Source organism: Fringilla coelebs (assembly GCF_963513975.1).
Source record: "Fringilla coelebs genome assembly, chromosome: 2".
In the NCBI taxonomy this organism is placed as follows: Eukaryota; Metazoa; Chordata; class Aves; order Passeriformes; family Fringillidae; genus Fringilla; species Fringilla coelebs.
Window position 1 is genome coordinate 3,693,772 of NC_140029.1, and position 139,446 is coordinate 3,833,217.

At 44.2% G+C, this 139,446-nt stretch overlaps 5 protein-coding genes across 9 annotated transcripts in view; 4 read left to right on the forward strand and 1 right to left on the reverse strand.

The window, feature by feature from the left end:
- The window catches only part of GET1 (guided entry of tail-anchored proteins factor 1), a 6,106-nt gene extending 2,240 nt beyond the window's left edge, over positions 1-3,866 (forward strand). Inside the window, exons 3-5 of the mRNA XM_084201469.1 lie at positions 329-396; positions 1,652-1,766; positions 2,450-3,866. Coding sequence (XP_084057595.1) covers positions 329-396; positions 1,652-1,766; positions 2,450-2,523 — 257 coding nt within the window. The 3' untranslated portion in view covers positions 2,524-3,866. The remainder of the gene's footprint in view (positions 1-328; positions 397-1,651; positions 1,767-2,449) is intronic.
- A 677-nt stretch (positions 3,867-4,543) lies between these two features.
- On the reverse strand, positions 4,544-19,327 carry LCA5L (lebercilin LCA5 like; the record flags this gene model as incomplete). The annotated part of the gene is made up of 5 exons (XM_084226336.1): positions 4,544-5,172; positions 10,026-10,119; positions 11,880-12,017; positions 13,017-13,531; positions 19,246-19,327. The coding sequence occupies 5 exons, from the start codon at positions 19,325-19,327 to the stop codon at positions 4,544-4,546; spliced, it is 1,458 nt and encodes a 485-aa protein (XP_084082462.1).
- Positions 19,328-21,439: 2,112 nt separating this feature from the next.
- LOC311151189 (adapter SH3BGRL-like) lies at positions 21,440-47,438 on the forward strand. Its single transcript, XM_084201468.1, has 7 exons — positions 21,440-21,699; positions 27,437-27,622; positions 33,847-33,927; positions 40,361-40,558; positions 43,680-43,709; positions 45,822-45,929; positions 46,951-47,438. Exons 1-6 carry the CDS (start codon positions 21,655-21,657, stop codon positions 45,885-45,887), a joined length of 606 nt encoding a protein of 201 aa, XP_084057594.1. The 5' UTR covers positions 21,440-21,654; the 3' UTR covers positions 45,888-45,929; positions 46,951-47,438.
- A 1,652-nt stretch (positions 47,439-49,090) lies between these two features.
- On the forward strand, positions 49,091-85,589 carry B3GALT5 (beta-1,3-galactosyltransferase 5). 4 transcript variants are annotated; one of them, XM_084200947.1, is made up of 5 exons: positions 79,038-79,111; positions 79,800-79,952; positions 80,512-80,700; positions 81,759-81,932; positions 82,428-85,589. In XM_084200947.1, exons 4-5 carry the CDS (start codon positions 81,858-81,860, stop codon positions 83,379-83,381), a joined length of 1,029 nt encoding a protein of 342 aa, XP_084057073.1. In that variant the 5' UTR covers positions 79,038-79,111; positions 79,800-79,952; positions 80,512-80,700; positions 81,759-81,857; the 3' UTR covers positions 83,382-85,589. The 4 variants fall into 4 exon arrangements, with proteins under 4 accessions (XP_084057075.1, XP_084057074.1, XP_084057073.1 ...); XM_084200948.1 differs by lacking the exons at positions 79,038-79,111; positions 79,800-79,952; positions 80,512-80,700 and adding exons at positions 49,097-49,185; positions 76,233-76,298; XM_084200946.1 differs by lacking the exon at positions 80,512-80,700.
- A 14,138-nt stretch (positions 85,590-99,727) lies between these two features.
- Positions 99,728-130,378, forward strand: IGSF5 (immunoglobulin superfamily member 5). 2 transcript variants are annotated; one of them, XM_084201395.1, is made up of 9 exons: positions 99,728-99,921; positions 101,776-101,971; positions 108,428-108,748; positions 109,890-110,198; positions 114,333-114,461; positions 114,908-114,932; positions 119,693-119,802; positions 120,978-121,054; positions 129,382-130,378. In XM_084201395.1, exons 2-9 carry the CDS (start codon positions 101,914-101,916, stop codon positions 129,448-129,450), a joined length of 1,098 nt encoding a protein of 365 aa, XP_084057521.1. In that variant the 5' UTR covers positions 99,728-99,921; positions 101,776-101,913; the 3' UTR covers positions 129,451-130,378. The 2 variants fall into 2 exon arrangements, with proteins under 2 accessions (XP_084057521.1, XP_084057522.1); XM_084201396.1 differs by lacking the exon at positions 109,890-110,198.
- Positions 130,379-139,446: the final 9,068 nt, after the last annotated feature.

Sequence of the window (139,446 nt, forward strand, 5' to 3'; positions counted from 1 at the left end):
TTTTTTTCCTCTTTAAACTATTTTTAGAGCTTACCTGTGTCTTTCCAGGAATTTCCTGGGCTTCACTCTGTAATTATTTGTTCTTTTTCAGTGATGCCCATCACTGAATTCTGTTATGAGTAAGTCAGAATAGAAATTACAGTGTGATACAGAGCTAGGAGTTTGTTGTAGAAGGATGTTTTTAATATAGCTGTAAGTCATATGGAAAGAGATTTTTAACAGAGTAATGTCCAGCCTTAAAGTGTGAAATATTAAAGAATTACTAGTTTAATGTAATTATAATTCATTATTATAAGCAATGGAAAGTAATATTTTTTTTCTTTAACAGTGAAAGCACGAACTGCCCAATTAGCCAAAATAAAGTGGGTCATAAATATTGTATTCTACATATTGCAGGTAAGTAAATATTTTGTTATAGATACAACTTAACCCAAATCCTCAGTAGTGTTACAATTCTCTCCTGGTTTATTGGCCCTTATCTGGTCACTCAGGGCTCCCCCAGCCCAGGGAGGAGCTGGAGCTGCTGCAGAGAGCCCAGAGGAGGCTCCAGGATGAGCAGAGGGCTGGAGCAGCTCTGCTGGGAGGAAAGGCTGGCACAGCTGGCATTGCTCACCTGCACAGGAGAAGCTTTGGGCTGAGCTCAGGGTGGCCTTGCAGGGCCTGGAGGAGCCCCAGGAAACCTGGAGAGAGACAATTTCCAGGGGATGCAGGGACAGGACAGAGAATGGCTTCCAACTGAAAAATTACAGGCTTAGATCAGATATTAGGAAAAAATTCCTCCCTGTGAGGATGGGCAGGCCCTGGCACAGGGTGCCCAGAGCAGCTGTGGAGCCCCTGGATCCCTGGCAGTGCCCAAGGCCAGGTTGGACACTGGGGCTGGAGCAGCCTGGGACAGTGGGAGGTGTCCCTGCCATGGCAGGGGTGGCACTGGATGATCTTTATATTCCTTCCAGCCCAAACCATTTTGTGATTCCAAGGACACAGAGCTTGTCAGACAGAAAGAGTTTCTGGAACTAGAAGGGAAATGCTGCTGATAAAATCTGGTAGTTGAGCATGGAAGGAGTTTAATTTTCATCTCAGCTCTGTGTTCCTGGTTTTGGGAGGACAAGATTGGAGTTTGTCTTAGCTCTTTAATCACTGGAGTTTTTTTATATATGGCCCCATATCCAGGAAAGTTCTGCTACGTGTAAATATAATTCTGGCTTTGAAACCAAAATATACTTCTGCTGAGGATGCAGATCTCCACCTACAGCTGCCACACATTTCCCCATGGTGCCTCAACAGATTGTCTGAGTAGTTCTGACGTGATGCCAAAGAATTTGCTAACGGGGATGGCAGTGGTCAGCCTGAAGATTTCTGTAGGGGTTTGTTAAAATGAGTTGCACTCCTTGTAGAAAAAAATTCAGGCTAAAAAGGGTCATCAGAATTTTAACAAATGCTATGACTGTGTTTGACTCTGCAGGATTGAAAAGAGGGTCTTTAAAGAAAGATCCCCTTGCAGCCTCCTAATATTGTTTATAAATTTAAGGTCATATAAAATCTAAAAATATTTTGAAGAAGATAAAATAACAAAGAAACAATTCCAGATAGCACTGAGAATGTACTTTGGTGTGTGTTATTATCCAAACTAATAAAAGAATCCCTATTCCAGGCTGCCCTGATGATCTCTCTGATCTGGAAGTACTACTCCGAGCCTGTCACGGTGCTTCCAAGCAAGTGGTTGGCTCCCCTGGAGCGCCTGGTGGCCTTCCCTACAGGAGTGGCAGGTGAGGAAAAGGACATGGCCATGCCCCAGAGCATCCAGGGATTAACAGCAGCTGCTTCTCTGACTCCCAGAGCACAGGGTTCAAGTATTTGAGCAGCTCTTCCATGTCTGCTCAGTTCCGGTTTCTTGAAGTGCTCACAGAATTTTGTCATTTTTATTTCCACCCAAGCAGAGCATTGCCCTTCTCTGTATTGAATAGATCCTGGGGAAGATTTAAATTAGAAAATCAGAAGATCACCCAAAAGGGAGTTGTATTCACAGGTGTGCTATGAATAGCTATGTACTTACAAAACAACTGATTTCAATTTCAGAGGAAATTTACTTTTTATCTTTCCCAAATCCTGAATTTTAGTTCAAGCAAAGCATTCTGCCAGGCCTTGAACTTAGATAATTTCTCTTGGGTCTGTAGCAGATAATTTTAGCTCTGGGGTGCACTCACCACACTTTAGCTCATATTTGTGTATTTGATGCTCATTTCCCAAGGCAATCCACAATTTTTTGGGACCAGCATTGATTTATCTCCCATCTCTTGTACCTCCCTTTTGTATATAAAGAGTTTAGTTCCTGTTGGCCTCATGAATTCTGAGTTTAATTTTTTACACTTCCAAGGTTGTTTGCAGCTGCACAGGTTCCTCAGGGTTATTAATCCAACAACTTCAATTGTGGTTTCTCCCTCTTTTCCAGGAGGTGTGGGAATTACTTGCTGGCTCGTGGTCTGCAATAAAGTTGTAGCTATCATGCTGCACCCCTTCAGCTGAAGGAATCCCAGCAAGCCATGGACTCCTCAGCTGCATTTACATAATCACTGTTTTAAATTAATTAAAAAAAAAAAAAAAGGAACAGTTATCTTTCATGAGACAAGGTCTGAGACAATCTTTGTTACTCCATTTGGATATCTGTCAGTCCTTTGGATTCTTTTGATCTCTCTTCCCAGAGTTTGTCTTTCATTTTGGAAAGAACAGCACTGCTGGTTATAAAACCTCATTTTGGGTTTAGTCATGGCAGAACCATAAGGTTTTGTCATGGCCTGTTGTCAGCAACATCTAAAAGTGTTGGATTTGTGGTTTTAAATTGGAACTGTGCTGGCTTTAGGAATTAATTTGGGAGCTTGGCTGTTCCTTTGCTGTGAGATGTGGAAGCTTCACCCTGAGGTGGGATCATGTTGGGCAGTGCAGAGGGCAGAGGTTGTTTGCTTGGCTTGGGGCAAAAGAATTTCCTTGTAATTTTTTACCCTAAAATCAGAATATTCTTGAACTCTCCTAAAAAAACAGATGAGTTAAATCAAGATTTTTAGCTCTTAAGAGGTTTTTTCAGCTGCCAAGCACAAGCTGCTGTCAGTGAAGCAGAAGACAGTGGTGTTCCTGCAGGGGGGATGCTGATTGAGCTTCCCACTCTGGCATTCCCACAGCAATGATCCCTTCTGCTATTCCAGGGCCTTTTCCTCCCTGCAGCAAGGAAGGGGCCAGACCCCTCCAAAATTGGCACTGCCTTTAAAAACCAGTTCAATAGGTCAGGTTATGTTATGTGTATATATATGGATTAAATATTTTTGTTTGTTTTAATGTTAATTTAAAAATTGGGATTTTAGGAATTACATTTAGCCTACATGAAGATAAATATAAAGGAAAAAATATTGTGATTGAATGTTATGTATAATTGTGATTTTATTAAGGAAATAAAGCTTTTCAACCCATCTTAGGTTTTTTCACCTCTTTTTTTAATATTAACTGCAGTTTTGCTAAACAACCCACAAAAACCCCAAACAAGCAAACCCAAAATGACAAAACAAACCCCAAACTCATCAAAATCCATGCCAAAACAACAGCCCCTGTGTTTGTGTATAAGGAAATACTGTTTGAATCAACTCAACTAAATAATTGTTTTAATTATTTGAAGTGTTGCTGCAACAGGTTCAGCTCTGAATGTCTTTGTCCTCTTTAAAAACTTTTGTAGTGTACTTTTGGACAATTTTTAAAGTGCAACTGCCTTTAAAAATTAACAAAATGCCCCTAATTTTTCCAAACTTCACATGAATTTAGCAAGTACTTAATAAATTAGTGTGAGGAACAAACCACAATCCTCCCCTTGCTTACATAACCTTACACAAGGATTTTTAGAGGCTTTTTGGGGACTGGCTATGCCTGACTTCTCCAAAACAATGCTCTCCTCTTGCACATTCATCTCTGGATGTCAGCTGGGGAAGTTACCAGGCAAACTGCTTTGATAAGTTCCAACAGAGGGAAAGAATGAGGCTTTAGAGGTTTCTAATGCTCGTGAAAACAATGTAGGAGCAAATTATTTTTATTATCTGTGAATTCTGGAAGCTGTTTGGGGAGTGAAGGAACTAAAAAAGTGTTTTCTTTTATTGCATTGTTGGTCCTCACCCAGCAGTGAACCTTATGAAAGCTGGGTGCTCATGTCAGCATGAGCTGACAACCACCCAGCTCCCAAATTCCAGCGCCTTGGGAATGCAAAAACCTGGAAGTTCCTAAACAAGGACTAACTTTTACCTGGTAACAGGTAAAAATGATAAGGAATTCTTAATATAACATATGTTTGTGGAAACAAGACCAAGCACAGAATGTGTTTTTTGTGACAACTGATTGGATTGTTTTGGAAAAAATCATGGAAAGCAATTGCCAGTGCTTGTAAAATTTAATAAACATTTAATGAAAGCAAAACATTTGGTTTGTAACAATGTGAATGTTTAAACTTTCTAAAGGCAAGCTGATATACTTAACTATCAGGAATAACTGAGGAGTAACTCAGGAGCTGGTTTTAACTGGGAGAGTTGGAGCCGGGCTTGGAGTTTGGGATTTGCCTTGCCCCCCTCGCTTGTCTGCCTTCACCCTTGTGCTGCTGGAGCTCCAGGAGCTGTCTCCTTGCAAACATTCCTCCCCAAAGATCTCCTCCATCAGGTGTTTCTTCCTCTCCAGAGGTGCTGTCCTGCCAGCCCAGGGGGGTTTGCCCAAAAGAAGGTTCATAAGCCCCAAAGGAGATTTTCCCCCTGGGCACAGCAGTGTCCCTGCAGCTCTGCCCTGCCTGTCTCTGGCTGCTCAGGCCGCTTTTCCCAAATCCTGCTTTGCATTTGGCACCTGAAGTGTGGAGCCCCTGGTGCAAATTCTCAACAGCCCCTGAGGAGGTGTATTTTTTTTTCAGCCTTGTGGGGTCTTTGCTTGGATTTGGACCTTCACTCCTGGCTTTCTTCTTTTGCTGCTCATGGCTTTTTTTCTCTTCTTTTTTAACTTCTTCCACTGCCTCTCCCTCTTGATTGTTCTCTTTTACTTTTTGAGGACTTTGTTCAGATTTCATCAGAGTTTTCAACTCCTGTTTAAGAACCTCTGTCTCTTTTTCCATTTCTTTAATAAATTCTGTAAATTTGCATTCCTCCATCAGCAGTTTGCCCTCTGAAATATTGTACATGAGGAGTTAAGAAGCTTTAAAAAGAGCAAGTATCACATCCTTATTTCACTGCTTCAATTATTATTGATGGTACTTCAAATACCATCTCTAATAAATACAACAGCATGGGGCAAGATTTAAACAACATAATTCTGCCACTGAATCCAGGTTCATAGCTTTATTTTTACTTTTTTTCATGGTGTTGAATTTAGTTAAATGGATTTAGCTGCCATTTTGTACATCAATGGCTAAATACAGTGCCAGAAAAATCATGTACAATGCAACAGAGAAATCAGGTGAGATCTGAACTCTTAATTGTCACATTCTGGCTTTTAAGTGGATCTTAGAGATATGCAGGATTTCCTTTCCCTTAATTCACAACAGAGTTGCTTGTGTGGAGCAGAATATTCAGCAACTCTCTCACCTGGAAATGAGGGGGCTCCACTTTTCAGCAGGAAAAGGAATGTGTGTGCAGAAATGCCATTTATCAGTGCAAGGAACAACTTCTAATGGGCCCTGTGCTCTGCAGAGACTCACAGAGTACCCCCAGAATGAGACATAATCCAAGCTTAAGGGAGAAATAAGAAATTGCAGGAACTAAGGAAGCCAAGTAAGGCTTCAATAAAAGTCTACTATCAGTGAGAGAAACTCAGATTCCACAGATTTTTCAGAGGGAGCATTGTAAGACCTGTGTTTTCTGTCAGTTTTAAAAGGGTATTTTTAAGACAAGTGCTGACTTTGGCTGTCTGGGGGCCTCTGGAAAGGCTGCAGGCTGAAAAGGCAGAGTACAAACCTGAGGAGTTAACACATGCCAGGGTACAGGGATGGCACCTGGCATCACCTGTTCCACCTGGGCAAATGGGTGTGACCTCCAGGTCTCCTGCCACTTGGGACATGTTTAGAATGGTGGCACTCTGACCTTTCCTTTTCCAAAAAACCTTAAAGGAAATAACAGGAATGTCTCTAGAAAGAAAAATGTGAATGAGGGAACAGCAGTGGCTTTTTCTTTCCTCTGTTCTATAGAATTTGTGCAGAATAAGGATGATTACAGATGAGTCCCTTGCATGTAACTTTTCCATGAGAAGACAGTGGCTGAGATTTCCATAAAATCTCTTTCTAGGGATCACTAATGAGGAATTGCTCCCAGCCCTCACAGTCCTTTTCCAGCCATGGATATAGGCTCACATCAGTGATGAAAATTCCAAGCTTTGAGATCAGTGTTTGATTAGTGTGGATTAACACTGTTAATTATCCTGTTACAGACAGAACACTGAATTTTTACCACCCTGAGCTTTGGGAGAACAGCAGGGTAGAGATGCCCCATCCTGCAGAGCTGCCCTGCTGTCACTGCAGCACCACCAGCATTTTCCAACCCAGATGATTCTGTGTTTTCAGGGACACCTCATTCATCATTTGGAACTGGCTCCTGTCAGCCAGGTGCTGGTGAAGGGCTGTCAGAACCACATAAACTACCAGGACTTATGGTGATTTGCAAAGACGAGGTGAATTTCTGAGAGAAACATTAAACCTACCTCTGTGTGTCCTGTTTGAAGTTTCTGGCACTTTCTTGGTTGCTTGCTTTTCTTTTTTACCCTGGGCATCTGAGCACACTTCCTTTGCTTTACCTTCTCCACCCTTATCTTTTCTGTTCTCCTACAATTGGCAATTAAAGGTAAAAATAATAAATAATAAATAATGAGGGAATGCTTGTTTAGTGACTTTTAAAAGAACACAATCAGTGCAATACTTATAAAAAGATTAGTAATTTCTATTGCTGTTACATTATATTTTGCATCACAGCATTATTTCTGTACTGTAATCACACTCATGCAAAATCCCAACCCTAGATGATGGATCAGGCTATCCAGGCATATTTCTGCAACTTAGGGAATAAAATACACCTTAGCTGAGAGTTTAAACAGGGGATTGGATTTGGACCCAGATCTTTCCCACCTTTTTTAGCTGCACTGGATTTTTTTCTGTTTCCTGGTGCTGAGACAGCAGCAGTTCTCTAAAACTTTCTTTATCTACTTGTACTGATCTGTCTACTCTCAGACCTGTTGAATAGGACAAACATTAGCAATACAGTTATTTCTGAATTAGATTGTTGATATAAATAAAATATATCTCTGACAACTGACAATACAGGTATGTGACCAAGAATTTTAACTTTTATTTTTAAATGCATATCTTAATGCCCTTTATAAAAGAATTAATTTGTTCTGCTGAATCTATAGATGCTGAAACTGGACACAAACCTGGATCTCTGAGCCTTTTCATCCTAAACATAAGTATATACATAAATATATATATGTAAAGTTAATTTAATTATATATATTTACACACACACACACATATATATACACACATATATATATAAAGTGTATATATATATATATATATATATATATATATATATATATATATATATATATATTTTATATTATATATACCAAGTATATTTTCAGATAGAGCATGTAAAGTCAGACAAGTGTGTCTATGCCCCAGAGCCCACATGGGCTTAATTCTTGGTTCCATATTAGTGTAAATTTGAGAGATCTGCTATGAAGCCTCAGAGTTCAGTTTCCTAAATTTGGATCTTTGTGGAACCCAGCTCATGGGGAATGCTCAACACTGTTTGAAATATCAGTGGTCTTTGAAAGAGATTCTGTTAGGAAAATTAATCCACAAACACCAGAGGTTTATATCCAAAAAGGAGGCAGAGGAGTCCTTTCTGTCTTTATTGGAATAGAGGGGAGGCCATGGGGCATTCCCCTGGGTTCTCTCCAGTTTCTGGAGGATGCAGCCTTCTTTTTATCCCAATTTCCCAGCTGCATTTCCCTTCTCTCTTTCCCCATTTCTGAGGTACTTGAGAGGTTCAGACTTCCTGAAATGCCTGATACCAGAGATTCCCCTCTAATGTACAACCCTCCCTTTTAATTCTAATTTTTACTGAATGGGGTTTTTCTTCCCCATTGTTTCTTTCATCTTTCAATGTTTAATTTTGTTTATCAGCAAACCTAAAGTTTACTTCTAAAAGCAAATCTCTTTTTCCATTCACCAATCAGTGGAGTCCTTCCCATTGTTTTTTTTATCTCCCAGTGCTGGTTTTATCTACCAGCAGACACACAGCCTGTTTGTAAAGACAAATCTGCTATTCCTCTCAATTCCAAGGGAGTGACTGAACGAGAAATATGGATATAAGATGGAGAAGATGAGGATATTGTTCCTTTATCATTAGAATAATTTTGACACAAGCGTAGCAGCTGAGAAAGTTGCTACCACCAGAGCAGCAAAAACCGGGATCTTAGCACATCCACATTCACCCTTATTCCCAGTTTTGAGCTCAGAAGATAAAACGCACAAAAATGGTTCCCGCGGGGTGCTGGTAGCAGGGTGAAAGGGCTGCTGGTGACCAGCCCGGGATGACTCCGGCGGTGCGGGAGGAATTAATTGGGTTCCCAGGCGCTCCGGGAGCTTTTCCAGCCGGGAGCAGCGGGGCGCTCCCCGGCACCGGGACCAGGGGGCGCTGCCCCCCCAGGTGAGCGGCCGCACCTGCCCGCGCCCGCTCCCGGCCGGAGCTGCGCAATCCACGGCTCCATCCAATAAATCCATTCCCCTTACGTGCACAGAGCTTTCCGGCCACCTAAGGAAGCCTCCCTCCAGCCATTTATCAGCACCGCTAAAAAACCCAGTTCTAAATTTACTGCTGGCTAAAAAAACTTTTGTGAATATCGACTAGAAAAGAACGACCTGAAGAGGCAACTCTTCAGAAATCTGCTAAATGAAAATTCAAGTCAATAGTGAAAAGGAAAACAAATTGTCAGCAATTCCAGCTCTGGGTTTCCAAATTCATTAACTGGCAGAGAATGAAACAGTTTTCTTAAAATTCCAGAGGATCGGGCAACTTTGCTTGGAAGCTTTTCATTACAAAATATAATTTCTTTCTCCAACTAAGCTCCCTTATCTTGCTTAAAGGAAAGAAGAATTTAAATAAAAACAGTGATTTAACAACCATAATTGAATAGCACTATTCAATTTCTATTGAATACAAGGCCATATGTGAGTAATTAAAAAAAAAAAAAGGTAGTTATGTGGTGTAACTAAAACAGGAGTTCAGAGTTTCATAAAAAATGTGTCTGACTTGGGATGAGAACCAGAAATTTGTGTTTTTCTTAATTTTACACCTTGAAATACCAATCTTTTCCCTGTAGTTCACTGGTGGTTTGGGCAGAGTTAATGGGTTTACAAAGGCAATGAAGAGGAAAGAATTAAGTAACAGTGTGGTAAGATTTTGTGTTTCTGCCATGATTTGAGGAATTCTGAGGGGAGCATTTCCAGCAGACAGGTTTGCTAAGGGCTCTTTGGTACCCACATGGAGGAAGCCCTGATTGCTGCTTCACTTTAGGAGCAGCAACACCTGAGCAGTGTTTTCAAGAGGTGCCTCAGCCAGGGAAGTCCATGTTTAGATCATTCCATCCCAAATTCTGGGTGTAGTGGAAGCACTGGGACATCTCAAACAGCACTGGTTGGTTTTAATCAGCTGAATCCCACTCCAGGTAGCTGCCCTTGGAATGTTGGATAGCCAGGACTGCATGGAACAGACATTTCTCCCCAGTATCTATGAGCATCCATGTGAAAGAAATATTCTTCACTAAAGAGCTCTTTCTTCCTTGGCAGAACTTAATTTATGTTGTTCTTTTCTATCATTCAAGCCCTTAAACTTCCTGAACCTTTTCACCTTTTCAGCCCACACAAAGGCACTACTTTGGCATTTAATTTGCAATAAACCTCCCAGTTCTAAAACAGTGGAAGTGTCACTTAACTAAACAAGAGAAGGAGATGATTACAGACATACTTTGGTCACTAGAAACCCAATCACTTCTGTCCCTCAGGGCTTTTGGCATCCGATTTGCATAAATATTCTGAATGTAAAGCTGCCGATCCTTTTCCTAAGAAGAAATAAACACTATTAAGCTTCTAATATGCATTAAAAATTACTTTTTACCTGCCTAATTTTCCCATGCTGGGTGGGAATCCCATCAGGGATTTCACCTTTTGCCAGACCCACGTGGTCTTTGTCATTTACATTTTCCCAGAAGACATATATTTTGCCTTTATTTCCTCTTTTTTGTTGATTTTTTTAAAAAAATTATTTACTCAGTGCCCTTGTCATATGCTCAGTTGGTTCACAACCTGTTGCTCTGGTGGTGACATGAACTCCTGAGGCACATTTTGACATTTATTTAGCAAGAATCCTCTTTCCTTAATGAAATCTTCCTTAAACACAGAAGACAGATCTCAGTTACACTCTCACCACTCAGTGAGAGTCAGTCAGTCCCACTGACTCAGTCCCACTCCCATTATTTTTTTCAGTGGGGAAAAAAAAAGAGCTTCATTTATTTGGGAAAATTCCAAGTTAATCCTGGAAGTGGAATGGCCTGAAATAAGACAGGTGCCCAAAACTATGAATTTGTAAGGATAAACTCTGTTCTGGCACAGAAATAAAGTTGATAGTCATGTCTGGTCTTCTTTGTGGTAAATCAATAGAAGATTTTGTGGATCTAAATAGAAAATTCAGAAACCTGGACAAACAGAAAACTGTGTGGAAAAGAGATGAAACAGAACTATTTTAGAGAAGAGTTAAGGTGAGAATAATTTAGAATAATTTGCATTTTAGGGCAGTTTTATATTATTGTTCCTGAGATTATAATTGTTCCCATCTCCCAGATCTGCACGTCCAGGAGGAGATCAGACTCTGACAGGGAAAAAAGCCCTGCCAAGTAGGAGAAAACTTCCAGGAGGAAAGTTCTGCACCTGCTGCATGGGGAAGAGGGATAAACAACACCCCTGTGCAGAAATCCCAACCTCCATGAACCCTCTGGAATTGTTTGTCCTGCCCTTCACAATGTCTGGGAGAACTCCCCTTAACAACTTCTTCCACAGATATTTGATTCCATTTAGGAAGAGAAAGCTCCCCAATGGGATCAGATTGACACAGAAATATAGAAATGAGTGCATTTTACCTGTGTTACAAACACAGTTATGAAAAAGCCAAAAGGGATTCCAGATTTTCTGGAATGTGTGAAGGTTTTCTTCATTACAACTCATGTGGCATCCCATTCCTGGCAGTTTTGGCTTTAAATCCATTTCATTTTCCTGTATGTCTGATTTACAAGCACTACAGAAAGTGCTGAACTGGGCCTATTTATCCCAAAATAATTTGTCTAAAAATGAAACTGGAATTTAAATAAACTCTTGAACCCTTTCTATGGGTCTTCTTGTTAAAGTCTAGTTTTGCAGATTGTGATATTTAGCTCATTTTGACTTGTTTCTGTAAGGGAGCTCATTTAAAGTGAGTAGATGAATATCTCTGAGCCCAATCTGGCAAACTGGTAACACATTGGTGTGGATTTTGATTCAATTTCTGATGCATTAATCTCTGTTTCAATTCATTATTGACCTGCTTCTAAAAAATAGACCCCACAATGATGCCAGGATTTAACATTTCTGGCTTTTTTAGTAGATTATAGACTCAAGCAGGAAACCAAATTCTATTAGTAAATACTGTAAAAGAAGCAAAATTTTAAAAAAGGAAGACAAATAAAAGCAAAATAAGAAAAAGCAAAGAAGCAAAAATAAAAAGGAATATGTAACATTAAATACTTGAATTTTCCTGTAGAGACAGAAACCTGGACAAAACCTGGAATACCTTAATTTTTTGGTGAACAATGTTAATTTCCATTAGCAAGTTCTTTGTGGTCATTGTAGCTTCCAGGAGTTTTTTACTCTCACTTGCCAGCTGACGACTAAAGGTGCTGCTGTTCAGCTTCAGCTGCATTTCCAGACTCTTAAAAAAGGGACAGATTTTACCATTCTCACTGTGACAGTTGGAAAATTTCAGTTATTGACTGATTTAAAATATAAGTGTGCTAATATAAGGAAATTTAAGCTTATGATTATATATAATAACAGTTATTATCTTCTAATTACAGCAATATAAATAATATGATAGAGTATATTGTAAACAATACCTGAAACTATATCAAAGTATCTGAAAAATAGATTTCAAAGTAAGAAAAAAAGGTTTTAAACCTATTTTCAGTAAACAAAAGAAAAGGTTTTGGCATTCAGTCGTAAAAAAAAGGCTGTACATTACCTTTCTGATGGATTAATTAATACAACTGTCTTTGAGAAATTTTAAATGCTTTCTATTCACACAGACCTATGAACTGTAGCAGAATAAGGAGGCTTAGTGTAAATGAAAATTTGGTGATTTATTGGGTTCTTTATCTTCAGAACCCAGGGCCATGCACTGAAATTCCAGTTCCTAAAGGTATCAGGTGGACACCCAACCCTGTGTGCTTTTATAGCTCCTCACTCCTGGAAACCGAAAGTTTTTAAAAGAGAGTTTGAATTCAGCTGTTCATATTTACAGTTTCTCTTAAGATTTCCTGTCTCTTTATTTAATTCTGTGCAAAACAGGCCCCATAGGAAATAGAAATGAATTCCTGGAGGACCATGGAAATCTCACTCTTCCAGTTTTGTAGTAAAAATTGCGTTCCTATCTTTTTTGTGCTGGGGTCAGTGAGAGTAAAGGAATATGAGATACTAAAAGGAGATGAATTGTCTCCCCTTGAACTTCCTTACACTCTGGAGAGCACTGGATTAAACAGCATCCAGTGTTACAGGATTATATCAGAATCATTCATCTGATAAGAAGCAGCCAAAACTTTTCCACTATTCCTGCACTGAAACCTCTCCTCCTTGATGATCCTTGTGATTCCCTCCCAGTTTAGGATATTCTGTGACCCCACATTCCACAAATGCAGCAATTTGCAGGCATTACCTGTATCCTCTCATCCTTTGCCTCCAATGTTTCGTTAAGGACTGACAACCTGCGATTCAGTTCCTCCTTCTCTGCCAGAGCTTTGTCTTCTGACAGCACAGCCAAAGCCTTCAGATCACCTTTAGTTCTCCACAGGTCCGCTTCAACTTTTTTCAGCTCCCTGGCTGTGTTTTTCTCGGCCTCCTGGGACATTTTCAGGAGGTTCTTGAGGTCTCTCATGTCGCTCCGATGCTCTGCCAACATCTCCTGCAGGTGGCTCTCTGCGTTGTTGTACCTTTCGACGGCCCACGTGTGCCGCCGGTTCAGCTCTTTCAAAGCCAGGTTCTCGAAGCTCGAGGTCTCGATTTTCTTTTGCAAGTCGAATATTTCGTTCTTCAGCTCTTTGATTTTGTGGATTCTGGCTGAGGATATTCGCTGGGCAGTGGCGTTTTTTTCCTGGTACACCCCCCCGCTCTGCAGGGGTGAAAAGGAGGGGTTCCGATTGGAGGTGTTTGCAGCTGGCCACTTCTTCCCTCCTGCATTGAGAGACAGAAATTTTTGGAGACGAATCAATCCCTGTGTGCTTTTTCTGCTCACATAAACTCCTACTACTAATTACCTACTACTCCTAAACTGCTCATCCAACTACAGAATTGTGGTTTCTTCACAAAATGCCCCCAAACTCTGATGTTCAGTGAGAAGCCTGGTCCAGGGGAAGGTTCCCTGCCCATGGCAGGGGGTGGAACAAGATGATCTTTAAGGTCCCTTCCAACCCAAACCATTCTAGGATTGTGTAATTCAAATGATTCACAGATAAATGCATTCAGTATTTTATATCCCTGTGTCTTTTTGTGGCTGCAGCAGACCACAGCAAGCAGCCAATGGAAATAAATGGAAATAAATCACTGGAAATCAATTTTTAATCCATGGAAATCAGTTTTCTTCCTTTAAATCATGCACTTCACTAACGTAACCACAATCTGATGGACCCAATTCAACCCATCAGAATCTATACCTTGAATAGGTGCATGATAAAAAATAAAACTAACCAAACAACAAAAACCAACAGTAATTTACAGGTCTGTAAGGACTGTAAATCTGCTGGACAAAAACCAACATGCTCCCAACAGCACATGGCTGAAATCCCTGCAGCTGGCATTTCTAACCAGTTTTCTACAGCTTTCCAGTCAGCTTTAAATTAAACTCCATTTTAAAATAAACCTTAAATGCTCATTGCATAGAACAGGTGTGCAGTTGTCTATGTGGTTTCTAAACAGCAATTAAAAATATATTAATGGGCTACTTCTCAGTGTGTGGCTGCCATTTGCCTCTCCTTATGGCCAGGATTCTGGCTGAATTACTCTCATTTGCTTCTCCTGAAGCAGGATTAGAATTTAAAAATACTAAAGACTGTAAATCTGATTGTGTCCCCTTTTTCAGGCATATATTCAGTTTCACTACAGCTGTCATGGCATTTCAGACAGTATTTTGATAAAAAGTTTATTATCATTTATAGATCACCTCATATTTTATAGATAAAACAGGAAAGGTCCTGACTTAAAAAACACCAGAATAAAAAGACAGATCTTTCCAAGAACTTCTGTTGAGTCCCATATTTTCTGTGACACAATTACACTGCAGAAATGCTACAATAAGACCACAAATATTGTCACACAGGTATTTGCAAAATTACATTATCTTGCTATTTTATTTTGCCAGAAAGGACTGAGAAGATGGAAAAAAAAGGGCAAATACCTTTCTGCAAGAGCTGTCAGAAATACTGTAAAATGTGTTTCATTTCCAGTAGTCATGGACAAGCAAAAAGAAACAATAATAGTAGTAGTAGTAGTAGTAGTAGTAGTAGTAGTAGTAGTAGTAGTACTACTACTACTACTACTACTACTACTACTACTACTAATAATAATAATATACAAATATATACAATAAATTATCCACCACAGGTAGAGGTCAATAATGATTTTTTGCTAACTAGATATAAAAAATGTCATTATTTTTTCTGGGCTGCTACTTTCATGCCAGTATAACTTCTTGATAGCAGCATATAATAACAGAGATTATAAGGGAGACAATCAGTGGTTCCTCTGTTGTTTTTTTTTTTTGGATTAATTTCCATCTTGTAGCTTTGGTAAATCAAGATGAAATTTTGAAGCTCAGCAGAAAAAGGGTTCCTGGTTTTCCACTCATTTTTGTGATGTAGGATTTAAGGATTTAAGAAAGGATGGGTTAAGATGGGAAAAGATGCAGACATGGAGAGATTCCTGACTGTTAACAGTGGTGTAAATTCCATGTCCATGTACATCTTCCTTCTCTATGCTCATTCCATTGAAGCACAAACTCATTTCACAGGATACACCATGACCCAACTGGCCACAAAATGGCTATTTTCTGGTCAAAACTGACACTTTTGGGCATTCTTTTTACCCATTTTCCTTAAGAAAAGCTTTTTCAGACTCGCCAGGTGATGCATGGTCAGACACCAAAATGTGGCAGAGCCATTTTTGGGTCCTTGGGTTAAAGGTGAGCAATGAGGATTGCCAAGGGGCTCCCACATCTCAGGTGATTCTCCCTTTGGATCACTGAGTAACTGGTGTTTGAAATAGAATTCATTATATATTAATTTATATGTGTGTGTGTGTATATATAATACACATATACATAATATATAATATATAATGTATATTATATATTACATATTATATATTATATATTACATATTATATATTATATATTATATATTATATATTATATATTACATATTATATAATACATATAATATATACATAATATATAGCTATACTATATAACATATATAATATATACTATTTCTTATATATTATATATTACGTATAAAATATAATATAATAGATATATTCATATATAAATTACATATAACTTTTATATATATAAAATTTATATATTTTTTATATAATATTATACATAATATAATACATATTAATTAGATTATAGATTACAGACTATAGATTACATATACAATATAAACATGGAATATATATTATTATATTGTATTTATTACACCATTCCTCTCATTGAAAAACTGTTGTCCTTGTCTTGCTAATTATCCAAAAAAAGCCAAAGAAAGGGAACAATGACATTTCTTAAGAGAGTCTCATACTACCAGCAATATCTCATACTTCCAGAAAACGAATTTACCTTTTTTATCACCTTGGGCATAGAGACACTGTCCATATTTCTTTCTTTCCTTTCTTGTCTTGTCCTTTTTCTGTGTTTCCCTGCCTTCAGTTCCTGGTGGTCCTAAAAGTTTGCCTCCTCTGACTTTTTCAGGGTCAATCACTGAAAAAGCTCTTCGAATCATCACTGGGAGAATGTTCACTTGTGTCTCCTCCAAGAGGTCACCACCCTACCTGGGATTTCACAGTATTTCATGTCATAAAAATATCATTAATCACATTTTTCAAGAATTAGACAGCAAATCAGATGACAAAACTAACAAATCCCTTAAAAACAGCACAAAACCCACCTTAGCTGCCAGATTAACACTCTAAGCAGAGGATAGAGAGGAACCTAAAACTATTTTAATATGCTTGTAAAAAGCATATATTTGGCATAAAATAAATAATTCTAAGTAATTTTCTAGGTATTTCTGAATAATTCTTATGTGGTTTTTTTTTTCTCCTTTTTTCACCTTTTTTTCCTCTTTTTTTTCCCTTGCAGAGGCTACTGGAAAGTTCAAGAACAGATCAGTATATTCTCCTGGCAGAATTATTTAAACACTGTAGTTCTGGTAAAAATAATTTCTTGGGATATGGCTTGATGCCCATTCAATTTTCTTATTATGTTCCAATCCACTTCAGGTGAGGAGAGGCAAGTTTTGCCTTAAGCCGCAATTGTGAAAAGGAATTGGGTTCTAAACCTGAAAATGAGATTAAAACACAAAAGAGGTTAAATGTTGGGACCCAAAGTGATTATTCAACTTTTATTTCTTGCATAAAAGAGGAAAAAAATAGAAAAGTAGGAAAATATTTGCTAATAGGGGGTTTAGAGAGTGGCAATGTCACATTCATCTCATAGCAACAACAGGGCCACAGAGAAATTCATCTTTGCTCCCTTAAAATTCATTTATAAACAAAGAATCTTACTCAGTAGAAGGATAAGTTGCATATTTTGGGGGTCTAAAAGGAGCATGGCAATTGTGGAAAGGAAAATGGAGGGGGGTTAAAATGGTGTTTTAGTTCACATGGGTTTTAACATGTCCCCTTCACTAACAAAATATGAAACTATTTTCTTAGAACCTTCTAATTCCTTTATTGGTTTTTTTGCTTGGTGACTGGCATTTCATTTTAAATTAAATTTCTTAAATGGGAGAGGGGAATGACATGGCTCCCAAAGAAAATTAAAAAATGTAACTCAGGATTGCGCAGAACATTTTAGGCTGACTCACAACAGTTTCATTACTCTTAATTCCTTTGCATGAACAGTTTTTCCTTGTGGAATGCAGAGGAATGCCACAGTCCTGCTAAGTCTGAGGCAGTGCAATAACCCACAAGAAATGAGAAATCATATTTTGCGCATTAGGAAAAGCCCAGGTTGATTCACAGATCTGTATTTGTGTTAAAATTTGATTTGGCACTGCCAACACTTTCTAGGCAAATTGTCTTTAAAGCAAATTACCTAAAACGAAACTTAAAACTACTGCTTTAATTTGTTTTGATGAGAAGTGTGGCCTGAATTTGCTCATCCAGAGCACCTGTTGAGAAGTAAATAAAATAGAGAAGGAAAACCAAAGGTGAAGCAGAAGAAACAGAGATATGAAATTAAAGATACTGCAATAGAATAAAAGAAGCAGGGGCTGGAATAGACAAACTCCAAGAGAATTTATGATGAAAAAGTACGGGAATAAAAATAACTAGGGCCAAATTCCTGTGTTGAAGATGAAAACATCCTGGCACCCTGTCAGTGTCTGCCTGGACACACAATCCCACGCCCAGCCCCATGTCCTGGCACCTCCTCAGTGTCCCAAAATCCCACACCCAGCCCAATGTCCTGGAAGTCCCTTCAATGTCCCAAAATCCCATACCCAACCCCATGTCCTGACCCCCCCTCAGTGTCCCAAAATCCCATACCCAGCCCCATGTCCTGGCACCCCATCAGTGTCCACCTAGACACACAACCCTAAACCAGCCCCATGTCCTGGCAGCCCCTCAATGTCCCACAACCCCACACCCAGCTCCATGTCCTGGAAATCCCCTCAGTGTCCCAAAATCCCACATCCAACCCCATGTCCTGGCACTCCCTCAGTGTCCCACAACCCCACATCAGCCCCATATCTTTGCAGTCCCCTCAGTGTCCCAAAATCCCATACCCAGCCCCATGTCCTGGCACCCCATCAGCGTCCCCCTGGACACACAACCCTAAACCAGCCCCATGTCCTGGCAGCCCCTCAATGTCCCACAACCCCACACCCAGCCCCATGTCCCGGAAATCTCCTCAGTGTCCCAAAAATCCCATACCCAGCCCCATGTCCTGGAAATCCCCTCAGTGTCCCAAAATCCCACACCCAGCCCCATGTCCTGACCCCCTCCTCAATGTCCCAAAATCCCACACCCAGCCCCATGTCCTGGCACCCAGCCCCATGTCCCAAAACCCCACATGCACATGGGTGCCCCATGTTTTGGCACCCTTTCAATGTTCCACAGTCCCACATGCAGCCCTGTGTCTTTGCAGACCCCTCAGTGTCCCAAAATCCCACACCCAGCCCCATGTCCTGGCACCCCATCAGTGTCCACCAGGACACACAACACCACACCCAGCCCCATGTCCTGGAAATCCCCTCAGTGTGCCAAAATCTCACACCCAGCCCCATGTCCTGGCACCCAGCCCCATGTCCCACAACCCCACACCCAGCCCCATGTCCTGGCACCCCCTCAGTGCCCCAAAATCCCACATCCAGTGCAATATCCTGGCAGTCCCCTCCATGTCCCACAACCCCACACCCAGTGCAATATCCTGGCAGTCCCCTCCATGTCCCACAACCCCACACCCAGCCCCATGTCCTGACACCCCCTCAATGTCCCACAACCCCACACCCAGCCCCATGTCCTGGCAGACCCTCAATGTCCCACAACCCCACACCCAGCCCCATGTCCTGACCCCCCCTCAATGTCCCACAACCCCACACCCAGCCCCATGTCCTCCCCTCATCCCTCTCTGCTCTCCTGTCCCCCTGGCACCCACAGGTGAAGGGTCCTACCTTGTCCCGTGTCCTCCCTGGGGATCTCTCCCCGCTCCCACCTCAGGGTGTGCTGTCCCCTCACGGCCTCACCAGCCGCCATCGCCGGCCTCCATCCCTGCTGCTGTGGGAAATGGCGGCAGCACCCTGGCAGCAGGGTCTCACCCTTTTCCTCCTTCTTCCCTCTCTCTTCCCTCACCCCAGACCCAGCAGAGGTGCCTGTGTGTGTATTTCCACCCCCATATTTCAGTACCATTCCAGGGTTTTAATGGGAATTTGGAGATTTAGGTCGTCCTGTGCCCTAGCCATGAAGGTGCCTGAAGGCCTGGACGTGCCCTCAGAGCACACAGGCCGGACCCAGGCTCCAAACCAGGGTTAAACTCAACATTCTTAAGTTGAAAAAGGGGAAAAATCCCTGCAGAATGAAGTAATGTTTTCCTTGGAGGCTGCACACAATGGGAGTTGTGGCCCGAAGCCCTCGGGAATGGCATTTCCATGTGTGGCTCAGTCAGGGTTTCAGGTATGAAGCGAAACAGGAGCGAGAGTTCATTGGCAATTCTGTCCCAGAGTTTGATCGTGAATATTTGGTGGTGCCAAATTCACTGCTTTGACTTTGACTTTTGTAACTTTTGTGGATGGTGCTGTGCAGGTCCTTGAGCTGGACTTGAAGATCCTTGTAGATCTCTTTCAACTCAGTTTATTCTATGATTCTCGGATAAATTATTAATCATTACCACTATCACTTTCATTATCATTATGCTGTGAAGCCCAGGACCATTTCATCCTTTGGTTGTACTTCTTCAAGTCATAGAGAACCAAATAATTTGGACACATTCTATTCCAAATGGCCAGTCTTTTCCCAGGCTATATTCACATATAAAATCTCCTGGGATTACACAAGCATGTGTAATATTTTCAGGCAACAATAATGTTTTCTCATTTCTCAATGTTTTTTTGTGGTTGTTCTTTTTCAGGAAAATACTCTGAAAATATCTACTTCTAATAGACTTGTTGCTGGACCTCCTGTTACACCTCAAAAGTAAAAAAGAAATGACAGATGGTGAGCCACAGTAAACTACCCATACTGTTATTTTTAGTTTTCAGTGGAGTTTTTCAGGATGCCAGTTCCATACATGGAGTACTGCATTTCCAGCTTAGCATACTGGTTAACACAGACAAAAAACTTCCTTTCAACAGCATTTTTACTCTTTATAACTATAAAGAGCAAAATTTTTACTCTTTTAAAAACTCAATGGCATTTTTACTCTTTATAAGTATGTAACAGTGTATTTAGCCCTACCTAATAAATTCGAGTAATAAAGTATTATAATCCATTTTAAGTGTTTTCAGAATCAGACATTACTATATTCAATCTTAACATGTGAAACATGTTTTTCTAAAACCTAGTCCAGTTTCACCTCTGGCACAAGGTCAGCTTTACTAAGCTCATGTTGCTCACAGCACAAACAGACAGACTCGGCCCTTAAAATTTGAAAATAATCTGCGACCATTTAACATTCTTCAAATGCCTCTCATGCCCAGAGACCGCCTTCAGCAAGTATGTGCAGGCAGGCACTGAATTGTGGTGATTTCTGGGGTAGAAGGTGACAGCCAGATGGAGAAAAAGAGCATCCTGGATAACACAGGAGAAGGAGAATATTGTTTGCTGAGTATTCTGGACCTCTTCTTACATCTTCTTTGATGCAGGAAGGAGGAAAAAATGCACCAATAGGTCCTGGGTACATCGAGTCAGGCAAATCAGTATCAGGCAGTGTCAGACACACATTTATGTCAGGAAAGTCCCTGAGCCCTGCAGTGCAGGTGATCATCTGAATTCTTTAAAGCTGAGAATGTTTGTAACCAAGGCTTATTTCAATATGATCTCTGCTATAATTACTACTGCATCCATGCTCCCCTTGCTTTCCCCTTCCCCTCAAATTTCCAGCTACGACTCCAAAGCCTTGTAGTGATCTGGGAAAGCTCTTTCCCATGCAACCCGACAGCTTTGGGATTGCCCCCAGCACGAAGCTGCCAGCTCCCCGTCCCTTCTCCCTTCTCAGTTGTCCCTTCCCCCTCTCCCAAATATTTCTCCAGCCCTGTCTCATTGGTGCACTACTCTCCCTTGCCTTTTTTGGGCTGCCACCCTGTCAATCTAATGCAATAAGGCCAGGGGCAGGTGCAAACCCCTTGCTCTGGCTCCTCTTACTGCCCAATCCTCGTCCCAAAATACCCAAGAGCCAATGGAGTGGGAAAACCCGGGACCCCGGGGAGAGGGAGAGAGGGCAAAGCAGCCGGATTGCGGGGGGGAGGCGGCATCCATTTAGCACCCGGCTTAGCCCAGGAGCTGCGGAACATTTGTATTCCTCCGGGGATCGTGGTGACTTGTGGAGAGCAGGGCTGCTCTGCTGATTCACTCCCACCGCTGCCAGCATGGTGATCAAAGTCTTTGTGGCCACATCTTCGGGCTCTACGGCGGTAGGTGACGCCTTTAACATCCTGCTCTTACCGCTGGGATCAGAATGGGGAATTAGCCTACGAAATGCCAGGAAAGAGCCTGCATGTGATGAAAAACCCACTGGAATTCTTAGCAGGAATAAACCTTAGTTTTGTTCTGCCCTGACCACCTTATTCTGGAAAGTTGCTCAAGGTGTAGAGAATTCCTGTCAGTGCAGGCTGGCTTGGCTGTGAGCTTTGACTACATTTACATCTAAATTACCTGTCATTTCATAGATTTACTGCTGTTTGGGAAAGTATTTGCAATATATATAAACTGAAGAGGGAAACAGTGGGTATTGTATTGTGGGTATTGTATTTGTGCAAAAGCCACGATGGACTCTTTACAGCAGAAAATAAATTGTTTGTTTTTAAAAGAGACTTTAGGACACTGATCCTGCAAAGGGGGAATTCTGCCTAAGAAAGAACCTGGAGCTGGATAAAGTTAGAAAAACTTCTTTCCCAAACCCCTTCTTTTCCTGGGCTTTGGGAGGTTTTTTGTTTACTTGGTGTTTTCTTTGTGGTTTGGGTGGGTTTTTTTGGGGTTTTGTTTTGTTTGTTTGTTTGGGGTTTTGTTTGTTTGGGGTTTTAGGGTTTTGTTTGTTTGTTTGTTGGTGTTTGGCTGGGATTTTTGGTTGGGTTTTTTTTTTTGGTGTGTGTGTGTCTGTTGAAATGCTATACTGATGATTTTTAGCATTGAGATCTACTGCTGTAGCTGTCAGCAGAGAGTATCAGCTGAAGGGAAGGGCATGTGAGTAGTAGGGAGGTTGGAAGTCCGTGGGAGGTGGGAACCGGGAAAGGACTGTTTCCTTTTATATCCAGTTCCCAGATGAGCTCAGGTTGCAGTTTTCCTTTGGCACTCCCTCCGTCTCTCCCTCCCAGTGACACGGCTAAACAAACTGGCTGGGGCTTGCACAGAGCTCTAACTACATCTCTATCTCCCTGACACCAGCTGCATTTCTTTAAGAAGATTCCAGATTGGAAAAGCTCCAAAAAACACCCCCCATTTATGGGACCATCATCTGTAGGAAATGAACCAAGGATCCTTCACTGAAGTCCCAGTTGGAATGCTGCTAAGGAAGTTTGCAGTTCTCTCAGCAGCCTGTTCCTAAGCCTTACATTCTAAAATTACTATTGATATTTAGCATTATTTTTTTAAATTTTTTTTTAATTTTTAATAATAAACTTCAAATACAAGAGGAAAAAAAAAAGAAGAGGAAGTTGGGAATTTCAGGTTTGGTAGCTCACAATTTGTAATAAAATATTCACTTTATAAATTGCCATGTGCTGTGCATGGGCACTCTTCTTGCTCCTGTTTGGCCTGTTTTGATCTGGAGACTCCAAAAGAAAATGATGGAATCTTCACAGGGCAATATTCCTCTGTATTTGCTCCTTTCTGCTGTGCTGGGTGTGTGTATATCTGTAGCAATCTCAGCATGTGTTCAGATCACTGATTCTGAACTGCAATGCCAAGTACACCCGGAGCAGTTTTCCACATTTTCTGATGAAGATGGATGGAAGGTATCCTTGCAATGAACCTTTAATGAGTTCTGGTATATATAAAATAAAATTCATTCACACAGGGAGTTAGCACAAACCTCAATATATCACTAAAATCCTATTGAATAGAAGTTTTGTATCAAACATGTAAAGCTTTTCCTGAGAGGAATTAATTTAATCCCTAAACAGTTTAAATTGAAAGTTTAAATTGTCCTATTTGCACTGGTGAACTCTTCAAATTTGGTGGCTGGTCCCATCAAATGCCTGGTGTTGATTTTGAACTCAGTATAAGATGGGCCCAGCCTCTGGTGTAAATCAGCAGAGGATCATTGGCAAAGAATGAAAAAGACTCTATTTTATGTACTACATGGTCACCCTAGTCACTGCAAGTGGTTTTCATGTTAATAAATACTTTGTGCAAGGGAATGCAGTGAACCTAGTGACATTCTGGTGCTGTGGATCAGATGCAGGAGTGTAATAATTCACTGTGGCTCTGGAGCAAATCTGCAGTCTGTATTTTTCCCCTCGATGCTTCAGAAATTTATTTTAAATATCTCCAGCTTTATTATCTTTCTGCTCCAGACGTAGCTGATATTGAACTATTCATTAGGCAGGCAGAAGTGGATACACTTATTTATAGCACTAAAAAGCACTAAATGCTTGGCTTGGAGCAAACAATAAAAAAAAATTAATGTTGTTGCTAGTCACATGGGTGTTTAGAATTTGGAATCCTGCAAGATTCTAAATTGTGGGTGAAAGGGGATTCATATCTCACAGAGGATGTCTTACAGTCTTGCTTCCTGCTGCTTATGGTTATGACACCTCTAAAATACTTCTATTTCCTGTGGTTTCGGTGACATTTTATGAACTTTCCCCTCTTCAAATCAGCATCAAAGCAGCATAACCAGCAGGGCAAGGAAGGTGATTCTGTCCCTGTGCCCCAGAGGTGAGAGCCCACCTGCAGAGCTGTCCCAGCCCAGGGAGGAGCTGGAGCTGCTGCAGAGAGCCCAGAGGAGGCTCCAGGATGAGCAGAGGGCTGGAGCAGCTCTGCTGGCAGGAAAGGCTGGCACAGCTGGCATTGCTCACCTGCACAGGAGAAGCTTTGGGCTGAGCTCAGGGTGGCCTTGCAGGGCCTGGAGGAGCCCCAGGAAAGCTGGAGAGAGACAATTTCCAGGGGATGCAGGGACAGAACAAGGGGGAATGGCCTTAAGATGAAGGAATAAAGGGTTAGATTAGATATTAAGATGAAATTCTTCCCTGTGAAGGTGGGCAGGCCCTGGAACAAGTTTCCCAGAGAGCCTGTGGCTGCCCCTGGATCCCTGGAAGAGCAGAGCTCTGGAAGTGGAAGGCTGGATGGGGCTTGGAGCAGCCTGGGACAGTGGAAGGAGTCCCTGCCCATGCAGAGGGGTGCAGTGAGATGATCTTTAAGGTCCCTTCCAACCCAAACCATTCTGTGATTCTATCATCCAACCTGGCCCTGAACACTTCTAGGGATGCAAAGTCCACAACCTCTCTTGCAATTCTTACACTCTTGCTCAATAACAATTATTTAAAACAAATTTTAAAATTATTATTTTGAGGAACTAGTCGCTAGGGATGGTGCAACTCAAGCTTTGCTGAAAGAAAAACTGGCATTGCTGAAATAATATCCTGCTCATCACCACTTTCCAAGTAATCTATGCCCAAGTAATTTGAATTCTTCCCATGCCACCAGACAGACAAGGGAGGGCACAAACAAGCTCCTGCAGTCTCATCCATTCTGGGAAAGCCTTTGCATGTCCTCTGTGTTGTTACACCCTAAATTTCCCTCTGTGAGTGCTGCTTGCTGGAGAGATTTTTTTGGTTGCCCACTTAGTTCCACCCACAGCAAAGTTTTGCTTTGTGGTTTCACACTCACTTGTATGCCAAGTCTTTTGCTCTGCCTAACCCCAGTAATGGTGAGCCCTAAGACACAGCACATCCTCTGCTCTGTTTATCTCATTGTCATAGTCAGAAGCTCTTTGCCTTTTCCTTAAGCAGCATAATTCCATGAAACTTCACTCAGCATTAATTTTTTCAGGCAATATTTTGCTTTCAGGCCTGGTGCTGCCTGAGCCTTCTGTGCATTATGAACCTCAAACTGAAGAGAAATTATTAAGCCAGGTTTAAAAGTGATATAAGCAGGGGAGCAGAACAATAACAGAATCTCTGGCTCCATGTCCATTATCTCCTCAGAGGCACCGTCTGTCTGGAGCAGCAGTTATTCCAGGAGCCCTATCTCCTGCAGTGCCTGTGTCCAAAGGGACAGGCTGACCCTGCAATTGCAGCTGACAGCACTTGAGTGGCCTGGCTCTCAGAGCATGTGATGTTACTCCTGCTGCTGGCTCCTGCAGATTTTATTAACCATTTATACAAACATTATCCTGCCACTTTCTCCAGTGAAATGTCCCTTGAGCAATCCTTTCTGCTGCCTGAATGTGTTCTGCAAATAACTCTGCAGCTAAATAGGCAGTAATGAGATTATTTCTGCTTAAAAAGAGAAAATAAGAATAGAAATAAGCAGCTTTGAACTCTGTCAACTGCATGGCTTTTGACCACTTTGGATTAGTGTTTTCATTCACTTTCTTTAGTTCACTGCAAACCTCTGTTGTTGTCACAAAAGTGTACAGAATTTTAGGTTTGTTATTTTTTTATAAGCAAGCCTGTGTATAGATAGATGCTTCTTTGTTTGTATGAGGAAAAGAAATTTTATCTACTCATGAGAATTCATCCTTTCAGGATAATAGGCTATCACTCTACTTCAGCTCTTCTGTTTTATTAGATTATGGAAATACATAATCCCTGATTTACTTCTCATCTCATTGCCTGTCTCTCTGATTTACACTAGCTTGGTGTCACTTTAATTTCAGGTATTCAGATGTCTGAAAAATGGAGGACATGGTTTCAAATCACAAGATATAAAAATTACTTTGATGCCTCATTCAAGCTGTGTCTGGTGGCAAGTTCTTTAAAAGCTGCTCAGGAGCAGCATTCCTTTACTAAGGAAATACAGTGAGTGTTACATTTTCAGAGTAAAGGGATGGGTTATAAGCTCAGTGCCTGCACAGAACCAATATCAGAGGGAATAAGGGCCATGAGTGAATTTTAGGTGTTGCAGAAGCTGTGTGTAACAAGCTTTATTTGCACATTACATGTTCTTTGTGGTCCAACTGGAATGTCATTCCGTAATGGGGGATTTATTTAAGCACAGGAGCTCAGCTGTGCTGGATTTTCTTGAGCCTTAACTCATATTTATATATTGTATCTCAAGGAGCGGGGGCCATAAACTAAAACCCAAAAAGTTCCACCTCCATGTGAGGAAGAACCTTTTTATACTGAGGGTAGCAGAGCCCTGGAACAGCTGCCCAGGAAGAACAAGGAGTCTCCTTCTCTGAAGACATTCCAAACCCACCAGGACACTTTCCTGTGTCACCTGCTCCAGGTGACCCTGCCTTGGCAGGGGGTTGGAGTGGAAGATGCCTTCCAATCCCAACTACTGTGTGATTCTAATTCTGTGAAATGTATTTATGCCTAATATTAAATAACAGAGACAAGACAAATGTAGCTCACAGAAAGCTGAATGCCACTTGTGATTGGGAGGAAGAAGGAGGCTATAACATGCTGAGGAAAATATGTTCATTTTCTGACCTTTGCTGACTTCAGGCAGGATCACCATAGGTATCTGTACACCACATTCCCAGATCTGGGAACACAGTAGGAGGCTTCCTGCTGAGCCTCATTTCTTAGCTGGAGTTGTCACTGCATCCAGGGAGGAAAGGAAGAAGCTGGGGGGTGGGAGTGTGGTGGGAGGGATGTAGTGGCAGCACTCTGGGTGCTGACAGAAAGTGTTGAATCTCAGCTTCAAAAAGTTTGAGGGCTACTGGAAAAGTGAATCCCACTTCAGGAACTTTCAACTTTCAGGACGATTCTTTTTCATGGAAAAAGAATTGGAACAGGATGCCAGGGAGGTTTGGAGTCCTCATCCCTGAAGGTGTCCAAGGAAGGTCAGGATGTGGCACTCAGAGCTCTGGGACAAGGTGAGGATTGGTCAAAGGTTAAACTCAATGATCTTGGAGCCTTTTCCAACCTAAAAGATTCTCTAAACTTGACAAACTTGCCTGAGTTCTTGTAACAGCAGTTGCTCTTAGAAAACCATTTTCATTTTAAAGAAGGAATGTTGTTCTCCCTCTTTCCTACCCAGATAAAAAAGAAACAGCAAGAAGTCGTGGGCTTTTTAGAGGCCAACAAGATTGACTTCCAGCAAATGGACATAGCAGGAGATGAGGACAACAGGAAATGGATGAGAGAGAATGTCCCAGGTGAAAAAAAGCCTCAGAATGGAATTCCCCTCCCTCCACAGATCTTCAACGAGGAGCGGTACTGCGGGGTAAGAAGCTGTTTGGAAATTTAAATATCTTCAGAGAGTGGTTTCTGACAGAAAGGGCCTCTTTTCCATTAACAGGAAGTGTCAAACTCCTTAAAACAATTTGAGATTCACTGTGAAAGAACAATTCTCGGGAAGCAGTTTTGAAGGACAGAAAAGCAATGAAACAGAAGATTACTTTTGAGATCAAAATATGCATGGAGGGAAAACTGGCTGGAGAAAGTTCTTGAAGTTTCAGTTAATTTTGATGGAGAGTGTTGATATTTTGTTTGTTTGGACCTATCTGGGCTTCAAGGACAACAAGTAGCTATCTGAGGTACCAGAGGCTGGGAATAGAAATCTTCTTTTTCCATTATATTAGAAAAATAAATAGGAATGTTTACTGGAATCATTGTAGAATGTGGTTTGAATTAGTGGCATCATATTGCTTATTCAATAAATATTCAACCCTTCATAACAGCAACTGTAGTACTCATCAGATGCTTTTATATTTTCATATGTGCTTATAACAGGTTCTTTCTCTTGAGACAGTTTGTTCAAAGCAGAGAAAGATAATAATGTTGCAGCGTGAATATTAGGACTGTGAATCAAAAGAGATAATCTGAGACCTTTGATTTTCTCCTACTCTGGGTGGAAATGCCCAGTCTGGAAAGTGCTGAGATCTGCTGGCCAGATTGAACCTGCAAAGTGCTCTGGAATGCAGGGAACACAGTGAGCCTGGTTTGGAGTTACTGCACAAATCCAGTGTGAACTCCTGCAAGGTTGTACTGGGGCAGCAGGGATTTTCATGCCACTGAGTTTTCAGAATTAACTTCAGTGCTCTCAAAGCAAAAGTTCATAATATCAATATTGGAGTGCAGCTGTTTCCTCATTTTCTCATAGAATTCCTAAAAGAGAAGTTGGTGTGTTGGAGCTCATGTGCATTTCAGCATCCAGTCTGCGCCAATAAAAAGTATAATTTGATATATCTTACTCTGGGTTTTGTGGCAGCCAGTGCTGCAATAAATATTTCTGATGTTCCTTTGAGAAGTATATAAGGAATTAAAGAATAATTGCCTTATAAAGTGTTGCAACTGGTCAGTCTTGACAGTAAATGATAAATACACAGTTTTTACTGCATGTCTGAAGCTATTTCAGGAAGGCAAATAATCTACATATTGAAATAAATTCAAGTGAAGAAATAGTCCTTTGCAAAAACACCTCCATGGGGAAAGAAGTTGCAGCTACTGATTTAAAAACTGAATCAAATTTACAATAAGTCTAAAAGTCTCCAGAATTCTAATGTACCCAGCTCTGAAAGCTCAGAGCTAATGATCCCAGTGGGTGCGTAGCAAAGCCTAATTTATGGCATCATTATTTCCAAATAAATAAAGTCATGAGATTCATATCAGTGCATGAGCCTTACCCTTCTCCCCAGGGGAAGGTGCCTCGAGGGAGCTGCACAGGGAGTGTGATGTGGGCTGAGAACATGGCCAGGGGCTGCCAAACTGCTGCAAAATCCTCCCAAGTGACATATTCTACAATCAAACCCTGGGGATTTGCATTCTGCTTCCCTGCGCAGCCTGTGCAGGGCCAGCGGAGCCATCCAGAAATCCAGAATTGTTTTAGGCTGGTTAATGTTTATCTGATGCATCTTCCCCTGTGTCCCACTCCTTCAGCCTCAGTCATTTTATTAAAAATGTCCCTGAGGATTGCAAGGGTCTGTGTGACTCCAGTGCAGTATCTTGAATTCATGAAAGCCCTTTTAAGATACATTACTCTCATCAGTTTTTAAGGGGCTCACTCTTGTGGCACCTAAAAACCTTTGAATTTGTAGTCTGGCTAAATGCAGAGAGTTCATACCCATTTCCTGCTATGCCCAAATCACCCTTTAGCTTCAACAGCCCCAACCCAGTATATTTGTAAATGGGAATTGTATCCTCTATTAATCTTCATTTTGCTGGACTAAACAAGTCAAGCTCTTTACACCTCTTTCATTTTTTTGTAAGATATTTTCCCTTTCTCCTTCCTGCTAATTTTTATTTTCTTCATTCACAATTAGTCCTTTTTAAATTTTTTTATTTTTAGATCAAATCTGTTACATTTCATTTCTCCCTATTCCTCTTTCTGGGATCACTCTTTTCCCACATTTCCCTTCTTATCAATGGTTTTATCAGTTGTTCTTACCAATGTTTGCTTCCCATTCATACATGTGCACTTGTGTACACATTACATCATGATGGCCTTGGGAGATAAAAAGTCAAGATTAAATATTTCCTTCCTTAATCTGAGAAAGAGGGGTTTGGAGAGAGACATGACAATATTCAACTATTTTAAGGGCTGTGGCAAAAAGTGAATTATTGGTCTGAATTCAGTATTGACCCTGCTTTGAGCTGGAGGTTGGTCTAGGTGGTCTCCTGAGGTTTCTTCCCACGTGAATTATCTAGGATTTTGTAAAATGTGTTCTGTTCTGCATCCACTGGAGATGGGATGAGTGTAAGAGAAGAAAGTACAGCAAAGAAAGTTCAAGTCAGATGTCAGAAAATATGTCATTTTCAAGAGATCACCTCATTATCTCATTAAAGGTGGGTCAGAAGCAGTGGATCAGCGTGATGCAATGATTCCTACTTTGGAGGAATGGTCCTTTGGGACCCTGTCCAGTGTCCTCTGCTGCAGTTCAGTGAAATCTTTGCAGTAGTGGAAAGGAAAGGGGGACCGGTGAGGAGTCTTCTGTTTGTGCTAGAATAGAATAACACAATAAGAAAGCAAAGCCAGTTCCTCTGCACATCTGCTTTTCTGCTGACACATTTTCTGTATCTTCATTTTCTGGGTGACCATGAAGAGCTGCTCCACTCCACAGCTTGTACTGTAAAGTGGAGGATTCTTATAGATGGATTTTTATAAAGATACACTGTTTGGGAGCAGCGTTTTCACAAGGTCACAGAAGCATAAAACTAAAAAATACCTGATTAAATAGCTGAGATCTTTTTTTCTCCCAGATCTTTGGTATTGCCACTTGAAGAAATAGATTAGAAATTGATTCATTTTGTATGCCTGGCTACAGCACCAATTTCAAGTATCCATTCTAATCCAACAGTGCTGGAAATTATGTCCTTCTTTGATCTTTTTCTTAAGCTGCTTCTTTGCTCATGTCTAGACAGACGTCTGCATCTGTGTCACTTGCTAAATATATTGAGCACTCTGTTGCTCTTGTCTTTGCTTTTGCTTGACAAAAACCCTTAGAAAACTAGGAAAGAAAGGAAATGTAAACTTCTGGTTTTCTTTGTAAGCTGAAATCTCTGTTTTCTTCTGTAAACTGAAATCCGTAGAATAAAGTACCCTTGTATGTACTTTAACAAACACCTCTGAATTATTAGGTAAGACTTTTATTTGATGTTGGAATGTGCATTTGCAGCCCAGAAACCGTGTCCTGAACTGCATCCACAGCAGGGTGGGCAGAAGTGAGAGGGAGATTTTGTCCCTGTGCCCTGCTCAGGTGAGAGCCCACCTGCAGAGCTGCCCCAGCCCAGGGAGGAGCTGGAGCTGCTGCAGAGAGCCCAGAGGAGGCTCCAGGATGAGCAGAGGGCTGGAGCAGCTCTGCTGGCAGGAAAGGCTGGCACAGCTGGCATTGCTCACCTGCACAGGAGAAGCTTTGGGCTGAGCTCAGGGTGGCCTTGCAGGGCCTGGAGGAGCCCCAGGAAACCTGGAGAGAGACAATTTCCAGGGGATGTAGGGACAGCACACAGGGAATGGCTTCAGACTGGCAGAGAGTAGGATTAGATTAGATTTTTGGAAGAAATTTTTCCCTGTGAGAGCGCTGAGGCCCTGGCAGAGGTTGTCCAGAGAAGTTTTGGCTGCTCTTGGATCCCTGGAATTGTCCAAGGCCAGGTTGGATGTTGGGGCTTGGAGGAACCTGGGACAGGGGAAGGTGTCTCTGCCCAGGCTGGAATGAGATGATTTTTATGGTCCCGTTCCAACTCAGACCATTTTATGATTCTATAATTTATGTAACTGCTAAAGCCAAATTTATGGAAATACAGGGACCTCTGGAGGTTTGTAGTCCAGCCTGCTACTCAGAGCAGGGTAGCTTTAAAGTTAGCTTGTATTGCCTGGGGCTTTGGCCATCTGAATTCCAAAAGCCTCCAAAGATGGTGTTTCCATGCTCTCTCTGTGTGCTCTGGCCTGGTGCTGTACCCAGCACTAGGGGAAGAATTTTCTGCTGATGGCCAGTTAACAAATTGCACCACTTAGACCATTTATGTCTTTTCATACAGATAAAATATAATTGCTTACCTGCAGTAAATTGCTTCTGCTTATTTTTCTTACTGCCTGCCATGGGAACAGAAATCTTTAGTCATTCAGCAAATGGAGATGTGAACAAGTCACCATTAGTAAAGCATGGCTGCAAATGCACCATAAAAAAACTATTCCGTGATCGCTGTAGGCATTCCTTTATCTCTTATTTAATACATGATAGCTTCCTCCTCAGTGTAAGGAAATAAGTGACCTTCCATTTACTGTGGGATGTCATTGCACACTCCCTGTTGCCAAGGAGCCCCTGATATCCTGGAAGATTATACCCACTTCTGATAAGGACTTGCCTGGTCATTCCTACATTTTACTTGTGTCCTCAGGTCTAGTTATCTACAAGGCTTTGTGTTTCTGGAGGATTTTAATACACTTGCCACGGGCTACTTTTCCAAAAAGACATATAAAATATCAAGTCCTCTTCATGGCCTTTCCTTGTTGTCTTCTCTTTGATCCCCAGCTCCTGCCTGCCATGTCATGCCATGATTCGCTCAGACTGCTTTATGTAGTGTGCAGGAGGGCACAAGTTTCTTGTTTTTGTGTGGCTATGTCAAATTCCAGCCCTTCAAATTGCAGAAAATCCTCATTTTCTTGTTTGCTGAAAAAAAAATCCATGACCCAGTCCTTAATCCATGAGCCAGGTGCAGACGCTGCCTGTGTTGGGTGAGAAGATGGTCTGAGAAATGGGTGGCCTGGAGCAGCAGCAAAATGTGCTCCAGGGCTTCTCCCAGACAGAGCAGTTGCCACTGGGTGTGACTGTGGGAAAGCCAATCTGTCCCTCAGATAAATCAGTGCAATGGGCTGTCATTTGTCCTGTCTGTAAAGCTCTTCCAAACTGCACTGAAATGTCATCAATTCCACTCTTGTTGGCATTAAAGTGACTTCAAAACCATCCACTCCAGCCTTTCCAATAATTTATACTCTGGAAACACTGAAACAGCTCAATAAAACAACTCAGCTCCTAACCTGGCTTTACAAACAAGTCTCAAGGATGATTCAGCACCTTATTATTTACAGGCTTCTATTCTTGGAGTTATTTGGGATTAGAGGAAGGATGATAACATGATCAAGGCAGCAGTGTAGGACTCAGCAGGACATGTTCAGTCCCCTGTCTCAGAGCTGGCTGTGATTCTGAGCCGCTCACTTCTGACTGGAGATTCTGGTGGAACTTAAATACTTGTTGCTTTTTACCTGTGTAAGATGTGAGCTGTGAAGCTCCCAGTGACAAAAGTAGTGATAGCAAAACTTCCTTAATTGATAGGAATGCTGTACAGGTGAAAGCATTAAAGATCATGCAAGCTGTAGCTGGCAGGATAGGAGGCATCCCTGATCTTCTCAGTTCCATTTCCACTGAAAACAGGCATTGAATGTAATGATTTATAATTTCATTTCACCAGTGCACAAGACATTTTGGCTGGTACATGGATATCAGAGAGAACAGCACAACCCTTTCCTAAGTTAGTCTGAAAATAACATCATTTTCTAACCAGACTGCCTTTTTTTAAAATGAAGTTTCCTTGTTACCATTTCACTTGAGCTATCATGTTGACTGTTGCCTTTTATTTGCCATAAAGAAGTTCCAGGGTATTTTGTGTCCTTACTCACAGCAAGTTTTATTTTTACATTTAAAGGGAATAGCTTTGCCTTGGAGTGTACAGCTGAGGCACATTAAAATGAGACAGTTTTATCAGATTCTGCCACGGATGGGATATAATTAAAGTGTAAGTCTCTGGAGAGATTTGCTCATTTATTCATTTTGCCACTCTGTGTGAAACTCCCTTTATCTGTGTTTTCTTCCTGGGGCTTGGATAATGCAGACAGTTGTACAAATGCATGGTCATTCTCATCAATGTAGGATTTGCCTGGGCTGGCCTCTTCCTTCTGTGCTTTTTGTTTGATTTTTGATACCAATTCTCTGTTTTTGTTTGTTCCTTTCTTAGGATTTTGAATCCTTTTTCTCTGCCAAGGAAGAAAATATTATTTATTCGTTCCTGGGCCTTGCTCCTCCTCCAGGCACAAAGGTATGCCCTTTCATGGGGATCATTTATTTGATTTTAATAAAAGATGAATATTGGCAGTGACTCAGCATATCACTTAAGAGGCAGTGGCAAGCAATATGTTAGATGTTGGAGCAGCAAAGGGTTCTTAGGGGGGAAAAAAGTGGCTGGTTCAGTAAATAGCAGAAAATACTTCTTTCTTGCCTTCTTTCACTGCAGGCTCGTTACCATGGCTCCAGCTGATGGGTTTGTTGTTGTTGTTGACACAAAGCAGTGTTTTATTATGTTGCAGACTCCCTCACATAATTTCTAGGCTGTGTTGGTCACAAGAAGCCTTTTCTAGCTCCTGACCACATTGAACAGGGCCAGTGCTGGTCCCCAACACAGGGTTGGGATGAGACCGATCCCATCCATCACTGGCACCATGGAACTCTCTCCCTCTGCCTGCAGGAGGAGAGGGCTCACCCAGCCCTTCACCAAGTCCCTTTGGCAAGCCTGCCCACGGTTCTCCATCACATTTTGACAATGTTCTAATACATTTCTGGCAAAAGAAAAACATTTTATTTTGGTTTTTTTTTTCCCCCGGTGTTGGTTTTTACAGAAACCGATGTGTTTTTTTCTTTATTAGAATCTTCTTCTAATTAGAAGTTTTATAACTGAGACTGTTACAGCTCTGCTATCCTGAGCTCATAAAACATTGCCATCTTTAACGTGGGTGAGCCAACAAAAGAAATTAATCAAGAGAGTGATGAGCCAGAGCCACAGGAGAACTCTGCTGCATTGTGGTGACCTGGCTGAGGAAGTGCCTTGGAGCAGGAGATCTGCCTTGGTCCGACTTTGCAGCAGCTTTGAGTGAAACACCATTGGAAATATTTTATCCTCTTCTGTAAAAGCAGAGGGGGGAAAAAAAGGAGCCTTTGCTAAGTGCTTTGAGAGCCACAGCTGAAAACACACTCAGGGGTGTGTTTGAAATATCCCAGTTGTTATAAATGTCTTTGCCACTGAGTCCCTGCATGATAAGGAGAGTGATTTCAACTTTCTGCTTTAGCTGTGCCATCTCCCACCCAGGGAAATAAAAATGGCTTGCCTACCTCACAAGGGTCTTGTGAGAATTCATTTAATTAACATCCACAAAGCCATGAAAGGCTTAAAGGACTTCAGGTATTACATATTATAGTCATTATAAGAGATATGTGGAGAATCAGTGAGATAAAGAAAATTGCATTTTTCCACCTTCCCACTCCACAGATTATCTGTTTCTTCATGCAAGGTCCTGGTAGATTCCATATCTGTGAAGCAAAGTAACAATTTTTTAGAATTCATTCATTCCCAGCTGTCAGCAGAGGCTATTACAGTTTCTACTTCGTGACAACCTTGGAAATGTTGAAAATAATATGTTTGGTACATTCTGCTGGGCAGATTTGTTTGTCAGTGCCATTGGTAGCAGGCAAGTCTTGTTTACAGTGATTAACTGCTGCCTTGGTGGTAGCTTCAGGCCAGAGAGCACAAATAAGTGAGAGTGTTTGTAAAGTCTCTGTTAAATGTGGAATTCTGATAGTCTCCCTTTCAGAGTCTATTCCTGTTTGTGAGAGACATACACACTTCTTGCAGAGGTGTTTCTCAGCATCTTCACTGCAGGAGAGGCTGCCTGCTTTGTCAAAGAATTCTGCTCTGCTTCTGCTTCCCCCTCATTCTCTGCCAACTCCACCTTAGATAAGCACAATGGATGGCTCATGACACTGATTTCCAGCAGCATAAATCTGGAATTATAAGTCAGGTGTGGAAGAGATGGTGATGGTGACACATATGACAAGGTTTCCTATTAATCCCTTCTTAAAAAAATGTGTGGGTTTTGGGTTTTTTTCTTTTCTGGAATGAAGAAGCAAACTATAAAGCATGGAATCACCACAAGGCAGTAAGCATTTTCTTTCTAGAGATTTTTACTGTGCTGAGACATGACAAAGATTAATATGAAGCTGAAACCTGTTTGATACTCTTGTCTTAAAACATTCTATTTCTTTTTCCATTCATCTTTTGTCTCATACTGCACCAAGACTAGAGAAGTTCTTTAATGGCCATGGTCCTGTTTCACAGCACAATCCAACAGCATCCTGGCCAGGACTGTTTTTAGCTTATTTCCTTCCATCTGAGGAAGCAGATGAACCTTTTGGGGCTCCCTCAACAAATTATAACTTCCCAACAAAATACTTGTAGTTGAATTTATTGCCAATTCATTGCCATTGCTGAGTGCAAAAAATACACATTAAGTTCTGCAGATTCACATGTTCTGTTGTTTCTGTATATTAGTATGTTCTGTATATTTGAGTGCTTCATCCAGCCCAGGGAGGAGCTGGAGCTGCTGCAGAGAGCCCAGGGGAGGCTCCAGGATGAGCAGAGGGCTGGAGCAGCTCTGCTGGGAGGAAAGGCTGGCACAGCTGGCATTGCTCACCTGCACAGGAGAAGCTTTGGGCTGAGCTCAGGGTGGCCTTGCAGGGCCTGGAGGAGCCCCAGGAAAGCTGGAGAGAGACAATTTCCAGGGGATGCAGGGACAACACACAGGGAATGGCTTCAGACTGAAGAGAGAGAGATTAGATTAGATATTAGGAATTCCTTCCTTCCTGTGAGGGTAGTGATGCACTAGAAAAGGTTTCCCAGAGCAGCTGGGGCTGCCCCTGGATCCTTGGAAGTGTCTAAGGCCAGGTTGGATGGAGCTCTGAGCACCCTGGGATAGTGAAGGTGTCCTTGCCCAGGAAACAAGATGATTTTTAAGGTCCTTTTCTGACCCAAATAATTCAGTGATTCTCTGATTCAGTGATTTTATCATACCAAGTACATCTATTGCCTTAAAGGGTGCAATGTGCCCATAAAATTGAGTAACTTTACAGGAAACCAATCCATATTTGTAGTGCTTCAGCAAGGGTCTGTTAGCTCCCATCATCATCTCTCCTGTTCCCTCCTTACCTCAATGGTTTTTGTGTTTTCTAAAGCATCTTTTAGCAGGGCTGAGCAGAAGAGCTTTCTGTGCCTGAGAGAGGCAGCAGACATAGTGCTTGTGATAATAAGTAATTTAATCTATTAATACCAAACACCTCCTCACCTGAAGGAATACCTGGTCTAGATTAGTTCCAAACATGGTTCAGGGCAGGCTGAGATTTCAGACCTTATACCTGACCCAAAGATCACTCAAATTTGTGACAGATTTCTGAGAGGTCCTGTTTAATCTTGGATCAGTGGCCTGAGTAGTGATGTCCCAATAGGATGCACGTGTAGATCTGAGCTTTAATCAATGTAGTTTGTATGTTTGGGGTCAGGTGTGTCAGTCTCAGCTGCCTCAAAAGTTGGGTACATTTTTTAAACCTGGCACCACTTTTATGTTTAGTCTGACTCAGTGAACCCAGTGATTTATGTGATTTGAGGGTCTGTTTTCAAATATTGTGCTTACTTGAAGCCTTAATCCCACTATTCTTGATCTTAATATCCAGAATCTTGATATCCCCAAATCTGTAGATACTCAAGCTTAAGTTAGTGGAAAAAGACTTCTCCTAAATCTGCTTTGAATTACAAATTTGTGCCATGTGCATTTTATTTAAAGAGAAAATGACCTGTCAGCCAATCTTTAGAAGCGGTACTTCATTTTGAATTCGCTGAAAATTAAATTCTGTGTTTCTATGGAGAGCCAGTGTGGCAATGCTATTCTGAATGTCAGAGTTCTCCATATAATTAACAAGAACTGTGTGTGTGTGTTCTGGCTGATAACATGCTACTTCTAGTTTAGTTCTCTCAGCTACAACTCTTTTTTGTGCCTTATGATCTAAGCATGTGATTCATCTGAGATGGATTCACACAATAGGGTCATTTTAATTAGGATGCTCTCTGTGGTTCTTATGGATTTTATCTCCCAGCCAAAAATACTTAGTTTATGGATTTTAAGGAAATGTTAATATTTGTGCTGAAAATAAATATTTAACCTATTTCAAGACCAGGTTGGGTGGGGCTCTGAACAACCAGGTCTAGTGGAGGGTGTCCCTGCCCATGGCAAGGAGGTTGGAATGAGATGATCTTTAAGGTCCCTTCCAACCCAAATCATGGGTAGTGATTCTATTAATTTAATTTTCATTAACACTGTCCTTTTCTTTCGAGGAACTTCTGCAAAGAAAATATCTGTAAGAAGTTGCCATTTCCTTAAGAAAATAATGTATTAACACAATGTTGCACAAGAGAAATTCAGTGTATGTCTGTGTTACTACATATTTCAATCTTCAAATATTTTTTGGCTTCTGGGAGAAAAATAAACAATAACCAAGCCAAACAAATGTCTCTGTAGATCTGTTTTTAATAACAATGCCACCAGCATCAGAGTGCAGTGAGCTCACAGTTCTATGTGCACTTGAAATGAGACGATATTGCCAGAAAAAGAAACTGTCTTTTCTCCCTCCTCCTTCCTCTGGCTCCTTCTGCTCCCTCCCAGCTGCTCATTCTTCTCCCCAGCATCCCCCACGTGCTGGCAGCAACACTTGTGCAGCTGTGTGACAGAGTGTGAAAGTGCTGTGAGGTAGGAAAGTTTTGCTTTTTAAAGCTTTCATCTTGATCAGCTCCTGCTCCTCTTCCAGAGGAAGGAGAACTTAGGGACCTTTGTGCACACTCTCTTTTCACTGCAAGGAGCTTGGATATAAAACTGACTTTCCACAACTCAGGAGAAAATTGCCAAAAGAGCACCAAGTCTTACAGGCAGTCAGGTTTCAGCAAAAACATCAAACTGCTGTGATACCTGCTTCCTAACATTCCTGAGCTCCTTTCTGTCCTTTCTGTCCCCATCCAGCAGAGCTTGTCAGCAGGAGGACATCTCTTATGTCCCACAGCACATCCTGGACAAAGATCCCCAAGCCAGCACTCAGCCAGTAGCTCTGGGGATAAAAGCCAGCCAGCCATGCCCTGTTCTGCAGAACGAGAGCACTGGCTGAGGAAATCATCATGGGGACACTGGAGGAGGACTTGTGAAGTTTAAAGGACAGGGGAATGTGACTGAGGGCTTCTGTTTAAGTGTGGATACAAATGAAATGATGGAAAAGCGGCAAACTCCAAAGAAACCAGGGGGCTGAGCTGTAAGGGCTTGGTGACAGGGATGGGGAAGCAGTTTGTCCCCTCTCAGGGATGTGCTGCTCTTCCCAAAGCGTGTGGGACTCAGGATGACACGGGACAGGACCTCCCCTGAGTGCCAGAGGAACCCCAGATAACACCTGTCAAAAGGAGTCAAATTTCCTTTTAATGATTAAGGTCCTTTACCTCAGCTTCTCTACTACAGATCACTTCTGAAATCTCCCGCTGATGATGATTAGAATTTTTCTTCACAGCCAGTTTGTACTCATTTTGCATCTCCCTCAGCCCTCCTCCCTGTCCTATCCCTGTCTGATGTTTACTCTGATCTATTTTGGGAGCGCCATCATATCCCCTCACAGCATCACTTTCAACAGATTAAAGCAATGAAGCTTTTTTTGTCCCCCTCTCATAAGACAGGCTCTCCACTCCCTCAGATGTTCCTGGAGCCCTCTCTGCACCTGCTCCAGTCTGAGTTTCTCCTTCTTGAGCCTGAGTGACTGGCACAGAGCAATCCCAAGGAGGCTTTGTCTCACCTCATGCATCTGAGGATCACATTTTTTACCTCTTTTATTGTCACATCAACCTCATGGCTCAGTTATCCCATGCTTATTTAAATACATCCATCTTTTTCTTCCTTGATGATCATTAACTGACAAGCTCCTAAAGTGCAATAGAAAAATCACTTTCTAATGTCTGACCTAGAACTGCTTGTCCCAAATAAGGTGACTTTGCACTTCATGCTCTTGCATTTCATCATATTTCTACTGTGCCACTCGAGGTCTCCTTTTGTCTGACACAGTGTGGGGGCCACTGTGACCTTTCAGAGCCACCTGGCTGAAAGGACACCAGGATATTTGTCAAATAAAGAACTTCCCAGGAGGTGCTTGGCTATGGTGCTGGAATAAATGGACTTGAGTGACTGGTGTGGGAACAGTTTCCTGATGTTTTTAAGCAAGAAAGTTAAGAGATTAAATGTGAAATCCTTTATTACTTCTGTTTTCCTGGAGCTTTTGGATGATGTTTAATTGGAATTCATGCTAGTGGAAAAAGGGTTTTTTTTTACTGAAACTCAGATGTGCCATCAGGATGAACTTTGGTTTCTATTGAAATTTCCAGAGGAAGGTTAGAGAATCTGCTATGCTGAGAAGTGCTTGAATTCATGTTCTCCCCACACCTGGTCAGTATGCCAGCAAGTGTTCTTTTCACAGGAGAAATACACCCTAAAAGGGGGTATTTTCATTTGAGAGCTGAACCAAAAATAGAAAAACACTTTCCCAAAATAAGAAACTCAAGAATTTTATAGAAATGAATTGTTGATTATGTGCCCTGAAGCTAACCATGCCTTCCCCTTTGCTGCCAGGAGACTGAAAAGTCTGATACCACAGAGGAGAAGTCTGATGCCACAGAGGAGAAATCAGAAGCCACAGAAGATAAATCTGATTCCAAGGATGAAAAATCTGATGCAACAAATGAAACTGAGGCACACACAGAAGACAAGGAAGATGAAGGGGCTCCTGAAGAGGCTCAGTCTGGCCAGACACCACCAGAAGGTCAACAGGTAATTTTTCCTTTCTCTTTGTGACCTGAGGGTTTTACCTGCATTTAGCACATGGAACATAAACCCACAAGGCCTCCTGGTGTGCCCCAGGGTGACTGATTGCAGAGTGTCTTTTGGATGTGTATTCTTTGATATCAGGATGATATCAAACCCGGATAAAACTTCAGGGAACTTGTTCTGATTCTTGAATATCAGCAGCTGCTTTTTGCCTCTTGTTACCACAAGCTTTTTATTTTATTTTGATGGTTATTGGGAACCAGAGTCTAGTTATGGAGGGTAATTCAGGACTAGACATCTGAGTCCTGCCTGGGTGAAAAAACAAATTGCTGCTCTCCATGGCCAGCATGTGCAGAGCTCATAAATCTGGCTGTAAATGTTTACTGCAGATCTGACAGTGACTTCTCCAGGCCTTGCAGAATCCCCTGGGCAGTGCAGAAATGGAAGCCAATGTTTTCCTTCCTGTCTGCTCCTGCTCTGGTACTCCAGATCTCAAAGTGCAGCTCAGGTTGCCCTTTAAGGATGGCTTTATTTGGGTGCTGACTCTTCCCAGGGAGTCAGGCCTGCTTGTCAGGTTCTGTGTTTGGAGATCAGATGGTCCCTGGGAAATATCCAGCACAAATGCATCATCTCTTACATCAAAGATCAGAACAAATGGAGTTTGGGGTTTTTCTCCTCTAGCTGCAATGTTTCTCCAGAGGAAAGACCTCTCTGTAGGCCTTTCCCCAATGCCCTTTTAAATAGTGACTGGTCACTGTTGGGCTGGAAAAGCCCCTTTTACACAGCCTTTCACACACCCTCAGGCACATCTCAGCCACTGGGAAGTCCCACTCATAATTTCAAAACAGTGATGAGGGCAGACAGTCCTCAGTGGGAACTAAATTCCTCCTTAAGGAAAATTATGTCCAAGCACTTTTCACGTTGCTATGAATTTCAGCTGGCAGGTGAGTGCCATCAAACTCCTTTTTTTTTTTTTGGCTCATAAGAGGAACCAAAACTGCTGCCTGGCTTGGGTGCCTTGCCCTTCTGGCTGGCATTCTGCTTTAATGCTTTTCAAATGAGAGCAGAATGTTGGAATTTGTCTGCAATTGTGTCAGGCAGCTGTGGAGGAGAGGTTTTGCACTGACATCATGCAGCACCACTCCTATGCAACCAGCACCTTGCTCCACTTCTCACAGAAAGGACTGGAGTTAAAAGTGGAAAATAGATTTCTTTGTAATCTTTCAGGGAGGGGAGAGGCAGAGCAGAGAGCACAGAAGAACCTTTTTGCCCTGTTCCACCACCCACTTCTCGTGTCACCCAGGACAAATCACTTCAGTGCTGTGGCATCTGCCTGCCTTGCTATCTGTGGCATCTGCCTGCCTTGCTATAGTTCATCCCAATTATCACTTCTGTTGGGATGGCATGAATCATTCTGTAGGAATTCTGCTATTCTCACTCACTACAGACAGCACACAGAGGACAGGGTTAGATGAGAAGAGCAACTCTGAGGCAGTTACAGCGAGATGAATTCCACCTTTTGTCTCTGTATCTCATTTTTTGCTTATAAAAGAAAGTAAAAATACCATTACCAAACCTGAGCAGGGTTTGATGAAAGTAAAGATGCTCAAAGACTGCCAGGTTGCCATCAGAGTATCTCCACTGGATGCTAAGTCCTAAAGGATAGAGGTATTTTCAACACAAACATTTGAAAGATGGCAGTGTTATGTTCCACGGCTGAATTCATATGCCAGTGGGAATTAAGTGCTGGAATTTTGGCCTTATTTAACACTGCTTCAAACCACCTCCAAAATGACTCCCATTTGTGGGGTGTCACCAAGCCAGCTTTTCTCCAGTGGCTTTGCAGGAGAAATGTCAGCACTGTGGAAAATTCTGGAAGTCACCTCAGCCTTTCACCAGTGAGCCCAGGACAGAAACCAGAACAAACTGGGGCTGGCTCAGCCCTGGGGCTGCAGGGAGGGTCCAGGTTTCAGGAGGCTCCTCCTGTGCTCAGTAGCAGGGGATGTTCAGTGTGCAGGTTGCAGCTCTCTCCAGTTTCTGCTGCTGCTCCTGGGAGATGCAGAAATGCAGAAGCTCCAGGTTTTGCCTGCAGGGATGCAGTGCCTCCCATCCCTGCTTTGTCTGTCCCTTTGGTTTTGAGTTTCTTGAAGAGAAGACTGAGCTCCAGCTCACATGGACCCTGCTGGTCACTCCATGTGCTGGTAATAAATTTTCTGTGGTTTCACTGTCTGATTTCGACTTCAGATTTAAGCTTGGAGGTTCGAGTGTTTTTTAAGTGGTGTCCCAGTTAAATCAGTTTTCAAGTACAGATTAGGCTCCCTTCAGGGCAAAATTATTTTAGCAACATGTTCAAAACTCATATTATAATGCAAGTCTGTATCCTGTCTCAGCAATTCCCCAGGCCATATTTAAACCCTGGCACTGCACTTCGCTCCCTTAAGTCATTGCATGAGAACTCAAATCAACCCCTCTGCCTTCTGTGTGGCACTGTGACATTTGCCTCTTGTCTTTGGGATTTTGTGTAGGATCAGCTCTTTCCCCCAACAGCCAGATTAGGATCTAACATTAAATTCTATTCACTTTTTTTTTCTTTTTTATCTCTCTCATCACTTCTGCTCAATCTACAGTCTAAAACCAGCTTGTATTATTTTTTATTCCCTGTTGAGCCAAGGCATCTGTTGCAGCCTACAACACTTAACAGAATCACAAGCCAGATTCTGAATGATGATATATAGCATAGATAAGACTCTATAATTCTGATTATACTTGCATTTTGTAGACTAGCTAATTAAAAAAAAAACAAAAAACACAAAAACTCCACCTAAACAAGGAAACAAAACCCAGCTCCAAATCTTTGCTTGCCAATTAAGCAGTTTTGATTGGAAGTAACTGAGGAAAAGGGAGCTCAATTTAATGATTTTATAGTCCTTTTCCAATATAAAAGTTAAGCGTGAATGTGCTTTGTGAGTTAATTTGGAGGACAGTATCTCCAAATGAATCCAGTGAATTTCACATAATTTTCCTAAATTCAGTGTCTAACTTCTGCTGAGTTTACACTGTCTCATTTCTGATATTCTTTCTTTAATTTATCTTTTTAACATTTTCTTTTGTATCTCTTCTGTAGGAAGTCGAGGAAGAACATGCAGCAACAGGGGTATAGTACACCTGGATATTTTATTATCATCTTTTGTTTGTGTGTATTTAATTCTTTTTCAGTCCTTTTGCTTCACTCAAAAGCTGATAAATTCTTATTCATGAAAGTAAACACACCACAGTCATATTCTGCTAGAGATAATGATTGGTCCTATTGTGGTGTTGTTGAGTGGGAACAAAGATGGGCCTTTAATCATTAAAAGCTGTAAATGGAATGGAAATTGTCTGTCACAGAGCCTTCAATAAAATTTGCCAAGGACTCCCATGACAAGTCCATCTTTGATAATCACTGGCTGACACCATGCTGTGATTGCATTTTCAGTGTGAAAACTCCTTCTGACAATTTAGGCAGTTCTGCCCATAAAGGAGATATTTCTCTCATGAGAATTTCTAACAGCCAGGTGCAAATCCTCAAACACTTCTCTGCTTTGCCCAAACCTCCAGGATCACCCAGTGCCACCCCAGCCCCACCAGCATCACCCCAAACCCTGTCCCTGTCCCCAAGGCCACATCCAGGCTCCTCTGGGACAATTCCAGGGACTCCAAACCTCCCTGGGCAGCTCAGCCCAAGGCCTGACCACTCTGCCAGGGACATTTTCTTTTCTCATCTCCAATCTGAACCTCTTCTGTGCAATTTAAGGCCATTTCCTTTGTCATTTCATTGGCAGCAGAACCCAAACCCCCTCTCACTGCCCCTCCTGTCAGGAGCTGTGCAGAGCAGTGAGGTTCCCTCTGAGCCTCCTTTTCTCCAGCCTGAACCTCCCCAGCTCCCTCAGCTGCTCCTCCCAGGATGTGTTTTCCTGACCCTAAAGCTCCTGGAGCCATGAGCAGAGTGCAGAGGTTCCTGGAGAGGCTGGTGAGGGCCACCAAGCCTGGTTAGTGTTACCCTGGCACCACCAACTAATGCTTCAAGCAAGAGAAAGAATATTTTTTTTTTCCCTGTAAAAGTTAATTGACTTGAATTTTGGATGGAAGTCGGTAAAATCTGAAAGATGTGGCTTGTCTGTGCACTCTGCTGGCCCTGTGTCAGAGTTCTCATGAGATAAAAAAGACACCTTTCCTGGGGGAAAATGTCCAGAGAGGCAATACTCCTTTGGCATGAGAACTTCTAATTTGTCTTACATTTCTGGTTTTGCAGAATGATTCTTTAGTGCAATGTTTTTCCCTGAAAAACTGCTGAAACCAGGAATCTGATTCCAACAGCTCCATTCCCAAGCAGGTATTTAAGCAGGATTTAACTTCAGCAACTCAGGTGTGACTCCTGCTCAGACAGGAGGTGCCTGAGAGGAAGAACAAACGTCTGTGCTGCTCATGTACAACCTGCAGTCCTGGCTGAAAGCTCATTATTGATTATTGGATTGGTTATTTGATTACGCCAAGAAGAAATTCATGTCACTTTTGCAGTCCAAGCAGTTTGTGAAGGGGTGGGAGATTGAGACAAAGCTGATTTATACACATGGGAGTGCCTTTGGACAGGAGATGGCTGGAAGAGGAGCAGGGGAGCCCACAAAGCAATTTCCAGCTGTTTTTCAGAGTAGAGCTTCATTTACTCTATAAAAAGAATACGCAGAGATTGTTGTCTGTGTCACACAAATTCAAGCTTTCAGATAAGTGTTGATTGAAGCAAAGGGCTGTTGTCTTTCAATTGTGTCATTTCTCCTGCATGAATGAGAGAAATAAGAACTTTAAAAATAGAAACAAGGCTATATTATCTGATTCCAGGGGATTTTTAGATCCTTCAGGAGTCTAGTTCTTGGGCCATGAATCTTTACTTCAGGGAAGTGTATAATTAAAAAAACTAAACTTTTTGTCATATTCACACATATTTCATTATTCTTATTTTGATTTTGAGCACCTATTTGCAGCTTAACCATGTGTTCTAACCTAAGAAGAGGGTTCTTATATCCCAGCATGTGCCTATAAACTCCACAAAATAAAGCCATACCATGTTGAGAGTAAAAACTCTATACATTAATTCTGTTTTTGAATCTCAAAGAATATTGCATTTACTAGAAATAGAATGGTTGTAAAACCAGAGATTTGCATTTCAAGACTTTATTTTTTTTTCCAATTCCTATATGGTAACCACAAATATTTTCTATTAAAAAAAAAGGAAGAAGAAGAAAAGCAGGAAGAGGGAGAAGAAAAAGAAGAGGTGGAGGAGCAGGAAGAGTCTTAGTACAGTTCCCTACGACACAATTATTCTTGAACAGGTTTTCAGGTAAATATTAAGACATCAAGCACAGTTTCTAAATACTCTTACAGTAAGATAAAATTGCCATTTTTGTAATTATTGTTGTGGATGGATGAAGTTTCCATGCACAAAGTACCCAGCTGATGAGTCAAAAGTAGATTTAGCTGTTGTAGCTTGTCTTTCACATGGAATAAGAATTATTCCCTCTCCTCTCTTACTCAGCTACTGATTCCACTGCAGCTTCTAGGAGCTCTATGCCTCACACGAATTCCTCTCTCAAATTTGGTTGAAAACTTAAAAAACCAAAAAAATTTGGTTGAATACTTAAAGTAAAATAAGAGAGAGAAGCCTGATGAGAAATATGACTCAGTATAAAATTACTGAAAATAGGCCAAATTTAAAACCACAAAAGAGGAAGCACCTGGAAGGCAGAGTCTGTCCTGTATGGATGTGTGAGCACACCAGCACTGCTCGAGTTCTGTCAGCATGTGCTTTCTAATTTTAATTTTCAGGTTTTCTCCTTCCTCTGTCCCTTCTCCCCTGCACTGAAATACAGATCAGAAAATCACTTACTGGGGAGAAACTCAAACTTACGAGAGAGTTGGAATTTCCAGCAGATTTTCCTTTGGGTGATGGGACTTCCTCCTGATCACAGACACAAAATGCTCTTTCTGGGATCCATAGACTCATGGAATGGTTTGGGTTGGGAAGGATCCTAAAGATGGTCCAGTTCCATCCCCTGCCATGGGAAGGGGACACCTTCCACTGTCCCAGGCTGCTGCAAGCCCCATCCAGCCTGTCCTGGGCTGGATTCCCAGCTGACTCAGACTCTGAGGTAGCTGCCAAAAGGTTTTACCAACCAGGTGCAGGTGGGATTTCCCAGCACCTCACCAGGGCAGGAAATCCATCACTTCTTTCATGCTGCCTCTCCCAAATCCGGGTTCATCTGTTGCAAGGGAATTAATTCATCACAGCATTGTCCAGAGTTCAGATCTGTAACGTCACAGAAGTGCTGAATTCTAATTGAATTTTCTTTGTTTTTGTTCAGGAAGCACCAGCTGGAGCCACCCCACCAAAAGAAAAGAAAATCCCTTTCTCAAGCAAAGCACCACTACCTTTAGTGCCTGTGTGAACATAAAAACACAAACAGAACACAGCCACCACTCTGTCCCACCTGTAACCTTTATATATATATTTGGTATTCCAGTTGCTTGTTAAAATGGATCTCATGTCTGACAGATGGTATTTCAGTCAATTGTTATGTGTTGGGATAGTTTTGTCCATGTCACATTTAGATTGTGAGCTCTGCAGGGCAGGAACCACGTCTCTCTCCATGTCCAAACACTGCCAAGCACGTTGCTGCCACTCAGCAGCACTCACACCCCTGATGTCTTCAGAGGAAAAGAAATTCAGCACTGAAAACTGCAAAGAGGCTTCCTGTACACAAGCCATGTGAGTCACTTCTCCCTCAGCTGGCATTTGAAAATGATTGAGATTCCCATTGTGCAGCAGTTTTAATAAATGTGTTTTCTGTCATATCTGCTCTTTGTCTGCAAAAGCATTAATTTAACTCTGCTGCAGATGTTTTTTCCATCCTTAGGGTTGTGGGCTCTACAAAGCCATGGAATCATAGAATCATGGGATGGTTTGGGTTGGAAGGGACCTTAAAGATCATCCAGTTTCCACTATCTGAGTTTGTACAGAGCTCCATCCAACCTGGCCTTGGACACTGCCAGGGATCCAGGGGCAGCCAGAGCTTCTCTGGGCAACCTCTGCCTCTCACAATAAAGAATTTCTTCTCAATATCCCATCTAAACCCACTCTCTGTCAGTTTGAAGCCATTCCCCGTGTGCTGTCCCTGCATCCCCTGGAAATTGTCTCTCTCCAGGTTTCCTGGGGCTCCTCCAGGCCCTGCAAGGCCACCCTGAGCTCAGCCCAAAGCTTCTCCTGTGCAGGTGAGCAATGCCAGCTGTGCCAGCCTTTCCTGCCAGCAGAGCTGCTCCAGCCCTCTGCTTATCCTGGAACCTCCTCTGGGCTCTCTGCAGCAGCTCCAGCTCCTTCCAAAATCATCAGCCCAAGGTGCAGCAGTGGCCAAGACCCAGGGAAATGCACTGTCAGCAGGATGCAGGGCTTTGCAGCCATACAAACCTGGCTGTGTTGAACAGGTTGTGCAGTCTGGTCTCAGGGAAGACCTGGGGATGTGAGAAATACAGAGAGAATGGCAGCTGGAGAGGATGAAACAGCTGCTCCATGAGGAGGCTGAAAAGACTCTTCAATTTGGAGAGGAAGCCAAGGAAGCTACAAAAAATCATAAAAATGAATGCAGAACAGTGAGTCAGAAAATCCTGCAACAGCATAATGAAAATTAGCAGGCACAATGAAATTAATAGATTGGCTTGAAAGGGAAAAGAGAGAGAATGTTTTTTCTGCAGTGAGTCAGGAAATGTTGGAATTTGTTGTCACAGGATGTTATGGAAGCTGACAATGTCAACATGAAGGGATTGGGCAACGTCAGGAACAAGAGGGTCATAAATGGATACTACAGCCAGGGATGTGTCCACAACATCCCAAACCAAGGAATCACAGATGCTGGTGACTGGCAGCAAAAGGATTTAAATATTGCTATTCCTAAATTGTTTTGTCCATTTCCACCTTCAAAGACTGAATACCAGCTTAAGTGAGCTACTGATTTTAGCATTTCTTACATTCCTGCAGGTAATTTCTCTTCCTGGGGGAAATTTTCCCCATCTCACCAGCAGCCAAATCAGGACACCAGTCACTGCCGCAGAGGTTTTGAGCAGAAGGACTTTTGGGGAGCATGGTGGACACCATAAACACAGAACTGTTAATCACTCTGGAAATGTGGTAAATCCAATGTGTGCTGTGCCTTGATGTATTCCCAGGCTGCCTGAGCTCCCTGTGCCTGATGAACCACAGGTTCCACTTTTCCCCTCAGAACAAAACCCCTGAGACTACTCAGGACATCAGGCAGGGCTGCAGGCATTGGGTTGGAGACAAAACCCTCCACACTCTGCCCATTCTTGTTAAGGCAGAAATACAGCAGTGATCTTCTGGACAGGGTCTAATCTGGGAAGGCTGGGAGGGAATGTGAGGAATGCTGAGCCTCCCACGTGGGAGGGACACGCTGCCCTGGTCTTCAGCTGGTGACTGGGGTGAAACAGCAAACAGGATAGCAAAGATCCTACAGCCAGCACAGAAATTTGGGGCATTCCTTGGGATCAGCACATGCTGGCCATCCTTCCTGCAAGGAGAAAAGGGGGCTGTGAGTATGCCAAGGATAAACTGGGGCTGGCTGCTGCTTGGTGGTTTTAGCCATAATGTTAATTCTGCTTACATAAGCTTAATACTTTCTGCAGTAATTTAGTGCAACCGGGCAAAGAATCCAATCTTTTCTAAACGGCAGCTGAATGAAAATCATGAGTTTGTGAGCTATTGGCTTAAATGAACTTGGAGGAATACTGCCTGCATGTATATATTCCTGTTTTACTGGGAGAAGGCAACTGCAGCTGGTTAACACAGAGTACATAGCATTTCAGAGGCTTCAGGAGTCCATGGATGCAAAATCCTTCCAGTGCACCCCAGTTACACACAAACCAGCAGGCTGTTCTCTCTTTTTTTTTTCTTTTTGGTGACACTTTGGTATGTAAAGCATTTTCCTCGGATGATTGATGCTCGAAACTTCTCGTATCCTGAAACAAGCTAAAATTAGAAAGGCTTCAAGCTATGCTTCCTACAGATCCATATATGTCATAGGATGTGGCTGTTGGCACTTGGGGATGATTGATTGTCAAGTTTCACAGGCTGCTGAAGTGTCAAAGACGTGATTTCGAGTACCATGGCAGGCAGCAGAGGGGATGGGGTTAGTCAATTGTTTGTTTTGTGGGAAAATAAATATGAGGTGCTGCACTGTGTTGCTAATAAAGGGTTGGGAATGGCAGGTCTGGGAGGTAACTTGGGCCATGGATCAGAGCACTTCTGAGCCCACAAAACTGTGTGAGATTTTCTCCTAAGAAAACTCTTCATGAAATTCATTGGAGAGAAATGAAACTGTTCAGGAGCTTTGCCAGGGCGGTGCCAGCCCCCAGTCAGGGTTTGTGGCCGCTTTTCCAGCCACCACATCTGTTCATCCACCTTCCAAGTAATAAAACTTGCTTACAGTCTTCTCTTTAATGTCAGAATATCAGTGTTAAAGGAGACAAGTCTGTCTGCATCCTTTGGCAGCTTTGGGAGGCTGGAAATATGCTTGATGTATCATCTGGGAAGATGAGAACTCAAGACAGCCATTCCTTCAGGAAGCAGATTGTGAGTTTTAGGTTTGATGTCAAATATCCTGAAGGATGCTTGTTGTTCCAATCATTGCCAAGCAAGAAGCACAGGGAGGGAGCAACAAATCTCAGCTGAGACTCATCTTAATGAGTTCCTGTCTCCATTTAGCTCAGGGGAAAGGAACTCATTGGTTACTCGAGGTGGGAGTTGGGTGACACAAATCAAGGGCACAGGAGTCCCAATGAGGTGTGGAGAGCCGTGGTGATGCCTTTCTGTCACTGAGAAATTGGGATGATTTAGGCTGGAAAAGACCCTTGAGATCACTGAATCCAACCATAAACTTAACACTGCCAACCCCACCACTAAAAAAATCCTCCTTAAGGGTCACATCTTCACTTTTAAATACCTCCAGGGATAAAAATAGGAGGGAACTGTGGAGACATGAAGGATGAATCTCTGAGAACACCCGGGATTGCTTCAGAGGCCACTTTGAGGTACTGTACTCTGTCAGGATGTTTGAGTTGTGAGGGGTAACTCTGTCACTGGATTTAAGAGAAGCTGAGTTTTGATACCAGATTGTCCAAGCCCAGTTTTGACCATAGACTACTGTCTGGGTTTGGAAAGACAGGTGCCTGCTAAGGAAAGCAGGAGCCTCCCTTGAAATGGAAAATGTAAACTCCCTCCCTCTGAATGCATACAATTTTGAAATTAAGGGGCTCTCAGGCAAAGATATGGGAGTAAGAATAACAGTTCTTTATTAGGGAAAATTAAAAATAAAAATGCAATAGTACAAAAAAACCCCAAAAAATCCAAATCCTTGACAGAGTCAAAGCAGTCCCTGTCCCCTGTGTGTCAGGGTGGGGGCACAGCCCCATCCCAGGGGGGCTCAGCCCTCCTGCAGTGCCAGCTGTGGCTCTGCTGCAGCAGGATCCTGCACAAGGGGGGAGTTTTCCTCTGCAGCTCCAGTGGAAGAGGCAGCTGCTCTTCCTCTGGGGATGCTGTGGAAAGGCTGTTCTGCTGTCCCAGCTCCTCAGATTGTATCCAGGTAGGAATGCTTGGCTCCTGCCCTGGGCGCAGCATCTCCCCATGGGATGATGGAATTGGATCAGCCCTGCAGGGACACTCACTGGCCATGGACAGCAGAGATCTCCTGCAGGGAGGATGGGCTGTGGGAGAGAGAAAGAAAAAACTGCCCAGTGAACAGAGATAACTGCCCAGCTCTGACAGATGGACATGGAACACACACCCAGCTAAACCTGAGAAAATTACCCCAGTTAACTTCATTTCACCTTCATGAGAAAAGTGAGAAAAAACTGCAGGGAATTTGTGGGAATAAAATCAAAGTATCAATGCACTGATGAAAAGATGAAAGCATAACTGCACCTTCTTCCTTTGGTAAGATGATTTGTTTCTGGGTTGTCCATTCCCCTGGAAAAATGATCACTTTTTGCCCCCATCATATTGATATCTGACAGCTATCAAACCTTCTCCCTCACATGGTATTTTCACTGCTTTCTCAGCAAACTCTGCTGTTAAGGAGCCTGCAGGAGAAGTGGCTGAAAATATGCTCACCTTCCATTCCTTTTTGCTCACTGGATGGCCGGGAAGGTCTCCTCCACCCTTGATGTTTCTGTGATTTTGTGACATTTTGAAGCAGAACTTATCTGTGTTTCCTATTTCACTGGAAAGGTTTGGAGCATATTTCTGAGGCTGCAGAGGCCACTTCCCTACGTGTGCAGAGGAAGATGTCACACAGAGTGCCTTCCTGCCAGCTAGCTGGGGTTTTGCTGAGAGGGGTGGAAAAAAACCTGTTAGCACCTCTCCTTCCTCAGGAGTGCAATCCCTCAGGAGAACACAGCCCCAGAAAAAGAAGCCTGGAGGCACAAAACAATGCCAGAACCTAGAAGAACATTTTTCTTTTTTAAGTTTTTTTTTTTTTTTCTTAACTGTGTAGCACCAGAGTGGAGCTCAGTGGATCAAAGAGAAACCAAATCCTAAAGAAGGGATCTTCTCCCTCTCCATAAATCCCTAACAGGGGAGTGGGGCCAGGTGGGGTCAGGCTCTGCTCCTGGGTAACAAGGGACAGGAAAGGAAAGTTCCAGGAAAGTTCCAGGAAAGTCCCAGGAAAGTTCCAGGAAAGGAAAGAAGAAAGGAGAGGGGAGAGGGGAGAGGAGAGGGAAAGTGGAAAGAGAAAGGAGAGGAAAGGAAAGAAGAAAGGGGCAGGGGCGGAAAGGAAAGGAAAGGAAAGGAAAGGAAAGGAAAGGAAAGGAAAGGAAAGGAAAGGAAAGGAAAGGAAAGGAAAGGAAAGGAAAGGAAAGGAAAGGAAAGGAAAGGAAAGGAAAGGAAAGGAAAGGAAAGGAAAGGAAAGGAAAGGAAAGGAAAGGAAAGGAAAGGAAAGGAAAGGAAAGGAAAGGAAAGGAAAGGAAAGGAAAGGAAAGGAAAGGGAAAAGGAAAAGGAAAAAGGGCCTCAAGTTGCACTAAGGGAAGTTTAGATGGGATATTAGGCTGTTGAGCACTGGGATGAGCTGCCCAGGACAGTGCTGGAGTCTCCACCCCTGCAGGGATTTAAAAGCCATGCAGATGTGGCACTTGGGGACATGGGCCAGCGGTGGCCTTGGTGTGCTGGGGGAATGGTTGGTCTTGGTGATCCTAAAGACCTTTTCCAACCTAAATGATTCTGTGATTCCCAGACAGATTCCAGGACACATCAGAGCTCAGAGGGCACAGAGAGAGGGTGAGGGTGGCTGTGGGATCCTGAGCCCTGAGCTGTGGGGCTGGGGTCCAAGCACGGGGGTTTCTGCTCTGCTGAACTCCAGGATGGGATCCTGGCTGGATTGCCATTGTCCTGTCAGCTCCAGTTTGCAGTAGTCCCCTGCTCTGGTGGGGGACTGCAGGTGAGGCTGCAGGTGGGCTGGAGCCGTGTGCTGAGCAGTGCTGAGCCCAGCTGTTGCCAGCCTGAGCCTTCAAAATCACATTACCCTGATAAAATTTGCAGTCCTGGAGCTCTCCAGGCAGCAGTGAGCACATAAGCTGTCTTCTTTCCTAATGCCCAGCCTGTGTTTCCCTTACCCCTCACCATGGGAGGATTTTTTTGTTTGTTTAATGTTTTATTCTAACAAAAGGGAAGCACCTCCCCAACAGGCTCCAAATAAATAAATAAAACAAGCAGGCACATTCTCTTCCAGAACCCCCTCTGGCCAGGGAGGTGACAGTTTTTGCATGGCACTGCACAGGAGTGATTCCCAGCAGCCAGTGATGGAGCAGGAATATTGGCTTTCTGTGGGCTCCTGTACTTTTCCATCTGCATTTGAGTCTTGCTGGGGTTTAATCATGGGTCATGCTGCACCCATTTAAAATGGGTTGGATACTGGTGTCTGTGTGGCCTTAATCAGATAAATCACTGTAAGAAAATGATATTCAGCTTCTGGCCAGCCTCAGGCTGGTTTGGGGGGAGCTGCCAGTGACAAATACAGGAGGTGGAGGAAGCAGCTCTTGGAGGTCCAGAATTTGGGTGGGGAGTTGTGGGAATCTATAAAATCAGAGGGTTTGGGGAAAGCTGCAAAAGGCAGGCCTCAGACAGCAGAACTGTGGTTGAAGCTAAGCAATGGCCATGAGATTGGTCAGCAAAAAAATTATGTAAGAAGTAGAAAAGTAAGGATGAATAGAACAGTGGTCTGTGTATTAGCACTTGTCTGGTTAGCAGAACTTTCCATCACACCTTGAAAGTAGCCCCTGTAACACTGAAATACTGTAATAACACCTACTGCTAAAGCAGTCATTGAGAAAAAACACAGGAAAACAAGATCTGCTCATCATTATGATGAAAACTGTAAAAGTATTTTCATGCCTTGGAATGCTGTGAGAAAAGTTTCAGCAGGTTTGTTTCCACCCCAGCTGGCTTCAGCAATGGCATTGAAACAATTAGATCAAATTAGGGGTTAGCTAAGTAAACAAACTAATGCCACCTTCACTACAATCAGGGATATATTTACAAATGCTAATAGTGTTGGACACGCTACCCTTCAAAATAAAATAACAATAATTTTCTTAGCTAAGTAAACAAACTAATGCCACTTTCACTACAATCAGGGATACATTTACAAATGCTAATAGTGTTGGACACGCTACCCTTCAAAATAAAACAACAATTAATTTTCTTTTACTAGCACACAGACACAGTTGTGAAATTTTTTTTGAGAGGTTGTGTTATTTGGACCTGTCTGATCATTGTAAATCCATCCCCAGGGAGACACCAGCTGTGCTGTGCTGTGACACCTCCACCTGATCCCCAGCAGGGAGAGGGGGAGGCAGGGAAAACCTCCAAGGCTGGGTCCTGGGACTGTGCTTAACACCAGTCCCAGCTCAGGCTGCCTGTGCCAAGGAATGAGAACTGGCAGGGAGCTGAGGAGCAGTGCCAGCATGCAGGAAAACAGGACAGCATCCCAGAAAAAGAAGGGAGAGATCCCCAAATAGAGATACCAGCTAAAATTTGGCGGCATGGAGTCCCAGCATCGTTTGCTTTGGGGGCTAATAAGAACTTCTGCTAGAAACTGGGATCCTGTGCTCCTAGGATTGGCCCAGGAGGTGGAATTTTGTGTGCACAGGTTTGCCTCCAGGCTGTGGGGAGCTGAAATGTGATGCAGCCGTGGCAAAGAGGAATGCGATGAGTAGCTGTCCCAAGGAGTTATTTTCAGAAGTAAAGGGGATATCTGGTCACACTGCAAATCTCTGCCCTGGCACCTCCTTTGGGGCAGGTCCTCAGCAGTGTTTTAACCCTGACCAAAAAAGGTTCAAGCCACACTGAAGAGATGGGGGAGAAGAAATTCCAGTTATCCAGGCCTGGCACTGTCCAGTTTATGAGAGGAGGCAACAGGACCTTGGTTGGTGTAGAGCAGCAGCATTTCCAAATTGGAAATTCCCAAAAATGGTGGATAAGGAAAGTTGCTTCATACTCAGGAGCAGAGAAATCATAAAGCTGGGGAAGGAATTCATTCCAGAGGAAGGGGCAATAGCATCTATTGGCAGATGTTCATGTGTCAGGAGGAAAATGGGATGTCAAGCAAGGAGGGACAGCAAATACTGGGTGTGCAGGACCTGGGAAAAGTGAATTCAGCCAGAGCTGAATGTCCTCAGCAAATTATTGTGCACTCCTGTTCTCAGCAGAGTGTTTTTAACCCGTGGTGATCTTTGCTTGACTGTTCCTATTCCAAACCTCAGCATCACCCTCTTGCCTAAGAGGAAGAGCTAAAACCACAGATATTTTGGTGCCTGCTGTCTGAAGGGGGGTGTGTTGAAATCGTGTCTGCTCCAAGTGAGAGCTCAGAGAGCCTGGCTGACACTCGATCCCAGCGCCGGGATAATCCCCCAGAGGAGCCTCCTGGGGTTAGGGACAGAGCCCACCCCAGTGCCCAGGCTGGCAGCAGGGCTTGGGGACATGCCACACATGAAGGTCAGAGCCTCCTGCAGGGTGGTGCCCTCTCAGGATGTATTTTGGGTGTCCAAATTAGACGCTGAGCCCGGCGGCAGAAACTCGGGAAGTTCTGCCTTGCTTGGGGACATCACCTGTGGGATTGTGTCCCTGTGGATTGTGTCCCTGTGGATTCTGTCCCTCTGTCCCACACGTGAGAGCCCACCTGCAGAGCTGCCCCAGCCCTAGAGGAGCTGGAGCTGCAGAGAGCCCAGAGGAGGCTCCAGGATGAGCAGAGGGCTGGAGCAGCTCTGCTGGCAGGAAAGGCTGGCACAGCTGGCATTGCTCACCTGCACAGGAGAAGCTTTGGGCTGAGCTCAGGGTGGCCTTGCAGGGCCTGCAGGAGCACCAGGAAAGCTGGAGAGAGACAATTTCCAGGGGATGCAGGGACAGCACACAGGGAATGGCTGCCAGTGCCAGAGGGCAGGGTTAGGTTGGATATTAGGAAGGAATATTTATTTACCTGTTAGGGTAGAAAGCACTTGGGAACAGGTTTCCCAAGAAATTTTGTGTGCCCTGTCCCTGGAAGCATTTCTCAGTGACATTCTCAGTTTTCTTACTTTCTCGCAGAAAGAAACCCCCAACAGCTGCCTTTTGGTCAAAAACCATGACTCCAGCAGGAATTTTTATTTTCCTGTGGGTCAGATGAGCTTTTTGTACAAGGCATTTCCTCTAAAGGAGTTTGATTAAAACAGAAAGGTTCCACAAAAGCAAAGGTCAGTGACCTTCTTATATTTTGCCTGATTTTTTTTTTTTTTAAATACGTGTTTCCCCTCTTTCTTTGCGTGCAGGGGCTGGGACACACCCTCTGTGTTGAGAAGATGCCAAAAAGGGAACTTCTAATTCCTGTAGCCCCTGCCCCTGCTGCCAAAGCCAATAAAAGACTCCAGTGTCCAATTGCTTCAGGAGTTGATGGTTTGATATCTGAAGCCCAACACTGACTGATTCCCTAAAAGCAGGGAGCTGATTTCGTGGGCTGAAGGAAACATGGACAGGGATATTTACTGCTCATCTATGTTTTACTGCCCTGTATGAAAGATTAATGAGCTCTGAACTTGTGGTCAGCCAGTTTTCCTGGCCTGACCCACCCTAAAGAGGAGCTGGAGGGGGTTCTGACAGCCCTGGGTCTGGGTGAGCACAGCACAGCCTGGTCTGGGTGGGGCATGGGTGTGTCCTCCTGAAAAAAAGAGGGGTTGAGAGGGGGAATATAAACTAGAGAGCAGATAAAATGCTTATAAGCAGAGCAAGTTGTACTATCTGCAGATTTATTTTTTTTAAACATTGTTTCCATAGAATCACTGAATCATTGAGAGTGGAAGAGACCCCCAAAATTATCCAGCCTCGCTATCAACTCAGAGCCACCAAAACCACTCCTGAACCCCATCCCCAAGTGCCACATTCAGACATTTCTTGAACAATTCCAGAGCTGGCAGCTCCACCACCCCCCTGGGCAACTCATCCCAAAGCCTGACCACTCTTCCAGGGAAAAAGTTTTTTTCTTATTTCCAGTCTGAGCTTCCCTGGGCACAACTTGAGGCCATTTCCTCCCATTCTTTCACTTGGCAATCATTTTTCACGTTTAAGAAATGCCATTCATGTAAAGTCACCTGGCAAGGAAGCCCCCAGAAATAAATCTATAAACACTCAGCTGGACACTGCCCTTGTGGTGGACACCTTGGAGCTTGTGTTTCATGGGGCAGAGTGGAAGAGGGATGAAGTAAAACACAAAAGCTGTGGCCACCCTGGCTGCAAGATGACCTGGACTCTGTAAGGGAGCAGGGAGCAAAGATTGGAGCTCTTCAGCTCGGTGTTTGTCTGCTCCACCAGCCATTTATTTCATTTTGTGACTCTTAAATGTACTCAGGGTTAAATATACTCCCCCTGTGCAGGATGAAGGATGCAAGCACCAGCCCAGGGTGCAGAAATGAGGGAGATCCTCTCCAGCACCAGACATCCTTCATAGAGGGGGTATTGGTCACAACAACCCCTGGAGCTCCAGGCTGGGCAGAGGGGCTGGAAAAAGCCCTGGAGGTGCTGCTGACAGGGGCTGGACACGAGCCCAGGGGTGCCCAGGGGGGCAGGAGGGCACTGGCAGCTGGGCTGGGTGAGGAATTGTGTGTGCAGCAGGAGCAGGGCAGGGATTGTCCCTCTGTGCTGGGGTCCCTCTGTGCTGGGTCCAGTTCTGGCTGATGCCTCGTGCAGGCAGACCCAGAGCAGAGGCTGGGCAGAGCTAAAGAACAAAGCAGGGATTTATCCAAAGGATCTCCTGCATGGACCCACCTGGGGCAGCACCAGAGCCCAGCCAGGGCTGCACCCAAGATGACCCAAAACGGCCCCAAAATGCCCGGCCGGGCACGGGGTCTCTCCCTGGGATCAGCTCTGCTCCATTTGCACCTTGCAGTTCATTGTCCCATCCCAGCTTTAGCCCCTGCAGTCCCACCCTGCTTGTTTTTCTCTCTCCAGCCCACGGGGTTTGTGCTCCTGGCTGAGATTTGGCTCATTTGTCCTTGGTGCCCAGCTGGAGCAGGAATTGTTTTGTCTCCCTGCTCTGTGCACAGAGCTCACCATCCCATAATATGAACCCAGACCCACACACTAAAGCAGCACAGAACGTGAAAGATATAAAAGAATATATTTTGTATATACAGAATACAGGAAATATAAAACCTGAGGCATCATGGCTCCTGCAGGAGAGCCCTGGAGGGGCTGGAGCGTGTCCAGGGCAGGGAACGGAGCTGGGAAGGGGCTGGAGAATTCCTGAGGGAGCTGGGCAGGGGCTGGAGAATTCCTGAGGGAGCTGGGCAGGGGCTGAGCCTGGAGCAAAGGAGGCTCAGGGGGCCCTTGTGGCTCTGCACAAGTCCCTGCCAGGAGGGGACAGCCGGGGGGGTCGGGCTCTGCTGCCAGGGAACAGGGACAGGAGCAGAGGGAACGGCCTCAGGCTGGGCCAGGGCAGGCTCAGCTGGGACAGCAGCAGGATTTTGCCCATGGAAAGGGGGCTCAGGCCTTGGAACTGCCCAGGGAGCTCTGCAGTGCCCATCCCTGCAGGTGTGCCCTGGAGGTGGCACTGGGTGCTCTGGGCTGGGCACCAAAGTTTGGAGTGGATGATCCTGGAGGTTTTTCATTCCCAGTCTCAGAGATTCCATGGCTCTGTGTTTCAGCAGCAGCTGGAGCACACAGCAAGGGCACCTCGGGCATGGGGGGCTCAGCACTGCAGCCCCTGCAGGAGCTCTCCCCTCTCAGGGTCACCCCCTGCTCCAGGCTGGATCCTCACCCAGGATCCCTGCCCCTGGTGCCTGACAAACCCTCAGAAGCACAGGGAGAAAGTCAGGAGCTGACCACAGAGCAGATGTGAGGTGTGAGTTAAACAGCCAGGGAATCATGGAGAAGATGGATGTGTGATTAACCAATGCCCACCTGAAAAAAAGCCCAATCCAAAACCCTACCCAGAAAAAAAGGGGTTTTTATTTGAATGTATAAGTATTTTAAAAGCATTGATAAGTATTTGTGGAGTCAGGGGTATTACTCAATTTACAAAACCACTGCAAAAAATGCTTTGAGGGAACAGAAAATTGTGTGGTAGAGCAAGTGGGTGGAGAACTGTACTGACAAACATGGTTTCCCCTAAAAAATAGGAGAAAAGAGTTATAATTTTATTTCTGATGCTGACATGGCAATATGTTACAGACCAGTTCCAGATATAAGAAATAAAATAAGAATACAAATATAAATAGTATAAATGTAAATAAGAATATAAATAAGAAATAAAAGTTCACCAAATGGCATTTTTTTTCTTTTGTGAAAAACACTTTTCACTCCTTGGAATTCATCTTGAAACAGAGTGGAAACATTTCAAAAAGTCACAATATCAAAAATATTTCATTTCTGTTGAGCTTTTAGGAGAACGTTTTTGAATTTCCAACTTCTTTGAAGGCAATCTTGTATCACATTTCCTTTGCATCCCATTTTATCCCAATGCTGTGCCCAGCAGCAGATGAACTCGTGATCAGCTGGATCTGGAGCCTTCTGCTCTACACAGGGCTCTGCAGGACATGGGCAAGGCAGGTTGGCCCTTATTTTTTAAATCTGGAAACTTTGGAATACTTAATTTCAACCCAAATGACCTCAAACTTCCCTTCTGACCAGGCCTTGTTTTGAACCAGACCAAAATATACTCCATTTGGACACCTTCCCCTTGGCTTTTGCTCTCTTGCTGGCCCAGACCAGGAAGAGGCTGATAATAAATTTAAAAAAAATAAAAAATAAAATAAAAGCACATTAAACTCAGCAGCTCAGAAGGATCCATTTGTCAGAGCCATAAGTGAGTGAACATTTTTTGGCCCTTCCATCAGGCTCCATCACAGCCTCCCTCCCTCTCATGCCCTGCACCAGATAAAGCTGCTCACAGCAGGCAGGGCTGGGAAAACATTGGAGGCAGGTAAGGCTGGGAGGGCAGCAGTGGGAGTTTTGTTAAATCTGGGTTTAATTCTTGTTTCCTGGGGGTCACATCCTTGCCTGGGTGTTGTCCTTCCCTTGGGGGTCATGGGGCAGAGCTCTGCCCTCTCTCCAGGGGAGGCTGCGGGTTCCCTGCTCCCAGAGCGGCTCCCAGGCATGGATGCAGATCCTGGGGCAGATCCCAGTGCCTGGGCTGCATCCTTGGACCTGCACAGCTCCAGGGTGACCCCTGGCCTTCCCTGGGCTTCTCATGACTGCCTCACACTGACCCTTTCCCTTTCTCTTTCCCTTTCTCCCTTTCCCTTTTTCCCTTTTCATTTTTTCTCCTTTTCACTTTTTCCCTTTCACTTTTTTCCTTTCTCTTTTTCCCCTTTTACCCTTTCTATTATTCCCTTTCCTTTTTTTTTTTTACTTTTTCACCCTTTCCCTTTTCTTTCTCTTTCCTTTTTTCCATTTTCCCTTTCTCTTTTTTTTCCAATTTCCCTTTTGACCTTTCCCTTTATCTTTTTCCTTTTTGCTTTTTCCCTTTCCATTTCCCTTCTCCCTTTTTCCTCTCCCTTTTTTCCTTTCCCTTTTCCCCTCTCCTTCTTCCCCTTTCCCTTTTTCCCTTTTCCTTTTTCCTTTTCCCTTTCCCACCTTTCCCTCTTTTTCCATTTTTCCCTTTCCTTTTTCCTTTCCCTTTTCCCCACTACCTTTTCCCCTTTCCTTTCCCTTTCCCTCTTCTTTTCCTTTCCTTTTTTTTATTTTTCTTCAAAATTAGCCAACAGGGCAAAAAAAAAACCACAAAAACATCGAAAGCCTTCACAACCTTCAGATTAATTCTGCAGTGGGCAGGGACCAAAAAAATGAATCTGCTTTCCTGATTCCTTCAGGCAGAAGCCCTGGAGCGTGTGATTTGATTCCCATCACTGCCAGGGCAGGGCTGTGTGCCTGCTGGCAGAGAGGGCAGCTCTGGGGGGCTCAGGGGGTCACAGTCCCTGTCCCTGCAGGTTGGATTAAGCCCTTTCCTGACTCAGAGAGGCATTTTAAAAACTTTTATTCTATTTGTAGTTTCATTTGGAGGGTGAGATAATACAGGTGTTACAATTAAATTACGATACACGATCAGTTTTTGCTACACCATGCTGTAAATGCCTTAAAGCCAAATCATCTAAAATCACTCTTTGTGGGTCTTAGACAATATATCTTTTATAGCTGCATTTCTCTAAAATATCCAGTCTTCTTTTGTAAGGCCATTCTTTGAAACTTGTTTTTAGTTGAATTTCTCTTTTAACAACCTCTGTCTTATCCTATGGTATTTTTAAGGCGGTATTTCATGCAAACTGTATACAAACCTTTTATTTCAAGGTTTGTACACAGATGCACACAATGTGAGCCTTCTGCCAGGCTTCTGGAATTTTCTACAAATCCATTTCCCACACCTGCAGAATGTTTCTCACACAGATATGCCAAGGGCTCCTTCCAGGAGGGCTCCAGGCAGTGAGGGCGAGGTTGTGCTGCACTTTTCTGGTGGCCCCAGCATTTCCTAACCTGCCCTGCTTATTGGAACAAGCCACACACCTGAGCTAAAGCCTGAATGGCTCCAAGCCCAGTCCCCCAGTGCAACAGGAGGGATGTGGGAAGGGCTGGTGACCCTGGGGAGCACCAGTGCCACACTCTCACAGATTCACAGAATCATGGAATCACAGAATTCCCAGAATGACCAGGTTGGGAGAGACCTCCAAGGCCATGGAGTCCAGCCCAGCCCCACCAGCTCAGCTGAGCCCTGGCCCCCAGTGCCACATCCAGGCTTTGTTAAACACACCCAGGGATGGGCACTCCACCACCTCCCCGGGCAGCCATTCCAGAACTTTCTCACCCTTGCTGGAAAACCTTTTCCCTGCTCTCCAGCCTGTATTTCCCTGGTGCTCTGCCAAGAGCTGGCCTCGTGCTCGAGGAGGGGTGGGGAAGGGAAGGGTTAATGGGACTCTGGGAAGCAGCACAGGACAGGGATGGGGTCAGCTGAGAGGGCTCAGGCAGGCAGGGGGATGAGGAGGAGCTGCCTGCTCCATGGAGGTCATGGCTGGGGCCAAAGCCCCGAGCCCTGGCCAGTGTGAAGCCGTGGGGATGAGGATGAGGATGGGCTGAAACCCACAGAGCCCTGGCTGCCAGCCCTGAGCCCATCCTCAGAGGGCAGGAGGAGCTGAAAGCCCTGCAGAGCCAGGATTCACTCTGATCTGTGAGGTGCTGAGATGGCTTTGGCATCCTCAGGGAGGACTTTGGGAAGAAATCCTGCCCTGGGAGGCTGGGCAGCCCTGGCACAGGTGCCCAGAGCAGCTGTGGAGCCCCTGGATCCCTGGCAGTGCCCAAGGCCAGGTTGGACACTGGGGCTGGAGCAGCCTGGGACAGTGGGAGGTGTCCCTGCCATGGCAGGGGTGGCACTGGAGGATCTTTAAGGTCCCTTCCAGCCCAGCCCATTCAGGGATTCCATGACCTTATCAATGCACCCAAGTAACTTAAAAGCAGGTGCCAAAGGGATGGGGCCAGACTTTTCAGTGGTGGCCAGCAGCAGGACGAGGCAAAAACTGCAACACACAAAGTTTCATCTGAATGGGAAGGAAAACTCTCCTGTGGTGGTGACAAACCATTGGAAGAGGCTGCCCAGAGAGGCTGAGGAGTTTCCTTCTCTGGAGATGCCCAAAACCTGCCTGGACATGATTCTGTCAGCAGGAAAAACCTTCCTGTGCTCTGAGGGGTGAAAGCAGGACTGGAGGCAGCCCCAGGAGCCCTGATGGGCACAGGAGACAGCTGTGGGACAGTACACAACGCTGGCTCCCCCTGACCTTGCTAACTGCTGATGCTGAGAGGTATTTCGGCCCTGTTTGCACAAGTTCCAGCGGAATTTTACGTATTTTGACCTCATTAAGTGAGTGCTGTCCCAACCCCCTCCCCGTGGCAGAGGTGCTGTTATGAAATCAGGGAATGGAAATCGTGCAGAGCAAGGTGCCTGGTGTGCCTTGTCCCCCAAAGTCCCTGCAGCATCCGCCCAAGGTGTGGGGTTAGAGCCACACAATCACAGAATGGTTTGGTTTGGAGGGGACCTTGAAATTCATCTCATTCCATCCCCTTCCATGGGCAGGGACACCTTCCACTGTCCCAGATTGCTCCATCCCATCCAACCTGGCCTCGGACACTTCCAGACATTGGGCAGCCGCAGCTGCTCTGGGTAAAACCCCCCAATTTCACATCAATAGAATGATAATCCTGTAAATCTGAGGGTAGAAACCATTTTGCTGCCTCACAAGTAGGTTTTATTGGCAATGATTTTCCTGATATTAGATTGATCTGCGCTGCTGCTGTGTCCTTGTAACACAAACTGTGCCCATTTCAACAAAACTCCTCCCGACTGAAAGAAATCTGTAGATTTCTGTAGAAAAATCTTGAAAAGCTCTGCATGAAAACTGGGTTTGATTTTGTATTAGAGTGAATATCCTTGAGGCTTCCAGTGCACCCAGACAGTGAAGGCATCAAAACACCCCGTGGCTGCAGCAAGTGGCAGAGTGTAAATCAGGGATGGCCCACAGAGAAACCCAAGGACAGAGCTCCTGCTCACAGATTTCATCCTGGGGAAAAGGCAAAACCCAGCAAACCTCAAGCCTGTGGCATTCACATTCTCTGAACAGACAGACATAATTCCCTCTCCCAGGGTTTTTTCCTGGAAAAGCACAGAGAGAAGAAGGAGGGCCAGCAGAAGAATTGCAATCACAGTATTTATTTTTAATATAATAAGAATTAATTAAGAATTAATAAAAATTATATTATATAATAACAATATATTATACTAATAATATAATATAATATAATATAATATAATATAATATAATATAATATAATATAATATAATATAATATAATATAATATAATTATTATATTATATTACATTATACTACATTATACTACATTATACTATGTTATATTATGTTATATTATATTATATTAATAATTATATTATATTAATTATATTATTCTATATTATTCCATTTAATATAATAGATAATTGTATATCATAGTCATATTATATCTATTAATATTAATATTAATAAATGATAAAGGAATTAAAAATAAATAAATGTAAAATAAATGTCTAATATTTAATTGATATTAAATAAATATTAGATAAATATTAATGAATAAGAATTAATGAATAAGAATTGTATTATACCATAATAAGAATTAATTATATTAATTATATAATTATTATAGAATAATTATAGAATAATTATTATATTATAGAATAATTGCTATATTATATTAAGAATTATATTATATTAATTATATTATTAGATAATATTATTATATCGATAATATAATATATAGATACAATAATTATATTATCTTAATTTAATATTAAATAGATATTAAATAATTATATTAATAAGAATTATATATAATAATAAGTAACTATAACTAGCATAATATCATAATGATTATATAAGTATAATGATTTAATATCTATTTATTATTATCATTATTAGTATCATCATTTAGTAATTATTAATTATTAATTATTAATTATTAATTATTTATTATATTATATTATTATAAGAAGGGTGAATTGTAGCTGCAGCTCTCTTCATAGAGAGCAGGCAGCCACGACTTCCCAAGGATATTTCCTGGGAATTGCAGTGAGGAACCTCAAAGAAAGAGAAAACAATTCTTATCTTTATTCTCTGCTCCTGTTGATTTTGCACATGTGGAATGTGTGGAATGTGTTGGGATTGTTTACCTGAAGGGATTTGTTTACCTGAAGGGATTTGTCACTTGGATTCTGCTGAGGATTGTTTTGTTTCCTTGGCCAGCAGGGTCAAAGCTGTGTCCTGGCTGTCTCAGACAGTCCCAGGTTTTCTTTAGCATTTACCTTTGTATAGTATCTCTTTAGTGTAGTATGGTATTCATGCAAAATAGTGAAGTTTGAATAAAGCAACAGCTCAGCCTCCTGCACCAATGAAGTCAGGTGCAGTCATCCCCCCACCTGATTCTGCCACACAAGCCCATCCAAACCATGGCATCTTTTGGGGGGTGTTTGCAGCCTGGCTCATCCCTGCCTGCCTCACACTGACAAACTCAGGTGTGGAAATATTTACTGTCCCTTAGCCAGCCCATGTCAGCCAGACTCGTCACACCGATGCAACCAGCGCCTCAGGGTGCTGCTTTTCTGCTTGAGGAATGGTGGGAGTGCTGGGGGCTGCTTTGGGGCTGAGTGTGCCTTGGAAGGCAGAAACTCCCCTTGGTTCAAGCAGAATTTTAAGTCTTAAGGGTTTTTTTTAGCCTGGAGAAAAGGGGGCTCAGAGGGAACCGTGTCACTGCCTGTGGCTCCCTGACAGGAGGGTGCAGCCAGGTGGGCTCTGCTCCCAAGGGACGGGACAAGAGGGAATGAATGGCCTCGAGTTTTGCCAGGGGAGGGTCAGGTTGGACATCAGGAGGAATTTTTTCACTGAAAGGACGATTAAACAGTGGGAGGTTTGGAGTCCCCATCCCTGGACGTGTCCCAGGAAGGACTGGATGCGGCTCCCCAGCTCTGGGGGTCAGGCACAGCTTGGACTTGATGGGCTGGGAGGGATTTTCCAACTTGAATGCTTCTGTGAATATCCTGCTCCATGAGCCCCACCTCCTCCTCATCCTCTGAACAGCATCCACACTCTCTTCTTTTTTTTTTTTTAATTTTTTTTTTTTAATTTGATGTGGCCTCTTTTGATGACTAAGGGAACAGGAAGATTACAGTTTAAGTATATAATTTTCATTTGATGTGACAGGTTAAAGCTGTGTGCATTTAGAGCAGGCTTAGATTATTTTAGTTCAATTGCAACACTGATTTAGGCCCTGACTCACTCTTTGAGGCCCGATTTCATGTAGATATATGTTGGCTTAAATTTACTGCTGGTGAAATGTGTGCATTACTCTGCTGAAATGCTGGGGTAGAGGTGGACTCACACAGCAAACAGTCCTGAATCAGAGGCAGAGAGGAGCAGATTGTGCTTCTTGGGTGGTTTTTTTTCCCCCCTGCACGAAGGCTGGATATTCCAGAGTTTATTTTCTGTCTCCTTGAGCCCCTCCCAGACCCTGGGCTGTGTGATCTGCCCTTGCAGTGAGTGCTTTGAGGCAGAGTGCCCTGGAGCCTCCCTGCCTCTGCTGACAGCTGGGCAGCCTAAAAACCCTGGAGAATTTAGCAAATTGCTCAAACTCAGAGAGCAGGATGGGAGCAGTGACCTGGGGGTGGCTGGCCTGGCTGGAGGGAGTGGAAAATGCTTTGCATGGATTGGGAAGGCATCCTCCCCCTCTGCACTGCCCTGGCTGCCCCCCCAGTGCTGCATCCAGCTCTGGGTGCCCAGCATGAAAAACCTGGAGCTGTTGGAATGAGCCTGGAGCAGGGACAGAGGATGAGGGGCTGGAACACCTTGTCAGAACCCAGGACATTCCTCTGGCTGCCCTGGAGGACTCCAGACCCTGGCAGGGGCTCAGAGACCTTGGCACAGAGTCAAAAACACCTGTGCCTTCCATTTTAACCCATGGAAACAATTACCAACTTTGTGTGAGGAGTTACAAGCCACAAGGGTTTGAGTAGAATGAAGTGAATTTGTCACAGGGTGAAACAGTAGAATTTTGGGGCTTTTAGAGTGGGGGTTCAAGAGGCGAGATGGAGGAATCTGGATGTGTCCTGTCCTTCTCCTTCTTCTTCTTGTCCTCCATCTTCTGGGTGATGGTGACACTTCTGGATTGGTTTAGAGACAGACTGTCTAACGTAGGTGATAGGTATTGGAAAATTACTGTAAATAAAGAACATGTAGTTTTTAGTAAGAAAAGCTAACAGCACCCCAAGGGTGGTCAGTGTGCCTCAGCCCAACCTGCTGGACAGACCTCCACAGGTCCAAAAAGAATGTGATAGATAAGAGAAAATAAACAACCTTGAGAACCAGAGCTGAGGAATCTCAACTTCTTTGGTTGCAGGGCTGGGAAAAAAACCTCTTTAATACCTGGGGAGCCATTCCAGCAACACGAAACCCAACAACACCTCTGCTGCAGAGCCAGGCTGGGAGAGCTGGCACTGCTCAGCCTGGACAAGAGAAGGCTTCAGGGAGACCTTTGAGCCCCTCTCAGTTAATGCTTTACAGGAGAGTTGCAGAGGGGCTTTTCACGAGGGCATGGAGTGACAGGACAAGGGGGAATGGCCTTGAGCTGAAGCAGGGCAGGTTAGAAGAGATATGGGAAAGGAATCCTTCCCTGGCAGGGTGGGCAGGGCTGGGATGGAATTCCCAGAGCAGCTGTGGCTGCCCCTGGATCCCTGGCAGTGCCCAAGGCCAGGCTGGACACTGGGGCTGGAGCAGCCTGGGACAGTGGGAGGTGTCCCTGCCATGGCAGGGGTGGCACTGGAGGATCTTTAAGGTCTTTTCCAACCCAAACCATCCTGTGATTCCATGATTCTCGTTGTAGGGTGCCCTGATGGCAGCCAGTGAGCAGTGGGAAGTTCAGCAGCGATGTGGGCAGGGGTTGGGGCCCCAGCCCCAGCACTGTGCTCCTGTTTTCAATGGGAAAATGCCCCAACCTTACTCATTTGCAGGTGGAGGGCAGATAATTTGCATGCAGAAGCTTTTGTGTGTTCAGTAGCTGTGGAACTTTGTAGGTCAGACTGTGACAAAGGAAGTGTTAGCACTTCCCCAAAACTAAAGGCAAGGTGTTTTTAGGAACTTGGAGTACAAAAGAGAGAGTCATGCATGCAGAGGGAGGCACAGGCATTCTTAGGTGCCTTAGCTAATGCTTCTTCATTACGGGAAACTAAAACCACCCGGGAGTGGCTTTTTGCATAATTAAAGAAATAAAGAAAAAGCTTTTGGGGCAGTCCTTTCTGCAGCAAATCTGGAAGTGGATCTGGACCTCTCTTCTCCTGCAGAGTACACCAAGCAAAGAGCGTTCTGTGTGTCTCCTTAACTACATCTCTGCATCTCCAGCCTTGGAGTGCAGGGGGAGGAGAAAGGAAGGGAGCTGCCAGCAGCTCGCAGTGATTGATTTGTCTCGTGTTTTCTTGCGCTGCGCTCTAACAACCTGTTTCAAAAAAAAGAAAAAAAAAAAAAAGAAAAAAAAAAGACAATGACAAATCACAGCGAGTATTTTCTCTCTAGAAATTCCAAGTGCTCTGGATCATCCCTGGGTATTTTGCTATTAAATGTGAGGCTTTATCCATAACGTTTGTCTGGGAGGTTTTTGGGGTTTTTTTTCCTGCTATAGCTTGCAGCGTTTAGAAGAGAAATGTCTTTCCCCCGGAGCCATTTGCTTCAATAATTGTTGTGCTGTGAAGCTGCCGCTGTTTGCTGTCACCAGGGGACAGTTCATAAAGGTAAAAGCAGCTCTCCACGTGCTCCAACTATTGGAATTGGCGCTGGGAAGGGATCGGGTGTCCTGCCTGGACTCGTACTTTGCCCTGAAGCAAAGGCTCGCCGCTGAGGCTGTGCTGAGCCCGGCCAGCTCGGGGGCCAGGCGGACAGGGGGTCAGGGATGCTGTGCTGAGCCCGGCCAGCTCGGGGGCCAGGCGGACAGGGGGTCAGGGATGCTGTCCTGAGCCCGGCCAGCTCGGGGGCCAGGCTGAGAGGGGGTCAGGGATGCTGTGCTGAGCCCGGCCAGCTCGGGGGCCAGGCGGACAGGGGGTCAGGGATGCTGTCCTGAGCCCCCCAGCTCGGGGATCAGGCGGACAGGGGTCAGGGATGCTGTGCTGAGCCTCCCCAGCTCGGGGGCCAGGGGGACAGGGGTCAGGGATGCTGTGCTGAGCCCGGCCAGCTCGGGGATCAGGCGGACAGGGGTCAGGGATGCTGTGCTGAGCCCCCCCAGCTCGGGGGCCAGGCGGACAGGGGGGTCCAGGGAAAGGCGCTCAGGGATGCTCTCAGCCCGGGGATGCGGCTGCCCGGGTGAGGTTTGCTCCCCTCGCTTTCCCGTTTCCCCGGCGCGGTGGTTTTGCGCTTGGATGTCATTCCCCAGCAGGAAAACCCCTCCGAAGGTGCCTCAGTGTGGGCTTTGGAGCAGAGGGGGATTTCTGTGCCTCTGAACAAATCCAGGCTGTGCTGTCGGTAACTGGGAGCGCCCGGCCGAACTTTCCCAGCGCCGGGAGGAGCCGCCGCTGCTCTCATTTCCAGCTCCTGGCAGGACGCTGCTTCCCACCTCCCATCCAAAACACCCCAGATAAAACCATCTACAGCCGGCTCCTGACCTGGAGCGGAGGTTCAGTGGGTCTCTTACCCACGGCAGAGAGGGAGGGAGGCAGGGAGGGAGGAGGGAGAGAGGGAAGAGGCAGGCAGGGAGTTCAGGTTACCGCTGCCGCATCGCCGCCTTCCTTCGCTTCTGCCGGCGGAGCCGGGCCGAGGATGAGCCCCTCGCTGGGGACAGCGGGGCTCGGGGGTGGCAGGGGCACAGCCGGGCAGCTGTAGCCCCGCAGATCCCGGCGATCCCGACGGGAAGAGCCGCAGGCGCCGGAGGATGCGCTGCGGGAGCCCGGGGTGAGGAGGCGCCGCTTCCTACGGCCAGCTGCAGGTAGGAGCGGGAGCAGGGACTCCCTTCGCTCCCTCCTTCTCTCCCTCCTTCTCTCCCTCCTTCTCTCCCTCCTTTTCTCCCTTCTTCGCTCCCTCCTTCTCTCCCTTCTTCTCTCCCTTCTTCTCTCCCTCCTTCTCTCCCTCCTTCTCTCCCCCCTTCTCTCCCTCCTTCTCTCCCTTCTTCTCTCCCTCCTTCTCTCCCTCCTTCTCTCCCTCCTTCTCTCCCTTCTCCTCTCCCTTCTCTTCTCCCTTCTCCTCTCCCTTCTTCTCTCCCTCCTTCTCTCCCTTCTTCTCTCCCTTCTCCTCTCCCTTCTCCTCTCCCTTCTCTCCCTTCTTCTCTCCCTTCTCTCCCTTCTTCTCTCCCTTCTCTCCCTTCTTCTCTCCCTTCTCTCCCTTCTTCTCTCCCTTCTCTTCCCTTCTTCTCTCCCTTCTCTCCCTTCTTCTCTCCCTCCTTCTCTTCTTTCTTCTCTCCCTTCTTCTCTCCCTTCTCTCCCTTCTTCTCTCCCTTCTCTCTCTTCTTCTCTCCCTTCTCTCTCTTCTTCTCTCCCTTCTCTTCCCTTCTTCTCTCCCTTCTTTTCTCTCTTCTTCTCTTCCCTTCTTCTCTTCCTTTTTCTCTCCCTTCTTCTCTCCCTTCTCCTCTCCCTTCTCTCCTTTCTCTCCTTTCTCTCCTTTCTCTCCCTTCTTCTCTTCCTTCCCTCCCTTCTCTCCCTTCTCTCCCTTCCCTCCCTTCCCTCCCTTCCCTCCCTTCTCTCCCTCCAGCCCTGGATGTGCCCTCGGAGCTGCCGCTCCGACTTTCCCAAACTCTCCGGCGGCCGCGGTGGGTGGGGAGAGGGAGAGGCGAGGGGGCTGCAGGTGTGACCCTGCCTGGAGAGCGGGATCCAAATCCAGACCTCCCTATCCAGGCTGTCCCCAGCTCCGGACTGCCGTGTCCTTCCCCGGGTAAAACGGGTGTCGTGCCCTGGTTTGGGGGTGAAACGCGGTCCTGAGTAACCTGACTTGCCGGATTTGATGGGTGTTTTACACGGGGGAACATTTTGGCAGCCCCACATAAAGACCAGGAGCAGTTAGGACAAAGCCAGGGCAGTGTTCTCCTCGCTGTCCTGCTGGGATAAAATGCTGAAAAACAGAAGATCCACGAGGCACAGGTAAGTAATTAAAAACGCAGCCACTGGCCCCAATCCCACAAACATTTCTGTGTATAATCAGCACTTTTAAAGCCAAGTCGTTATTGACAAAGGATTTGCCAGCATGAGGGTTGGATTTGTGTGCCTTTGCCCAGGATGATTTCTTTCCTCCCAAAGTACCAGACTGGATGCTTGAACAAACACATGGATGCAAAGAATTAGTTCAACTGGAGCTGAAAGGGGGAGTATAAAGTTCCAAACACCAAAAAATGATTGTGCCAAGAGGCAGAATGAAACAAAAGGGCAAAGCATGAGCACCAGGCTCACCTGCTCCAAGTGCTCCCTCAGATTTAAATTGGGCAAAAATCCATCTGCAACGTAACATCCTGACAGGTCCTCATCCTACAGTGATAGCATCAGGACTGAGCAGCAGTCAAAGATTTAGGAGTGGTATTGGAATTTCTTTATTGGCAGTTCTTCCAATTTTGAATGTTTTTTTTTTTTTTAACTTGCATAATTATCACTTCTCTTCAGTGCTGTTTTACCTCTTCCTTCATGTATCTTGAGACTGTTTCCAAGGGAGAAGAGCAAGATCCTCATTCTATCTGAAATAACCATTTCCAGTTTTATTTCTCTTTTGCATTGAGATGTGGAAAAACAACCAGAGTATTACTTGTGAAAGAGGGTGCAATAAATATTTTGGTTTGGGGGCATAGAATTCCTTGGAGAACTGGACTTTCAGAGTCCTGACAGAGGCAACAAGAGCCTAAGGAAGAAATTTCCTCATTACTTTTTTTATGAAGATAAGAGGAATGTGAGCAGGGTTTTATTCCTGTTTGGCACAATGGGTTTACACAGGGTCAGGTTGCTCTGATCCATCCCGTGTTGGACAATTGCTTATCTGTGCTGAGATCTGGGCTTGGGAATAGAGCAAGTAGGATAAAATTGCTGATTCATGAGGCCACTCTGAAATTAGTTAAATATGCCCATTAGCATCAGGGATAAAAGGAACCTGGTGGTATTGTAGGAACAGAGGAAGCATTAGGAGAAGAGTCTATTAGCATTGGAGAGAAATCCAGAGAGGGATGGCTGGCACTCAGCAGGTGAAGGGAGGACAGAGACAGGAGGAGGAGGAGGCTTTTAGGCTGAAGGTTTGGGAAAAAATCCTACCAAGATGAGAGGGAAGGAGGGAGTGCCCCAGGGCACTGCTCTTTTCCCTGCCTGTGAGAGAGGATGCCCTTGGCTGGCTGCCTGCCAGCTGTGCTTGCATCCTTGTGCAAGTGGAACGAGCCAAAAGTGTCCAAATGTGCTCCTGAAAAGGACACAAAGCACCTGCAGCAGGGGCTGGACTGCACTGGGTGTCCTGTACAGTGTCCCTGCATTGATGTCTGAGCTCTCCAGCAGGACACCCTCAGCCCCCACTGCAGCATCCTCTCCATCCTGGAAAAAGGATCTGGCCTTCATAATACCCAAACTGAACATTTTGGTGGGTGTGCAAGGCCCAGGATTCATCCAGAGAATTTTGCAGGTGGCTTGGAGAAGCAAGCTGATATTTTAAAATAGAAGCAAGCTTCCTTAGCTTGGCTAAAGTCCCTGGGAATATATTTCTTTTTGACTCTTCAGTTGCAGCACTTATTTCCTGTGACATTACCAGAGCAGCGGTACCTCCTGCCAAACTGTTTCGCTTTGAGTCACTCCAAGACACAAACTTTTTACTGGTTTTGAGAGCAAAATTGCATTTAGGTCTCAGGATGCTTTTTTGGCTTTTCAAAACAGATGTTATGAGCAAGTGCTCATGTTGGGTGGATGAGATCAAGGTGCATTAAGAGCTAATGGCTCTTGATTTCTTTTTAATAAGGAGGAAGATGCATCCTCTGGTTCAAAAGATTCCTGTGCCACAAAGGCCTTCCCTCCTGCCATGATCTTGATTTTCCTTTAGGCATCTAGGTAGGGACAGAGGCAGAACCCAAGGACAGCAGGGGTCTGGGCCATTGCTAATATTATTATTATTATTATTATTATTATTATTATTATTATTATTATTATTATTATTATTATTATGTGGAAATTTCCACATCCGAGGTGACACTTCTGGATCTGAGTTGGAAACACTTTTCTGAGTGGATGAGGCCCAGGAATATTTGTTTTTTCCCATGAAAACAAAGATGCAGCTATTAAATGGAGGAGTATTGCCTGCAGAGCTGCCCCTGTGCCTGAGGTGTTTAAATTGAATTTATGCAATCTGCTGGGACTGTGGATAACCACCAATAAACTGCCCTCTGTGGCACAGAAAATACAATTCAGAGGGGGAAATGGTGCAGATTTGCCTCTGAACAGGTGAGGTTAAGGAGTTATTGTGGGTCAGTTATTGTGGGTCATTTCTCTCCTGAAATAGCCTCGTAGCCCCATAGGGCAAGGAAGTGAAACTTAAAGAGACTCTTGCTCAGTACTGAGGAATTTAACCAATTTCAAACCTGCATTTTTTAAACCTGAATTTTAACCAATTTATATTTTAAAATTTCTCCTTTTTTTGACCATGGTTTTTCTTTGATTGATGTGAAAAATGCTTCTTTGCTCATTATAGCTGCACATGTTGACCATGCATATATCTGTATATATGGTAAATGGCATTTAATTTTAATCTAGAGTGTAACATCTCACTCTAATTTTTCTTTCTCCAGAAAATGAATAACTCACTTGTTTTTACTACACATATATTTCTTTTAATTATTCTTACTTCTCTCCTTATTAAAACCCCAAGGGGTAAATAAAAACCAGCCCAACCTTCCCCAAAGAAGATTCAATCTGCTGTTGGAGTCGCAGGGTCAATCAGCTAAATGGGTATTAGTAACATAAAGACAGAGCATAAGCCAGGCCATGTAGTGGGATTTGCAAATCCATAACAGTAATGCTCCTTTTCTATCTGTTCTCTAATTGATGGCTCAGGGACTCCTGCCCTGGCTCTGTGACAGAGTCACTGCCTGGACAGAAAATATTTCTGGAGGACCAGAGGCTCATTTTAAGTCTGGAAAGATTAAGATTAAAATCAAACCCAGTCCTCAGACCCCTTTTTTCCATCCCAGCAGGCCTGGGAGGAACTGGGGAAGCAAACCCCCTCCCACCACAGTAGCAGTGTGGAAAAAATGGGAGAAAAACCAGAGAAAATAAAATAATCAAGACAAAAAAAACCCCCCAATGCCAAACAAAAAAAACACCACACAAAACCAAAGAAAAAAACCCAAAAAAACCAAAACAAAAAAACCCCCAAAGAAACAAACCCCCCCACCAAAAAAACAAAACAATACAAAAAATGACAACCAAAAACCAAAAAACACTACCAAAAAAGGAAAATAAAAAAGAAAGGAAAAAAAAGGGAGAGGATCTGGCCATAAATAATGAGCCCAGCAACTCAGTGCTGAAGTGATAGAAACTGGTGTGTGTGGAGAAGAGGAACAGTGCCTTGCTCTGCCTTGCTGATGGACTGCAAGGAGACACCACCCTGAGAGCAGAGGCTGGTGAGAGGTACCAAAGGGAAAAAGGTTCAGAAAATACAGCACAGAAAGTTTTTCCCTTTGTCCTGCACTTTTTTTTGGGGGGGGTTTCCACCCTTTTTTGCCTGCCAGTTTGAGTGAGCACACTGTTAATTCATCAAACTGGTGAGCCAGGCACCTGCATCAGCAGAAATGTCATTTTGGAGAGCTCCAGACTGGCCCCTGCTCCTCTGAAACTCTTGCATTTAGGAAGAAAAATAAATGTTTCCTGTTGTTCTTGACATTTTCTTATTATCTATGTGTGCTTAATCCTTCTCTGTGTCATGCTGAGCTTATGAAAAAGCAATTTAGGGGCTTTATTCCAAGGAAAATTGGGAGTTAGCAGCTTGTACCAGTCCTTATACCAGGGCATGTGTGATATTCAGTGATTAGGAGAGGCAAAAGGGAACAGCACTGCTGACTTTTACTGTGCAGGACCTGAGTTTGGAGCTCCTGGTCCCACTCTTAATTTGTGCCTCTGATTTTGGGGCTGCAGCTGTTTGAGTCTTGCTACAAAGCGAGGTCTTTTGCACTTTTGATCATTTGTGGTTTGGGTTTCTCCCTGGCTGCTGTGTGTGACCTCGGTGCGAAACACCAGCAGCCCGACATCTGCTGCACCTGGGAGCAGCTCTGCCCCAGAAAAGGTAAGAAAAGTTCCTGGATAAATTGATATTTCCAACCTGCTCCCCAGGGGGACTCCAGACCTACTTCCCTGCCTCTGCCTCGGGGCAGGCTGCTTTCCCCGAGCTATCTGGCACACAGCCCTCCGTTCAGATAATTACACTCATTAAAGGAGATCTCAGGTTAATTCTGACTTTAGGCTTTGGCACAGGAGGGCTGGATCCCTGGGAAGCACAAAGGAGTTCCAGCAGGGTCAGAGGTGGGAACAGAGGGACCCCAAAGCCAACTCATGGTGGGGGGGAGGAGGGAGTTTGTGCTGCTGGCGGAAAGAGGGATTTGCAAAATAAGGAGTGCTGCGGCTTGGGATTGGGATCCCAGACCTTGGCCACCTTCTTCATAGAATCCCAATGGTAAATGACAGAGAACAAACATTTCCACCTCCCCTGAGGCTGCTGAACAGAGCTTAAAGACTAACTGGCAAGCAAAAAGACAAAATTATGTGTTTTCTATATAAAATGATATGGAGGTCTTTCCAGAGGATGATAAGCCTGCCTGGGACAGTGGAGGACAGATAAAGAGGCCTCCAGTGGGTGTTTTTGGCAAATTATGTAAAAAGAAGCAACAGAAAGACAGTTAGAAAAGTTTATTCCTGCCAATTTTGGTGCCATTTCTGGTGAACCCACAGGGGACAACTGCCTGGTGTCCCCTGGGGCTCTGGGATTTTCCATGCTGGCACTTTCCTGGAGAAAATCACAGATTCCCCCAGACTGATTTGGGACACAGGTAGGAACCCAATGTGACATTGAGGCATTCTCTTGAGTTTGGGAATCCTGCCCACATAAGACACCTGAAAATTGCTATTTTGGAATTGGGTATTTCAGTATTTAATATCTTGAATATCTTGGGTTACTCTGATATTTTGAAGCTTGATGTTCTGATATTTTGAGGCAGAATTATTTTAGTATTTTGGAACTTGGTATTCTAATATTTTGAAACTGGGTTGCTTTGGTATTTTGGAACTTAGTATTTGAATATTTTAAATATGTGCTACTTTGGTATTTTAAAACTTGGCATTCTGGTATTTTAAAACAGAGATTTTGAAACCTGGTTTTGTAATATTTTGGTGGAACAGCAACCAGCGTTTAGATTGTCAATGGAAAAAGAAAGTTTCAGACTTAGCTGTAAAGTCCTGTGCATAGAGAACTGAAAAGGGCAGCTGCAGGCATGGATAAGAGAGAAATAAAGATAAGAAAACATTTGGGGGGAAGGTAAAAGTTGCCTGACTCTTGTTTTCATAGGACAGTCCTCAGATGACAATAGAACAAAACTATTGAAAATCCAAGAAATGGATGGTTTTAATACAGGTAAACTACTTGATGTTGCATGGACAATGTGTCAAAATGTGCAAATCCCAAAAAAAAAAAAAGAAAAGAAACAGGAAAAAACTAAACAGAAGATGATATCAATTATAAAACAGCAAAAAAATTCTTACCCCAGGGAGGAGTCCTGTAACAAGGGAAGGGGTTCAGGTCCTTCATCTTCATTAGGAAGATTGGGAACTAATCAATACACAAATTACAAAATAAATATAAATATTGAAAGTGGGAGTATGCTCAGGTAAAACCCAGGACTCCTCCAAAGCCTCTCATGGCAACAGCAGAGCCTCTGGTAAGATCCACATCAAGAAATGAAAACCTGGAATTTTGAGTAAGCACAGGAACCAATTATTCAGTATTAAATATCAATTATTCAGTATTAAATGCAAGGGAAGTTTAGGGATGCATCCATCACAATTGTTGGTGCCACTGGAACTCATGAACTCTGCCCCTTTTTCAAACCACTGAAGTTCAAACTAGAAAAAATATAAATAACCCATCAGTTTTTGTACCTGTCTAACTCTCCAAAACTGTTATTAAGGAAAAACTTAACTGGGAAAATTGAGTGCAAAAATCAAGTTTCAGGAAGGAGACATTCAAATTAAAATCCCTGATTCTAAATACATGTACACTTCAATTTTTATATTACACTGACTTCCCAATCTGAACCTATCCCAAAGAGAATTAAGGATGCAGTGATCCCCATTGTGTGGGCCAGGGGGATTCCTGGAAAATCAAAAAGAGCAGAACCTGTGATAACCAAATTAAATCAGATAATGGCCTGGTAAGACAAAACCAATATCCTTTAAAATTAAAACACTGAAAAGACTCATTACCTAAGATTAAGAAAATTTTAAGGTAAAGGTTGTTGGTGAACTCAAATTTTGCCAGTCAAAAATGTTAAAAGTAAGGGTTATTGCTTAGTACAAAACTCAGGAGCAATTAATAAAATTGCTAACTAGAAATAAATAAAATTTTGAATGGCTCACTGTAATAGATTTAAAAGAATTTTGGATTATTGGTCCACCCTTTGTATGGACTTTTAAATATTTTGTATAGTAATGGCCATATATAGTTTATAGCCATGAATACTTTTAAATACATAAATACTTTTAAATACAGAAATAATTTATTATATGGCCTGATGATACTCAGGCTGCTTTCAAATGACTTAAAAAGCCCTGATGAAGCCTCCAGCTTTGGGCTTCCTAGATCCTGTGAAATCTTTTGAATTATTCCCTCACACCAAGGCTGGCCCAGCTGTTTGTGAGCAGTCACAGCTACAGAGCTGCAGAGATGTTAAATCAGCATATAGCACAAAAATTCAGTTAATCAGAGTATTATATTCTAACTTTCCCCCTGGTGCATGGGCAGTCACCCCTGCTGGACATGGAATCGTTTCTGAGGGAATAAAGTAGGGATGGAGGTTACCAAAGGTAGAAACTCTCCTGGAGATTATTGGCAAATTGGCTTTACAGAACTTCCATGCAAAGAGAGCTGTAAATTTCTTTTAGTGCATCCCTGTTCTGGGTGCCCTGAAGCATTTCCCTGTTGCACCAACAAGGCAAAAGAAGTAGTGGAAATATTTCTAAATCAATTATTTCCATACTTTGGAGCTCCTCTAGGAATGCCATCAGACAGAGGGTCTTGTTTTACAGCAGGAATTGTGGGACAGGCCTTGGGAATCCAGTGGGATTTACATACTCCATGCTGGTCACAAGAAAGGCAGAAAGAATGAATCACACTATTAAACCTAAATTATTACCCCCAGCCAGAATAAAATTGAGGAAAAAGGATGAATAGCCTTGCAACAGAAGTATTGTTCATATCTGTAAGAGGTATCTCCACAGCTCACCAAAATCTGTTTGCCAAAACCACCTCTGGAGTTTCACTGAGGGATTTGACATGAAAATTCCTATGAAAATATCAAGTGGCTAAAATATTAAATGTAACTAATTGCTGGATATGTTCTCAAGGAAAGTTGAAGCTCCACAGAACCAAGACCTGGCTGTCTTGGTTTGGAAAGCCAGGTGTCTGCTAAGGAAGGCAGGAGCCTCCCCTGAAATGGAAAATGCAAACCTCTTCCCTCTGAATTGCTGTAAATTTTAAATTAAGGGGCTCTCAGCAAAAAAATTATGGGAGCAGGAAATAACAGTTCTTTACTAGGGAAGAAAATAAAAGGATACAATAAACAATGCAGTAAATCAAAACAGCACTGCCAGAGTCAGAGCACACCCTGACACCCTGTGGGTCAGGGTGCTGGCAGCAGGGCCATTGGAATTGTGGCTGCAGCCCTCCTGCAGTGCCAGGGGTGGTTCTGCTGGAGCAGGGATCCTGGAGAAAGGTGCAGTCTGCCTCTGAAGGTCCAGTGGAGAGGCAGCTGCTGCTCCTCTGGGAATCCAGTGGAGAAGCTGTGCTGGTGTTCCAGAATCTCCAGATTCTATCCAGGTAGGAATGCTTGGCTCCTCCCCCTGGGCTCCCATCTCCCAACGGGATGCTCTAGTTCTTATCAGCCATGCAGGGACATTCAATCCCTGTTATCAGCAGGTGTCCCCCCAGAGGGAGGAGTGGGTGTGGAAGAGATAAGGAGAACTGCCCACTTGACAAAAGACAACTGCCACACAGATGGCAAACAGAATACACCTTGCCTTGCAGTTTGGAACAATGGCCTTAAGGAAAAATGTGCTATAATAGGACAAGAAGGTTGCACTCACATCAGGGATGACTTTGAAGCCCAGCAGACAAAAATGGATAGAAAAAATGATAGAAGAGTGGCAGAAAGAAGAAAACTCTTGGATGAGGTTGGCTTAACTCATGGCTACCAAGCTGGGGAGTGCTACAGAATGTGTTTGTGGCAGGCATCTGTAACCACTGCAGAGTGTTTCTGTGTTTGTGTTTACCTGGTGTAACACTTTGTGCTGAAAAATAAAGTATTGTGACTTGCCTGAAAGAGACAGTCTCAAGAAAAAGGAGGGATTTGATAAATAACAAAGGGAACAAAAAAATTCAGCTCCCCTTAAGCTGCTGGGAGAGAGCAGAGTCTTTTTTTTTATGTGTTCATTTCAGGTGAGTGTGAGAAGAGGCTGCAGGTCCCACATGGTTTGGTGCCAGGATTCCATGCAGGCCACAGCTGCAGAGACCCATGAAGTGCCAGTCAGTTTAAGAAAAGTCTCTAGGATATGAAACAGGCAATTTTTTTGGAAATGCCCTTCATTAAATATTTTGCAGCTGGAACAACAAGAGATGAAAATAGTGTTGAGATAATTAAAAACTATGATTTATGACTGAGAGCACAGAGAAAAATCAAATATTTCATCATGCAAAAGGACTTTATATAAAACCAGAAATATTTATTTTGGTGCAAAATGGGGAGGGGGGCTCAGCATCTCCGGGGTAAGGAGACAATACCAGGGTGATTTAATTCCCTGACAGAGAAACTTCAGTGCTCCAAGGAACTTCCCTGACTGCATTCATATAAAATGGTTTTAGTGTTCAGGAACAATTTTAGTGTTCAGAAACATCCCTGTTCATCTGAAAACAAGGACTGAATGGATGGTTTTTGAAGGAAAATGGCCTTGGCAAGAGGAGGAAGCTTGTGTGTCTGTCATCCTTTCCCCTTGGAATTCTCCCAGAGAATGCCAGGTTGGACACTGGGGCTGGAGCAGCCTGGGGCAGTGGGAGGTGTCCCTGCCATGGCAGGGGGGGCACTGGGTGGGCTTTGAGGTCCCTTCCAACCCAAACCATTCCATGGTTCTTCTTATCAAGGCCACTGCCCAGCCTTGATCCCTACAGGGCCTGCTGGGAGAGGATAACATGGACACGTGTGCCTCTTGCAGAGCTTCTGAAATGCAATGTTTACAATTTGCATGTGTTTGCATTGCCCAGCTGTGTGTGTTTGTGGGTTTTTGTGTGTGCTCCACACACATGGGCTGAAAGGGGAAGGCAATCTGGTTCTGGAAAGAAAAAATGGTAAAGGTGGGAGGCTGCTCACCCAGCTATCCAAAACAAGGACATTTTAAAAGTTTTTTTAGATCTGTTACCAATGCTGGAAACAAAAGTAAGTAATGGCCGCATTACATTAGTCTGATTCTACTGAAATCTTGTAGTATGTTTGTTGTGGGTTATGGCACCTTGCACTTGGATATTTGTGGAGAGGTTTTAATGGGTTTTAACAGAATGTTGCTCTCCATTGTTTCCTTAGTTCAGTGTGTGGTTTGTACATGTTCTGGAATTTCTGTAACAGAGAAATATCAGACTCTCAAACAGACTTCTGTGAGCTGGTGACAGGAAAAAAACTCTGTATATCTCCATTGTCAACCACAAAACACCTTCCTGTCCTGAAAACACAATTCAGGTCGTTCACGTGCTTCCTCCCAGGCCACTGAAAAATGTGAGAACAGATGCAGGGCAGATTTTTGTTTAATCTTTTGTATGTACATATAATATAACTCCATACGTATAATCTCACACAATTTTACATATGTATTTAACTAAAGCAGTTGTAAAGTTAATTACAAAACTACTGTGAGCTATAAATACAAGAAAAAAATCAGATCCTAGGAATACTCTATTTAAGGATAAAGTGAATTAAAATTTAAGTGCCAGAAGAAATGTGAACTTTTGAAGTATTGTCAAAATTCATTAATGAATCATTGCAAAAATGCACTTCACTGTGGGAGCAGTTCCAGTGAACCAAGACTCCAGTTCTCCTTGTTTCATGCTTTTGGGAATTCCCACTGAAGTCCATGGGACTATTCTTGGGGGTAAAATGAGCAGGATTTGTTCCAGGGACAGCTGGCTGGACTTTCAAATGAGCTTCAATCCTGCAATGCAAAACCTTTGATTGCCTGGAAAGGGGAAATTGAGCAAAAGGAAGGCACTAAGGTGATTTGGGGGAGTCTACACAGAACATTCCTGGCCAGAAGGCAGAAATCAAATTTCCATGAAATCTGCAGCTCTGGCCATGGTTTAACTTGGTTTGCTGTGTTTTCAGCTGGGGAGCCAGATACAATTCCTTGTTGAGAGGGGGGAAGGTGAAAGGGGTGCCCTGGTAAAAATTGCCCCATCCTAATGCTCTAAAATAGCAGTAGGAGAGCCTGTGGCTTCCTGGAATGAGCAACTCAAGCCTTAAGCTCCTCTCACCAGGTTAATTTATGCAGATGTGTCATATTTTTGGCACTGTAAGGATTTGGGGGTTGCTTTGATAGTTTTTCTCTCACTCAAAATTTCTATTAGATTTATAACCAGATGTCCAGCTCATTAATCTCTTACAAGGTTAAATGAGTGAGCATTGTTGTTGTTTGGATCCTTTTCACTTAAAAAGGGAAGGGGAATAGGAGAAGCCCCTTCTCTCCTCAGCATGTCCTGGTGAGTCACTCAAACTCTGCACAAGCTGAAACATCCAAATAATGTGACCCACTGCTGTTCTGGTTCCTTTCTTTTTTTCAGAGCAGCTGACCCAACTTCAAAAATGTGACTCATGGCCCCTCCAGCAAAAGGATCAGGAGCAGTTTCTGGGTTGGTGCAAGAGCCCCACAGGACAAGAAGATGAGAGGAACCTGGTTGAGTGTGCCCCTGGGACAGCTGCTGGCTCTGGGACACAGGCACAAATGGAGAAACATGGTATTTAAACAAAAAAAAAAAAAAAAAAAAAAAAACCACCAAAAAATAAAACAAGACCCCCAAAACAAACAAACAAACAAAAAAAAAACCCAAAAAACCAAACCAAAAGATTATAATTGTTCTCTGCCCTCTGAAATGGATACATAAATCTGCTCCTTCTCTGGCCCTGGTGGGTCTAAACCTGGTTTGTAGGATGCTGAAAATGGGGAGGGGGTTTGAAGGATCACCCTGGGTGACCTGGTGTCGGTGGACACGCTTGTGTGGGTTTCTGAGGACACACTGGCTTGAAGGGCAGGCTCAAGTAAAGCCCAAGTGTGAATCTGCCAGCAGAACATCTCGTGGGGGTGACAGGAGGAGAAATGCAGGTGGCTGAGTGCCCTCAAACAGCAGCTTCCTATTGGAGCTGACCTGGCTTTAAATCCCTGTGCAGGGACTCGGCTGAGAGGAACCAGAGATTGTTTTTATGGATGTGCTGCTCCTTCTTGTTCCTTCCAGATGGATTCCAGAAAGTTCAGGCTGTTTGTCTGCCTGGTGGGGCTCAGCAGTGCCAGCCTCTGGCTTTTCCACACCTGGACCGAATTCTGCCTGTTCTGTGAGAGCAGCCAGGGTTACCTGTTCCCCGCGGAGACTTTCAGGAGGATGGAAGGGAACTTCTCCCAGCTCCCAGATGTTGACTGCCACAAGAACCCTCCTTTCCTTGTCCTGCTGGTGGCAAGCTCATTCCAGCAGCTGGATGCCAGGATGGCCATCAGGCACAGCTGGGGCAGGGAGAGGACAGTGGCTGGGAAGCGCCTGGTGACGTTGTTCCTGCTGGGGAGCCCTGGGGATCCCAGCCAGCAGGCTGACGTGGCTGCTGAGAGCCAGAGGTACAGAGACATCATCCAGAAGAACTTTACAGACACTTACTACAACCTGACCCTGAAGACCATGATGGGAATGGAGTGGATTCACAGGTTTTGTTCCCAGTCCAGCTTTGCCATGAAAACTGACACGGACGTGTTTGTCAATGTTTTTTACCTCACTGAGCTGCTCCTGAGGAAAAATAAGAGCACTGGATTCTTCACAGGCTTTTTAAAACTGCATGAGTACCCCATCAGGACAAGAGGGAGTAAGTGGTATGTGAGTAGGGAAGAGTATCCAGGAACAACCTACCCTCCCTTTTGTTCCGGGACTGGATATGTTTTATCCAGCGATGTAGCCAGCCAGATCTATAACATTTCTGAGAGTGTTCCCTTCATTAAACTGGAGGATGTGTTCATAGGGCTGTGCCTCGACAAATTAAAAATTCAGCTGCAGGAGCTTCACTCGGAGCAGACGTTTTTCCCAGAGAGGATCAGGTTCTCTGTTCCTCGCTTTAGGAAAATCGTGACGTGCCACGGAATAAAACCAGCTGAGCAGCTGAGCTACTGGAACCACTTAGTGGCAGCCACTCAAGGAGGAGTGCTCTAGCACCTACCCTGCTCCACTTAACAGACTGAAATTCTCTGCTTTTACAGGGCTGCTCCCCACTCCAGCAAACTCCCAATTAACTCGAGCTCCATCACGTTGAAGGCTTTAGGAATGGTTATTTTAATCACAGAATCAGAGAATTGTTAAGGTGGGAAAAGATCTCCAAGATCATTGAGTCAAACCTTTGACTAAACACCACCTGGTCAACTAAACCAGGGCATTGAGTGCCACATCCAGTCATTCCTTGAGCGCCCTTCCAGTGCTTAAACACCCTCTCTGTGAAAAAATTCCCTATTTCTGCCCAAGAACATGCAAACCTCCTTCTCTCCATCCATTCACTCCCACCTCTGTGCCTCCCTTCTCTACACAAGTTACAATTATTATTTTTATATTTTTTTTCCTGAAACATCCAGGCCTGCTAACCCACCCTCCAAATCTTGCCAGAGGCCTGGGAACATTTCTGCTGTGCCAAACAAAAAAAAGTCAAAGCACTTTTGTTCAGGGAATAAAATCTGCACCATCTTCTTGTTCGCCCTTGATAAATTACTGCACCCATCTGTGCAGGCACTTAAGGGATGATATTTGTAGCTGTCAGGATGCTCCCTCCTGGCATAGGAAGCTGCAGCCCTGCCCTTGCAGCCAGCTCTGAGTGGGCTGAGCTGCATCCTGGCACAGTTCCCTCCTTCAGTCTACACCAATTTGGCTTTTTTTTTTGCAGAGATGGTAGAATTTGCCCATGCAATGCTCCTGGGACAACCTTGGGCAGTGCAGGTCACCTGGTGGAGGTGTAAAAGCTGCTGCAGCTGTTTCCTTGTGTGTGCTTCCCGCTGAAAATAATCCAGTGGTGGAGCCAGTGCAGGGTGCCTGCTCTTCCTATTAAAAGAGACCCTGGAGACATCCTTTATATTTGTGTCTCACTTTAATTGCCTGAGAGCTACTGTGAATGGTTTGCCAAGGCTAAACTAGAGTCACTTACAGTGATTTAGACATTTTTTTTTTCCAAAGAGAAACTGGGTGTGAGGGGGAGAAGACAGGAGGATTTTTCTCTCTTTTAAACAAGACCTAGTGGAAAATGTGCTCAAGTAATCATTCAGGCTGGGAGCCCTATTTCTTATTTCATTCCGAAGCAAAGACTCGTGAAATCTCTGGGATGATTATAAGTTTCAGAGATAAGGAGAGGGGCCTTTACAGCAGATGCTGAAAAATCCTTCAGGGCTCTGAGGAGGGAAAAAGGGGCTGAGAAATCCTCCCTTATGCAATGGTCCTGTTTGATTTTCCTGCAGGCACAGGCAAGGTCAGTGTTATCAGCATGGAATGCCTGTCATGTCTGTGGGAAGAGTTTTTTTCTAAAAAGCAGTGAAAGTGGAGCTGTTCCCAAAGGGAGTTGAGGGGATCCAACAATCAGCATGGCAAAAGCATGGAAGAAAGGCAGGAAAACTGATTTTATTATTTTGGAATTATTTATTTTCATTGTTTTTCTTTTCATTGAAACTGATTCTTCTTTCTTTCTTTCCCTTCCTTCTCTTTTCCTTTTTCTTATCTTTCTTGGCAAGTGTTTCCCAAGTATCTCATTTTACTTGCCTGTGTCTGAAGAGCAGGGTAAATATTTTCAGCAGGAAGATCCTGCTGAGAAGTGTTTAATAATGGTCATAATATATTATTTATTTTCCTCTGGTGCAACATGAGATCATGCACTTATTTTTGACCACTGATGATGAAAGAAACAATGTTTATTTGTTTGCCAAAAGAATGGGTCTTTTAAATTTTAAGCTTCTTTAATAAACTTTTAAGATTTTATTTAAATAATTAAAATATTTAAATAGCTGAATTTTGCTTAAAACTCAGCTATTTTTGAATACTTTTTCTGCCTTCAGGAGGCATGATGGGTCAGACTGATAAAGCCAAGACAACATATTTTTAATCACTATTCTTTCCATGTAATATGCAGAAATATCTTGTGTCATTCATTGCTGTTCTGCCCAAGGTGCCAGCTGGTTATTCCTTTACTTTATGGAAAATTGGTGAGCAAAAAGGAATTTACCCTGGTCATTGCTAGCTCTTTGTCTTGAGGGGCAGAGCTCTGTGAGCAGGGACAGCATCATCAGCCTGATGTTCTCTTCTTGTTCTCAGAGGTAATAACACAGTCATAAAAAAAATAATATAATAATGAAATAATCCTGCAGGCAATTGCAGGTCTCACTCCCCCCTCTGTGCCTGGTGCCAGCAGTTTGTGGCTTTGCATCAGTGTAAAAAAGTCACCCTTGAAGGTGGCTTGACCTCTTGGCTGGGGCTTGTATTGGAGCCCAGGAGTGTTCCAAATTACTTGAACCCAGCCACTGACTGTTCTCAGTCAGTCCCTTCTGCAGACTCAACCTCTGTATTTTTGGGGTTCAATTCCAGTGGAAGATGTCCCTGTCTGTGGTAAGGGGGTGGGAATGGAGGTCCTTTAAGGCCTCCTCCACCCCAACCCAACCAATCTGTGGCTCCATGAGTCCCATCTCTGATGGATTGGGAACAAGGACCTGAGCCAAGGTGCTGAAACCATCCTGGCACCATTGCCAGGGAGATGGAACTGTCATTTCAAGTGACCTGTGCAGGATGTCTCTGTTGCTGCCTTCAGGATGTTTTGTCCCCACATCAGTCTCCAGTAGTCTGACTGTCCACAAGTATTTCATTTGCCCCCGCTGAAGAGCAGATGAGTTCGGGTTGAAACATCAGGGATTCAGATTTTCAGGGATTTTTCTGCTCCTCTCTTTGCAGAGTAGTTTCCCAAGTGAATGCTTTCAGTTGCTGCACAGAATTTTCCTCAGTGTAATGATTTTATTCGTGTAAATGAGAAACTGATCTTGTAATTGACAGGACCATAGAATTGTTTAGGTTGGAAAAGAACTGCAAGTTCACTGAGTCCAACCATTAACCCCAAAAGATGTCCCCAAGCACCACATCTACACATTCTCTAACATTTTTAGGGACAGTGATTCCACCACTTCCTTGGGCTGCCCGTTTTACCACCCTTCCTGTGAAGAAGTTCTTCATAAATTTTGAAGAGATTTTCATAAATTTCTCACAAACCTTGCTGTTATTATATTGCAAAGGTTCCACAGTGCTGGAGTTTGGCACCTCCTCGATGTTTCTCATAGGCAGCTCCTCTAAGCACTGACTTTTCCTTCTTCTCACAGGAGCCAACTGACTCCAGTTGGTCCTCAACCACCCAACCCACTCTTTATAACACTCTTCTTATTGGCTACAGCTGAGGCCTGTAAAAGTCAGGCCTGTTCCTAATCTCTAATAATTGGCTCAGCTTAAGGGGTAAGATTGCTTTCTATACTACCTTTATTTTCTTATATTGTGTCCCCCTACAATTCTCCCTTTTTCTTTTAATTACAGAGTTCCAGCATTTCTAGAATAACGTGCTCAAATAAATTAACATTATGGCACATTTGTATATTTCATTTAGAGCTAATAGCTATACAAACATTCAGACAACATATTACAGTACAAATATGTATGTATTTCTAAGTGTTGGTTCAGTTTTGCAGCTTTTCTGAGTTTACAAAGTACTTATCTTCAAAATCTTTTATACTGATGCTCAACAGACATTAACAGCTCCACTAATCAATAAACACATCATACTAAATAATAGAACTATTCTTTTTTCCAGTTCTTACAGTTACTTTAGTAAATTCTCCCCTGGTCCTTTTTCCCAAATCCACAGGGTCATGTAGTTTAGTATTTGAGTTCTTTTTCCCAAATCCATGGGGTCAGATAGTTTAGTGTGAGTCCTTTTCCTCCCGAAGTCACGTCGGGGTCACCATTTGTTGTTATTACATTGCAAAGGTTCCACAGTGCTGGAGTTTGGCACCTCCTCGATGTTTCTCACAGGCAGCTCCTCTAAGCACTGACTCTTCTTTCTCACAGAAGCCAACTGACTCTAGTTTGCCCTCAACCACCCAACCCACTCTTTTATAACACTCTTCTTCTTATTGGCTACAGCTGAGGCCTGTTAGAGTCAGGCCTGTTCCTAATCTCTAATAATTGGCTCAGCTGCAACTCCTTAGGGGGAAGATTGCTTTTCTTTATTTTTATTTTTGCTGTATTTTTTTTTACTACCTTTATTTTCTTATATTGTATCCCCCTAGAAAACCTCCCTTGGTGCAACGTGAAGCCATTTCTTCTTGTCCTGTTGCTTTTCATCCAAGCCCCATCCCACCACACTCTCCTGCCAGGGAGTTATAGAGTGCAAAGAAATCCCCCCTGAGCCTCCTTTTCTCCAGACTAAACCCTTCCCCTGCTCCCTAGGCTGCTTTGAATAAGAATATATTAATTGAGCAATTAATTACTTAAAACATAAAGTTACCCTGCTGGAAAATGTGATTTAAGGAAAAGCAGATGATTGCATGTAAGGCAAATCCATTTGTTCAAACAAAGCCACTGTGCTAGTGAGTTTATATGTATCAGCTAAATTAAATTAGCTTTTGCAGCTAAGGCCTCAGATCATGAATTTTAAAACAATCAAAACAGTATTAGTGGCCTTTTGCAAAATTAGATTCATTTTCCTATGAAAGACCATCCCGAAACAATCAGAAATGTAAGTAGAACTGTAAACACAAAACTTCAGTGTACATATACTTATTTTTAAAATTTTGTTTAGGCTGATAAAAGAATTCAGGCAATTTGGGGGCAGTTTGTCTGCAGAAGTTGAACACTACCCCAATGTTTTTAAGCATTCTGGGTTAGAAGTTCATTAAATGTTTATTTATTTTGTAATGAATAGCTTTGAAAAGGTCATCTAAAAGTTACTCCACTGGTTCTAAGTAGGGAGGAGTGCAGAAATCAGCAGAGCTGCCAGTGTCTTAGAGTTGGTTGCATTTCAGCACACTCTATTTCTTCCAAGATCAGTTTTTGGATGCATAAAAATTAATACTTTTTCCCCCCCCCACAAACCTAATTCATCAACTAACACATTCTCAGTTTAAATTAGGATTTTCAAATCTGTGCACAAAGGATTTGGTCTCACAGCTCCTCTGACTCAGACTTACTGAGGAGGCACAACCCTCCCAGGCGCTTCTGAAAATACACAAGTGGATTTTTTGCAATGGAAGTTTTGCCTTATTTCAGAGTGGAAGGGGACAAAAGGGCTCCTGGTGTGTGCTGGATGTGACAGGAATGCTGCTCCTCCTGGATGTGTGCAGGTGACAATGCAATGTTCATTTCAAAGGCATCACAGTGTTTGTATTATTTGCATGGAACATGAGAGTGTTGAGCCAACAGTTCCATGGTGGATATTTTATTAGTAAAGAATTTTGCTACCACAGTTTTGTGTGTGTTCTCTTGTCTTTCTGGTTGTGAAGGTATCAGTATTTTGGGGTGTCCTTTTCCAGTTAAAATCAGTGGAATCTGAGAATCATTTAGGTTGGAATTGACATTTAAGGTCATCGAGTCCAACCTTTGACCCAGCACTGCTGAGTCCAGCAGTCCCCATGTCACCAAGTGCCACACCTGCATAGCTCTCAAATCCCCCCAGGAATGGGGACTCCAGCTCTTCCCTGGGCAGCTGTGCCAGGGTTTGGACACCTTTCTGGGAGAAATTTTCCCTGCTGCTGTCCCAGCTGAGCCTGCCCTGGCCCAGCCTGAGGCCGTTCCCTCTGCTCCTGTCCCTGTTCCCTGGGAGCACAGCCCGACCCCCCCGGCTGTCCCCTCCTGGCAGGGACTTGTGCAGAGCCACAAGGGCCCCCTGAGCCTCCTTTGCTCCAGGCTCAGCCCCTTCCCAGCTCCCTCAGGAATTCTCCAGCCCCTTCCCAGCTCCGTTCCCTGCCCTGGACACGCTCCAGCCCCTCCAGGGCTCTCCTGCAGGAGCAGAACTGGACCCAGCACAGAGGGACCCCAGCACAGAGGGACAATCCCTGCCCTGCTCCTGCTGGACACACAATTCCTCACCCAGCCCAGCTGCCAGTGCCCTCCTGCCCACCTGGGCACCCCTGGGCTCGTGTCCAGCCCCTGTCAGCAGCACCCCCAGGGCCTTTTCCAGCTCTCCAGCCCCTCTGCCCAGCCTGGAGCTCCACGGGGTTGTTATGAGCCATGCACTTGGTCTTGTTAAATCTGAATGTGAAACTGTTGAATTTTCTCCCCTTCTCAAAAATGACGTAGGAAATAGTGAGGGAATTGAAAGAAGAAGATAAATTTAACCACAGCTGACACCTTTGGGAAGAACAAGGGCCAAACTGAAGTGATTTCTGCCCCACTGTGGGCCTGAGGATGGCTGCCAGGGTCCTTCTGGGACCTGGAAGTACAAGGCTATTCTCTTATCACTTCAAAGAGTAATGTGAAATAACTGAAGACTCTCAAATTGATTTTCAAACACAAGCAATTATGACCAAAAAAAACCACCCATAAAAAGTCTTCCTTTACTGCCTTTATCTTTTATTTTATCTTGCTTACATTTCTGATGTATTGTGCTTGAGGTTTTTTTTCAGCTGGACTTTAATTCATTAGTTCATGACAGCAATATATTCTCAGGAATATCTACAAATATTGTCACAGGACTTAGACATATGCAGCACATCCAGCCTGAAAAAGCAGAGTTGAATCTGCACATGTTCTGGTTGAGGAAACAGAGACTTTTTTCTGAAACTTTGTAAGACAGTGGGTTTGAGGCTGTTTTTCTAAAGAGTTCACTTAAGTACATTTTCACTGAAAAATGTAATTGGATGATTTTAATGGTTGAGAAATAATGTTTCACATATTCAAAAATGCATTATTTTTGCAGGAAAAAAAAAATCCATGTTCTTTCTTAAAATCTGCCCAAGTGAACCGTGTACACAACATTCCTTGCATTCAGCTACTGACCTAACCTGACCTTGTTTAATTTATGACTTTGGGTGCAGGGACAGAGGCCTGCAATCACCTTCCTGCTCCTCAGGAATCTCAGCTCCATTTCCAACTACACAACTCCACTCCACAAACTCCTGTGTGCAGCTGGAGGCATGGAATGCCATAACTCAGTGATGTGCTGTGATTTGCACCTCCAGCTTGTGGATCTGCCAGGCAGCTCTAATCCCTTCGTGTTTAATTTAATTATCCTGCTGAAACAGCAGTTGTAAGTAAATGTTTGACTCGGGTACACAGAGGGACCTGCAGTTTTTCCACCACGAGCTGCTGCTTGTCAAGGTGCAGAGGGGAAGGGGAGAGCAGAGAGAGCTGAGCTAGGAGCAGGGGCAGGGCGTGGAGTGGGAGTGATGCTGCTGGGTGCTGACAGGCTGAGGAGAGGTGGAACAGCTCAGGGTGAGGCACTGTCTAGGTTTGGAAAGCCAGGCAGGAGCCTCTCCTGAAATGGAAAATGTAAAACCCCCTCCCTCCGAATTTCTATAAGTTTTAAGTTAGGGGCTCTCGGGCAAAAAAAAAAATGGGAGCCGGAAATAACAGTTCTTTACTAGGGAAGAAAATAAAAGGATAAAATAAACAATGCAGTAAATTAAAACAGCACTGCCAGAGTCAGAGCACACCCTGGCATCCTGTTGGTCCGGGTGCTGGCAGCAGGGCCATTGGAATTGTGGCTGCAGCCCTCCTGCAGTGCCAGGGGTGGTTCTGCTGGAGCAGGGATCCTGGAGAAAAGGGTTTATCCTTCTTCTGAAGATCCAGTGGGAGAGGCAGCTGCTGTTCCCCTGGGAATCCAGTGCAGAAGCCGTGCTTGTGTTCCAGAATCTCCAGATTCTATCCAGGTAGGAATGCTTGGCTCCTCCCCCTGGGCTCCCATCTCCCAATGGGATGCTGTAGTAGTTATCAGCCATGCAGAGACATTCAATAGCTGTTATCAGCAGATGTGTCCCTGGGGGGAGGAGTGGGTGTGGAAGAGATAAGGAAAACTGCCCACTGAACAGAAGACAGCTGTGGTGTTTGAGGTCTTCAGGATGAGGTGAGAGATGAGAATTTGGCTCCATGTTCTCAGAAGGCTGATTTATTATTTTATGATGATATATTATATTAAAAGAAATGATATACTGAAACTATACTATAGAAAGAGAAAGGATACATCAGAAGGCTAGAAAAGAATGAATAATAAAAACCCGTGACTGACCAGAGTCCGGCACAGCTGGCTGTGATTGGTCATTAAATTAAAACAATTCACATGCTGGGTAAACAATTCTCCAAATCACATTTCAAAGCAGCAAAACAGGGAGAAGCTGAAGCTTCCCAGGAGAAGAAATCCTGTCAAATGGATTTTTCATAAAATATCACAGTGACAGACAAGTGCCACACAGATGGCAAACAAACAGAATACAATCTGCTTGGCAATCCAGGACAGGCACCTCAGCCCATTTTGGGGATGTCAGCCCCTTATCCTGGGGCCAAGCCCTGTGGGTGGGACTCTGGCAGGAGATTTCCAGAGCCCCACTACCTTCAGATGCATGGGAGATGGAAGAGGAAAGGACTGGAAGATTTATCCTTTAAAATGTCAGTCTTTACTGTATTCTTGAGATCTTTTAGTACTCACCAGTTCCCTCGGCTTTTGGGAGATCTCAATTTGCCTACAAGTGTTTCAAAGGAAATGACCAAAGAGAATCATGAAATCAGAGGGGTTGGGTTGAAAGGACCCTTTAAAGGCCATCCAGTCCCACCCTCTCTGCTGTGGGCAGTAACATTTTCAACTCTGTCAGAGCCCTGTCCAGCCTGGCCTTGAAGTTTTCCAAGGATTGGGAATCCACCACCTCTCTGGACAACCTGTTGTGGTTTTCCTCACTCTCATTGTAAAGAAATTCTCTCTCATATCTAGTTTAAACTGGCCCTCCTTCATTTTAAAGCCATTACCCCTTGTCCTATCAGTACAAGGCCTTGTAAAAAATCCCTCTCCAGCTCTCTTGCAGCCCCTTCAGATAATGGAAAAGTGCAGTAAGGTCTCCCTGGAGATTTCTCTGGTGTGAACAGCCCCAACTCTCTCAGCCTGAATATCAAAATAAATTCACTGCTGCTCTACAGGAGAAAGCCAAAATACAGCAATGATTCTGCCACATGAAGAGAAATTGAGTGTCTGAAACCATCTCTCCAGAGCCTTATGGTGTCCTACTGCGAAAGTGCAGCTTTCAGTCACAGACCTGGTATCTCAAACAGCGCAGAGGAAACATTGATTTCAAAAAAAATAAAAAAAAAACCCTGCCATTTCTACTTGGTGATCTTAACTGAATGCCCAAAGAGAGCAGCAAGATGTCAGTCACAGGGATGGATGTGCTTCATGAAAATGCAAAATATCTCCCAATATCACACTTGCTGTGCTGGTGACACTCTGCTCTCTCATCATGGCAGTGCCACTCTGGATCATGCCTGTGGGGCACTGTGGAAACCCAGGGCACTGGGAATATTTCTGTGTCTGCTCTGGGGTGCCCCCAGGGCAGCACTGACTCTGACCCTCATTCATGGAGAAAGTTTCCCAGACTTCAAGATAGACTGGAATCCACAAAAATGTGAAATAGATTAGAGAGAGCAGTGTGGGTGTGTCACTGGGTGAGAAATTGAGGGTTTGGGGTTTTTAGTCTGTTGTGGATGGAAGCAAGATGGAGAGCACAGGGTGTGGTCCTGGGTTTCTTCTTCACCTTCTTCTTCCTCCTTCTCCATGGGTTTGGGTGTCATTTTGTAATTGGGCAGAAAAGTCCCCATTGCAGCTCTGTGGGATCAGTTATTGGGTTAAAAGGGAAATAATCCAGGTGTCAGTTCTTCATTGGATAGTTCAGTCTTAAAAGACCTTGGAACCAGAGACTGTTGGCCATTTTGTGCCTTCTAATGAAAAGCTGCAGAACTCACAGCAGTGAGTTCTGCAGAGAAACAGTGAGACTGTTTCACTGATAAGAAATAATAAACACCTGAGTATGAACACGAAACACCATCTGGAGTGCCTTCAATCCAGACCCAGAGAAACCCAGAGCTGGTACCCCCACAGGGCACTTGGGGAATATTCATTAATATTCTGTTTTCAGAGGTGTGAGCACGGACGTTTCTCATAACTGGCAGCCCTTGCAAAACCATCAGGAAAATAAGAAAGGCCTGGGGGTGTTGGACAAGATGCACTTCAGAGGTCCCTTCCAATCCTATAAATTCTGTGGGACTCTCTGTGAAAAAGGGTTTAAATCCACGGTCCCATGGTAAATTTCCTGGGAATTCCTGTGGGATTTGGAGCCCTGCACTCAGTGTCTGTGTGTGCATTCCTCTGACACAGCTTTGTTCATCTGCTGTGCCCAGAGCTGGACTCACTGTGCTTGCTAGAGGTGGTGAGCACCAGTTTTAAAGGAGCTCTGGACAGATTTGCACTTTGCTTGAACTTCTTGCAGAATCTGGTTTTCTATCTAAGCTTCAGGAAGAGTCTAAAAGCATGACCTTAAGGAATAATGAAAAATGCAATCATGATTATGAGTGTAGAGAATGTTGTTTCCCTTTTCTTGGCACATTATCACGCATTGAAAAGTTCTTTAGAATAAACTGAAGGATAACCAGAGCAATTAAAGCTGTTTGAATCAGAGACAAAGCATTTCTAAAGCTAAAGAAAATGTTGCCAGGGGAACTGATGTATTAAAAAATTTCCTTCTCAGATTTACACTCCCTCTGACAGCGCCAAAGCTGCATCCTGTGTCACTGTGTGATGATAAACTTTCTTACTTCCTCTTGCCTGAACTCCATGATAAATGTCTTCATCTACCTGCCCTGAATGATGACATTTTCATTTTTCCAGCTACAACTCACTGGTTTCAGTGCTGGGGAGGAGAAATGCACCTGGCAAAGGGGAAGCATGGAATGTGGTTCCCAAGCAGTGCTGGCAGGAGAGGACTGGAGAACAGCATTCCAGTTGTGCAGATTTATTCAGGACAAACAAAAACTGTGAGGGTATTCGTGCCAAAAAGCAGTGTTTAATCCTGAGGCCTCCTGGGTGTGAAAGTCTGGAAGAAGATTATGTCCAAAGCTTTCCTCATTAAAGGCCCCACAGCAATTCTGCAAAGAGCTGTGGCTTTACTATTATCAGCAAGGAAAAAAAAAAAAAAGGAAAAAAAAAAGAAATTAAAGAAAAACCAGATGAAGTAAATGGGTGTTACAAGGTTTTTGAGCATTTATCCTGGAGTAGATTCGTGGTAGCATAATTTCATGAATCTTTACATCAAGGCAAAGATTACCTGACTTCCTTGGAAAGAGACAAAGCAGCATTCCTCTGACCAGTGGGAAGACACCTGGTGGGATTGGTCTCAGCTACTTTTGCAGCCTAAACCAGAATGCCCAGCCTTTCAGGCTCCTCTGGAGTGAAAAAAAGGAGGAAGACAATGGGGGAAAATGCATCTCAATGTTTACAAAGGTGACACAAAGAGGAAATGGCCCAGCCCTGTTGTTTTCAGGGCTTTTCCTCTAAGCTTCTGACTAAGGAAAAATGTGGCTACACTAACAGACTAATTATAAGATTAAAAAAAAATTGTTAGAGACAGAGAGGGATCTGTGTGTCTCAGACTTCTATAGCTAACATGAATAAAATCTGTTTTGAATGAGAAACACCTTGCAGAGCACCAGCTATTTTGGAGAACAGTAGAGGAAAGGAGGAAGAGCATAAAAAGAGAGGAAAAAACCAGAGGCAGAGTTGGAAAAGTTATGGCTTTAGCATCTCTTTGGCCTGATTTGCTACTGGAGAGCAGCATCCTGTAGGCAAGATAGAGACAGCTAATTCAGTCCCATGGACAGCTTTTCTCCTGCCTTTGTCTGTTCCAGGGGTTTCAATTCCCTTGCTCTTCATGAGAGAAAACAACATTTATTTCTTTGGCGGGGAGCCGTTGCTCAAAATCCTTGTAATGGTCCAACCTCCTTTCAAGCCCATTCTCATGAAGAAATGAAGAATCTATTTTCTGTTTCTAGCACTGACCTCAAATCAGCTTTACTCAGAAAGTGGTTTTTCTCTGCTGTTTTAGTGCTCACACAATCTGATCATACTTCCTTTGGCTCAGCTCAATAAGCCAAAATACAGCATGGAACTGCAGGGCCTGGTGATTTTACAGATGAGGGTGTCTAAATACTGTTCACTTTCTATCACAGGATGGTTTGGGCTGGAATGCACCTTAAAGATCATCTGATTCCATCTCCTGTGCCATGGCAGGGACACCTCCCACTGCCCCAGGCTGCTCCCAGCCCCAGTGTCCAACCTGGCCTTGGGCACTGCCAGGGATCCAGGGGTGTTGGATGAAGTTTTTTTCTGACTTAGAGATTGGGTAACTGAGAGGCATTTTAAAAACTTTTATTTTCAGTCTCATGTGAAGGGTGAGACAATACAGATGGTATAATTTATACTATTACAGTCAGAAGTTAACTATTTCTTAATTACAGTGCATTATCAGCATTTCTTGGCCTATCAGCTGTAGATGCCTTAAAGCCAATTGTCTAAAATTACCCCTTGTGGCTCCCACTACAATGCATCTTTCACAGTTCTATTTCTCTAAAGTATCCAGTCCTTTTTTGAAAGGCTATTCTTTGAAACTTGTTTCTAGTTCTATTTTTTCTCTCAAGAATGTCTGCCCTATTTTATGATATTTTGAAGTCAGTATTTCTTATCTTAAAGCTTGCATACAGATGCACACTGTGTGAGCCTTCTGTCTTTGAGAATTTTCTACAAATTTCCCACACAGGGGCAGCCACAGCTTCTCTGGGCACCTTGTTCCAGGGCCTCCCCCCATCCCAGGGAAGAATTTCTTCCTAATATCCCATCCAAACCAGCTCTCCCAGTCTGAAGCCATTCCCATCGTGACAATTTGTCCCATTCTCCTGCAGGGGAAACAGAAATTACACTTGTGGCCCCAGTGGCAGTGACAGAAGGTTTCCTTGAGTGAATCCCAGGAAGTTCATTTCCCTCAGAGCTCCTTGTGTGGGATGGCACAGCAAGCTGTGCAGACATATGTTCCTGCCTCACACACCCCAGAACAAAAATGTGGGGGGTTGCTGAGGAGCTCACAGTGCACACACCATCCAGAAATGGGTTTGGAAGGGCTGGGAGGGGGTGAAAAAGGGTGAAAATCCTCCCACTCACTGGCAGAAGAAAAAGGAAAAATTGGAAAGAAGTGTCTTGGGGAAGTGGAGTGGGAGGAAGGACTTGCCTGGTGATTGACAAAGTGACCAAGATGCTTTTCCATTGAAATCAACCTGGAAAAGTGAGGACCTGGTCTTTTAAACATCATGAGCATGGGTAACCTTGTGCATGCACACTGGGGACCACATCTTATCACACTCCATCTTATCACACTCCATCCTATCCCACTCCATCCTATCCCAAAGTTTTACTCATCCCAACACCATGGTTCATTAGGAAGGCCAAAGGAAGGAAGGAGCCAACAAGGGCAGTAATTAATAATTAATAAAATGTCAATGCACGTGCTGATCTTCTCTAACACAACGGATTTTGGCTCTGTCACCTCTCTAATTGCTCTTCATTGGTTCATGCCCATCCCCTCAGTGAGAGAGGACAACCTCAGCAATGCCAAATTATAACTCAGTAAAAGTTCTAAAAGCAGCAATTATCCTTTCCAAAGCCTTTTTTATGTAGTGTCATCTTGATTAATTCAAGTTGAAAATTCATTTTAACCTTCTGCACTCCTCCTGCTTGGGCAACCAGAGATGGAATGTGCTCATTAGATGTTATTTTCCCCTTTATGGAAGGCATTTCAAGAATATTGTTATTTAAGTCAGTGGAACAAGAGTGTGATGTTTTAGACTTTAAAAAAGAAGGTTTGTAAAGTCAAGGAAATACTAACAAAAAGTATAACTGGTCAAAAAACCCTCTTCCCGCAGCTTTCATGGCTATTTCTTTTAACAAATCTGGGCAATACTTTTTCTAATAAAGCCAAGTTTTTAAAATTTATTTTCAGAAATTTCTCACTATTCTCCAAGCTGAATGATTCATTTCCCTTTGCTGGACCTTTCCATTTTGAATCACTGTGGCATTAATTTCTACTTGCTACTGTTACTGTGCTTATAGGAAATACAGTTTAGGGAAGTTTTACGTCCCTTTTTTACAATTTAAGCTCATCATAAAAATCCCCTGACGTGCCACATCAGTTCAACTCACTGACCAACAATGGCATAAAATGCAGGATGCAGTTCTTGGAGGAAGACAAAGGCTGTAAGAACATCTCACACACACAACCCCCTGAGTCTCCTGACGCCATCTGGAGGAATTTCATCACGGAAAGGGTGATGAAACACTGGAAAGCACTCCCAGGGAGGCGGAGTTACTGTCCCTGGAGGCGTTTAAGGAAAGACGTTAAGAGACGTTTAAGGGTGTGGCACTCGGTGTTTGACAAGGTGATGTTCGGTCGAAGGTTGTACTTGATGATCTCAGAGGTCTTTTCCACCCTAATTGATTCTGTGACTCTGTGATGTTCCCCAGTGCTGCCACAGCCTGATCCTGGATGGGCATCTTGGTTTTACACGCAGAAGATTTACCTGAAAAGTTTTCCACCCCAGCTCTTACAAAGCCTTACCTGCAGCCCTGCCCCATCTCCTTCAGCTGCAAACCGAGCCCCTGGATGCTCCCCGGGGCTGGCTCAGCCCCTCACCCTGTCGAGGGCTGCTGCTGGACCTCAGCACCCCCAGCTGGGGTGACAGTGACCACTGGCAGGGGCATGGCTGGCACAGGCCCTCCTGCTCTCTGCCACTTTAACAGGGGGATGTGCTGCAGCCTCATCACTCACCTGTGCCATTGCAGCAGGGGACATCAGTGCCAGGCACCACTGCACACACCTGTGGCAGTATAGCAGGGGAAACTGGCATCAGTGCTCTCACCTGTGTCATTGTAAAGGGGGAACACTGGTGCCAGGCACATCACACTCACCTGGGTCATTGTAACAGGGGACATCAGTGCCAGGCATCACTGAACACACCTGTGTCATTATAACAGGGGAAATTGGCACCATGGCTGTCACCGGTGTCACTGTGACAGGTGACACCCATTCTGGACACCATGGGGCTCACTTGTGTCCCTGTAACAGGGGAAATTGGCACCATGGTGCTCACCTGTGTCATTATAAAGGGGGAAATTGGCACCATGGTGCTCACCTGTGTCACTGTGACAGGGGAAATCGGCACGATTGTACTCGCCTGTGTCACTGTGACAGGGGACACCCATTCCAGAGACCATGACACCCACCTGTGTCACTGTGGCAGGGGAAATTGGCACCATTGCTCTCACCTGTGTCTCTGTGGCATGTCACCCGTCCCAGGCCATCCCTGCTGGTTGCCCCCCTGACCTCCCCAAGCCCTGTCTCCGGCCGTGCCGGGTCCGGTCCGGCTGTCCCGCGGCGCTGCTGTGCGGGCACCGTGCGGGGCTGGCTCCGTGTGTCACCGTGCGGGGCTGGCTCCGTGTGTCACCGTGCGGGGTTTGCTCCGTGTGTCACCCTGCGGGGTTTGCTCCGTGTGTCACCGTGCGGGGCTGGCTCTGTGTGTCACCGTGCGGGGTTTGCTCCGTGTGTCACCGTGCGGGGCTGGCTCCGTGTGTCACTGTGCGGGGCTCGCTCCGTGTGTCGCCGTGCGGGGTTGGCTCCGTGTGTCACCATGCGGGGCTGGTTCCGTGTGTCACCATGCGGGGCTGGCTCTGTGTGTCACCGTGCGGGGCTGGCTCTGTGTGTCACCGTGCGGGGTTTGCTCCGTGTGTCACCGTGCGGGGCTGGCTCCGTGTGTCAATGTGCGGGGTTTGCTCCGTGTGTCACCGTGCGGGGCTGGCTCTGTGTGTCACCGTGCGGGGCTGGCTCCGTGTGTCACCGTGCGGGGCTCGCTCCGTGTGTCAATGTGCGGGGTTTGCTCCGTGTGTCACCGTGCGGGGCTGGCTCTGTGTGTCACCGTGCGGGGCTGGCTCCGTGTGTCACTGTGCGGGGCTCGCTCCGTGTGTCACCGTGCGGGGCTGGTTCCGTGTGTCCCCGTGCGGGGCTGAGCTCGCTCCGTGTGTCCCCGTGCGGGGTTGGCTCCGTGTGTCACCGTGCGGGGCTGGCTCTGTGTGTCACCGTGCGGGGCTGGTTCCGTGTGTCCCCGTGCGGGGTTGAGCTCGCTCCGTGTGTCACCCTGCGGGGCTGAGCTCGCTCCGTGTGTCACCCTGCGGGGCTGAGCTCGCTCCGTGTGTCACCGTGCGGGGTTGAGCTCCCTCCGTGTGTCACCGTGCGGGGTTGGCTCCGTGTGTCACCGTGCGGGACTGGCTCCGTGTGTCCCCGTGCGGGGTTGAGCTCGCTCCGTGTGTCACCGGCCGTGTCACTTCCTCCGGGCCGGTTAAACATTGACAGGCACAGGGCGGAGGAAGGCAGAGGCCATCCCTGCGTGTCACAGTGCCAGGCACGGCCTGCGGCCGAGGGACAGCTCGGAGCAGCCTGCCTTCCCTCACGGACAGTGTCCCCAGCACCGCAGGGACGTTTCCGTGGCACGGCAGGTGAGGGCTGGCCCGGGACCCTCGCCTGGGTCCCCTCGGGGCTCCTGCGCGGGCAGCGTGAGCCGGAGCTGCCGCCCGAGGGAAAGCGGAGGCAGAGATCTCAGCGCCAGGGATGTGATCCAGGTAAAGCCCTGGGCAGCCTGGATTCGCTTCCCAGGAGACAGAGCCGGGGGATGGAAGATAATTTAGGTCTTTTAGCGCTTCTCCCTGCTCCTGCCTCAGCAGGGAGCCTGCCCTGGGTGGCAGGAGTGGTTTGTGGCTCTGTCTGCTATTCTGCTTCCTGGCATTTGGGGTTGGTGTCCGCCCTGGGGTGCCCAAAGCATCTGAGCCCCTCTCTGAGTCCAGCTGCCATTCCTCGAGGGGATAATTGTTGTTGTTATCCCCTGCCTGCGTCCTGGATGAGGCAGGGAGCAGGCTCGGAGCTGCACTGGCAACCTGAGTCACCCATGCGCTGGCAGAGGAGGGGAAAAGCAGCCCAAAACAAACCCAGGCATTTAATTCATCCTCAGCCAAAATATCCTGTTTCATCTGGGGATCAGATAATATTTCCCAGCCCTTTGAAAGTCCATTTTGAAACCGGGTAAAACAAAATATTATAGATCCCTCTCTTTCCTGCCTCGCTCTACTTCACCCCAAGCTGTTTACTGATTTTTGTCGTGCATTTGGCACAATATCCTTGCCAGTTTATTCTTCACCACGTAAAACTTTGCCCAGCTCAGATTGCTTTGGTGCAGCTGGATTTCTTGGTGGGGGGGTATGAAGGTTGCTGTTCTGGTTGGAAATCCTGCTTGGTGTCACAGCTTCCTGGAAAAGGACCCAGCCCTGTGTTTTGTATTCGTTTCCTGGTGCTTTACTCGGTCTGTTTCACTTGGTATGACAGATGATACCAGCTCCTGTAATTCTGACTGGTTTGTGTGTGACAGCCAAGAGCTGCCACGGTGACAGAGCACAGAGAAATCCCTCCAGGCTGTGCACAGTGACCCTCCCTCCCCACCTGCCTGCTGGGGACTCCTCCACACATAAAATATGGAGATAAAAAGGCCCAAAACCTTTCAAAATGCACTGGAAAAACCTGAACCAGCCTTTGAACAGGTGAAGGAATCAGCCCCCAGGTTTGGCTGAGAATGTTGATAAGTTTATAGAGCTGTCCTGTAGGTTCCCAGGGTAAACTGAAAGCTTGAAAAATGGGAAAATGGGGATGAAAATGAAAGCTGAGCCTGCCAGATTCCAGCAGGGAACGGAGCTCCTGGTGCTGCAGGAAACCCAGGGTGTCTCTGTGGTGACGCTTAATTGTGCAGTGCTGCCACAAAGGGCACCCCAGGAGTCAGAAACACTTTTCTGACAAGAAATTCGGTCTGGCCACAAAGCCTCATCCTCTGGCCCAGGTCCCTTTCACAAAGGCAAGCTTCAGTGGCCCAGAAGAGGAATTTGTAAACCAAGCACAGTCAAAGCCTCTCCCACATATTTTGAGGGGGAGGAGGAGGAGAATATCTCACGAGTGAATCACAAACATTGAAAAGGCAGAAAATATGGGAGTAAGGTGGTGTCTCACACCCAGAATCTGTGCATTATTTCTGACCACAGTGGAGAGCTGCAGGTGGTTTATTGTGGGGTATAGGAGGCACTCTCAGGTTCTGAGGAATAACTCTGGGGACCTTTTTTTGCACTCTCAGCCTTTCTGAGGGCTCAGTCTGGGCAGCTGGGAGGAGATTTGATGTTTCTCATCTTCACAAGTGCAGCAGCTCAGAGAGTTATTTTTCCCAGTTGCACAGAAGTTACTTTAATGATGCAGCTGGAGCTGCCCTGGCCCTGTCAGTGCTGAAGCAGGAGGGGCTGAGGAATGGGAGATCTGCAGGAGGAAGTTTCTCTGCTGAAAAAAAAGGTCCTCTGTGTCTTTAAAACAGTTATTTGAGGAAAGACTCAGCTCTGTTTCCAAACCCTCCCTCATTTAATCTTTTCCCCTTGTTGGTGGTACAGGTCACACAAAGTCACCCTCGTCACAGCACCCAAACTCATTCCTGAGTTTCTCCAGGACTTTCTGTCCTTCAGCTCCTTCCCAAGCATGCAGTGACCACTGGTGGCTTCCTGCCTCGGGGACCAGGAGAGAATGCTCCAATGGAGAGCTTCCAGAAATGCATTTTGCTTGCCCTCGTCCTGACTGCCTCGCTGCCAGGTAGGACCTGTTCACAACCCTTGAGATGAAAAAACGTGGGTACTCATTTCAGGGTGGTGGAAATGGCCTTGGTGATGAGCTCAGGCTCAGCACTCAGCCACAGAGTGGGGTTATCTCAGCTGCTTGAAAGGAGATGTTGGGATTCAAGCCTGAACCACCTGATGATTTAAAGTGTGCTGGAGTGTGAAGGGCTGAGCAGAGTGTGGGGAGGAGGTGGGAGGGCTGCCCTCTTTCAATTTCTCTCCTTGTTTTTCTCTTCTTCCTGTCTGGGGCTGCTTTTGAGGGGGCATCTGTAGGAAACTCAGTATCAGCAGCTGGTTTTTACTTCCAGAAGTAAATGCAAATTATCACGATGCTGGTTTACCACCAATTCACACTTCACATGCCTGAGTCTCAAAGTCAATTGAGATTAAAAGTGTCTTGGTGGCAAAGCTTTAGAGGAACAGTGAATATTAAGTGACTGGTTGGGTAATGGAGACAAGGCTGATTTTTTTTTTAAATTATACTCTAGCTGGAGTTTTAAGAGGCTCTGACAGAAATGAGCTGCAGTGGGATGAGGAAAAAGGTGTTGTCATGCATTAATAGTGAAAGGAAACACAATGCAGGAATAAACACTGAATTTTCTGAGCAGGGGAGCTGCACAGGGATGTGTGGTATTCAGCAAGCTCTTAAACAACCTGGTGAAGAGGAGGGAGCTGTGAGGTGGCAGACTTTGCAAGCAGTGCAGAATTACTTAGGGCAGCCAAATCCAAAAAGAGACCAGGAAGATCTGCCAGAAAATGTCATGATGTCAGATGAGTAAGTAAGAAAGGTAGAGAAAGCATTTAATGCAAAGCATCACTTAAATGCAATGTCTAGTGGAGAAAAGAATAGATGTCTGGGAAAGGGAGTAAATTGCTGAAAAAGAGAGAAAATTTCACCATTTAATGTCTTCAGCAAGGGCAGATAAAATGAAACCTGGCAGGATGTAAATCCACAGGAAGGTTTCATCTCAGATATTGGCTGTTTTGTTAACCCTTCCATCGCAAGCAGGACAGGTCTGAGAAAGCTACAAAGTGTGATGAGCTGTTCTAAGGTAGAGAACAAAGAATCATAGGAGGGTTTGGGTTGGAAAGGCCCTTAAAAATCTTCCAGTTCCAACCTCCCTGCTGTGGGCAGGGACACCTTTCACCAGACCAGGTTCCTCAATGCCCCATCCAGCCCTGAACACTTCCAGGATGGGGCATCCAAAGCCCCTCTTGCCTAGGAGGGAAGGATGAGGAGGCTTCATGAGACTGGGATATCTTTTTCCTGCTTGTGAAGAAGAATAAATGGTAAAAATGTATTAAAAAGATTAATTTTAATGGTGAAATGATTATTCACAATTTCTCATAACAAAAACATTTTTGGTAACCATTAAGAGTATCAGATTTAGGGCTAACCAAAGCCTGTTCTCTTCTCAGAGCATGTAATTGAATAGTAAAGCTCATGGTCACTGGCCATGGGGGACATCAAATTATAAACAGGCTGAAAAAACCTAGAAACAAATATCAGAAAGGGTAGATCCATAGGTTCAGAAGTGTCACATTCATATTTTCTGGAAAATCCCTTTGCCAGGATTTCTTCTCCTATGAAGCTGAGGAGCCTCAGAGAAAAAGGAAAACAATATAATCTCATTTGCTTCTCCTGTGTTTTGCTGCTTAGGAATGTGGTTGGAGATTTTTTTATCCAACATGTGAACTGTTTTAAATTAATGACCAATCACAGTCAGGCTGTGTCAGACTCTGAGGAGAGAGTCAGGAGTTTTTAATTAGTATCTTGTTAAGCCTTCTCTCTGTATCCTTTCTCTATTCTGTAGTATAGTTTAGTATAACATTCTTTAATATAATACCATAAAATAATAAATTAGCCTTCTGATAACATGGAGTCAGATTCATCATTTCCTTCCAATGATGAGGACCCCAGAAAATACCACACAGAAGCAATTTTTGGCTGAGGAAATCCCTGGATCTCTTTTTTTTTTGGGCACTGGGGCGTTCTACCAGGGACTGCTGTCAAACCTTGAGTGAGAGGAGAGAGGAAGACATGCCTGGGGGCTGTGGAGAGGTTTGTGTGCAGGTGGGAGGAAATAAGATTTGCTGAGCATCAGGAGTCTGGTATTACTTGACAGAAACATCCTGTAAGCATTTAAAAATTCCTGTTAACACGAGTGAACAAGCCAGTCCCTTGCTGCAGGCTTTGACAAGCTCTAACCTACTTTGGTTTTCAAAAAGCTCAGCTGCAGGGTTGGTGGGTGCTGAGGGAAACTTGAGCTGCTTATTTATTTATTTATTTATTTATTTATTTATTTATTTATTGTTGTGTATTTAAGGGCTGATAGCAGAGCTGTGGCTGGAGCAGTGGGCCAGGGGTGAGGAAGGGGAGGTAGGAGGCAAGGTGGGGTGAGCAGGAGGCTGAGGAAAAAGTGAAGAGAAAAAGGAATTTCAAAGAGACTGGAGGAAAAAAAGATCTAGAAATTCAAATAGAGCAGAGAGGGAAGGGAGAAAGACAGATATTAGCTACAAAAACTGAAGGATGAAAAGCAGTGTTTGTGGAAGGGCAATACGGGTAGAGAGGGGGAGATTATTTTGAAATACGATAATGAGGCTGAAAAAAAGAGGAATCATTATGGCAAAAGGATAAGCTCATCCTGCCCTTCCCTGTGCTGCATCCAAATAGGTCACCTACAAAAGAGGAAAGACAGAGCCAGCAGAGGACAGGAGGCAAGCAAGAGAAGGTAGCCACGTCTCAATGCCTTTGTTGTTGAAAACTCTGGCGTGGAAGAGTGATCCTTTGGGGTTTGTTCAAGTGTAGAAAAAAAAAACATTTCTGATGAAGGGCAAGGGTGGCTCTTTAGCAAATGAGGTTCCCTCAGTGCAGGCATCCTCCTGCACAAGATGCATTTTCATTTCTTCACGACCTGCAGGGGTGTGGCAGTGAATTTGTGCGGCAGAGGAGGGAGAACAGCAGCTCACAGAGGAGCTGGTGTGTGCTGTGTGTGCTGCTGGGAGGCACCGAGCCTGGGACACCATAAACACTCCATGGAAGCAAATTTTCACCCCTGCTGACTGCTCTGTAAACATTCAGTATGCCTCAGAGGAGGTGTCCTCACTCAGCTCTGTTCTTCAAAAGCCCAGGGGCGATCAGGGAGCCAGCCCAACATTTCCCTGGTTTTTGCTGGGTGGGATGTCTCCCTGCTGGTGTGGGGGGGAGCAGATGTTAAAGCAGCTGTCAAGAGCTGAACATGTAATTCCTGTAAAGTGCAATGAAAATCTAGCCCTTAATTTGTTTAAAAGCAACCATCTGCAAGGTATTTTGGAAGCAGGATGCAAATGGAAGCAGCAGTCACATTTTTCTCCCCAGTGCACGAGGCAAGGTCCAGCAAAGGCAGTCCCAGCACTGGCTGGAGGCACTGGGAGCTGGGTTTAGATCCCATTTGTGCCAGGAATGTCCTCTGTGACCTCACCCAGGTGACTTTGTCAGTGTTTGTGCACGGCTGGACAATGGAACCTGCCGTTGGTTCAGGACTCCACGTGCAGAACAAACAATAAAAGCAAGGAGATAAAGAGGCAAAGGAGAAATCACCAAAACCCTTCAGGCCACAGGAGGAGAAACCCAATCAAACTCCTTTATTTGGGGCTGGGAGCTACATGGAGGAGAGGTTCTGTCCCACTCCTCAGCCCTCCCAAAGGATCCCCATGCAGGGCTCAGGGACCTTTCAATCCGGGAAAAACCATTTATTGCTCCAGCAGACATGGTTAGTGGAAGAAGATGTAGCTCTTACCTTACCTATGAACTGATAAAAAATAATTATCACAGATAAATTATTAACTCATGCCTACCTGCCTATACTGCCCTGAAGAAAGCAAAAGCAACATAGCCAATGATTTTTAGAGCCGATGATCACTGATTATTCCTGTTTAGGGATAAATTTCAAAGATTAATTAACAGCAAGCATTGTCCTGAAAGTTCAGTCATTTATTCAGAGCCCTGGCAGACCACAGCTCCTTGAAAAAGTAGAGTGTTTGCACAGGCATAGAAATAAATTCCAAGGGCACAGAGAACAGTTTGCATTAAGAGGGGCAGAGTGGGTAAATTTTAATTTCAACAGAAATACGAATTACTTAATCTTATCTGGCTTTATTAATTATCAGAGTAGGTAAAGTTTGCTTTTCATTTAATGTTTTGTTGCTCACACACAGATATACTCAGCAGACTGAGGTGCATGGCAGAGGTGACATAACCCAGGAAGGTGGAAAATTTTTGTGAAGCTTTTTGTAAACACGACAGAACTCAGTGTCAGCCATCCACAGAACCAGGGAGAGCGAGGTTTGCACAGTCCTGCAAAACAAAGGAGTCTGTAAATGCTTGCAGCAGGTGGGAGGAAAGAGAGGAGCTATTTATATTAAAGAACAATTCCTGGCACCAGCCTGGTTGGATGTACAGTGGTTAAATGTGGGCTGGGTGGGGTGTTTGTGAGGGTCCCCAGGACGAGGTGAGAGATGATGATCTGACTCCCTGTTCTCAGAAGGCTGATTTATTATTTTATGATACATAACATAACATAACATAACATAACATAACATAACATAATATGTAATATATGAATTCTATATTATATTATATTATATTATATTATATTATATTATATTATATTATATTATATTATATATAATTTATTATAAATACTATATTATGATATAGTATATTATAATACTATATAATATATAGTATATATATATAAAATATATACTATTGTATGTATTTTTGTATAATATAGTATAATTAATATAATATAATATAATATAATATAATATAATATAATATAATATAATATAATATAATATAATATATATAATAAAATATATTATATATAATTTGTAATATATTATATTATATTATATTATATTATATTATATTATATTATATTATATTATATTATATTATATTATATTATATTATATTATATTATATTATATTATAATATATATTATCTATATAATATCTATTTCTATTCTATTCTATTCTAAACTATACTAAAGAAAGAGAAAGGATACAGACAGAAGGCTTAACAAGAATGAATAATAAAAACTCGTGACTGACTCAGAGAGTCCGACACAGCTGATGGTGATTGGTCATTAATTAAAAACAATTCACATCTTTGGATAAACAATCTCCAGACCACAATCCAGAGCAGCAAAATATGGAGAAGCTGAGGCTTCTCATCTTCCCAGGAGCAGAAATCCTGGCGAAGAGATTTTTCAGAAAATATCACGGTGACAGCTGGGAAGTGCAAAAGGCTCTGGGCAATGGAGCAATGGAGTTCCAGAGCCCAATGCTGGGAGCAGCTCCCTGAGGCACTGGCTGCAATGTCCTCACTGAGACTGGGCTCTGGTTCCATTTATACAAACACCAAACACCCCTGTTGTGTGAAAAATACGGCATGTCCTTCTCATATCAGCTGCTGACTGACACAAAATTTTTTTTTCAATAATTTATAGCTAATCCATTAATGAATAAATTACCTAAAGAACCCACTTGGTGTGAACAAAACCCTTAAAAATTACTTCATTGCCCTGAATCCTCTTAGCAAGGGAGTGATGACCATTTCAGGCTTCCTTTCTCCTGGAACATAACTGAACACTTATTCTCAGGACAAATTTGCTGGCATGGGGTTTTAATTAGACTGCCACAGACTGCACTGTCTAATTGCTGTCATCATGCAGAGCTCAGCTGGAAGCACTGGGGCTCCCTCAGCAGGATTGTTCCCTGGGGAGGCAGATCCCCCTGGCAGGAGGGAAATGTCCATGCTTGGACTCAAAATATTCCTGTGCACTTGGTGGAGGTGGCAGTGGGGGGCCCTGGGTCTGTGAGGAGGAAAGGAAAACAAAATGATTTTGTTAGGGGCTTTCAGCTCTGGGAAATGTTTGCCAGAATTGACACTGTCTTTCAAGGAGTTCAAACTAATGAGTTTAGGCACACCTTTGGTAACAGAAAGCCTGAGAAGGCTTTAGAAGATGTACATCACAATGTGTGTGATGAATGATTGAGGAACAGGGGAAAGAGCACTGAAGGATAAATGATGGGGCTGCAAAACATCAGTGGCAATCCAAGATATGGAAAAGGGACTGGTTACACACTCCTTGAATTATGTAAAGTTTAGGCAACTCATGTATTTTCCTTCTTAAAAGTGTTTTTTTTTCTGTCAGCAAAATGGTAGTCAGTGAATTACTGAAGAGAAACAGGTGATTTTGGAGTAGGAGGAGGAGAGACAAAATACTTAAAGGCATTTTTAAAGAAAACCACTTAATCTAAGCAGGATCTGAAAGAATAGATTGCACACCTCCATCTCTGAACTGGTACAGATGTTTGACAGTATCCAACCACCTCTGTTGCTGTTGTATATGTAAATATGGACTGATTTTGGTTCCCTCTCAGGTCTGGGCTTTTGTTACTCCATCACAAAAGGCCCTGAGAACGCCACGGTGCTGGCTGGCTCAGAGGCCAGGTTCAACTGCACCGTGTCTGCAGGATGGAAAGTGCTCATCTGGCTCTCCCAGGGCAGTCCTGTGCTCACTGTCCTCAGCTCCCAGGGCTCTGTGGAGACCACAGAACGCTTCACCTCCAGGAACTACAGCAGTGGGGATGAGTTCACCTCGGAGCTGATCATCCACAACACCCAGCTGAGCGACTCTGGCAGGATTGAGTGCAGCATCCAGCAACCCAGCCAGAACAACTTTGCCTTTCTCTCTGTTCAAGGTGTGTATGGCTGATGCCTTGGGAAGGCTGACCCAGAACAGAGCTAAAGAACAAAGCAGGGATTTATTCAAAGGATCTCCTGCATGGACCCACCTGGGGCAGCACCAGAGCCCAGCCAGGGCTGCACCCAAGATGACCCAAAATGGCCCCAAAATGCCCGGCCGGGCACGGGGTCTCTCCCTGGGATCAGCTCTGCTCCATTTGCACCTTGCAGTTCATTGTCCCATCCCAGCTTTAGCCCCTGCAGTCCCACCCTGCTTGTTTTTCTCTCTCCAGCCCACGGGGTTTGTGCTCCTGGCTGAGATTTGGCTCATTTGTCCTTGGTGCCCAGCTGGAGCAGGAATTGTTTTGTCTCCCTGCTCTGTGCACAGAGCTCACCATCCCATAATGTGAACCCAGACCCACACACTAAAGCAGCACAGAATGTAGAAAACATATAAAAGCTAAAACTTGAGGCATCATAGCCACCAGAAAAAAAGCTGTTTTATTGTGCTGCACTTAAGGGAATCCTCTGAGGAATTGCTCAGGCTATCCCCAGGAAGGAGCACATGCCCTCATTTACCATCCTTTGCCTCCTGCCCTGCACACCCTAATTTTACTGCCTGGGTTCTAGAGTCACATGCAGAGTGCCAATAGCAGTGGTTTTAACTGCCCCTGTTTTTTCCTGCTCCATCTCTTATTCCTTACCAGCCTGCAGCCAGGAAAGCAGGATCTCACCACCAGGCACTCTCCCTCTGTCAAGGGCTTGGTGCAGTGATGATCTCATCACCTACCTGTAAACCTCTTCTTATATGACCTGAGTATATTTAAAACTTAGAGAGAAACCCTGTTATTTCCCTATGTTGTCCTCCAGCTGAATATGTGTCAAGATGGCTAAAAAGTGCAATTTCCTGCTTTTTATTGGAGAGGTACTGAAAGCTGAGACTTGTGCTTTAGACATATTGGGTAATGGGCCCGTGTAGTTGAAATATCTGCATGTTTCCATCATGCATGTGGTATATCTGCATTAATAATTGTTTTCCACTTCATATCTCAAGGCATAGCTATTTCTGGGTAGCGAGATAAGATTTAAAAACTACCAGCAGGAAAGCAATGCAGCGAAACGTTCTGAAGGAACAAAAACATCTTTTCCCTCCCACAGTTAATGGATCTTTACTCATCAAAAATAGCACCTTAACAGTAAAAGACAACCAAACAATTGAGATTGTTTGTGAAGCCTTAGGATGGGCTCCAGCTCCAGACATTGCCTGGATGACAAATGACTCTTTGGTTGATAAGTCAAGCTATGTTACCCAGCAAAGCCCAGGATCTCATGGCCTCCACAATGCCCTGAGCACCTTAACTCTGACTCCGAGGGACACTGAGGTTTTGACTTGTTTAGCTGACATAGAAGCACTCCCCAGCCCTCAGAATGCAACTGTAACTCTTATTTTTGACAACTCTGCCACGGGTAAGTGAATGTTTGTTGTGCTTTTCCCCTCCTGTACCGCCTGTGCTCAGGGCTGTGCGTTTTGTTCTGGTTGGTTTTGCTTTAGAAAGTTCTTTATTTGTCAGTGAAATCCTCTGGGGTGTGGGGTTCAGAGCCAGGAGTCACAGCATGATGCAGAGGTAGGGTTAAATGTACTTGTACCAGTCTAATGAACCATGAAGCCCAAGGTAGGACTGAGCAGGACAAAGCCTCTGACAAATATCTGCCTCTGACTCCTGTGGGTTCACTGCCAGAAAAATCAGCCTTTGCTCCTTGACCAAGAAAACACCCAAGGAATTTAGATATCAAATATCCTTGATCAGAGCATGCCTGCCATATTAACTTAATTTCTTACAAAGCCAAACCCTCATGTGAAATTGCTCTCTGTAATATCCAATACCAGTTTCACCCCTGATTTGGAAAAAAAACCCTCCCAGTTTCTGCGCATGACCCAGAATAAATTCTGTCCTAGCATATATGGAATTTTTTGGGCAGTGCATTAGGCTGCTTTTTACTGGCTTTTACTTAAAGAAATTCAAAATTGCTTTAATCCAAGCCTGGATGTCATGCAAATCTCTCCAGAGCAGTTAGCAAGGCCTTTGATAACCCTAAATATTTTTGTTAAGGTTGTAATCATGCTGACAGCTTCTCTTGATGAACTGATTCTTCTTCTGCAATGGGTGAACAAGGCACACACCAAACATCCTTACAGGGTATCAATGAGGGCTCTGGTACAGACATTTTGACACATAAACAACTGAGAAGATTGAGTGGTTGTGCCCTTTGTTTTCAGTATGAATCATTATTAGCAGACCTTTTTCAGAAGTAATGCAGTTGGAAAAGGTCATTTTACCACCCCTAATATGGCCTTTTGTAGTCACATTGATCTTAATTACTGACTAAGCAAAATAGGACTATCCTGAGGAAATTAATAAATTCCCCTGCCCACTCATTTGTGATGTTTCCATAGCTACTCCCTGCAAATCAGAAGAGGAGAAAAACAGATGTCATGAAGCACTGCTAGTGTATAATTAGTGATTGTATAGGACCATCATTCATTTCTCTTTGGAAATACCATTGTGCAGCAGCAGCAGCAGCAGGCACTCTAAATTTGACAGGATAGGAGAATCTGAAGTCTTTAAGTGATCAGGATGAAATAAAAGCATGGGATTTGTGACAGGAAGGTATATAATGTACATTTCACACTCAAAATCTAAGAGCTTGTCCCAGTTTTCATACACAGGTTCAGCCTTAGCTGGCTCTTGGGAAAGAACACAACCAGCTTCAAACATGCAAGAAACCCTTCCCAAAACTACTGAAAGATCAGTTTTCTCCTTCACTCAAAAGCTGGGAGAATCAAATTCCTCCTTGTTCCTCTCCAGCAACTACAGAAAATCTGAGCCCTCTCCAGCCACCAGCCCCTGGTGAGGGAACATCCCCCCTTCCTGCACCTCTGGGCCAGCCTTTCCATGCAAAGTGATGCATTTTCATGTCATTCACTCCTCCTACAGGGGTGTTTGGCTGAGCCTGAAATTTGGGAGCTCCTACAGGAGATACATTCACATCCTACATCCCAGGAGATGCATTCACAGAGCTGTTGGAATGGGATCCAAGGGGGAGTTCCTTAGCTGGGTCCAAGCTTTAGTTTTGGTGCTGAATTCCTGCAGGCTTTTTGACCTGCAGAGGTTGAAGGCAGAGAGTCTTCCATGAGCCTGGGTGTGCTTTGCTTTTGAACTCAACCAGGAATCTCCAAAGTGTCCCAGGAGCTGTGTGCAGGTTTTTCCAGTCTCTCATTCCTCACTGGTCACCAGCACCTGCCTGGGAAAAATCCCCTTTTCTGCAGACACTTTGTCAAAGTCAGTGTTTGGACAACTTAGGGAGGAGCCAGAGGCTGGGGTGGCAGCAGAGGATGGTCCCTGTGGAATGAGGAATTGGCTCTGTCCACACTAAACCCTTCATGGAGCTTGGTTTGGATTTCCTGATGGACTCAATGGGATTTAACTCCTTCACCCCTTCCTGCCCCTCCCTTGTAGCCTTGCTTGTGTTCACCTGGCAGCTCCTCATTCACACCCAGCTCCAGTTTCCTTCTGCATCCTCCAAAACTGCAGAGACACAAAAATGCTGAAGCTCTGTGAATGTTTGCATCATACCCTGTCCTTCTGGCTTCAGCTCCATAAATCTCTTGGCACATAACCTGACCCTGGCAGGGAGTGAAACACCTTGGTGTGACAGCCAGCCTGCAGCAATGGGCTGGTGCAGGTGTGTTTAGCTCCTCCCTTCTCACTAGGGTTAAGCTTTCCCCTCTAGCCAAATAGATGTCATTGATACTTTAGTCATCTTGAAATCCCCATGGCTTCTCTATGGAACAAAATGTACTAAAATGTAGATATCTGTTGCAGTTCTTCCAGATAAAAATACTATGAACAAGTTTATCATCAATTGATGGCAGCCTGCAGGATTTACTGCTAATTTTCAGCAGTAAATCCTGTAATAATTTTTTTTTTTTTCAGTAAAACTGAGTGTTTGTTATTTTTCCTAATAGAAGAAATTCCAAACATACTGGTTGAGCATTAGGATTAGAAAAGACTGGAACAAATTGCTTAATGATAGTGACCTGAGCTTTGAAGAATGCAGGTTCCTGGCAGAGGTTCCAGCTTTGTAGGAGGTTTTGGTAGTGTATTTTTGAGTCTGAAACCTCCAGACTCCAAACAAGCACCCAGGAAAATTTGTAGATAGAAAGGATTTAGTTTATTCCCTGCCATGGGTAAACTGGGTTCCCACATCAGGGGAATTGCCCTGACCTTGAGCAGCTCCCAGTCCCCCTCGTGGCTGTGGTGCCTTTTCCATAGGCTGTCAGCCAAGTGTGGCCATGGAGTTGTTAACTGGGACCTTGAATAAGGAAAACCCGTGGGACAGAACTGTGCCAAATCTCCACGTGTTTCACACCTGTCATTTGGATTGGAAGATTGTTTCTAAACAGCTGCCAAAGGGTTTTGGGGCTGCTTTCCAAAGGGAAACTGAATTTGAGGTGCTTTTGGAATATTTGGTCAAACCAAGGGGCAGGGTGATGGGACAAGCAGAACTGGCATCTTCCTTGTACATCCAGCTGCCAGAGAGATATTCCCCAGCCCTGGAAGTGTCCAAGGCCAGGGCTTGAATCAGCCTGGGAAGGTGGAAGGTGTCCCTGTCCATGGCAGGGGGTGGAACTGAGTGATCTTTGAGGTCCCTTCCAACCCAAACCATTCCATGATTCTATAATTCTAAAAGGAAGATACTTTTAAAATTCTGTGCACGTGGGAGCTCTGTTTGGTCATAGCAACTGATTCCAGCAAGACATTGAATTATCTTCAAATCCCCTCATTTAACCCTGTAGATTACAGCAAAGATGAAGGAATCAGTTAAATGTGAGCATGCTGTAGAGAAGATGGGTCAGTAGCTCTGTGTTCTTGTCTGGTTTTGCTCTTTGGTGCTCTTTAAGTGGGGAACAGGAGTCCCACCAAGCACATCCCAAAATCAAACACTTGTTGAAATATTTGAGAGAAATCCCAAGATGGAATTGATTAGAAAATCATTTTTCCAGGCTAGAGATCGCCAGCTGTACTAATCACCTACAACTGTTGCTGTGGTTTGGGGGGAGAAATGGACATTTTTTTTTCAAAGCAGTTCACTTTATTAAAAGGGACACGTACACATTTGATCAAATTAATTGTAATCCAAAATACCTATTTTCTCTCCACTGACAAGAGCAGCCAGGCAAGACACTCAATATTTGCAGTATGGACGCCTAAATTGAATCTTAACACCTTTCCCCAAATGTCTCCAAAGGACTCTGGGATGCCCAGCATAATTATAAAATAAAGTTTGATGGTTGCAACCCTGTGCTTTTCAGAAGAGAAATAGCAGTGGGAGAAGCTACAACTGCAACAAAGGATTTGAATTCAGGAATATTTTAAATTCTTGGGTGCCATCCATAAATACAGAGTCTGTCATTTGGAAAACAGCCTCCTTGTTAAATATTCACCAAACACTTAAAAGCATCTCCCAGAAAAGGTAAACATGCTGAAAAGGGTGATTTGAGGCTCTGATAGTCCAATGTTTCTCCATTTAATTTAACAGAGAATTATTACAGTGAAGACAACAGGAGCACGTGGGTTATTGTGCTTGCAGTTGTGCTTTCATTTCTTGGCATTGTTCTCCTGGTCGTTGTTATTGTGGTTGCTGTGCGCTGCTGCCTGAAGAGGAGAGGTGAGTGAACCCTCACACCTGCTCTAAACATTAAAAATTGGTTTTGATTAGACATGGATCTGCTTGTATCAGCTCTGATGCTGCACAGAGACCTGTAAGCAGAAGGCTGAGCAGGCAGATCCTGCTCGTAACCATGACCTGTTTAAGATCCTCCTTAATTTCACCATCATGTTTCTCTCATGAATTTATTCCAATCAGTGCCAGTCCTTCACATTAACTCCCAGGGGGGTCATGGTTTTGGGGAGTTTTGGTTTTTAAAGACATTTAAAGGTTCTTTATTGAAGAATGTAAGATGCTCTATAGGGCTGCCCAATTTTGCAAACAGAGTGGAGAGGTGCTCCTGTGGTAGCTGGAACTCAGGGCGTGCTCTTAGACAACTTACAGAAGTTTTCAATTTTAATTTCCTGCATTTTCAACACCTTTTTTTTTTTTTTTTTCATTTTTAGCATCTACTTATCAAAGTGAAATAAGGTAAGTAAGATGATGGAGAACTTTTTGTGCCGTTTGCTGGACTCTTTGAGGCTGCTGCAGGGTGGCAAGAGGGACCTGCCAGGGTCCTTGTCCTGGCACCCATCATCCCAGAACTCCTGGTGCTGCCAGGCTGTGTGAGCTTGTGGGACAGCAGAGGGATGGGGACAGCATCCAGGGATGGACACTGGCTTAGGGATGGGGACAGCATCCAGGGATGGACACTGACTGACTTAGGGATGGGGACAGCATCCAGGGATGGACACTGAGTTAGGGATAAGGGACAGCATCCAGGGAGGGACACTGACTTAGGGATGGGGACAACATCCAGGGATGGACACTGACTGACTTAGGGATGGGGACAGCATCCAGGGATGGACACTGACTTAGGGATGGGGACAGCATCCAGGGATGGACACTGACTTAGGGATGGGGACAGCATCCAGGGATGGACACTGACTTAGGAATGGGGACAGCATCCAGGGAAGGACACTGACTTAGGGATGGGGACAGCATCCAGGGATGAACACTGACTTAGGGATAAGGGACAGCATCCAGGGAAGGGCACTGACTTAGGAATAAAGGACAGCATCCAGGGATGAACACTGACTTAGGGATAAGGGACAGCATCCAGGGATGAACACTGAGTTAGGGATGGGGACAGCATCCAGGGATGAACACTGAGTTAGGGATGGGGACAGCATCCAGGGATGAACACTGAGTTAGGGATAAGGGACAGCATCCAGGGATGAACACTGACTTAGGGATGCAGGGCGAGCCCCGGGCTCGCAGCCGGCTGTGAACTCCGATCCCACCGCGCTGAGAGCCCCACGGAAGCCCCGCAGCTGATGGGGCGCAGAGCGGGCAAACCCAGCTCTGTTACAGCTGAAAGACAAAGCGAATCCCTCGGAGCCGGCTGTGTCCCCAGGTGCCCGGGGAAGGCAGGGGAAGGCAGGGGAGGGAGGGAGGACGGCGACCCGAGCCCGGCGGGCGATTGCCGCCGCCGCCACAGGATGTCACTGCCACACCGGCAGCGCGGCTGGCGCCGGGAGCCGGCGAGCCCCGGAGCGCGGCAGGCGGATTCCACCGGATAAACGGGTAAAAAAGGGCTCAGAGGGCAGGTTTCGATTGGATATTAAGAGGAAGAGATTAAATATTATATATGAATATATAGTAAATATAATATATACTATATAACATATATAATATATATATTATTGTATATACTATATATAATATAGTATATATAGGGAAGGTTTGGAGTAGATATTATGACCAAGAAATGAAATATTAGACATGAATATATAATATATAATATATAATATATAATATATAATATATAATATATAATATATAATATATAATATATAATATATAATATATAATATATAATATATAATAGGTATTATTTTTATACATCTATAAATATATAATATGGTATCTATAGGGAGGGTTTGGGTAAGATATTAAGAGGAAGAAATTAAATATTATATATGTATATATTATTATAGATTATAATATATAATATAATAATTTTTATGCATAAAATATAAAATATGAATGGACAATATATAATATATATAACATATTATATATATAGCATATAATATATAATATAATTACATTATATATTAAATATTAAGAAATTCTTGACTGGGAGGCACTGGTACAGGTTGTCCAGGGATGATGTGACTCTCCATCCCTGGGGGCGCTCGTTGGAGCAGCCTGGGATAGTGGAAGGTGTCCATGCCCACAGCAGGGGCTTGGAGGCTTCCAAACCATGCTATTCTATAATAAAAAAATATTATAAGATATAATAATATTATATAAATATATAAATATATAATATATAATAATTCTTAAATGCTAAAAAAATTAATAAAGCTGCTCTGTGGATTTTTAATTAAAAATTTATAAAGCTGCTTGGAACAAGATGATCTTTAAGGTTTCTTCCAACCCAAGCTAATATAATTTATTATATAAATTAATATATAATAATATTATATGATTATATAATTATTTAATATATAATAATAAAAAATGCTAAAAAAATTAATACAGCTGCCCCGTGGATTTTTAATTTAAAAATTATTAAAGCTGCTTGGAACAAGATGATCTTTAAGGTTTCTCCCTACCCAAGCTATTCTATATTAAAAAATAATGTAATTTATAATAATAGTATATAATTATATAATATACAATAATAAGAAAATGCTAAAAAATCAGTAAAGCTGCCCCATGGATGGGGATCAGCACCCCATCCAGTGATTTTCAGACGTGTTTCAGTACAAAGTTTTTGTTCCATTATTGCACTGAGATGGAAAACTTTAGAAATCAATAACTGGTGGCTCTCAGCATTAAGTTCCTTTTAATCAGCACCTCTGACAGCCGTGGCAGTGGGGTTATTAATATTATTATTTATATTTAGGCAGCATTGTGAATTCATTCTCTGCCTACGCTTGTGGGGTTTGAAGTCCCCGTCCCTTAATGAGTTTGCAGAATGTTCCACCCCACTGCCTGGCACGTCAGTAATTCCCACTTTCATTAGCAGCCCCTTGTGGGGAAAGTTTGTGCAGGTCTGTTGACAGATTTCCATTTGTTAAGCACTTTATTGATGAGAAACAAAATAAGGAAATTAGATACCCTCTGTTTTCTCCCAAGGAAATGATGCTTATTATGCCATGCCATACATGTAAACCTCCCTGTGATTTCTTACTTTGTGGGGCTAAATTCATCATTTTGCCAAGTGCAGCTATATAAATAGGGCAGGACTAACTCAGCAGGGATTGATTGGATTCTGACTTGGTTCAGAACCCCAAAAACTCCCACAAGGGTCAACCCAACAAAGGCAAAACCAGCTGAACGTGCAGGGAAGGACCTGCCCAGCAATGGGGTCTGTGTCCTACCCTACCTCTTGTGGATCTGCAGTCCTTCTTTCAGACAACCTGAACAGGTCCAGAATAAGGCAAAACTTTCCTTTCCCTCTATGTTTTTGCATCTGGTCTGGGCAGAAGCAATTCTACCTTCATGCCACAAGTGAGTTTTTAGCTCTCAGTACTACAAAGTTACTATTTCTCCATTAAAGATGAGCTGCCTCACTGTGTTCACAAACCTTGCCTATACTTTAAAGTTAAAAGAACTGGGATGAGTTCAGGCTCTGAGGCTCAGTTTGGACTTGGAGATTCAGTGTTGATTTCAAGGCTTGAGAAACAATGACCCTGAAATCACAGGAAGGATTATTAACAGTCACAGATTTTGGAGGCTCACTGTTTTTTTTTCTTGAGGGGAACTTCCCTGCAGTAAAAAGAATGATGCCTGTCCAGATTTTGGAAGCTGCTGTGGTAGTGAAGAAGTAGTGAGACCAAACATACACTGGTTTATTTCTCACCTTTATTTTTAACTTGGCTGGCTATCTTCCTATACCTCCCACACACCTTTTCTTTTTTTAATTTTTTTGTAGCTGCTTTTTGTTTGGCTGCTCCCCTGAGTTTATCGGGATCTAAGGCTCAGATAAAAGAGACAGCACAGTGTCATGTAACATGTGGGGGTGGTAGCCCTAAACAATTGCTTTTTTCTCTTCTAGCAACCATGGCAGGGCTCTTAGTGGTGTTTATCTCCTAAAAAAGCCCCATAGCTGAGAGCTGACTCACCAGATTTCTGTGTGCATTGGTGACGCCCCTCTGAAGCTCTGGGGGCCTGAAAGTGATTCCTACTAAATAGAAAAGAAGTAGAATTGCAGGATCATGGAGCCATTGAGACTGGAAAAGACCTGCAAGGCCACCAAGTGCCAGCTGTGCCCAGTGCCCACCTTGTCCCCAGCCCAGAGCACTCAGTGCCACCTCCAGGGCACACCTGCAGGGATGGGCACTGCAGAGCTCCCTGGGCAGTTCCAAGGCCTGAGCCCCCTTTCCATGGGCAAATTCCTGCTGCTGTCCCAGCTGAGCCTGCCCTGGCCCAGCCTGAGGCCGTTCCCTCTGCTCCTGTCCCTGTTCCCTGGCAGCAGAGCCCAACCCTCACTATAACTTTTGTACAAGGACACGCAGCATTTTCCACAAACATCACTGACTTAACTCACCCACCAAAAATCCCTGGTTTTCCATGGTGGATTTGTGTTTGCCACACCTCAAATCTAGGCAGAAATGGACCTGGGAGTGTCCTGGAGACAGGTCCATGGTAGCAACAGGTCAACTGTAGCATCTCTTCTGGCATCAGAATTTTGGGTGAAAAAGCACCATTCTCTCCCTGTGCAGCTGTGAGGGCTCCGTTCTGCAAATTCAGAGATGTGCTACTTTAACCAAAGAATGTCTCTCACGTGTAAAGCAAATTTCAGAGTGAAAGATTAACTCCAGAGTGTACAGATGAGTCCCTGGCTGTGGGGATGTGAGAGGACATGCTTTGGGTTTGCAGCTGGGCACCAGAATGATCAGCTGCCATAAGTGACCTGGCTGCTGTTCCATTATTGGGCACCTAAACATCCTGCAATTCAGAATCAGACATCAAAATGAATTTTCTGCAAAACCTATGATCCGGCACAGAGTCCACACTTTTTGAAGGTTTCCTTATTTTCATGTTTTTTTTGAAGTTGCAGCTGATGGAAACTTTCCAAACAGAATCCCGTGGGCAATACTTCCATGCTAATTGCTTGGAATATGTTTTACACCTATTTTTTGGGATGTGAGACACTTATTTTTTTTCTCTCTAGTCTGCTTCCCAAGAGTTCTCCCACCATGAAGAACTTCTAATGACACCTTTTTATTTTCTAGAAAAGTTTCAGCTGAGAAGAAAAAAGGTGACTTGGAAGACAGGCAGAGGAGTGGCAGTGAAAATCTGGGATACATTCCAGAGGAATTGTGGAACACAGAGCAAAGCCCAGGTGAGTGTAAGCTGGTGAATCACAGATTGTCAAATTGCTTCTCAACGTGGGCCTTTTGGACAACAGATCAAGCAACTAAAATTATGAGGTTTCACAATATTTAGTGAAGGACTTGTGCTTTTCCTGGACCTCTCCAGAACATTTTTGACGTCTTAGAGGAAGATCCTACAAAAATATTGTGGAAACACTCAAGTTCTTTGCAATTGAATTTACATTTAGTCCTGGGTTTGTCTTTTTAAATGCCTTTGTTCTTCCAATTGTCTTCTGGGGCCAGATGTGGGAGGACTGGATTTTCATACAAGCAGCAATTTAGGCAATATTTTGCAGTTGGTCTGTGAAAACAAAAGAAAATCCACCACTGCCAACACACACAAAAAAAAAAAAAAAAAAAAAAAAAGGAAAGAAAGAGAAGAAGGAAAGAATAAAGGCAGTTAGTGAACTATTATTTTACTGCTAAATGACTAAGTTAGCATTATAAATTCTTGTCCTTAAGCACAAAGTCTCTTCAAAAGCAAATGTAAATCTCCACCAAATCGTTACCCTCCACTTGCATTTATAACCACATTATTCTAAAAACATTTAATCAAACACTTAATGGCATGAAATTGTTGTGCAGACTCTACAATCCAGGCACACATCCTTTCCTCCCTGACAAATAAGTGGTGAAGAAATGAGTACAGGGGAAAGATTTTGAGAGTGTGCAATATTATAAAATGCAGCAGCTATAAAAAGTAAAAGGAAAATTAAGTGGATCTGGACAAATTGAGTCCACACAGTCCTGGACTGGCTTTTTTCATATTTGTTGGAGTTCTGGGTTGACCTTGGCTGGTCACCTCCCTTCTCCACTGACCTGGGTGTCTCCAGGACTTTTCCTCCACACTTTCTCCCTCCTCTTCCCCAGGTCCTTCTGTGCTGGGTTTTTTTTTACCTTTGCTTAAATAAGCTATGGCAGAGGTGCCACCAATGTCACAGCTCAGGCAGGACCCACCTGGAACTGCCTCTGACACTCCTGGTGTCACCTCACAGAACTCACCCCTGCAGACTCCCTCAGTACAAAAATCTAGCACAAAAAAATCAGCCTTGGTTTTACTCACAACATGAAATCCTATTTAGCCACTGTGGTTCCTGCTGTGATGGACCCTGAGTAACATTAATCTTTAATATTCTTGTTGCAGGACTTTCCTCTCTTCCCCCAATGTTTTCCAAGTTTGCTGGCCCTGATGACAATTTGCACATCAGTTCTGTACCAAAGGTAATGCTGATTTCTTGAATATTTCGACCTTTTTTTTTTTAAATTCTTCACAGAGTGTGTATTGTGCTAGAGCCAAACATAGATTTTGGGGAGGTAGACAATTAGAAGTCAATTGCAGCTGTAATTGGGTAAGTGGAATGTCCCTTCAGCATTCTTGACTGCATTTTCCTTCAGACTTGAAGGAGATGTGGATATAAGATGCAGGCACTGTGAAGGTGAGGTTTGAGGTTCCTTTGCAAACAAAATCCAGTGCAGAGAGAGTAAATAAATGTACATTTTCTGTGGATAATTTCTTGACTGTTTTTTCCAATACTCTAGAAATTGCTTCAATCAGGAAGTTTACATTGATCTTGAAGCCCTCAGCAGTAAGAGCTGGGAGGGAAAGCAAGCACCCAACACCCAGTGCCCCCAGAGCTTTGCCCCTTTTCCATGTGGATAAAATGTAAAAAGAAGAGCTCAGTGTTTGCTCCTCCACTGGTTCCATTCTCAGTGGCCTCATTCTGAAGGCTGGTGCTGCTCTCTCTTAGCTTTCAGCACAAGAGCAATGTGAATCTTAATTTATGCCATATTTTTATAAAACCCATTTAGCACCTCCAGGATGGTTTTTGCCAATATTCTCTTGAGAAAGTGGTGGTGATGTGGTACTGAGTTCAGTCCTCAACACAGTGATAACTCATTTATTTCTGAAGAGCTGCTTCAACATGTACAATGCAGAAATCTGTCACGGGGATGACACTGCACATAAATCACAGCAGAGTGTGTCAACTTCTCTTGGCACACAATGAAATTTAGGAAGCACTCAATCAACAATTAAAACAATGATCACATCATACCAGTACAAAATAACAGCAATGACACTGATGCATTTGTGCCTGGTAGTTATGATGGTTGACATGAATTACTTGTCAAACAAAATACTTTTAAAGGAAAGCTGAAAAGTCTGCACAAAACAGTGGAGGCATCAGTGTGGATCTATAACCCCAAGCAACACTTTCAGACAGAGTTTGGAATGCTTGTGAACAGGATTATGGCTTCCATCAGCTCCTGCATACACAAATGGGGCCATCACAATGTACTGAGAAGCCCTGTTCAAACTGACAAATACTTTGTCTTCACCAAGCCATTTTTACATTGCTAAATATTCCTCTAACACATGGAAAAGAGTTATAAATAATTCTCACCTCTCCATTCTCTCTTGGTGTTTTTCAAGCATGTGTGTGCAGATATTGATGCAGGTAGAAGCCACTGTGACAGAGGTTTTATATTGTCCAGGGAGAACTGGTCTGAAAATCATGAATATTTCAATTTTGTGCTGTGTTCCTGTGATGGATTCAAAGTTTCCCTGGCTCCTTGATCTCCTAGGCCACCCAACCCAGGATTTCCTGTGGAGGCTGCACCTTTCATGTCTCAGTTTCAATCAGGACAGTGAACATAAGCTGTTCTTCCCTGCATGTGGAACTGCTCTGACAGCCAGGAGAGGTCGTGCTGAGCACCCTGGACACATTTCAGGGCAGGATTTTGGCTCCAAGAGGTGTCTGGATGTGGCACCTGGGGACATGGTTTGGGGGTGATGATGGTGGTGATGGCTGATGGTGGGACTGGATGATCTGAAGGTCTCTGCCAGCCTTGATGACTCTGGGATTTGGTGGTTCTGGGATCCATTTGGGCATTTCCCAGTGCCTGGGTGCTCAGTGATGGTTCGTGGGCACTGATGGGCACTGTGGTGGCATTAAGGCATTTAGTGACATCTGAAAGGTGTCAAATTTGGGTGTTCTCAGGTAGCTCCATCCACTGTGAGAACAGTAATTGTGTGAGTGGGGACCATCAGGAGACTGGGCTCACTGTCCTGATTGAAACTGAGACATGAAAGGTGCAGCCTCCACAGGAAATCCTGGGTTAGGTGGCCTAGGAGATCAAGGAGCCAGGGAAACTTTGAATCCATCACAGGAACACAGCATAAAATTGAAATATTCATGATTTTCAGACCAGTTCTCCCTGGACAATATAAAACCTCTGTCACAGTGGCTTCTACCTGCATCAATATCTGCACACACATGCTTGAAAAACACCAAGAGAGAATGGAGAGGTGAGAATTATTTATAACTCTTTTCCATGTGTTAGAGGAATATTTAGCAATGTAAAAATGGCTTGGTGAAGACAAACTATTTGTCAGTTTGAACAGGGCTTCTCAGAATATTGTGATGGCCCCATCTGTGAATGCAGGAGCTGATGGAAGGCTGCTGAAGGTTCACCCTAAATTGTGGATTTGCAGTCCATGATTTAATTTTATCACAACAAATGAAAACAGAGTAAAACATTTCCCAGACAAAAAGTGTTTTCCTTTTACATTCATAACCTTCCCTGTTAACTGCATAATAGAGGTTTTCTCACAAAAGGTGTTCCTGGATATATTCCCATAAAGTTCAATCACCACTGATGCCACTATATTGCCTAATAACTATTGTAGGGCTCTTTCATTGTATTTCTTGTCAAGCAGGTGAAATCAGATGTTCACTCATTTAGCTGTTTGCTGAATCAAACAATTTGTTCAGAAACCACCTGCCTTCCTGCCATCTTCCAAGCACAGAAAGTTGTGATTCTCAGTTGGCTTTCCCTGCCTGAGTACTGGAAACATTCCCAAAGACTTTTCATCTTTATTCTCTAGGGCCTTTTAGGGACAAGTAGGGGTAAAAAACCCAAAAAAGAACAGGAAAAAGAAAAGTTATCCTGAGGATTTTTTCCATAGTGAAGGGGGTCAGGAAGGGGTGGACTCCAATAAATTACTTCTCTCTCCCTGGGTAATCAGGAAAAATGAGTAAAAGTCCTTGCAGTGCTTCTTTAGAGGTCAAGAAGAAGGAAGAAAAATCCAAGGCCTCCCTGAGGAGCAGGAAGTCCATTTGCTGATGGAAAAATTGCAGATTGAAGATGTAAAACCTTATCTATTCTTGTGTCTCTGAGGGCAATGGCTTCAAATTTGATCCCTTCTGTTCCATATGTAAAAAAGTTACAATTTTAAATGATTTGGGAGATGGAAGGAGACTTCATATCACAGGTTTTGCTTCCTCAGGATTTGTTACCCATAGACCCAACTGGGTACAAGCCTGAAATCCCTGGTGTGTGTCATACAGGGTGACAACAGAAAAACACCGAGCTCAGCTTTTGGCCATTCAAACTCTTTGAATCAGAAACTAATGCAAAATGTCCACAGAAGATAAATGCTGCCCAGTAATTGCACTGATCAACTCACAACCTGAACAAAAGGTTTGGCAAAGAACAAGGGAGGAAAATCAAAGGTGTGTGAGGCGTTTAAAAAATGATGAGTAACGAAGCAAATTATTGAGCTGAGGGAGAAATGACCAGCCACTGGAAGAGGAGGCCAGAAGCATCAGTCAGAGGTGCTGCAAGGTCTTCATTGTGATGATATTAACTGAGAAAAGGTCAAACTGAGAGCAGAGGTGCAGGCTTCTGTTTAATTGCAAATGGAGCTCCTGTCAGGGATGGGTGAGTGTGATCCTTGCTGCCAGCACCAGGGCTGAGCTGCCAGATAAACGGGTTTGAGGGACCAACATCCCACTCAGGGAACAGTTCCTCATTCCCTGCCCCACAGTGCTCCTTCCAAAACCCAAGAGCAGTGAGGGGGATCCCCTCCCTGCCTGGGATTTTGCAGATTTTGGGGCAGTGCTGCCTCCAAGGAGCTCTGTTTTCCAATTCCCACAGAAGGAGCTCTGAGGACTGAGCAACTTGCAGGATTGGACCATCTCCTAGATGAGCTCCATAATGAGCTCATTTAATATGCAATAAAGGTCTCTGTGATAAATCAGGAGCCCATTCCACGAGGGTGTGAATGCTCATTTCCAATGGGCTGGGCTCATCCCTGCCATGACTCCAGCACAGCTCCAGGAATCTTCCACAGCCTCACTCCTCCTTCCCAGTCCAGAGTGAGTCATGGCTCCCTTAATGGGGAAGGATCTATTTTTCTTCTTAACTACTCCAAATGACACTCTATAAACTGGAAATATTATTTAGCTGTGGTTTTATCCTGAGAAAAGAAATGAATGATGAATTGTGGCTCCATTTATTGCCCCATATAGAACTGCTCTGACTCTGAGGGTTGTTGGAAAGAAAAATTAAGCTATCAAAATTGAATTAAAAGGTCAATAAATAGAAAAATAAATTGATGAAAGCAAACAATTTTACCCCTGCTGATGAAATGGGCTGCAGATATGTCATGTTATGATGTCCATTGGTTAGCATATCTTGATTAAGAGAGCTATAAATATTGATGATACAGATAAAGAAATGGCAGGGGCAGTTTACAGGTTTTTTCTCCCAAATGTCTGTGGGAGAAGGGGAGGAGTTAAGGCATATGGGTGGGATTAACCCATGAAGAAGCAAAGGGGAATTTTCAGGCTTATTGGTGGGCAGGCAAATGTGCTGAGTGTTCAAAAAGTTGACAGGATGGAACTGGTTTGTGACTTGAAGTAAGAGTGTATCTGAATTATTTTGTGGGTATCCACAATTTATGGGGGTGGGTGTTTTCCTGTAAAAGAAGTGAATTTAGAATCAAAATTGAAAACTAAGGGCAGGGGGAGAAATAACCTTCAGAACCAGAGATCTGTGGCTTTGCCCCCCTGATTCTTTGTTCTGTTTTGTCAGCCCAGTGTGTGATGCATGCAGACACATTTGGGAGCACTCCTACCACATTAATGTCAGCACTTTGCTCTCATGCAGCTGGACTTGAATGTTTCTTGGCTGGCTAATAGCAAGCCTTGAGTTTATCACACACTTCCACAGCATCAGTGTCTGGGGAGCTGCCATCCCTCACCTCAGTGCTGAGATCTGTCCTGTTCCACAGGGCCAGATGTGTGCCCAGCAGTCACATCACATCACACAGGGTGCAGAACTGACTGAAACATTGTAAGAGCAGAAATCCTTCCTTCTTTCATTCACTGAAGATCAGTATTCAAAGCACCATGGAAGGATTCACCCCTGAAACCAGCTGATACACACTCAGTTTACTTTCTGATTCAGCCATGTGTTGCTAGCTCCCTTTTTGTCTGGCTGAAGAGATGAAAAGATCTGTGCTGCATCTGTTTCCCCAACCAAACCAACAACTATGTGAAGCTTTTCCCAGTATTATAATCCTTTTTATAGTAATCCCTGTGAAAAGGCACCCAGGGCAGATGATAAATCAACAGGCAGGCTTTGAAGCATGTGACTGTCAGATATCCATGGTTAACTGGATGCCAAGCTGACAGTACAAAGAGATTTAAAACTACTAAAAGAAATGCTGATGTTAGCACATCCTTCCTGATGGGGGGGACCACCTCAGAAACCCACTCCAATGATGTTGTGCTGTGCAGCAAGCCTCTGGGGATGGGTTTTTTTCCCCTTCAATCTGCAGGGTGTAATGAGTTATGAAGCCCTTTTCCCTCAGACTAGGACTGGCAGGACTAGTAAAACACTGAATTAATCTAAAGAGGAAACAACTTTGAAATCAAAACCAAGCAGGGGCTGAAGCAGCTCCAGCAGGTCAGGGTATAAATAGGAAGTGGTTGTTGTGGTCCTGCTCCTCTGCATTATTATTTGTGATGTGTTGTATTCAGAAAATGAGTTTTAGGTCAGTGACCAGCAGCCAGCAGCCTCCATTTCAGTGAAGTGCAACCTCAGGAAGGCTCTGCTGCTTCAGAGAAAACTTCCCAGAAAATGGGCCAGCACACAGCATGAGCTGATTGAAATTCATGAAATTATTCATTAATTGACACCAGAACACAGTTAGCATGAAGTAGAAGTAACTCTAAAGCAAATAACTCTGAGAGATGCAGCAGGGCAAGGGTGAACCCTCATGGACATCAGCCCCACCCTGGGAGCAAACTCTGCTCAGGTCCTGCTTTGGAGCTGAGGAGAAGTGCCATGACAGACTGGGCTGGATGGCTCATTCCTGAAGATGGGATTTTCAAAGGAAGGGGTTATCCTTTCCCCAGTGGTAAAGGATAATCCTGCTGGGGTTTTCCTTTCCCCAGTGCTCTCATGGGGCTGCCTGGATGCTGCTGCTGCTCATCCTCAGGCTCCCTGCTGTTCAGGATCATCTACAAACCTAAATCAGAGAATCACAGAATGGTTTGGGTTGGAAAGGACCTTAAAAAATCATCCCATCCCACCCCTGCCATGGCAGGGACACCTCCCACTGTCCCAGGCTGCTCCAGCCCCAGTGTCCAGCCTGGCCTTGGGCACTGCCAGGGATCCAGGGATGGAATTCCATCCCAGCCCTGCCCACCCTGCCAGGGAACAATTCCTCATTGCCAAGATCCCACCCAGCCCTGCCCTCTGGCACTGGCAGCCATTCCCTGTGTGCTGTCCCTGCATCCCCTGGAAATTGTCTCTCTCCAGGTTTCCTGGGGCTCCTGCAGGCCCTGCAAGGCCACCCTGAGCTCAGCCCAAAGCTTCTCCTGTGCAGGTGAGCAATGCCAGCTGTGCCAGCCTTTCCTGCCAGCAGAGCTGCTCCAGCCCTCTGCTCATCCTGGAGCCTCCTCTGGGCTCTGCAGCAGCTCCAGCTCCTCCTGGGCTGGGGCAGCTCTGCAGGTGGGCTCTCACCTGAGCAGGGCACAGGGACACAATCCCCCTCCCTAAATTTCCTGTAGCATTTCCCTCAAATTTCCCCCAAAACTGTCTCTTTCCACAACACTGCTAGGTGAACTTTCTGATTTATGTCTTTTTTTCCTTTAGCAAATCTGGTGCAATAGAATATTTTTCTCCATCAAGTTCTGGGAAATATTCTCACCTCAGTATCTTGCTAAACATGAGATACAAAACATGACCTGGTTCAGAGAGTTTTAAAGACAGGATGTTCTTGGGCCCCCTCTGAAACTTTCTGGTTACTCACTATGCTACTGGCTCTGTATCCTTTATTATCACAGCCCACAATATGGGGGAATATTTCCCTTCCACAAACATAAAACTTGCATTTTTTTCAGATTTTTCCCCCCCACCCTATTTGAAAATTTGTTATTTTGGTGGGAGAGGTAGTAGAAAGCTTCTCTGCTCAACACCACTGAGGTCTTTGGGCAAGAAATTAAGTGCAGCAGGATCTTGGGAAAGGTCCTTGAACAGAGCCAGGCAATGCTGCTACTTCCCAAAGTACCTCTCCTCTCTGCAAAAATAAACAGTGAAGAAGGGTAAATTTAGAAAACAGCAGCATGTTCCAGCAACAAGAAGGGATGGGAGGGTGGAGAAAAGAGAGTTGTGTTTAAAACAGAAGGCAGCTGTCTTGTGAAATGCTCCTAGGATAGTTAAATTTATCCCACAGTGGTGCTGGGGCTCATTAAATACCAGAGCTGTGTTGTCCACATTTGTTATCTAACATTTGCCTCCATCTGTTATTCAATAATGTATATGTACCAAATGCATTATTGAAGATGTTTAATACTGGAAGAATACCAGAGCAATACAGACTGTACATGATTAATGCTCCAGAAACAAACCTCAGGAAAATTGGTCAATAGTTAGAGAGCCAAGTCTGCCTTGATAAAACATTTTCACTGAGAAAAACGGTGGAATTTCCATCAATTTCCAAGGACTTGAGACCAGGTGAGGAATTACAGGGAGGAGGTGTTGCTTCTACATTTAAAAACCCACAGTTTTTGTTATTCAGATGCATTTGAGAGCAAATTTTTCCTTGTCTTTTCCTATGCAATGATATTTCGTGAAAGCACAGAAGTGATTAGGACTGGAGATGCACCTGCACTTGTTTCAGATGAGGAGAAGCTTTCCAAGGCTGCTGAGCATCTGCCCTGCTCTGATCCCACCAGGGGCAGTGTGAGAACAGGCTGCAGTCAGTGGTAGTGGAATCCTGGCAGTCTTGGGGAGTTCAAAAAAAGCCTGGCTTGGATAAACACTGAGACACCGAGAGTGATCTTCCAGCCAGGTGAAATGCTGCTGCGCTGCGATTTCTGCATTTGGAGAGCAAATATTCGGGGTTTTTTACAGTTTAACAAGTTCCTTTAAGAAAACCAGAGGAGAAACACCCAACATCACCTTTTGCTTAGGAGCACACAGACTGCAGAGGCCACAAGGAGTTCTTCAGGCAGCATGAGACCAGGTCATGAATTCCCAGGACTGCCAGCAGCGTGTTGCGTGCCAGGCTTTTGTTTCGCTCTGCTTCTCGTGCTCTCCTTTGTGTTCGGATTTTGAGTGGGCTGCTGGTGATAGATTTCGTGTTGCTGTCATGCTCTGGGGTGAGGGGTTGGCAGGTAACCTCCTGAGACCCCTTGTGGGACTGCTTTTCTGGGATCTCTCTCAGTTCTCTTGCTGGTTTTGCTCTCCCCTAGGTGCGGCCTCAGAGGCGTCCTGATTATCCCATCAGCCCAAAGAAAATCAGGAATGTGACACTCGTGTAGGATGTGCTTCTCCAAGAAGTTACTTTTTTACATGTTTGGATGCCTTCATGCAATGCAGAAAAGTTAAAACCAGTTCTCTCAGTTGAACTTATAAGTTATTTTTATTTTTTTTTCCCCCTCATGCAATGAAATTAAATTGCAACCTTTATAACACAGCACGTGATATCACAGCAAAATAATGGACATAAATGATATAAATAGACTGCCCTCATTTCCAAGACAATGAGTGTGATGTGATTGTGGAAGAAGAATCCCTGTTTTGGGTCCCCAAGAAATCAGCAAGACTGTCAGACAGGAATGTTATGTCACAGCAAGATCAAGGACTGGAAATGCAAGATATTTATTATTTCAGAAAAACTGTTAATGATAATAATGGTTAATACAACATCTATGCTTTTAAACACATTTTATGTACAGCTGATCATCTAGAGCTTTCAGATCAACAACATTTTTCCATTCCTATTCTGTAATAAAATGAAGGGAAGTTTTTATGGGGGCTGCTTCAAAATTTCTAACAAAATTATCTTTGGATCAGAAATGACATTTCTCCATTTCAATACATTATTTTATGAGACGTATTTGCCTTAAAATTCCATTTCAAAATAAAACTCAATCACCCATGTGCCAAAAAAGTCCTTTTTAAAAAAAAAAAAAAATTGAAATTCAAATGCCTTAAGCTGAAAAATGTAGATTTGAAACTTTTGACTTTGAAGAGTTGTTGCTTGAATGTTTTATGTTTCTGTTCTACTTATGGGCTGAGTTGTGTCACAGCAATGGTGGTTTCTGGAATTCAGATGGAACAGTGTTTTTTCCTCAGGGATACAGTTGATAATGACCATGGGAAATGCACTTTAACAAAGCAACTTCTCAGCAGAGCAGATCCAGCACATGGACCATATCAAAAACTGATGAAATGTTCTGTCTGAAATTTTCTATTTCATAATAAAAAAGTTCAAGCTTAATATTTTATTTTTTTTTATTTTACAAAAAGGCAAACTTCTTCCAGAAAAACAAGATATTTTCAGTGTACTCTTCTTTCTTCCCACTCAAAGAATTCTGAATTATTCAGTGTGTCTCACGTTAATCTTTGGTACAAATGTGCTCTTGAAAGAAGCCCTTGCTTCAAATCCCTCCCAGTGACACTCTGTGCAACAAAACTGAGGAATTTGAAACCTGAACTCAGGAAGGAGAAGTTGTTTTGCATGTTTAGCATTTGGTATCTCTTTAACTCGTGCCAGATTTGTGCTGCTGGTGGCATTTTCAGCCAGTCTGTCAGAACAAGTGCAGGGTCTGCCATGTGCTGTTTGTACACAAAGTTGTTTCAAATTCTGACCATCTACTGCCTTTCTATCTTGTTTGCCTAAGGAAGAGCTTTGAAATTAATTTTATAATGCTACACAGACAAAAATATAAGCAATTTACATTGTGGCATATTGAAATTTGGCTTGAAAATAGCCTTATTTTGAATGAAACACTCGTGTTGAAAAACATCTACCTTATTCTGATACAGGGATTCCTATTGCTGACATCTACTTGTTACCACTGGAGCTGAAAGCAATCTAAACACAGCCAAAAATCCACTTTATTAGAGGAATGTCCACTGCATGAGAGAGGGAAGCCCAGGATAACACCAGTCTGGGACTGGAGGGGGTAAAAACCATGGAGCTTTGGCTTTCTGTTCATGTGCATTGTTAACAGGGCCTCCTGGTTGTCAGAAAAGTAAAAATAATCTGTAAACTCTATGGAGACAGTGGTTTCCCAGTAGAAAGTGTTGATTCATTGGGATATATTTTGCAAAGGGTTCAAGCTGTACTCCTTTGTTTATCTCCAGGCCCTTATTTTCAAGTGATATTATTTGGTGTCATAGCAAAGCAGCCAACCTAGGACTGAAGAAAACCTTTTCTCCACTTACTCTGAATCCTTCCACATTAATCAAACACATTTCTGTGTCAATGCCACGGGCCAGAGAACACAAACTGTGTCAGCAGCAAGGAGATTTCTGGGCTGGGGAGTCCCCACTGAGATTCCCAGGCTGTGCTTCCAGGTGCTTGAGGCTCTTCAGAGGACACCAGCAGTGCTCCCAAAATTGGTTTGCAGGCTGTGGCTGGGCCAAAGGGCTCCCTGGCACTCCTGATGGGTGAACAGTCTGAGAAGAGAAGGTTGTGATGCCTTATGAAGGCTGACCTAGAAGAGAGGCTGGGCAGAGCTAAAGAATAAAGCAGGGATTTATCCAAAGGATCTCCTGCATGGACCCACCTGGGGCAGCACCAGAGCCCAGCCAGGGCTGCACCCAAGATGACCCAAAACGGCCCCAAAATGCCCGGCCGGGCACGGGGTCTCTCCCTGGGATCAGCTCTGCTCCATTTGCACCTTGCAGTTCATTGTCCCATCCCAGCTTCAGCCCCTGCAGTCCCACCCTGCTTGTTTTTCTCTCTCCAGCCCACGGGGTTTGTGCTCCTGGCTGAGATTTGGCTCATTTGTCCTTGGTGCCCAGCTGGAGCAGGAATTGTTTTGTCTCCCTGCTCTCTGCACAGAGCTCACCATCCCATAATATGAACCCAGACCCACACACTAAAGCAGCACAGAGTCTGAAAAATAGAAAAGCTCAAACCTGAGCCATCAGTTGGAGACTTCATAGCAGCATTCCAGTACCTGTGGAGGGGCTCCAAGGGGTCTGGGAAGGGATGCCTCATCAGGAATTGTAGTGACAGGACAAGGGGGAATGGCTTCAAACTGACAGAGAACAGGGTTGGATGGGATATTGGGAAGGAATTGTTTCATGAGAGGGTGGTGTGGCACTTGGAACTGGTTTCCCAGAGCAGCTGTGGCTGCCCCTGGATCCCTGGCAGTGCCCAAGGCCAGGTTGGACACTGGGGCTTGGAGCAGCCTGGGACAGTGGGAGGTGTCCCTGCCATGGCAGGGGGAGTCACTGGATGATTTTTTAAGGTCCCTTCCAACCCAAACCATTTTAGGATTCTCAGTGAGGCTCCACACCTGTGAACCATGTGAGAGCCCCTTCCCTGCTGCCAGCTCTGAGCTGCCTCAGTCAGGCATCAGGGACAGCCCAGGCAGGTCACCCTCCAGCTGTGCATCCTGCCTGGCAGCTGGAAAAGTGCTCCAAGGTGCCACACTCACCTCAGGCACCACCAGGAAAATGCCCCTGGACATCCCACAGCAGCAGGAGGAATTAACAGCCCCTGGATGAACCTCTCACCCACTCAAGCAAACAAAGCTTTTTGCACAAACAGGTACCACAGCCATGGAAACTGCACATTAACCAGAGTCTGGAGCTCTTTTCCCTCCCTGCCAGCTCAGGGAATGCATCCCACACAGCTCTGGAACACTCCTGACAGCGCTGGCACGAGGTTAAAAAATTCTCATTGTGTCCTTGGGATTTATGGTTGGGGGCATTTATTTCCTTCCAGATTTGTTTGTTTGGGCATGTTGTACAGCCTGTATATCATCTCCAGTACTAGCTGTTACTTATGTTTGCAAATAGAGCTCCACAAATAACAATACATAAAATACAGAGACAATTTTCAGCTCACAGGGAATATAAAATATACAGGCACTTTCAGAAGGCACAGTAGACTAAAAATATTGAATTTCAGGCACTTTATGGAGACACCAATCTTTTGTATGCATGCATATTGATTTATAATTATGACTTGAGGGACATTTTAGTAATCTAGAAGTATCCAGCTTTTTACAGCTCACAGACTGTGCACAGTTTGATAATACAAAACCCTTCCATGTTTCCTTACAAAATCTTCTAATTTGAATTCCGTGCTTGTATACACAGGGAAAAAATCCACTGAAGATAAACAGTATTTCATGCCACAGTAAGGTTTCCTAAACTTGTCTCACCAGTTTAGTATTTCACAGAAAATTCAGGCTACCTTTAATACAAAGCCACTTAAAAATAACACTTGGCTTCACAGGGAGGTTTCTTGTTTCAACAGAATGCACCTCAGGTTTGTGTGGGCTGAGTGGAATCAACAGATGAACTCTTACTGAAGAGTATTCACAATATTGACTGAACATTTGGTTTCTTACTGATCTGATTGAACAGAGCCTCTACTTTCAATATTTATTTGGTAGAATGTAGAATATATGGAGCTGCTAACCTAAAATGCAGCATTTTTGAGGATTTGTGCCTCCCAGTGACATAGATGGGAATAGCTCTTTGCTTGCAGGGCTCACCATCCCTTTCCTCAAAAGGATCCTGCATGAGGCAGGAAAAACACAGCTTCCTACCAATTGCCCCAGCAGAAACTCATGGAAAACTGAAATATGGTCTCCTTAAAGTGTCAGAGATATCTCCTTTTCCCACCCCTCACTCTCCACCCAAGCAGATCTTCCCCAGGTAAAGTGGGGAAATGGAGCCCAACTCTCCCTCTCTCTGAGGCTCTCTAAATCCCACACCCACATGTTGAGTTTGTGGGGTCCCCTGGATGAAGGAGGAATTGAGAATCTGACTCCATGTTCTCAGAAGGCTGATATATTATATATTATATCATATCATATTATTACATTGGATTAATGTAATGTAATATATATGCTATACTAAAACTATACTAAAGAAAGAAAAGTATACAGACAGAAGGCTTAACAAGAACGAATAATAAAAACTCCTGACTGGCTCCTCAGAGTCTGACACAGCTGGGCTGTGGCTGGTCATTAAGTTAAAACAATTCACATGAAACCAATCAAACAATGACCAGTTGGTAAACAATGTTCAAATCACATTCCAAAGCAGCAAACACAGGAGAAGCAATCAGATAATTATTGTTTTCATTTTTCTCTGAGGCTTCTCAGCTTCCCAGGAGAAGAAATCCTGGCAAAGGGATTTCTCCAGAAATGATGACAGTGACACCCACATTTTCAACAAAACCATAAAATTAATCCAGGGGCCTCCTGGTAACTATGTAAGTCAAATTAAACAATCAGGATAGACCAAAGTGGGCTCATATTTTCAAGCCATAACAAAACCCAACCAACCTCAGCTGCCAGGGGGAGAGCACAGCTCCCCAAACACCTTTGCCATCTCAGTACTTTTTTTCCCAACAGCCTCCAAAACCCCTCCTAAAGATGAGGCTGAGCATTGAAATTCATAAAGCCACTTGATCTGGAGGAGCATGCACTCGGCAGATGTGACTTTTATGATTACTCTCCTCCCACTCACCACGATTGACTCTTGTTCCCCAGGCTATAAACTACCTGCCTCTTCCTCCCCCCAGGTGACAAGCAGCTTCATTTAACTTTAACTTTCTGTGTCTCTCATTTTCCGCCCTCTTCCCCATCCTTTCTTCTCTGCAGCTCCCAAATACATTTCCTTTAAACAAAGGCCTAATTGATACACACCTAATTAACATCTGAGCGTTTGTTCTCAGCTTGTATTTAGCTCTGAAAATTGCTGCTTCTATTTCAGACCTGAACAAGGGCTTGCATGCCTGAAAGTTTGCCTGATGTTTCCAGCAATACCAGTTGATCCAATAAAACACACACTGGTGGCTGTGTATTCCCATTATCCCATCTACCAGGATTCAGGAGGACACTGTGCCCGCCTCAGCTGACCTTCCTGAACTGCTGGTGGGGGAAAAAAAAAGAGCCAAACCAGGTCTGCATTAATAGGTCTGCACCAACCTCCTCAGCCAGCAGGAAAATTCTCCATGCTGTGGTGAAGGTGGATTTTGACAGGAATGTTCTACATTGCTGCAGTTTGGAGCTCTGTGTGAGATTTCTGCCCTTCTGAGTTCAGTTTTCTCTTACCCATCCTCACCCTGCTCTCTGTTCTTTGGGAGGTGCAGGTTGGTATCAACTCCTTCCCATTATCCTGGAAATAATGGGAATAATCCCATGGATTATTTATGATAGATTGGCAGAGTTAGTTATTTTAAATATTTGCAGGCTCAGAGGAATATTGCAATTTCTTACCTGCTCAGAGAATCAATGTTTGGGAGTTCCCAGCATCATTTGGCATTAGCTCTGATAGCAGAGCTTGTGTCACACAGATGTTATTTATATTGTTTATTTTCTCCTGTGCTATGATCACTCCCTCAAATGAGGCTTACATCAAGTGCTTTAAAAAAAAAACAACCCAACATGTTCCAGCAAAATGCTCTGTTTGGTTTTGTTTTGGGGGAAGAATGCCAAAATCGAGGGAAAACAATACTGAGAGGTTTTTATTAGAGAAGTCAATCAGATCCATCTCAGCCCTGCCTCCCTCTCATCAGCTTCCCATCAAACGGGCCCAGGGCCTGCCCTGACCTTGGATCAGCTCATCTGTGCTATTGATTCCCTCATCCCAGTGCCCTTCCCAGCAGATACTGATGCTGTGTGCTCAGGTCTTTCCTGGGCTGTGTTTTCTGCACCCCGGCTCTCTCCACTGCAAACAGCACCCATTCCACACCCCTGAGCAAGGATGGAGCCTCGTGCCTCAGCCCTGCTGCCCCACAGCTCTTCCAGAGAGCCTGCCAGCATGGATTTTCCTTCCCCAGCAGAGAAGGATTCACATGGGGCTACAATCTACCAGTTGCTGGGATTATTCCATCCCATGGAGTTCCATTTAGGTGTCACTCCACTGACAGCCCCTTGATGAGCACTGCTCCCTTTGGGTTTGCCTGTTGTAGCACCTCTGGGGAAGCCTGATGTTCCTGACAACTGCTGATCCACACTGGAGTTGTGCTGGGGAAACAACTCCTGCTTGAAAATTAGCATTTTGTTGTGATGTTTTCCAGTATAGAGCAGTTAGACACATTCAAACCAGGCAAAACACTGGCACAGATTTCCCAGAGCAGCTGTGGCTGCCCCTGGATCCCTGGAAAAGTCCAAGGCCAGGTTGGACATTGGGGCTTGGAGTAGCCTGGGATAGTGGAAGGTGTCCCTGCTGGTGGCAGGGGATGAAATGGGGTCATCCTTAAGGTGCCTTCTAACTCAAACCATTTTGTGATCTGATGATTCTAAAACAGAGACTGGTCTGTTAAAATGCCAGCAAATTTAGTCATAATTTTTGTAGAGATTTTCATCTGGGAAATTTGCAAGTCTGTTCCCTGATCCTCTAAAAACATCCTGATGAAGATCTGAAGCCAAGCCTTCTGACGGTCCCTGAGCTCAGAAATTTGATCACTGCTTCCCTGTCTCCATTTGCAAAATGACGACTAAAAGGGGGCAGAGAGGGAAGCAGTGCCTGTGCCAGCCTTCAAAACTCACTGGAGAGGTATCTGAGCTGGCAGAGGAACAGTTACTTTCCCCTTGTCCCTTTATCCATTGCCAGAGCAGGGGACAAACACAAGTGAGTGCTTTGGGAGTGCTGCTCACCAGGAGTGCTCTCACTGCTGTGCTGGGTGGACGGGAGCAAAGCATTGGGAGAACAGCTGGAACTGCTGCACAGATAAGAGAAAATCTACCATTTCCCCCTAAAATGATATATGATGGTTACATCGTGGATTCTGTGATGCTGCTTGCTACTGCCACTAATTATTGATTGTTTACCCTTCCCTGGGAGGGTGGGCAGGCCCTGGCACAGGGTGCCCAGAGCAGCTGGGGCTGCCCCTGGATCCCTGGCAGTGCCCAAGGCCAGGTTGGACACTGGGGCTGGAGCAGCCTGGGACAGTGGAAGGTGTCCCTGCCATGGCAGGGGTGTGGAATGAGATGTGATCTTCAGGGTCCATTCCAAACTGTTCTATAATTCCATTATTACCTTTCCCTAGAGATCCTGAAAATAATTGTGACATTCTAAGCTCTGTTGTGCAACCAATTTTGAAGACATTTTAGAACTTTGTATGAAGTGACAAGTCAAAGTTCTATTCCCTTTGCTCATGCAAAACCTTTGCTGATCTCAGTGGGGTTGAGTCTATTTTTAAAACTAAAATACCTCTCTTATGCAATAGGACCATCCAGAGTTACAAATAAATGTATTCTTCCCAAGGCTTTTGTATTTTACCTCTTTTCATAATGTTTAAAGGTTAGCTGAGTGTATTAAATGTGTTTACAAGAGGAAGGTACTGATGAGGATGGAACATTGAGAGGTGCAAGGCTGCAAAGTACAAGGTAAGGGAGGAGGTGGCTGTGGTACACAAACATTTCCTCTGCTCTGAGCTGTTACCTGAGAGCTGAGGTCTTGGGGGACCTGACTTAGCTGTTGTAAATACAATTTTGGGAGCATTCAGTGCAGCTCCTCAGGGCCTTGGATATGCCAGCAGCCTCTGGAGCCACCTTTCCCTCTAATCCTCCTCTGCAGGGAATTCCACCCTGCACATCCAAGGCTTTGCTGCCAGTGTTTGAGGTGATGCTGTGTAACCTTCCCTCACTCTGCTGTGAGCACAGCTGAGCTGGGGGAAAGAGCAGAGGGAATCCTCAGCCAGGGCTTCTGCTCAGTGCCTGGCAGGGAGCTTGGATTCCCTGCCCCCTGCCCAGCCCCTCCTGGGCGCCTGGACCTTGCACCTGTGTGTTGCAGTAAGGTAGAAAAATGATAAGGAAAGGCTTCATAAAATCAAGTCTGCTCTCCTGGAATCAGTGGCTGGCCTTTTTTGCAAGCTCCCATGTGAAACCAATCCTGTTATGAGCAATTAGTTAGTATAACAATCTATTCCTGGCTAAAAAACAACTTGCACCTGCATGAACTGGTTTTACACCATTAGATAGAAAAATGGAAATTATCTTTGACAAACAACTTCCCTACATGTTTACACTGAGAGTTTGAGTGAGCAATCACTACAGAATAACAACTTGTTACTAACCAATAAAGTAATTGGCAGGAAAGCTACTGACCAATTGGAGACCCACATGAGGTCTATAAAACAGGATAAAAAGAAGTTATGTGAATAAAGAAGGGGCTTTTTCCACCATGAAGAAAATGGAGTCCTGTGTGATTTATTCCCATACCTGTGTGTTCACCTGGGCTTCTGGTGCCTGCCTGGTGGGGCCTGGACCCTGTGTGCTGCTGCCAGACCCTTGGTGAGCTGCAGAAAAGTTCTGTTTCCTGGCAAAGGGCTGTAGGAATTCCTCAGGTTGTAAAACAGATTATTTTGGGGACAGATTTAAAAGTGATTTTTACAGACAACACAAATTAAGTGGTTAATGCACCTTCTGTAGCTTCCACTGGTTGCACACTAAGATGAATAACCCCCATCCATTCTGGGACAGAATTACTTCCAGATTTAAATGCAATCCTTCCACCAGGAGTGAGGCACAGCAGCACCCTCTGCAACTCCCTGACAGGAGGCTGTAGCAATTTGGGGCTGGTCCCTTCCCCCAGACTACAGGACAACGGGAAATGACCTCAGGTTGTGCCAGGGGAGGTTCAGGCTGGACATCAGGAAGAATTTCTTCATGGAAAGGGTGGTCAAGCATTGGAATGGGCTGCCCAGGGAAGGAAAATCACCATTCCTGGAGGTGTTCTAGAAATGGCTGGATGTGGTACTCAGTGCTGTGGTCAGGGGGAGATGATGGTGTTCAGGCAAAGGCTGGACTCTGATCTTAGAGGCTTTGTCCAACCTGAATGATGCTCTGTGGGATTCTGTTTGTGCTCCTTCTGAAACACCCACAGCATCACTTGCAGGGCACAGGTGGGAACATCCTTTACCCAGAGGGGTAGGCTGGGCTTTTTTCTTTTTTTTAGGGGGCAAAGCTCCCTTTGCCACATAACCATGGACCCAGTGGTCCTACAGGGAAGAGGGAGATGAGCCTTTTGCCTTCAGCACTGTGTGTTCTCTGAGCCACCTGTGTGCATCAATGCAGAGGCCACTCAGCCCTGTCATCCTGTGGTGCTGCCCCTAAGCAGATGCCCAAAGAAAATTGCTTCAGTGTTCAGAAACCTTTTCACTGCAGCTCCTTTCCTGCTGCGACAAAACCACTGCTGAACTGTGCAGCACTCCTGCCAATAATGTTTTATTTCCTTCCAGAAAGTTTTCCTTTCTCACCCTTCTTTGCAGATGCTTCTTTTCTCCCCCTCTGCCCTCAATTTGTTGTCAACTCTCAGAGCTTTACTCATTT

What these genes read in the sequence shown, in the direction of transcription:
- LOC311151189 (XM_084201468.1), top strand. Translation starts at nt 21,655, where the DNA reads ATGGTGATCAAAGTCTTTGTGGCCACATCTTCGGGCTCTACGGCG. An exon ending in CATCTTCGGGCTCTACGGCG is followed by an intron (nt 21,700 to 27,436) that starts GTAGGTGACGCC and finishes TTTCCTACCCAG; the next exon opens with ATAAAAAAGAAACAGCAAGA. An exon ending in ACGAGGAGCGGTACTGCGGG is followed by an intron (nt 27,623 to 33,846) that starts GTAAGAAGCTGT and finishes TTCCTTTCTTAG; the next exon opens with GATTTTGAATCCTTTTTCTC.
- B3GALT5 (XM_084200949.1), top strand. Translation starts at nt 81,858, where the DNA reads ATGAGAGGAACCTGGTTGAGTGTGCCCCTGGGACAGCTGCTGGCTCTG. An exon ending in GGCACAAATGGAGAAACATG is followed by an intron (nt 81,933 to 82,427) that starts GTATTTAAACAA and finishes TGTTCCTTCCAG; the next exon opens with ATGGATTCCAGAAAGTTCAG.
- IGSF5 (XM_084201395.1), top strand. Translation starts at nt 101,914, where the DNA reads ATGGAGAGCTTCCAGAAATGCATTTTGCTTGCCCTCGTCCTGACTGCC. An exon ending in TTTTGACAACTCTGCCACGG is followed by an intron (nt 110,199 to 114,332) that starts GTAAGTGAATGT and finishes TTAATTTAACAG; the next exon opens with AGAATTATTACAGTGAAGAC. An exon ending in ACTTATCAAAGTGAAATAAG is followed by an intron (nt 114,933 to 119,692) that starts GTAAGTAAGATG and finishes TTTATTTTCTAG; the next exon opens with AAAAGTTTCAGCTGAGAAGA.